The sequence below is a fragment of the Crassostrea angulata genome, chromosome 4, assembly GCF_025612915.1.
Source record: "Crassostrea angulata isolate pt1a10 chromosome 4, ASM2561291v2, whole genome shotgun sequence".
Taxonomy (NCBI): Eukaryota; Metazoa; Mollusca; class Bivalvia; order Ostreida; family Ostreidae; genus Magallana; species Magallana angulata.
The window spans coordinates 49,475,630-49,619,808 of NC_069114.1; the positions used below are offsets into that span (position 1 = coordinate 49,475,630).

Sequence of the window (144,179 nt, forward strand, 5' to 3'; positions counted from 1 at the left end):
AATGTGTTTACTTGAAAAGATTTTGACAAACCATTCAGTTTGTAACAATCAATTATATCTAATTTATAAATTACATGTATGCATGTATTTAGAATGAAATACGGAACTTGGTCTTCAGTGAACAAAAATATATTATACCTAAATGGAAACCGTTAGGTTCACTATAGTAGGCTTTCTTAGTTAATAAATTTAAACCGAGTAGATATTCGTAATTCATCTAATTTATAGCTATAAAAATGTAAGAAAGAAAATGAAATCATTTCTTTTATTATATGCATTGATACTATTAGGGTATTTGTTCAATTTCCCGCAATTTCCCGGTTTTCATGATCGCGGCGCCGTTCCAATATGTTTAAATATTTACATGTAATTGTATGTACATGATTTTTAAACTATCAATTCTTTAACAAACAAAATTACCAATTACCGGTGACGTATTTACTGCATGTGGCAATTGCAAATGACTTGTACATACAATTGTATGATGTGCCAGGCCGGGTATATTTGACATATTTACCCTTATACATATATTTAAATAATCAACATCTATTTATGATCACCGGTACATTAATTAATCAGCCTCAAGATTTTACTCTTACGTACATGTATCGTTAATTTGTAGACGTAACATCTTTGAAACCCAGAGCTAGGAAATAATACTTTGAAAATGAATTACAAATGTAAATTAACTTTTATTCACTAGACTTATCGTATACTCGTACATACTAAGATTCAACGCCTTTAGAAACCCTGACGTGCACCTGGGCACACGACACACCTGTTGTGTATATCTTGTATATTCTGTGTTAGTTCCAGGGGTTTTCTTAAGTTGGACAAACAATAGACTTTAATTAGATATACACAAACATGCACCTGGGCACACGACACATCTGTTGTGTATATCTTGTATATTCTGTGTTAGTTCCAGGGGTTTTCTTAAGTTGGACAAACAATAGACTCTAATTAGATATACACAAACGAACAAAACTATGTCTAGACAAACAAAGCAGATATATCCTGCCCGATATAACAAAGGCAGTTGAGAGTCTTTTCATCTTTAACATGTATCTAGCAGATCTAGAGTTAGAAATAATGAAAATTGAAAAAAAAAATACAAACCTTAAACCGATTAACAAATTAAATCATGCATTTTTGGTTCATTATCTTTATTTTGTTTAATAACCAGATGGACTGAGAGAGAGAGAGAGAGAGAGAGAGAGAGAGAGAGAGAGAGAGAGAGAGAGAGAGAGAGATTTTTCACCGATTAATTTATAATAGGAAACCAACATATTTTAATTAGTTTTATGCACATATTAAGATACAGAGACTGCGCTCATCCCTACAATAATTTTGAAACCCCCCAAAAATTATAAAGAATTTTATAACGGCAATCTGTGTCCATCGGAGCGGTGCTGATGATATCTGTGTTTAATGGAGCGACGATTAAAACCGCCTGGAACACCCCCCCCCCTTCCTTGGAAATTATATTATCACTCGGATGACCCCCTCCCATCTCTATAAAAGAGCTTTTGCATTTAATATATGTTTTTATTGTTCAGCTTGATCAATATTGACTTAAAGGCCACTTAAAGACAGTGTAAAGGCAGTGTAAAGAGAGCGTAAATGCCACTTAAAGATGCTTAAAGGTGGCTTAAAGGTGGCTTAAAGGTAGCTTAAAGAAGTTTGGACATTAAGGACCTATAAGCACTTGCTTAAAGGTGACTTAAAGGCGGCTTAAAGGTTGTATAGCCTTTAAGCTCCTTTAAGTCACCTTTAAGCCACCTTTAAGGACTTGCTTAAAGATGGTTTTTCGCCCTGTGATAGATGTTGTCTATCAGAAACTCAAACATCTTTTTAATGTCAACTTCAGAGTATTTGTGTGTGCAATCAGAATGATTTTTAACAAAATATTTTTTTAGATTTCCAATGACAAGGTAAGCATTTAAACGATTTTCATTTCTATTGAAGAAACAACAGTCGATGATATCAAAAAGCCTACATTTTAATTTGTCATGAGGAATGGTTGCATAAAGCGTTGAAAAATCGTACGTTTTGATGCTATTGATGTTAATAAGATTTTGTGTCCTCACAGTTTCTAAACATTCTTTAGAGTTTTTTAATATCCAAATCTGATTCACACCACTTCTGGAGTATTTTGTTGTGCAGTTCTATTGAAGTTTCTCCTTCACTACCGTAAAAATTTAAGTGAGGAGTAAAGAGAGAGGTTTGGAAGATCATTTACTGGAACCTGCCGAAGATGTTAACTTCTACATAGGAACAACTTCCGTCATATGTAGAACTGATTGTAAGTAGATATCCATTCACATTCAATGATTTTCAACCAGTCGCAGCATAACGCAATGATTGAGCTTTCCCTATATATATATCAAAAGAACAGAAAGGGGATTTGTATAACGCTCAGAAAACAGCATGATTCCCAACACTCAATTGTCTCAACATATCGACTATTCCTTAATTGCTTAAAGGTATATTCGATCTAATTAACAATCCAAGCACATTTACTACACGTACAATACGATGATTCGTCTCTTCGCTTATAACAAAAAGAAAGATGTTGTTCTTAATAAATATAAAACAGCAAATTAAAGGTTTAATATTTTAATTATCAGAAGTATGTGATTTTAAAACGTTTCTTTTCATCTTGAAACGTAAAACTATTTCATGATTCAACGTAAAAAACATAGATGTTTACGCTAAAGAATAACAACGAAATTTAAAAAGCAACACCAGTATATAATTAGAATTGAAAGCACCCTTTTGTTATTGTACCTTGTAATCTACTCAAGAGGTGTAAAACATAATACATTCTCTAAGTGTTATCGTTGCTGAAGATTCTGTATACAATTCATAAATATATCACAAAGATGTCTGTCCTTGCTTTGATTTTAACGCTTAACAATTGAATAATTATAATTCGACATACAGCTATCTTAATTTTTCAATCTTTATATTGAAAAACCTGCTTCTTATAAAAAATTAAATGATTTTAAAGAACTTTATATACAGAAACAGGAATGTTCAAATGCAAGCTTAATTGTATTGTTTACAAAAAATACGACGTAAACTACTTACTAGTACATATATATACGAGGGTCAATAAAAAATACGAAGACTTTTGCCATAGCTATGTTATTTAACGTCAAATTATTACTTAATTGAGTAGACATAATTAAGCAATTGTTACAAATTATTTCATATCATATATTCCTTAATTTCTTGTAAAAATGAGGTCACGGCGCACGGTCAAACTTTTTGTTGTGTGAACAATAAAGCATATCATGTTGAAAATAATATCTCCATATATTGGGATTAAAACAAACTAATATTGAAACTTCAAAGAAAAAATTGTCATGATATTCTATGTACCAAATAAGAAGATATATAGATTTGTTACGCAGATATCAGTAAGTAAAGACAAACAGTCTTCTTTAAAATTGACTAAAAACAGTGACGTCGCCGGACGTCACGGTGCAACAAAAAGTATAAACAGACTGCGGGGAAAGCCGATAAAAACTGCTCAATGGTGGAAAAGATAAATCAAAAATTATTTGCACATCTGTGTTCAACTCTAGATCTAACACATTTTGTTGGTTTGTGGTAAATGTATTTTGAACATTAAACAATACGGAAGTGAGCAGAATGTCTGAAAATATTTGATCAAAAAAAAAAAAAACGTCACCGGACAATCAAGGATTTCTTTTGCTGTAAACGAGGGACATGCGTTAAAAAAATAAGAAAACTTCGAGGAACTAACTTATGAATTTCGTACAAATGTGAACAAATTAGATTAGAAGTGAATTATGGCCGATTTAAATTGAAAGGTGAAAATGCACAAAAGACTCAGCTAGGGAGACATAAAGATTGGATATTTTTATCCAATGGGCATGGTCACGATTTTGGTAAAAAATCATTTTTTCAATTTTAATGATTACAATGCTTCAGTTAGGCATTTTTAACATGCAACCAAAATTTGGGGGTCATTTGTTGAGTTATAAGCGAGTTACAGAGCTTACAATTCTTCGCGATGTAAACAAAGCTTTTGTTTACATTTTGAATGTTGAAGTGAAAATTCCAGTTTAAGACTTCAAATGCGTGCGTTAATCGTTAGGAACTGTTTATTTATGCTGCAAATGAATAAGAAATTAGACAAATCAGCTTGAAAAAGATTTTTACTGGTATACTGAACCTATGTAAACAAAAACAGGGCACGAGCTTTGTTTACATGACCAAGAATTGTGAGCCCTGTATCTTGCTTAAAACTCACCGACTGGCACCTAAATTTCATTTGATCATTAAAAATACATTCCTAAAGCATTGTAAATAATAAAAACAGAAAAATAAAATTTGACCAAAATCGTGACCATGCCCCTTTAACTGTGCGTGCGTCATCTTGACGTTATGTTTTCAACGTTACCGTGCGCCGAGGTAACAAAACATATTGATTTTAAAACCAGGTAACAAAGATACCCTTTCATAAAATGGAATGAAACTTCGTATATCAGTACAATAAATATTGTTACATAAATTAATCTTTTAGTTATGACTGTACTGAAAAAATATATGTTAGACAGCCACATTGTCATTTTATTAACCCTAGTAATCTATCATAAATAATTTTTTAAAAAAATTATAATATTTCCAAAATGATAAGTTAGCCAACTACAAATAAGTTCTTATTCAATTGCACCATCCTTCATATCTTCAACCACACGTAAGTCCCTATCCGTTGTCCCCACCATCCTCTGTCCTTGGTTCTTTCTTTTGCCGATGTCTGTATATATTTGTTCCTCTTGTGTATTTCAATACGTTGTTTTTTGTCGGTCTAATTTCCTCCTTTCTTCAGTGTGTCTTTGCAGCAGTAAAAGTCTTGGTATTTTCTGTCGTCCTTAATCAATGCTCTTCTTCAAGTTTGGGAGAATGACCTTACGGTTAGTTGTATAGCATGCTGGTGCTTTGCTGAATATTTTCTGATCTAACCTTTCTTTTAAAATCTATTCCTGGATCTCAAGATCCACGAAGTTACAATGAAATGCGCATTTGCTTTAATTATTTTTTTATATATTCTAAGAAAAATGTATCTGTTTTTATTTTCTTCATATAGTTTCTGATATCGTTGATTTAAAGGGCATTTCTTGAACCTAATTATTGTCTAAGGACGACGAACCTAATTCAGTTTGCGCAAATATATCGCGCACCCAAATAGAGCGATTGTTACGAACATCAAGTTGTCAATAATACGTTACAATCACTAAAATACAATGAAAATTGCTTATGAAGCAATATTTATCTGTTTTACGTCGCCAATCATCTACGTCATCGTAATAAACACTTTATATAGTACGAGTAGTGTCTGAACTTGCTATTTTTCAAACATGCTAAAATCTGTTTTTCAACATTATTCAACACTAACAAATTTCTTTAGAAGATGTTGCAGTACTGTAATGGGTTTAATATTAACTCAAATTATTTATAACCATCTAAAAAGATTAGTTTTCAGAGTTTGAACAAATCATTTACATTTCGATCCGCCTCGATACTCATATTTAAAACAGCATAAAACTTTCTTGAGCTTAAGGTTTGAAGTATTTTATCCTAAACAAAATATAGCACACTTTTATAGTTGACTTGTTTCATAAATCAATCTCGAATTAATATACATAACCTTTTTCTTAGACTTTGCAGAGTACTTTTCATGAAAATTTAACAAAAAATAACGACACTTAGCATTTGGCATGTGCCCTGTAAAAACGAAGTCAATGACATTATCATTTTTACATGATATTAATTCAAAATCATCTTACAAATATCATATTTCAGTATGGATAGGAAATCCATTTCAGAATTTTAATACAACATTATTTCTCTTCTCACAAAAATGCCTTTCCCATTATGTTTTATTGAAGTAATGAAATCAATTTTTGACATGGTCTCTAATAAAAATCTAATTCGATCTTCATGTTTTTTTTTATTGATTTTGATAGATCTTTAGTAACCATAACTCATGTAAATTTTCATAAAAATCACTATTGTAGAAATGAATTGGGTCCGCCGTCGTCCTTAATAACATCCAAATTTAAAATAATTGCAAATCCGTTTTATATCAGCATTTTCATTCATTACATTGGAAAGTTTGTACAAATTTATTTGGATTTTACGTCATTTTTATAGACACTGTCATGACGTCAGCAACTTCACCTATGATAAAAATAGAACATTTTTTGAGATGGATAGATAAAATTGAAAAAATAGGCTTATTGTTTACTCAATAACTTTTAGGTTTTAAAAAGGGAATATACTCCAACAGATACTTACATGTATATATTTATTTGATAAATTGAAAAAATCAAGTTAGTACTCACCCTGGTCAAATATACAATGTGTTGTTGCGGGACAATAAAAATACTGCTTGGTGCTTGTTTGCTCTTGGGTGCAAAGCTTCCCTGGTTCAGCATATGATAACGACATCCAAAATAAGTCAGTCGCACCACAACCTCCATAATTTTTCCATATTTGAAAATTTCTCCAAAACCCCCTGTACATACACATTAAATAGCCCTTTTTATGTATTCTTTGTAATCGTTATTCAATATCTTTATTGCAGTTCTTGAAATACATCGAGTTAATTTGTTACTTTAATGAGTCTTTACTCATCAAATATGCAGTTTATAAAAAAGAATTAAAACTTTGTTATTCCCTTAAGGGAAAAACGAATTAAAATGCTACTCAGGGTGCAGTACTGACGTAGATCTGCATATGATGACGACAACCGAAACACATCGGCAACTTCTCTAATTTTTACATGTTTGAAAATTTCTCCGTTCCCCTCTAAAAGTGCATTTCTTTAATAAAAAAATCTTATTTAAAGTTGTCACTACCATATAGTTTTAAAACAATTTATTTTTCAAACTGTTCTCTAAACATATCAAAATAACATTCTGCAATGTATAATTAATTTCATTTCACAATGAACGTAGATCATGTATAGTTTGCAAAGCCTAAAACCTGTTTCAATAAAGCGCGGTAGTAGAAAGTTGTGTTGTATTATATGTCTTACCGAGTTAGCTGATACGACTGGTAGCCCATACTTTTGCAGTTTTATTTATGCTGAACGCAACTTAGTAGAATCATTAAAGAAAAACGCTTTATTGTAAAAAAAATTATCCACCAGAAAAAAATCTTTTAATTAAGATAATTTATACAAATTTATTTGAAGTTTATACGTTTTAATTACTAAATCTTCGCTTTCTGCATAAAGGCACAGAGTAACATTTTCCAAAACCAAATTATGTATTGTACGTTCGTTTTCGGTATTTTGTTTTGATTTTAGATGCCTTTTTATAAGTCATTATTTAGGCATCATTTTTTAATTTGAATTGATTTATTATACAAAATAATGTATTTGTAAATGGGAATTTTAGTTTAATGTGTTGACCTGTTGGAAAAACGGGTTGATTGTGGGACACTCTTTAAAATGGAAATCAAAACTTACGTGACTGCTTGTGCATAAAAAAAAGATACGTCGTGAAAAACATTTTTTTACGTTATCGTATAAGTAGGAGTCAATATAACAAATATCTTACGTGTTAACATGTCCTTCAAGGCTGAAATATTTGTACGTTTGATGGGAGAGGACATCGGACCAGGAACTGGACAAGATCTTACTGGGAGAGAACCAGCTCACTTGACTGGTACCTGTCCCATTAAACACCACTTCCGCCACCTTGGTTCCATTTTTGTACAGGGAAACGTTTACCTGTTTTTATAAAATGGAATGAGATAACTGTACATAGGTATTTAACAATGATTTCTGCTACAAACATCGATGTTTAATGCGGGTTCAGAAGGCAAAAATATAGTCCTCACTTTAAAGTTACCAAGCGACTGCCAGCGATCGATGAGCGATGTTCGATAGTTGGTCGTACAGAGTGGAGACTTGGTGATAGAGGTACAATACTCGTCATTTACGTTCTTGTTTGTTTCATCGCTCTTACCGTTAGAAATAAACGACAGATAGTCAGAGTCTGTTCCCCCACTCTGGCCCCTGTAGATTAGTGTCCATCCGTCAACTTCTTTATCTAGGTAGAGTAAAATGAATCAACGTTAATTATACTGCTTTTGTCACAAAATATTTAAAATCAAAGGCCGCAACGGCCACAAAGGCGTCGAGCTGACATTTTCTTTTATAATATAGAATGATATCAAAAATTTGAATTTCTGTGCTAATAGTCAGATAATATTAGAATAAAAAAAAAGAAAGAAATTACGTTTTGTGCTGTTTCAACAATAATCAGTATATTTCGTTATAAAAAAGGTAGTGATGTATTTCGTTTATAATACAATAACTCATCATGTTTACAAAAATCGAAGAAATTTCAAAGTTCAAAAAAAAAATATTTTCTTTCTGCTTTAAAAAGTCTTTGCACAATTTTCTCAGGCTCATAATTTGAATAAATTAACAGTGTGTCCCTAATTATAATAATAAAACATACTTTTATTTATTTCAATTCCCGTTTGAAACAAGATTACCTATGCTGTGGTTGTTTACAAACAAATCTCCAACACGTGCTATCTAAAATGCTGGACCAAACCAACTGCATTATCGTGTTTATTAATTGCAACAAAATCTATAGATAACTTTTTCGCTTACAATTATTTTGGATACCATGCCCGATAACAAATTAATTTACCTATCAAATTTTATTTCTATCGGGCACGGTCTCCAATCAAAATGTAAGCGATAAACTTAAATAATATTTTAGTGAATGTTTACATTGCACCTTATTGTATTCATCCGCCATTTCTTAATCAAGCAAATTATACTAATGCAATGAGTTGTCAATAACCAGGGAGGCAAATTTGGTTTTTTGTACACTATTTAGTTGAATATAAGGAATACAAATCTTGTAATACGTTTAATACTTCATGGAACTTATTTTTTTATGCGCATTAAAAAGGCGGTGCAGAGCATGAATTTTTGGACGATTGCCAATCCAGACGATCGCTAGAAGGCTGCCGAGCATTAGCCCGACGCCTTAAAAAAATACAAGGACTACATCTGAACTAAAAAAAGTTTCTATGCATCAAACATTTTAAGCGTAAAATGAATATTTTTAACACTTGTTTAGAAAAGTACTTGAATCAAGTTGCATGAATCGATGAACTAAGTCAATGATGATAATTCTGCTACATAGTATACTTCATAATAAGCCAGTGATACTGGAGTTATTTTATCTATTGCGACTGTACATAGTAAATTTCAGTAACACTCTTCACACATTTGTAAATGTCCATTATAATCCACGGTGCTGTATAGATATATAAAGGGGGAAAACTTGACCAACATTGTGACCTCGTCCCTTTAAGTATACCATTTATCGAATAAATACAGACATACAAACATATCAGTGAGCTGATTGGTTTATTTAATTATATTTCAGGAATGCAACTTTTAAGAATTGCAATCCAATCATTTTTTCTGACTTACAACATTTGAACTCCGTGGCGTTTTTATCCAAGCCTCTCTCTGTGCACGTCAGTGAAGTTTTGTACCTGTAGCCTGTTTTACACTGCATAGACTCCCAAGACATAAGTAATCCGCCATCAAATTCAGCATTTTTTACTCTAGGCATATTACAACCTGATAAGGAAATGTTATTATCAATACTTTGCAACGATTAAACAACCTTTATTAAGGTCTTCCGTTTTCCAACGGAAGACCTTATTGTTTTCGTTCGGTTTCTTTTTCCCTATTATTAGGGTCTTCCGTTTCCAACGGAAGACCCTCTTGTTATTCTACGGTTACTTTTTCTTTATTCTTATTATTCTTTTTTTTCTGACTTTTTTTGAGCGTTATTTCTCAAAAACTACCAAACCGATTTGCACGAAATTTTCAGGAGTGATAGAACATTATCGTCGCTACATATTATTAAATTTTTGCATGATGACGTCACTTCCGGTTTAAGATATAGACGATTTTGTAAATTTTTAAGGGTCATTTTGTCCACGCATCTCCTCCGAAACTAATCAAGATAGAAGCTTAAAATTTTCAGGGGTTGTAGATGAATGTCTGTAGATGTACCCCCATGCTTCCAATTATGAAAATTGCTCAAGGCCTCGAAGCTCGCCTGAACCTGGAAATTAGCACCAAATTTTTCCAAGAAATTTTTGCACATTTTCTGTAATACCTTTCGATGTGCACATAATTTGTTAAAACATGTAATGCAAAAGTTGTTTTAATTTTCACGAGCTTTCCTTTGATATCAAGAAAAAGGGGCTGACCCCTCAAATAAGGGGCCAAGGGGGCTCTAAAGTCCTCTTACAATAACTCTTTACTGAACAATATTTTGTTATTAATTATATAAGCAAAAATGTTCATTGTACAGCTGTTTATCTATACAGTATCATACTTAAGTCATATGTTACGTAATTAGGGGTTTCAAGGGGCCAGAAGTTCAAAACTTTGATCATTAATATCTGAAAAAGGAGAAATATTTTTAAAAGCAATGTAGAACAAAAGTTGCTTAAAATGGTGTTCTTGTCAATATGCTACCTTAAATATTTTTGTTTATGACCCCATTTAGGAGTTAAAGGGTCGGCCCCTAAAACACATTCGTACAGATATCTCAAGAACGGTTAACATTTTATGAACACTTGTAGAACAAAATATGTTTAAATTTGCAAGACCTTAAATTTGATATCAAGAAAAAGGGGCTGGCCTCTCAAATTAAGGGCCAAAAGGGCTCTAATGTCTTTTTACAATAACTCTTTACTGAACAATATTTTGTTATTAATTATAGAAGCAAAAATGTTCATTGTACAGCTGTTCAACTATACAGTACCATACCTAAGTCATATATTACGTAATTAGGGGTTTCAAGGGGCCAGAACTCAAAACTATGATCATTAATATCTGAAAAAGGAGAAATATTTTAAAAAGCAGTGTAGAACAAAAGTTGTTCAAAATAATGTTCTGAACAATATTAAACCAAAAATTTTGTTGTGAGTGGCCCCGGTAAGGGGTTAAAGGGTCGGCCCCTAAAACACATTTGTACAGATATCTCGAGAACGGTTTACAATTCATGAACACTTGTAGAACAAAATATGTTTATATTAGCGAGACCTTTTATTTGATATCAAGAAAAAGGGGCTGGCTCCACAAATTAGGGGGTACAAGGGCTACTAAGTCTTTTTATGATAACTCTTTTCTGACCAAAATTTGATATTTATTATAAAGCAACAAAGCAGCTTTTATTAAGCTTAATTTAAAACTGAAATCCGTTTTAAAATCAGACGATGCACTACAGAGATATCGGGGTTTAAAAATTGATTTTTCCGGAAATTTTAATTCCGCGTCCTTGGTTTAAAATATAGCGTAATGTTTATAGAAAAATTAACTCGTACCAAAAATAATTGTAAAGTCGTTCTCAAACACATTCGGATTTTTTTAAAGTCGTTCTTGAAATCAAAAAGGTTTTTGTTAAATCGTACTTAAAATCATTCGGGTTTTGTTAAGTCGTACCAGGAATAATTCGATTTTTTTCATCTTTTTATCTTAGTTACTCTTCTTATTGGTTTAAGAGCTCTGCTTCTTACAGGAAGTTCCAGCTTTACTTCCGACATTAACGGAAGACCCACTCGTTGCTTTGCAACGAGCTTTGCTCTAGTTATTATTTTTTTTTTCTTACAACATTTGTGCAGGCGATTTCTCAAAAATGGCTGAACTGATTTTCGTGAAACTTTCAGATCTAAAAGATATTAATTAGGACTTAATATACATTTTTTTATTTTGATGACGTCATTTCCGTTCTTGAGAAAATGACGTTTTAGCGATTTTCAGAGGGTCGGCTTGTCCAGGGATCTCCTCCTAAACGGTGAAAGATATTGAGTTCAAACTTTCAGGGATTGTAGACAAGAGATTGTAGATGTGCAATTTGGCATTCATATTTGTCATGCTCAAAAGACGTTAAAGCTCGCCTGGTCCTGAAAATTGAGACTAAAAAAACGTCGTAATTTTTCATGGTTTTCTTAGTTTATCTCTTTTCTGAAAAATATTTTGTTAAGACATGTAATGCAAAAAAAGTTTATAATTACAAGACCTTTCATTTGATATCAAGAAAAAGGGGCTGGCCCCTAAAATTAGGGGACAAAAGGGCTTTAAAGTCTTTCATCTGTAGCCCTTTACTGAGGGATATTTTGTGAACTGTTATAGAAGCAAATATGTTGATCTTACAGTTATGTTTCCAAGCAATGTAATGATTTTGTCATGTGTTACGTAACTAGGGGTTTTTAGGGGCCAAAAGTCCAGAATTTTGATCACCAATATCTCAGAAAGGAAAAATATTTTGACATGCAGTATAGGAGAGAAGATACTCAGAATGATGTACTAAATAATATGCAATTTTCAAAATTTCGTTAAACAGCCCCTATATGGAGTTTAGTGATCAGCCCCTAAAACGTTCTTTCCCATATATCTCAAGAACGGTAACGAATTTCTAAACAGTTGTTGAACAAAAAATGTTGAGAACTAAATGGCCTTTTATTTGATATCAAGAAAAAGGGGCTGGCCCCTAAAATTAGGGGACCAAAGGACTCTAAAGTCTTTTATCTGTAGCCCTTTACTGAGGGATATTTTGTGAACGGTTATAGAAGCAAATATGTTTATCTTACAGGTATGTATCCAAGCAATGTAATGATTTTATCATGTGTTACATAATTAGGTTTTTTAGGAGCCAAAAGTCCAAAATTTTGATCACCATTATCTCAGAAAGGAAAAATATTTTGAAATGCAGTATAGAAGAAAAGATACTCAGAATGATGTACTAAATAATATGCAATTTTCAAAATTTTGTTAAACAGCCCCTTTAAGGAGTAAAGGGATCAGCTCCTAAAATGTTCTTTCTCATATATCTCAAGAACGGTAACAAATTTCTCAACAGCTGTTGAGCAAAATGTGTTGAGAATTAAATGACCTTTTACTTGATATCAAGAAAAAGGGGCTGGCCCCTCAATTAGGGAACTAAAGGGCTCTAAATTCTTTCATCTGTAGCTCTTTTCTGAGGGAAATTTAATGAAAGGTTATAGAAGTAAATATGTTTATCTTACAGTTATGTATCCAAGTAATGTAATGATTTATTCATGTGTTATGTAATAAGGACTTTTTAGGGGTCAAGAGTCCATAAACTATGACCACCTATATCTCAAAAAGGAAAATATTTTGAAATGCAGTATAGAAGAAAAGATGCTCAAATGGATGTACTTTACAAAATGCAACCTTCAAATTTTGGTTCAGCGGCTCCAATAAGGAGATAAGGGACGGGCCCCTAAAACTTTTCATTTTCTCAGATATCTCAAGAACGGTGACATATTTCTAAACAGTTGTTGAACAAAGTTCTTATCCCTGAAACAAAATAGTATCTGGCCCTTAGAATGTAGACCCTGTTTTTCTATTCTAAATCATGTTAAGCTGTTAAATAGCAAAATCAAGATCGAACATATATTTCAGATTCTAAAATCAGACGGAAGACCTCCTCGTTGCTCGCAACGAGATCGTGTCTAGTTTTTTTTATTTTTTTTTAGTTTGTGTCTAATAAAATTCAGCCTGAGAATACTTTTTTTCCATTTAAAAAAATGATAAACAGACAAGAATTAAATATACTTTATTACATGAAATTCTGTCTTATAAAGCAGTCAATTATACATGTACTTCGGCTAATGCAATTTAAAGGTCATTCATAAACGCATACACATAATCACATCACAATAATTCCATTACTTACATATATGTACACTTTCAATTCAAAACTCAAATTTGTAATTTCTGTAATTTTAAGTGAAATGAATACAAAAAGCATAAATTAAAAAAGATAATAAAAAAATAAGAGAAAAATTAATTAAAATTGATAGTTGAATACATAGCTCTCTCTCTCTCTCTCTCTCTCTCTCTCTCTCTTTCTTTCTTTGTCTCTCTCTCTAAAGAAACTATTGTTACCTTGCAGAATACAGGATGATCCAGATTTCGTGACGACACATTTTTCTTTGTTTGAGCACTGAATGTTTCCACAGATAGGGCTGTTCTGAAATCAAAGTTTCATAAATAAAAGACAAATCCATATACCTTCTTACTTAATTAGTTCTCAGAGATATGGATTGGAAAGTAAGTAATTTGTTTTAGATGAAGCCATTACCAACAATCTAAATTCACACCCACCCCCCCCCCCCCCCGAAAAAAAAGAAAACCCCAGATAATTCACAGCAAGATGATTGGTGTTTTGCAACCATAAATAATCTAAAATGTTTTCGAAATAAGAAAAACAAAACATTTAAAAGAAATTGGAAACTCCAAGGTCCAATAACATCATAAAGACAATTTAGAATTTTTTTTCTAAATATGCTTCAATTTAAACGAAATACATTTACAATAAATTATTCATAATGTCGTGTGCGTCTAATTAGAAAAGATCATGCTTATATTATTTCATAATTTTATGGCTGTATGATTAACATCGTCTTGCAAATATATTGTTTTTAAACGTTTCAAGTTAATTTCTGTCATTTGTGTTTCTAAGAATAATTTTACCAGATAAAAAAGTTAGATCGATATAATAAGCTCTTTGATGTTTTGAATGATAGTCATGATGGTTAATATTGACAATACTTCAAATAAATCGAGAATTGGTAACTCTATGTTGAATTAGTAATACATATGGGTATTCAAAGTAGTTGAATTTTTTTACTTTGTTAAGTGACCAAATATTTTTTTTATTGCAAAATATTGCTTTCAGTTGGAAAGGTTTATGATAGAAACTAGTATATGTCAGAGAGAGAAAGTTTTGGAAGGATGGGAACTAGCCATAAAATGAACTCTTGGGGTCTGTTTCTCAAAAAAGGCCTAATTTTGGGCTTAAGTTAATCCAACTAACAAAGTTAGGCCAATTTTAAGTGGGGTCTAAAATGCGTTTCTAAAAGAGGTGTAAGGTAGAGTTTAAATATCGAAGAACTGAGAAATCTCCGCTGAGGCCTAAACATGCAGATTCGTGTTTTGTTTTGCTTTGAGATGGTTATGGGTTGTGGATCACATCCAATTCAAACTACATGTACTCTAACGTAAACATGTCATACATATATCGCAAAATTTGCATAGTTCACGTTGTTCTGAATAATTTAAATCAATGACTGTAGAACAAATACCTATACGCCTCTTTTTATAATGTAATTTAAGAGAAAATACAGATGATATGAAAGAGGCAGATGGTAAGAGGTTGAAAAAAGCAAATATATGGCAAATGAATGCATTGCAGACGATATTGAAGCACGCTTGTGCATAAATAAACGAAATAAGGCATAGAAATTAACCCTAATGTTCGGATATTTTGTGAAATTGAAAATATTTATGGAATGCATGGACAGCATACAGTAAAAATGCCCGCATACCTGTGCAGAATGATAAGTTATTTTACATAAATATGTATTTTAGATGCTAAGAGAAGGCTCGATAATTTTTATCATATTGCTGAATTATATATAGATAATAATATAACTGATTTAAACAGCATTATACTGAAAATTTCAACTGTATATAAAGATCTACATGAACGTTGCCAATGTTTTAAGTAGGAAAACAAGTTCCATCATTTGTTCAAAAAATAGGAATTTATGCAATGACATGAAAACGATTCCTGATTTTCTGCTATTAAAGTGATAAAAGTTTTGAAGCAATTGTCTAAAAATAGAACACAGGAATTACCCAGATTTGAGGCCAGGGTCTCCCCCACTCCTTTTACTGTTTTGTGTTTATTGAATAGATAATTTGTTTTATTCGGTATTGAAATCAATATGTACTTCGATTAAATATAGACAAAAAAGCTAAGTTCTCCCTCCCTATTTGACCACCGTTTATAAGTAAAAGGTTTCTTAAATTTTAAAGGCAAATGCATCTAAAACATCCCTATTCCCCCTCCGGATAAGAAATTTAGTGTCTTTGCATTTTCTACAACTACATTTGCATCTTACTTTTTTCTTCTCTGCTCTTGGGGGGTGGGGGTTGGGGGGGGGGCGAGGCGGGGTTGTTTTTCTTTTTTTGTTTTTTTTTGAGAGGAGGCGGGGGGGGGGGTATATAATTGCATATATACTAAGTATGACAACGGAGTTAAATTTGTAAATAATGCACACTTTTGAAAAAAAAATGCTAAAACGGTGATTTTATTTCATGCAGGTCGACAACTTCGAAATAAAAAATGACACCTTGATATATACATACATTTTAAATACGTAGAAACACAACTTTCACATGAATTCAAGTGATTAAAGTTTAATTCAATCTATTGAGTAAAAATCGACAACACATATGCATATGCCCACACATCATTGATAGTAAACCATACATATTTAAAAAGAATTACAATCAATCTTGAATATAAACGCAATTGATTAATCAATCTTAGAATTAATAAGAAAAATGAATTTGATTTCTGAAAATTCAAGAAGACTTGCATGTGATGTTTTACAAATCATCAAGAACCTTGACAAAAACTTGTCAATAAAAATGACACAAACCCTGCATTGTAAAATGTATTTTTAAAATTAAAATGGTTTGCACCTAAATGCATGTTCATAGACATTAAGAAGAACACGTAGCTTTCATACGGTTTTGTAAAGAAACTAGGAGTAAAAAAAAGAGTGAGAATACATAGTTCAGGAATTGTAAATGATAACGATAAGGAACATACAACAAAACACAAGCAAAAAAAAAAAATAAATTGTAAATGTTATGAAGTTGCTCCTTATTTAAGGAGTATTTCACTGTTTTGAAATCAGTTTCATTTAAAGTGGGTTCAAATTTGTTTAAAAACATTACATTGATCTCAAACATCATCTTAATTTTACATGTGGTACGTCTTCAAATGATGTAAACATAAATATAGGCTTCGATGAACAATGTTAAGAGGCTTTAAAAGGGGCATGGTCACGATTTTGGTCAAAAATTATTTTTTTGATTTTAATGTTTACAATGCTTCAGTAAGGTAATTTTGATAAGCAACCAAAATTTGAGAGTCATTTTTTGAGTTATAAGCGAGTTACAGAGCTTACAATTCTTTGCTATGTAAACAAAGTTTTTGTTTACATTTTGAATGTTGAAGTGAAAATTCCAGTTTTAGACCTCAAATGAATATGTTAATCGTAAGGAACTGTTTATTTATGCTTAAAATGAATAAAAAGATAGACAAATAAGCTGGAAAAAGATTTTTTACAGGTATATTAAAACTATGTAAACAAAAACAGGGCACAAGCCTTGTTTACATGACGAAGATTTGTTGGTCCTGTATCTTGCTTAAAACTCATCGACTGGCACCCAAATTTCATTGATCATTAAAAATACATTTCTAAAGCATTTTAAAAATAAAAACAGAACAAAAAATTGACAAAAATTGTGATCATGCCCCTTTAACGAAAATCTAGTCCATGCTTATTAGGTATTGATTTAAAAATCAATAATCTATCCGTACTTATATAAATCTACCTTATTGTGGAATACATGTATAATTTAGAATAATAGCACTTTTTTAATTATTGTGTTTATAACATCTATCGGGGTATACCCATCTCTAATTCTTTAGGTTTTTTAGCTTTCATACTTTAGGTTTTCATTAACGAGTAGTAATGTGTATTACATACGTTTAATGAGTTAAGGTCATTATTTGTCAAATCGATTTTATTTTATCTAGAAATAAGAACAGTTATCGAACAAAAGTTATGCGTACATGAACAAATACTTCCATAAATGTGAATGTTTTCCTTAATAAAACGTAAGATAAATCCAAAATTAAAATTCTCTGTTTATTTTGCCTTAGAAACAAAACACTGACCATTTTTTTGGTGTACATACTTAGGACTTACACCTTCCCCTTAGCAGGCGTAGATGTTAACCAAAATTTTAAACCAAGTAAGAGTCCGCCTTCTTGTGAAACGCAACTTAGCCTGGTTTTTAGGTTTTGTCTATGATTTAATCCGGACAAAGCTTACGCCTGAATGTAGGCTTTTTTGTGAAATGGGCCCCTGATTTATTCCAGACTAACCTAACGCCTAGACTTAGGCATTTTTTTTTTTAGAAAAAGATCACTGTAATTTACAACATTGACAAAATTTTACAAGCAGACATCTGGAATAAATGAGGGAAATGCTAATTGTGGGATATGGTCATTTACTATACTTTGATGATTTTTATGATTTAATTGATAATTCTGAAAAGATACATTGTGATGCAGTTCAATGAAGATAAAATAAACACTGACAATAGTGTATTTATTTATGATTAATTTGCAGTTAAATTACTTATGAATTAAGAAGTTAATTTTTTCTATTATGTTGTAATATGCATGTTCTTACCCCAGACGTTAAGATCTCTATGTAGGTACTCCCCTCTCTGTCCAAGATAGCTTCCGGTTTGTCAGTGGCACTCTCTGTGTTCAAATCACAACTAAGATGTACCCGGTTATAGTTCACAGACTTACATCGCCCGGGGTAAGATTGACACTCCCTGACACACATCTGTTTACCCATTTTATCAAGACTCGCGAATGTAAAACCTGACAGATACTTGCCATAAATCTCGGAGGATGATCTCGCAAGGCTAAAAAGCAACGCAAATAGATATGATTTAAGGAGCATTTTTAGACCATTGTCACCAGAGCCGCAGTTGAGTAACCGATAAACTTTAATTTCCGACCGTTTACTGCTTGCTTATATAACCACTCTTCCAACAGACGTATCGACCCAATCAGAAACATTATTGCACCACCAGACCAATGAACACCAAAGAGTTCTTGCAATGCTTTGTTAGTATTAATAATCAGAAGATATAAAATAACAAAAGATGATGCTCTAATGATGCAGTCATGGATTCAATATATGGCGTACTTCAATCCACAACTTTAAGGACTAATAATCATTAAGGTATTCTGTATCCAACGGAAAACCTGATTGTTTTGGTACTGTTTCTGATTTTTAAGGTTTTCCGTCTACAACAGGAGACTTTATTGTTTTTGTAGGTTTCTTGTTTTTCTTCTTAATAAGGTATTCCCTATCTTCATACTATCTCATCTACTTGTTTGTTATTGTTTTTTGACTGGTCTTAACCAGGGAAACATTCTTGGGATTAAGAAATAAGCGAAGGTGCTAATCTTAATAGAGATAAAAAAGGCACCAGATGTCTGGCCGTTTAAAATTTGTACTAATACGTGGTCATTTGAATTTCTGATGATTGTTTCTAAAAGGGGGAATAAAAAACTCAGGCTTGATTCTGTGGATTTTGCCACTAAAGGAGGGAATTTTTTTTTAAATAGTTTTCAATTTACAATTTCTAAGTTGCGTGTCATTAGCAAAAATATACATTATTTAAAAAAATTAATAATGTAAAGACACCTAAGCGACCTCATTAACTAAAATCGTTAAGCTTTTAAATGTCAAAGTTTTAAAGTAAAGCGAATCAACGTCTTTGAAGAATTAGAATGGATATAAGTACTCGTGTTCCTTTCAAAAACAACGATTGGCATGTGATACCAGTTATCAAAGTGAAACGTTTGTTTATGTTATACTTAAACGTACAACATTCATGAAATATGATAAATAGCTCTGTTTTGGTGTTTCCCGAAATATCAAGGAACGCATTAATGTTTTCCGAAAAACGAGGAACGCATTAACTTTTTATTTAGTAAGCAAATGTGGCAGGGGATGGTTTCGAAGGAAAGACCAAAATTTTGAAATAAAGGGAGAACCTGGTGTTTGGCTGGTTATTTGAGGGGTATAAATTGCTAGAATATTTATAGCATTCATTTTGTGGATAGAGGAGCTCATGTCAATTTCATTGATATATGACACAAGTTTTAGAGTACTGTTACTCTAGCTTCCTAATTTACAGAGCAGATTAAACTTCTAGATAGTTTGTGTATTACGATATATTTATGATGTTCTAAAAAACATATTTAAACAATATTTTGATGTTTCTATTGATATATTTTGGCATATTTAATTATATTTCATAGAAGAAAAACTGATGATGATTGATGATGATTAACATTACTATTATTTAAGGTGCCAACCTCCTTAAGCAGATATCCATTCACATTCAAGGATTTTCAACCAGTCGCAGCATAACGCAATGATTGAGCTTTCCATATATATGTCAAGAAAACAGAAAAGGGATATTATATTCATATTATAAAAAGCAAAATGTCCTTGATAAGAATAAAACAGCAAAGAGTTCAATATCTATTTAAACAATTATTATTTAAGATATGTGATTTTAAACCTTTTTTTTCATCTTGAAACGTAAAGTTATTTCACGATTTAACGTAAAAAACATAGATGTTTACACTGAGGAATAATAAAGAAATTTAAAAGGTCAACACCAGGATATAATCAGAGTTGAAAGCATCCTTTTGTTATTGTACCTTGTAATCTACTAAAACACAACACATTCTCCTAGTGTTATCGTTGCTGAAGATTCTGTATACAATGCACAAATATATTACAATGAAGTCTGCCCATGCTTTGATTTTGACGTGTTCCAATCGAATAAATATAATTCGACATACAACTATCTAAATTCTTGAATCTTTATATTTAGAATTATGCTTCTTCCAAAAAAAAACTCAAAGGATTTTAAAAGAACTTTATATACAGAAAAAGGAATGTTCATATGCAAATTAAATGTATTGTTTACAGAAAATACGACGTAAACTACATACTAGTATATAATCTAACAAATACATAAATTTAAAAAAATATGGATTTCCAAAATAATAAGTTTAGCCAATCTTCAATGAGTTCTTATTCAAGTTCATCATTCTTCATCTCTATGTAAGACCCTTTCCGTTGGCCCCACCATCCTCTGTCCTTGGTTCTTGCTTTTGTTGATGTCTGTATACATTAGTTCCTCTTGTGTATTTCAATATGTTGTTTTTGGTCGTTCTAGTTTCCTCTTTTCTTCAGTGTAACTTTGCATCAGTAAAAGTCTTGGTATTTTCTTTCGTCCTTATTCAATGCTCTTCAAGTTGGGTAGAATGGCCTAAGGGTGAATTAAATAGTTTGCTGGTGCTTGGCTGAATATTTTTTTGTTTAACCTTTCTTTTTTAAAATCTATTCCAGTATCTCAAGATCCACAAAGTGATAAAGAAATGTCCAGTTGCTTTAATGTTTGTTTTCCTATATTCTAAGATAATTTCATCTGTTTTTATTTTGTTCATATAGTTTCTGATATCGTTGATTTAAAGCGCATTTCCTGAGCCCAATTATTGTTAAAGGACAATGGACCGTATTCACTTTGCACAGATACATCGTGCACCTTAAAGGAGCGATTGTTACGACCAAAAAGATAACGTTCTCAATAATACGCCAGAATTGCTAAAATACAATGAAACTTGCTTATGACGCTATATCTACGTCATCGTCATACACACTTTATATAGTACGAGTAGTGACTGTAGAGAGTTATATATTAACTAAAGTTATTTAAAAACCGTTCACATAGATACAAAATTTGAGCCAGTAAACAAATCATTTACATTCTGATTCACCTCGAAAATCTTATTAAAAATAGCATAAAACATTCCCTGTGATTAAAGGGGCATGGTCACACGATTTTGGTCAAATTCTATTTTTCTGTTTTATTAATACAATGCTTTAGAAATGCATTTCTAACGCTCAAATGAAATTTGAGTGCCAGTCGTAGACGGTTAAGCAAGATAATGGCTCACAATTCTTTGTCATGTAAAAAGGCTCGTGCCCTTTTTTTTGCTGACATTGGTTCAATGTACAACTAAAAAAAATTTTCAAGCTGAATTCATTTTATTCATCTGATTCATTTCAGGTCCAAAACTGGAATTTTCTCTTCAAAAATAAAAATGTAAACAAAAGCTTTGTGTACATAGCAAAAAATTGTAAGCTCTTTAACTCGCTTATAATTCAACAAATGACACCCAAATTTTGATTGGCTATTAAAAATGTCGTACTACAGCATTATAAACGAAATTGGAAGAAAAAAAATTTGACCAAAACGTGACCACTCCCGTTAAAGGTGTGAAGTATTTTATCCTAAACAAATGTTTAGCACTCTTTTATAGTTGATGTTTTTCATAAATCAACCTTGAATTGAAGTACATAGCCTTTTTCGTAGAGTTTGGGCAGTACCTTTTATGAAAACACGCCAAAAAAATAACGACACATGCCCATGTAAAGACGAAGTCAATGACATTATCATTTTATTTACATAATTATAATTCAAAATCATCATACAAGTATCATATTTCAATATAGATAGAAAATCTATTGCAGAATTTTATAAAAATGATTTCTACTCTAACAAAAATGCCTTCCCCTATTATGTTAAATTAAAAAAGAGAAGTAATGAAACCAATTTTTACATGGTCTCTACTAAAAATCTTATTCAATTTTTATCTTATTTTTCTATTGATTTTGATAGATCTTTAGTAACTCTAACTCATATAAATTTTTCATAAAAATCACTAATGTTGAGATGAATTGGTCCGCCGTCGTTCTTAATAACATCGAAATTATTGCATATCCGTTTAATATCGGCATTTTTATTCAAAATATTGGAAAGTTTGAACATTTATATCGGGATTTTACAGAATTTAGCTCAGCTCTAAAATCTAGTTGCATTAGAAGAATGATTTTCTCAGACACAAAATGGATAAATCTTTTAGAGGCAGAATTACAAACAAAAATTAAAAAAACCTATGGGTTATTTAGGCACATCAGCCATAGCGTATACATCCATGCTATATTTGCGATAAATAATGAAACATGAAGGCAAAAAATGTGCTTCATAGATGACTGTTGTTTTCCGCTGAGCTACAGAACTATAGCTTACCGGAAATATTGCTGGGATTTGCGAACCCTAGATATAGTGTATATAGTACATGCAAAGAATAAAATGATATTTATATACACAGCTGTACGGTCAGAAAAACATGCGTTCAACTTGGATTTTGTTTGTTTGGTTTTTTTGAAAACTAATTTTGAATAATTAATCAATATCTGTTGTAAGTTTACTAGAAGAGTTTAATGTAGCAAGTAAATTATGCGAGTTAAAGTGTACTGAGAAGCGATAAAATATACTTGTGACTTTCCCAAATCCATTCAAATGATTTGAATGAATCTATAGCTAAATACAATTAATGATTAATGAAATTGCCGCGACTGTTTATTGTATGATATTTTTTTTCAAATTTTTATTCACTCTCGCTGTGAACAAATGAGAAGCGATAAATTATACATGTGACTTTCCCAAATCCATTCAAATGGTTTGAATGAATCCATAGCTAAATACAATTAATCATTAATGAAACTGCCGCGACTGTCTATTGTATGATATTTTTTTTGAATTTTTATTCACTTTCGCTGTGATCAAATGAGAAGCGATAAAATATACATGTGACTTTCCCGAATCCATTCAAATGGTTTGAATGAATCTATAGCTAAATACAATTAATGATTAATAAAACTGCTGCGACTGTCTATTGTATGATATTTTTTTTTCAATTTTTTATTCGCTTTCGCTGTGAGCAAATGGATCCACTAAAGTCGAAGATAAAATATTGATTGACTCTTCTGTTTCATGATGACAAGCAATACCATTTTTTCAAACAGGTTCTTGTAAACTATTCTGTTTTCTTTACACCTAAATGTATCAACTGACTATGAAGACAAAAGCAAGTTGATGGTTCACAAACTGCAACTGTTTCCCCGTGAAGAAATTAACGGAAAATGCTGTCGAGAGGGACAATAAACATACTACATGTCTACCAAATAATCAGTAAAATCCTGATAAGTATTTCATCCATTAATTATATCCAATCCACACTTTTCAAAAGTTGTTCCCCTTTACGGGGTCAACCCAAATGTCAAAAGGGAAAACCCCCCAAAAATCCCCTTCTTTATACAATCAAATATTTGGGCGTACTGTGATGAAATCGCTTTGGATTGGATTTTAATTATTCATTCAATCTGTGGTGGCAACCCACATATTTAATGAGTCATTCTGGGGCAATCAAAATACAAACATGTAGTACATGTATTACCTAAAACGGAGTTTTAATGTCAACTGATATAGATACAAACATAAAGATACAAACTTCTATACTACAAAGGCTACTGTGATAAATCTATGGGTTTTTCCCCAAAAGATGACGATAAAGAGAGACGACAACATTTGTAAAGTGTGGATTGTGATCACAACTACAATTTCCACAGAATTATTCATGTAGAAAACTCACGACCAGTTGTGCGAGTAAGCGTTAAGTATTAGTACATGTATGGGATAGTGGCTTTGGATTTTCGACAACAATAATTACTAAATATCATACATGTAATATGCCACTTTCAAACGGCGCCACCGTCTAACAGTACTATCAGTACTTTGATTAATGTTACCCGTTGCTAAGTGCGTTGCTAACGCTGAGGGTAATAGAAAGGATTATGAACTGCGTCTAAAGTATTTAACATGAAAGTATAACAAAATTCAAATATTTCATTATTAACCTCACCTGTAAAAATTTCGTGTCACCATTACTCAATTCACGCATGTGTGATCATGCGGTCCAGAGTCCAATAATTTTATTGTCAATTAGGACCGCACAATATAACATTTTACTTATAATCTTCATAAACGATAAATATTGCTAAGATGTTTTTAAAAATTAATATACGGCGTATTTTGTTACCAGGATAGGAAAGAAAACGACACAGAAAAAGATTTACCTTTCTTGTATTTATTTAAATCAAAATACAATCATCTCACTTTTATGTGTAGATCTTTTTACTTATATTATGTAAAGATTAAGATAATGTGAAGTTCGCCCAAATCAATGTTTTAGCAAAATGTGTGGTATTTTTTTTACTTCCTCTTTGTGGAACTTGACAATAGATTCAGTTCAAGATAACAACTATAGCGAATTTATTGCAAAGTCATAACTGCGGTCTAATATGGTAATTCTAATAGTCTGCGTGACAAATCCTTTGTATTTTCGAAAGCAGACCAGTAGACATTGAGGGGGTTTGAACTGAGGTTGAAAACACAGTAACCTTACTCATTATCATACATTGCAAGAGAGACAACTGTGCATGTATTGAAACTATTATGTCATGGGCACCATAGCAGATAAATTAAAATCTGCAGTTTAGGGACAAAATTTTAATATCTAAAAAAAATCAATCCAGTAAGTAAAAACTAAAACCCTTGCGGGATTCGAACTCGGGAGGTACAAATAACAAGCCCGACACTTTGTCCGCACGGCTAGGGAGTAAGTTACATGTTGCCGTCTTCGATCAAATCCTTTCAATAAAACGAAATTTCGTTTCGAACAGAGGTCAGCAACTTTGTGATGATGTTATATTCCACCTTAAAGAAAAATGCTAGCGATGGTTGGAATATCACACGTCAGTCTGTAATAACGTTCTGACAAGCAACATTTTCACCTTTCCGGAAGCTTCAAAAGACATACTTAGGTTATCAATTATCAAAATTTGCAATTTATAAACTCCACTAGTGGAGCAATTCAAAATATAAAGCAATTCACCACTATATTATTTTCCTTTAAAAAATTGTGAAGGAAAATCCACATGCATTGGTTATTTTTTAACAAACAACGGTAGAGGATGGTGTGATTCTGCTGGATTAAAATATTTATCCTTGCTTTATAAATGTCCGTTTCCATTTCAAAAATATATTTTCCGATCCAATTTTACAGAAAAGGACGAAGTCAATCGAGCACTGTCTCTTAGTGAATATACGATTTTCAAATTCGTGCAAAACATTATTTAGATTTTGCCAGAAATTGCTCTTCGTTTTTGGATCTGTAATTTCAAGTCTGGATGCGTAAAATTTGCAAGTGACAGCTGATAAAACGCCTGAAATAGAAGAACCAGTAGGGTTTCTTTTTCCTCTTGTGTTTGTGTTTCTTTGAGTTTGTTTACCCAATAATATGCAGCAATCCAGTATGTCAGCTGTAGCCGCCAAAATAGCAACAGATACCTATTGGAGGGTCGCAGGACAAGAAGAGATTTTTCTGGACTCGGTATAACTAAAGATGACGTCATATAATATAAATGTTTTATTCTTTGTTAGACTATTTATTGCGTATCAAAGTTTCCAAATAATATGTTTGAACAAAACATAGTGTTTTCTATTCTATACCACTCTACAGAAAAAAGAACAAAAATAGTAAATTTTGATGCTTCGTAACTAAAGAGATGTTGATATCAGTGGGATTCGCTAAAAAAAATACTGAACTTTTTTAATATGGTGCATCTGATATTGTAAAGTTTACCAAAATACGCCTTGTGTTAAATAATAATTCTTGTTTTGACAACAACTACATTGAGTGTTAGCATTTTATTAGCTATTTAACTCAAAATTATTCACATTCACAAATTTTGATCCGCCAATGCCTCATGCCTTGTGAAGTTTTCAAACTCTCAACACATTTCATTTTTATTAGTGTGCGGGGGCCCTTAAACACAGAGACTCCTACGTGGTTCCGGTGTAATCCGATCGTTTCATTTTAAACAAAGGAAGTACTGCCTAGTTCAGTCATAACAAAAGTGTAGATGAACCCAACATTATTTCTGGAGGTCGTTATGGAATTGAAAATTGCATCGTGTCTGTGTTTTATATCCTTATTTTGGACCATGCGGTGCGAAGAGCTCAAAATTCTATGTCCATCGAAGGAGTAAGCTATAAACCGAGTTAAAATATTTTACTTGACTCTAGTTATTTTTCTTCTTTTTTGTACATTTTTGTTATACGTGAAATCAAATAACTGATAATTATGCAGTGGTTGCTTTTAACGTATGTATTTCATTATTCTCTTTATTCAGTCACCCAGATAAATGCTGTGCAGGATACAGAAAGATTAATGGAAGTTGCACGGGTCAGTGATAACTTTTATTTTAATTGTTGGCCATCTTTGATAATTTCATATAGTTATTATAATAATACATTTTGTTTTTATAATGATAATGTATTTTTATATTATTATGATTCTTATCGACATTGATTACTATGCTGTGCGTACTGCTCTGTTATAAATTTATTTCCGTTTTCTTAAATTTATCACCAAAAAATCACTTAAAACTGACAAGAGTTCATCTAGCTCTTTTCGATTATACATATAGCACGAACGTGTTTATACCTCACTATTTGAAGTAGGCAAGTTTGATAGATTCATAATGCTACTTGTATTTAATACAATCCGAACGAATACGTATAAGATGCTTTTATATATACTTAATATATATACTTGATACATACAGATACAGAATACTCCACTAAAAATGCGTTTCTCAAAAGAACTTACGAAAAAAACGTAACAATTTTCAGTCTTATGGGAGGATTTACAACTAAGTTCTTTTGTAAAAAGCAGATAAATGTGTAAAGCATCTAAAACCCTCGCGGAAGTCATCAACTAAGGACCCGCTGATATAGATGTACAAAAATGATATGATTTCAGGAGCGAACTGAGGGGGTTTTTCTGGTTTAAATTGTATATAAAATAAATGCCAATTACTGTATTGATGTCTTTTCCAATTTGTTTGTTTATCTTGCGATTAATCGTTTCTAAAAAAAAAAAACCACTTTCAAGAATAAGAAAGTAATTGCCAATGCTCCTCTTTACAAAATAAGCAGTGATAGTTTCAAGATGCACATATAAGGTAGTTTTCCGGTCAATGTGTTACATGTACATATATATGCTAATTTTATTTAGTAAAATTAATTATTATTGATAATGGTACTGTGTATTATGTTCAGTCATTGTTTTTTATGGTGTTTTGTGTTTAGTGCTCATTTAATCACCTATAGTGGACACTTTGTAAATATACATCCTTATTAACATGTATTACTACCATAATCTTTTGTGCATAATTTAAGGCTTATTTTATCATGCAGTGTAGACTTTTAACCAAAATTGTCTGAATGATGTTGTGTATTCTATACTAAACCATGACGTTATTAAGGTCTTCCGTTTCCAACGGAAGACCTTATAGTTTTCGTACGATTTCTTCTTATTATTATTTTTTTCCACAAATTTTGTGCACGCGATTTCTCGACAACTATTCGACCGATTTCGCCCGTTTTTTCACAGAAGATGAGACTTGAGATAAACTTTATACATTTTTGAGATTTTTTCTGTTGTCACTTCCGGTACCGATTTATCGGCCATTTTGCACATTTTTACGACCTTTTTTGTGCAGAGTTGATCTCAGAAACTATCAGAGATATGACTATGAAATTTTCAGGATAGGTAGTCTATAGTTTGAAATTGTGCACTATTGTGTTGTTTTACACCAGTGGCGCTATTTCTTGGAGCTCGCCTAGGAACGAAAATTGGGTACCAATTTTTAATCAAAATTTTCATACGTTTTGATCTGTATCTTTTTATAAGTTGATATTTTGTTAAAATATATATAACAAAAGTGGTAGATAATCATACGTTCTTTCCAACGAAATCAAGAAAAAGGGGCTGGCCCCTTTTTTAAGGGGCCAAGAGACTCGTAAACTCTATTACAATTAACTTAAAAACGATAAAGATATTGTTATCTATTATAGAAGCAAAGTTGTTGATAATACCAATATCTATTAGAAAAGATTATTGCCACGCCCCTTTATTACGTAATAAGGGATTTTTAGGGGCCAAATTACTTAAACTTTGACGCAATATATCTAGAGAAGTAGACATATTTTTTGAGACATCATAGAAGAGAAAATGTTTGCATTTATGATTTAAATCGATTCCACTTATCAAAACACAAATATATGTCCCCATTAGGGATCTACAGGGCTGGCCCCTAAAATATTCAAAAATTTGTATCTCAAAAATTAACAAGAATTGTAGATAGGTGTAAGAACAAAAAATGTTGATATTCTTAAGACCTTTACAAAGAAATTAAGAAAAAGGGGCTTGCCCCTTTAATTAGGGACCAAGACACTCGTAAACTCTATTACAAATAACTTTAAAAACAATAAAGATTTTATAATGAATTATCGAAGCAAAGTTGTTGATCGTAACAATATCTCTCAGAAAAAATCAATGCCACGCCCATTTATTGCGTAATAAAGGTTTTATAGGGGCAAAAGTACTCAAACTTGGAAGCAATATATCTAGAAAATTAGACATATTTTGTTAAGCATTGTAGAAAAGAAAATGTTTGCATTGATGATTCTAATCATTAATCAAAGCACCAATGTCTGTCCCCATTACGGATCTAGAGAGCTGGCCCCTAAAATATTCAATCATTTGTATCTAAATAATGAACAACAATTTTAGGTGGTTTTAAGAACAAAAAATGGTAGTATTTGTGGGACCTTTTGAATGAACTCTAGGGAAAGGGGCTGGCCCCTTATATTAGGGGCCAAGAGACTCTTAAAGTTTCTTACAAATACCTTAAAAACGATCAAGACTTTGTAATGCATTATAGAAGCAAAGTTGTTGATCGTAACAATATTAGTTTGTAAAACTCCTTGCCACACCCACTGATGACGTCATTAGGGATTTTAGGGGACTAAAATCTTAAATCTCTAATGTGCTGTATGTGAAGAAGCAAAACTCTTTGTCAAACATTTTAAAGGATATTGACAATCGTATACATTATCTGAAAGGGAGGGGTTGAGTGGAAATTCTGAAATTTCTTTGATATTTTAATCGCATCGTTTAAAAAATTGAACGGAAGACCTACTCGTTACTCGTAACGAGATCGTATCTAGTTTATAGAATTATTTTTGATTTCCAGCATGCATTGGCTTCTTTGGGCAAAACTGTGAGGAGCCTTGTCCAAGTTCCAACTTCGGTCCAAAGTGCAGCGGTTTGTGTAATTGTACTGAAAATGAAGAATGCAATCCATTTGTTGGATGTTTTCCTAACATAAGTAAGATTCATAGATAGAATAACAAAGCAATATTGGTTCATGAAACAATTATAATCATGTTGTTCTGAAAACGCTAAATATTATAACGATTCATATATCACATATATAAATATATATATATATATATATATATATATATATATATATATATATATATATATATATATATATATATATATATATATATATTCAGATGCATCTACCGGGTAAAAGATGAAAGATCCTAGGGCTACGATCAAATTTAAAATTTATAAAAGGAAACGACACAGATAAAATGTTATCTCTGTGTTTTATCCTTAATATATATACATCTGACTGTATTGTGTATAACGTTTTACTCACATATGTAAAGATGAAGATAAAGTGACAAGTTGTCAAATATAGAATTATAAATGCAAATTGTGAGTCTTTTTCTTAAATTTTTACGTTACAGACGTAAGTGATAGCTACTATCGGAGGGATGACAATTATAGTCATCCTGACCCATTTCTTCCCTCGCGAAGCGATAGTTGCAGTTTGTTATTGCTGCTAGTCATCGTACTGAGTGGATCTCAGATAGTGATCCTGATATTCTGCGTGACAACGCTATGTTTGAAGTGGTAAGTTCCTTTTTCATTAGAGTTATGAAGATAAAGATTTTTTTAAAGCAGCATTTCTCCCTGCTTTTTACACTCAGGCCATAAAGCGACATTTTAGGAGTGTAGAAATAAGATAAATATACAACAGAAAAGAGAGATATGACTTGTAATACCGGGTTTATATAACGTAACGTTGTTTAAATTAAAAGGTAAACGCTAATCTAAGGTCGTAAGGATATTTGCATGTAGAACATGTTTGATGCATTTTTGGGAGTTGATTTTAATCAACTCTCCTATGCAGTTACTCTGGCTGGCAAACCGAAAGTGAAACAGTGTTTGGACCTAAGCACAAACATCACCGCTGACAAGACTAAGTTCTTAAAAATGATAGAAAAAAATTCGATGTAATGCATGCTGAAGCATTGTTTTTCAAGGAAACTTATCTATAAACACTTCGAAAATAGTCAAATTTTATAAACTACGTACAATTATGATATTTTTGTAATCTCTTGTATTCCTACGCCAGAGTTAATATAGTCTCGTTCAACCAGACGCTCGGCTGTCTCCATAAATCTGCGACAAGCAGAGAGGGGGCTCTCTTGCTTGCCGGATATTAACGGAGACAGCCGAGCGTCTAGTTATACGAGACTAGATTTCGATATCAATAGTGCTTGGATCCATACAATTTTTAGTATTGTTTCGATAACTAATACATACTAGTAGTTTAAATCTATCTTAAAATATTAGACAACATGATTCATATGGGGTTTCTCGAAATTCTTGTGTGAAAAGTCTAAAAATTCATATTATAAAAAAGTGCGTAATTCAAATACAAACTATAAACTAATTGCCATGCAAGATAATTTGATTTTAAAATAAATGATAATCGATAAAATCAACTCCCCTCAGTACTTCAGTACTTTGATTATTATTTAATAGCTGTACATTGCCGCCTCAGCGAACCAACACATCACTTAACATAACAGGACAAAGCATTACCATGAATACGAGCAAATCCAACTTAGATATGAGTGAGCTGCATTCTGGGAAAGAAACCACTTCTAGATTTCGTGGAATTTTAAGCGAGACTGAAAACACTAACGGTGCTCATTACCTAACATTACAAGAGAGACAAATGGATGCATTGCAGTATCCATCAAATCATTATGACACTTGTTCCACAGCAGAAAGAATAAAAAAACATTCTGATGATAATTGGAATGTCAAACGCCAGTCTGGTATGTACGCTTTGCCAGGTGACAGCCATCAGGATGCTCAGAAAACTACAATGGTAACCTTGACCACGGCACAATCCTCTGTGAGACCTTACAACCTTGTGGACCACGAGGCAAATACTGACCAGCGGCAAAGTGTTCACCAAAATAACTATTTCACACTTAAACCGATGTATGCGAGTTAAAATTATGTACTCTTATATACCTACAATAAACAATCCGTGATGTATTTTTTAGGGCCAGTTTTAATAGAAATATGATTACCTACTTTTATAGTCTTATCCAGAAGTGTCTTATTCATTAAAAAAAGCCTCGTATAATATTGCTTGCGGCCGTAAAAAATCTTATTTTCTAGTTTTGAGCCTATATACATATGTACCTAAGGTCTAACAGACACATTGCCACCAAACCACTATCGATTGCTTCATTTTTTTAAATACATTGACTCTTTTTTAAAAAAAAAAATAAACAAACTTGTCTGTATCAGTTAAATTGTGAACAACTAAAGTTGAAAATATCTAAATTATACGTAAATTCATAGTAAAGATTTGCTCGAGTATTCTGATTATTGCTTAAGATTCTTTTTTTGGAGAATTTAGTTTACATTTAAAAATTAAATGAAGTTTTTTGTATACTTTGAAAAAAACAGCAAATAAAAATCCGTTGATTTGAAAAAGAAAACAAAAGTAAAATGCGGGTGCAACAATAACAGTGCATCAGTTGATTACATTGTCAATTTTTTTTTTGAAAATCGTAAAATTCACAAAATCAGACAAGAATAATTAGCTTTATTCTTTAACCATTGGGACCAACAATATGTCGATCGTTTATCTCCTTGAATTTTACCTTTCAAATAAACATCATTGAAACATTACAACAGGAAAACGTCAATCTATGTTGTTTCTAGTACAGTGAATAAAACAGTTATAGAAGTTATTTTTCTTTATTTTGCTAAAACAGGAATTTTAAATTTATATACTCTACATTAAAGGTAAGGTCCCATCCTATCTTATCTTATACTTCACAATTTTTGAACATTTGCAATTCACTCATATAAGATAAGGGCTCTTATCATAACATATGCAATCTTATTTTCCATAACCAAGTCACAATATTTCAAGTACATCATTTATATCCTCTTTTTTTCATCAAACAATATTGCCTGCTGAAAAAGTTGCAATAGAATCTAAAAAGGTTTACCCCACCCCTCCCACTCCTTCCCTCCTCACCAACAACGTTTATATGTGAACAGTCAATGAATCTACCTACCATTTAACTATTTGTTACTAATACGGCATAGACTTTGGTAAAGCTAGTAGGCCTACCTACACTAGGCAAAATTGCCAACGCACCACTTACTATTTCTTTCATTGTTTTAGATATGAATGCAACAAAGATTAATTTGTATATTATTTTAACAGTTTATTATGATACAGGAAATGAAACATCATTTGTTGCAAACTTATGGACCAGTTGCTTTGAGTACTGTTTATGAAACATTGGTACCCCCATTATGTGATTCACATATTAATATCAGGTGTGGGCTCCATTTGCTCAGATAAATGCGATGTGTATGTGTTGTCACCTAGTATTTACGCGGCACTTTGGAATTCTTGCTCGGTCCCTAACACTTCCGGTTTGTACAAATTTCCGGTACAACCTTGCAATTGACGTGTGGCGCCTTTAAAACACTATGGCTACCTAAAACGATATTGTCTTTATTTGATAAGCATGTTGCGTCATGTTTTAGCCATCGGTAATCGTTAAATTATTAACAATTTTTTCTAATCTCACTAAAGGAGCATCCTGCAGAGACCATACCAACTGCCCTGTCACGCTCTTCTGTGGTCAAACGCGCCATATCCCGTCGGGTTTTTTGTGAGGTTTTAGTAATGCATGCATCAATAATAAGATCACAAAAAGAATTAAAACATTAAATACATTTTTAAAGATTTTTAGGATGTAAATATTAATTTATTTTAAATGGTGCGTTAGCAATTTTTTCTAGTGTATATACTGCTAGTCTCACAAGTAAAATTTTCACATTTTACACAAAAGAGCTTTACCATTCTGTATATTTAAATATTCACAATATTAGAATTAATTGCTATTCAATGAAATTATTTTATTTTTTTATGATAGAGAACAAAAACAACAAATATATTTGATATTTTCATAATTGTTTATTTATCAAATATGATCAAAATTATTCAGTAAAACAGCAAAAATAATACCAAGGAAATAACTAAAAAAAATTCTGGGTCAGTTCCCAAGGACAGAACCCTAAGGATGTACTCATTGAATACAGATTTCTTGTTTTGAAATCGCCAGGGGGTTGTGTTTTCTTAGTTCTCCCTCCTCCTTCCTTTCCATTAGCATGAGGAATACAGCTTTATTATTAATCGAGTCCACGTGGATTTTACATTGTTTTCTAATTATAGTTTTATGAAGCGTGCGGGTTTAGGGTTTTTGTTTTGTTTTTTATGAATGTCGACAAAAGTGAGATCCTGAAGATCCATGGTGTAGTTTAAGGAGATGACTGTTTGCTTTAACATATAATTATGATATAATTAAGATAAGACATTCAATTAGTAAAAAATCATTTTTCTCATTAAAACCATTGTTAAAGAAGATATAATCTACACGAACTCTCATTAATTTATGTGGAAATGATGTTTTTAATTATTTTATCTTATTTTTCTCTCTTTTACATGCATAACTCACTGCCGTTACAAACCGTTGCTATAACTATCCTCAAAAAAAATATTCACGAGTTATTGACAATGTACAGTATTGTGTAAAACACGTTTTACGTTTCATTATGAAGGCAAATTATGACACAGACAAAAAAAAAACGTTTTTGAATTGGTTATGTAATTATTCGGACATCTTTATAGATACTGTCATGACGTCAGCAATTTCATATTCTGTCAAAATAAAATTAGAAATCAAGTTTCCAACTTTGGCTGGCCAATCATGATATAAATTTGCATATCCTATATAGAACTTTCTTTAAAAATTGTTTTATATTTTTATGACATTTAATGACAGAAACTTCAAAGAAATATCAAAATGATATGTCTAGATATAATTCAATTAATTACCAACGGCTTTTCTTAAAGCAATATGAGCTGTATTATTTAGAATTTTATTTTGCTGCAAAAACCTGCTGTTATGATGAGTCTGCATATAGCTTAAACTTTTATGATGAATAAGACTTGAAAAAAACATTATTTTTTGTCAGAAGAAAGATTTCTCTTCTAAGGAATATATAGCAGATTAATTTTTGTACTGGACGACAATAATTCAATTTTGCTCCAATTAAGGCTTCTCAACGGCTTTTCCCACAAAAATCTGGCAAACAGAAATTTAAAAACCATATTTTTTGTCATTTTAGTAGAAAATTTTCGTAAAAAAATTCAACATGAAAATTACAGCTCATATTGCTTTAATAAAGAAGCTACGTTTGAACATATGATATTAATTGTAGCATTGTTTGTGTACTCACCTTGTTCAAAGTTACAATGGGTTGTATTGGGACAATATATATACTGCTTTGTGCTTGTTTGTTCCTGGGCGCAAGCCTTCCCTGGTTCAGCATATGATGATGCCATCCAAAATCTGTCATTCGGACAACCTCCGTAACTTTTCCATATTTGAAAATTTCTCCATTGTCCACTGTAGATACAAATTAAATACTTCTCATTTATTTTTCTTGACACCAAAATTCCTTATCCTCAACGCAGCTCTTGTAATAGTACCTCTAGTTAATTTGGTTTTTTTATTATTTCACTAAGCCCTTAATTAACAAAGAAAATGTTATTGACAAAGAATATAGTTTTTGTAATACACTCTCTGAAAAAAATGACTTTCAACGTTACTGAATCTACTCAGTTTTTTAATATCTACCCAAAATCGTTTTCATATGTGATTTCAATTTATATTCTTTATGGAACTCCTACCCCATCCCACCTTACATAGGCATTGCCTGCTGCCTAATCCATTTATGTAAATTGATTATATTTGCATAATAAAATATGTTCAAATCAAATCATCCCACCTTAAATATATAGTATTTCCGAGTAATTATCAACAAATTCTTAAACTGATGCTATAATATCATTAATAATATAGCTACAAGAATATAATATGACATATATAAGAATCAACTATTTGTTTCTATCTACACTAGTAGATTGTCCTATTAAGAGGACTGGGTGGTCGTGGCCATTTATAGACTTTATTAATCTCCTGTAGAATGAGAGCTTTTGTATAAAGATTTATGAAAATATTTAATTTTTAAAGTAGAATATTAAAATATTCGAAATTAGAAAATTTGCGGTATAAATTTATACAGTATTTTTTTTTTTGGTCTAAAAACACCATCCATGTTTCTATAATTTTTAATGTCGCTCTGATGTTTAACTTGTTGAACATCCCCATCCTTAATAATAATAGTTGGACTTCATTGTTGATATGAAATATGGATATAAAAAATAAAAGGCCGCCGATTTTTCAATTCGTTTTCGTTGACTTTGGATTAACTTCCATTTTGTAGCATAAATTAACTTCAAATCATTTATTTTTTTATGCCGTAACGTTGCTTTATAATGGGAAATACTAAAAAAATCAGTTTTTTTATATGATCTTAATTTCAAATTTTGCTCTTTGTTTGGGTTTTTTTCTTGGGGTTTTTGGAGACGGGATGGGGTCGTGAGAATTCAGTTTTTTATTCATACCTGTAAATTGATTGTGTTTTGAATTATAAATGTAAGTGCATGCTGTAAATTAGAATACATATTCGATCCAACACAATTTTGTTCATGTTTAAAATCAATTGTTGATGCTACAGGATTAATTGATATTTAAAAGGGGAAATTACTCCTCTGGAAAGAAAATAAACCTTTTTCTCTTACTGCTGCCTGCTAAAGCCAAATATACAAATTTTTCAAACGTAATGTTCCTTTTTCTTTCAAATACCAATAAAAGGTGTAACAAGAAACTGCGTGTGTGTGTATGCTGATGAATTGTCACTTAGTTTGGAACATTTTTATCTTTAAAGACCTAAAAGCTGATCCTGCTCTTTGTCAAGCAGTGATAAGTTTTTAAGATTCAAGGGTATAACTTACGGTGTGACATGTCCTTCAAGGTCGAAGTACCTGTACGTTTGATTGGAGAGGACATCGGACCAGGAACTGGACAATATTTGACTGGGAGAGAACCAGCTCTCTTGGTTGGTACCAGTACCATTAAACACTAAATCCACCACCTTGGTTCCGTTTTTGTATAAGGCAACTTGTACCTAATTTCCAAAATGAATGAAAATGAGTTTTTTAAATACAAAACCTTTGACGAACCTAAGAGGTAAAAAGAACCATTCTTTGTTATTTGTCATAACCCTAACCTTAACCCTGATTCTGGTGAATTTGGTTTATGACTTAACCAAATATGGTGTATTTATTAGATCTGTACCAGGTCCACTGGTACACAAGTTTGCGACAAAAAATTATTTGTAAGAAAACTTTTTTGGTTGCAGCTGATTACTGATAGCGATCTTGCAGCAAACATTGCAGCGATTGCTGCAAGCGTGCAGTAAAAAAGAAGTAACATATATGTAACATATTTGCGTGAGAAGAGAAGTGAATGTAGATGTAAAACAGTTTTTAAAAGCTGTTTAACATTTTAAAAGTGATCAAAAATCTATTTGGCTGCGACCTGAAAGAAATTGGAAAATCAATTATCTAAATAAATACTTTTTTTCATTTGTTGTTATAGCGATAGCGTATTAAAATATTTGAATACTAGTAACTGAAATTTTTAGACTTTGTCTTAAGAAAGTAACCTAACGTAAGTTTAAAGTTTGCAAACATTTTCAACATCAAAGGAGCTAAACATCCATTCCTCATTTACATCTGAGATTTTTTTATGAATGAAATATGTTAAGATGGCCAATTACTTTTCTTGCTTTGAATAGAAGCAGCCGTTCCTCTTATTAGAATGGAAATCCTAATGGAGATTGAAATGACAAACATTAAGTGCAAAGTTTATGAAGGTTGGTAATAAAACAAATGTTGAATTGAATCCAATCATTGATGCGTTAATGGCCATTCATATTCTGTTAGTTTACCCAGTTGTTAATCATTGATGTATATTCAAAACATCGGTGCATATTCGATTTGCTTTAGAAATTATTGTTAAAATTTTTTTCTTTGGTCTCTTTAATTTATAGTTTGTTATATTAATTCATGCATTAAAATTTATTTGTTCTGTCTCTCGGGCGTTGCAAATGATAAAGGTGTCATAAATTGTTAAAAGGGAAAAAATGCATAAATGAAAATATGAACAATTACAATTCCTGTTATTTTCATTATAACACAAGAGCATTTCGTGGCTCAATGAATTATTAATAAAAGAGGAAGGAGCATGACTGAAAATTGATCTTTAGTAATCAAGAGTTATTCAATTATGTGATGATTATTGGCACGACGTGTAGATTTTAAAGTCAACAGTTAAAACATGAGACAAGTTCATCATAACGATACCTGATTAATTAATTGTGTTCGTGATATATGTATATATTCCACGTTATTTCCAAACCTTTCGATCCAAATAGTGAAATGAACACTGCATCACTTTAAAGTATTCTACGCAGTTTGAAATACATAATTTCATTATCTGAATTCAATTCTGAAATGCGTCACGGTACGCTGATTTAGATTGACCTCAGGGGCACCGACTGACAGCTGGACCATGACAACTGGACCAGAGGCTTGTAACGATTACCAGAGTAGATTTTTTTTAAGTTTTGGAAAAAGGAAAAATTGGCATGGGGCTTTATCTTCAACGACTTCAAAACTTGCTTCACAAGCTCAAATGTATGTGATGGAGAATTGAGTTAAATGCACATGCCTAAATCCTGACACATGCGTCATTTAATTAAGGTCTTCCGTTTCCAACGGAAGACCTTTCTATTATTGTGCGGGTTAAGATTATTAGGGTTTTCCGTTTTCAACGGAAAACCCTTCTGTTATTCTACGGTTTCTTTTTCTTTATTATTAGGGTCTTCCGTTTTCAACGGAAGACCCTCTTGTTATTCTATTGTTTTTTTAGGGTCTTCCGTTTTCAACGGAAGACCCTCTTGTTATTCTATTGTTTCTTTTTCATTATTATTAGGGTCTTCCGTTTTCAACGGAAGACCCTCTTGTTATTCTATTGTTTCTTTTTATTATTATTATTTTTCTTTTTCTTTATTTTTCTGACTTTTTTAAAGCTTAATATCTCAAAAAGTGTTCAACAGATTTACATGAAACTTTCAGGGATTATGTAACATTATTGTGCCTCAAAGATGTTAAATTTTTAACTACAACGTCACTTCCGTTTTTACGTAACGTAAATTTTTAACTTTTAAAAAAGTGATTTTGTCCAGGGCGTTTTTCAAAAACGCTTCAAGATAGAGACTTGGAATTTACTGTGTTGAAGCATTGATCGTTTTTATTTGGACATAAGGCTGGAATTTAGTTTCCGACACTTCCGGTCCAAACTGGAAGTGTTTTAAAATTTTTGATTTTTCGAATTTTTCGTTTCAATTTCAAATGTTTATGAGGTTTGTAGAGTTGGTCATGCTGAATACGAAACTGAAATCCGTTTGAAATTCGGACGACGCATTACAGAGATATCGGGGTTTAAAAAATGATTTTTCCGGAAATTTTGATTCCGCGTCCTTGGTTTAAAAAATAGCGTAATGTTCAAAGTAAAATTAACTCGTACCAAAAATAATTGTTAAGTCGTACTTGAACACATTCGGATTTTTTATTAAGTCGTTCTTGAAATCAGAGAGGTTTTTGTAAATTCGTACTTAAAATCATTCGGATTTTGTTAAGTCGTACCAGGAATAATTCGATTTTTTCATCTTTTTATTTTAGTTACTCTTGTTATTGATTTAAGAGCTCTGCTTCTTACAGGAACTTCCAGCTTTACTTCCGACATTAACGGAAGACCCACTCGTTGCTTTGCAACGAGCTTTGCTCTAGTTATTTTTCTTTTTCTTTATTTTTCTGACTTTTTCAAAGCTTAATATCTCAAAAAGTTTTCAACAGATTTACATGAAACTTTCAGGGATTATGAAGCATTATTGTGCCTCTAAGTTTTAAAATTTTCAACTACAACGTCACTTCCGTTTTTACGTTACGTCAATTTTTAAATTTTAAAAAAGTAATTTTGTCCAGGGCGTTTTTCAAAAACGGTTCAAGATAAAAACTTGGAATTTTCTGTGTTGAAGCAATAATCGTTTTTATTTGGACATAAGACTGGAAATTAGTTTCCGTCACTTCCGGTCTAAACCGGAAGTGTTTTAAAATTTTCGAATTTTCGAATTTTTCGTTATAATTTAAAATGTTTACGAGGTTTGTAGACTTTGTTATGCTGAACACGAATCTGAAATCTGTTTGAAAATCGGACGATGCATTACAGAGATATCGGGGGTTAAAAATTGATTTTTCCGGAAATTTTGATTCCGCGTCCTTGGTTTAAAAAATAGCGTAATGTTAATAGTAAAATTAACTCGTACCAAAAATAATCGCTAAGTCGTACTTGAACACATTCGGATTTTTTTTGTTAAGTCGTTCTTGAAATCAGAAAGGTTTTTGTTAAGTTGTACGTAAAATCATTCGTATTTTGTTAAGTCGTACCAGGAATAATTCGATTTTTTTCATCTTTTTATTTTAGTTACCCTTGTTATTGGTTTAAGGGCTCTGCTTCATACAGGAACTTCCAGCTGTACTTCCGATATTAACGGAAGACCCACTCGTTGCTTTGCAACGAGCTTTGCTCTAGTTAGGGTCTTCCGTTTTCAACGGAAGACCCTCTTGTTATTCTTCGGTTTCTTTTTATTATTATTTTTTTTCTTTTTCTTTTTTTTCTGACTCCTTTTCGGCTTCATAACTCAAAAAGTTTTCAACCAATTTCAATGAAACTTGCAGAGATTATGTGCAATTAAAATTCCTCAATGATATTAAAGTTTCTATAACAACGTCACTTCCGTTTTCACGTTACGTCATTTTTAAAGTTTTAAAAAAGTCATTTTGTCCGCGGCATTTCTCAAAAACGCTTTAAGATAGAGTTTTGAATTTTTCCGTGGTTATGAATTTGGCACTTTTCATGTGCAATAAGGCTGAAAATAAAAATCCGTCACTTCCGATCGAAACCGGAAGTGATCCAAATTTTTCGAAAAAATAATTTTTTTTATCAAATAAAAAACGTATACGTATTTTGTAGAGTCTAATAGGGTCGGAAAGTCTCGTCATGTGACCCGCGAGATATAACGAGAAAACGTACTTCCGGGCAGTTGCTGCAATAATGGCGCTATCAATAATATACTGGGCTCGATATGTAGATGGCCATACAAAGCTTACTAGGAAGAGCGAGAAAGCCGTGGATAGCGACAGGGTGCTAAAGTTCGTTTTAGACAAAGAATATCACGTTATATCGGCGGTGGTTCAAGCTTCAATGCGAGACACTTCATACAAAGTTCAGGTATGTACAAAATATTTAGCCGTCTTTATCCCTACATTTAATCAACCAGGGTAAAACTATGCATCGAATTTTTTCTTTAAGTTAACAATATCGCTTTCTTCGGTCAAGAAATGTGCTACATTGTATATTTTTAACCTTAAGTTCGTCATTGTTGCCGTTGTAAATAACCCCTACCCCCACTTTTAGTCTTTAATAGATATATTTGTTTTTAATAATATTATAAGTATTTCCCACTATAAATACAATATGTCAATATATTCATACACGCAAAGTTGCTTCACAGACATTTCATTAATTTTTTACAAAGATATTTCTGGAAAATGAAGATGATGATGCAGGAACAATTATATCATCAACCTGTGAATGCCCTATGGGTCAGTTTCGCTGCCACCATGTAGCTGCTGCACTTCTGTTTGGGTAATCATTACTAATCTATTATCATACACATGTAAATCAGCATTCTTGTGTTAATCATGGTTGTACATGTAATAAGTGTTAAATGTATATTGTCAGCTGATTTTTTGCATTCCAGTGTCTATTAAGTTCAGTTTAAAGAATAAATCTATATGATAGCTTATCTAAACATTGGGATTAATGATGATATTTAAGATATAAAAGAGCAAGTAAGACAGATGTGAAGTGCAGCTGGATCAAGCATCCAAAATCGGCACCTCCCAAATCCACAACAACCATGGCGGAAATGTATCCACCCAGGCAACAAGATTATAGGTAAATCACCAGGACACTTATGCAATATATTTTGTTAAAATGTCAGTGCTAGGCAAAATCAGATTTTTATAAACCATAATGATACCATTTCTATAAAATGTGAATTCAGAGCATTAAAAAGAGAGATGACAGATGCCGACAGATCATATTTGTATGATCAGCTAGGTCTTTTGGGTAGATTTACAGGTTTGATCAACAATTATCATTTTATCCCTGTTTGAGGGAAAACTGTTTCCTCTATATGAGGCCCTTTTATTTTTACGTAAATATTGTATTAATGTTGTGCATGGATATGAATTTATTTTCAAAAAAGCCTTTGTTTCTTTCAGTTTGCATGTGCATGTAACAAAAATTATTGAACTTTTCAAGCTGAACACCTTTTTGTAAATATGCATTAATTGTTCGCCATATTTCTCTTTTACCACTGTTATCCCTACATCCCCTTTAAAAGCTGCAGCTCTCATATCAGTTAAAAGTATATCGGTGAAGAGGTCTCACCCGTGAGGATGTAAATCTTGCTTCGCAATGCTATTTACAAATAGAATTTGCACATATAATATTTAAAGAAATAAATGCATAAAATCCAAAGACCATGAAAGGAACACTAAATGTCGGCCACAAGTTAAAATCAAAGGGTTTATATACCTGTAGATAGATACCTGTGTGACTGTGCTTATTTACAGGTGGTGTTCAGCTTTAAGAAACATTCATTAAATGAATATTTCAACAACTGATATGTAAAGAAAATTATCTATGCAGGAAAAATGATCTCGCAACATAATTCATCTTTCTGTTAAATATGGTTAACCTAATGATATATATTCCAATTGACACAAGCATTGTCGAGAAATTTTTTTATCAAGGCAATATCATTTTTTTTGTATATACATAATTGTCACACTTACACCTATATTGATTACACATGTTCATATGAAAACTATGACATCCTTTTGTTGGCCATATGATTTCTTTATTTAATCTTTGCAGCTATGCATTGGATTTTGTCTAAAGAACCTGAATGTGAGGAAATGCCAGCATTACTTATTGAGGACCAGCTTACAAGTGAAGAGTACATGAATGCCCAGTGCAAGTCTTCATATCTGAGGTACTTTTGAAATTATAATACTGCTCTCTTTCTCTCTCTCTCTCTCATCTCTCAATCTATAAATATGTAATAATAAATTTTTTTTCTGGTTCATTGCAATAGGGATAAGCTTGTTATTTCTTCGGAAAATGTCATTAAGACTGCATGGATGACTACAGGTCAACGAGAGAATTCGTTATGGGCAGCTGTTCGCAAGTTACGAATAACTGCATCAAATTTTGGGCAAGTTATCGGAGCTATCAGGAGAAATCGGTAATTCATTGATTTCAACATATATTGATTTCTTAAATAATTATAATCTTTTATCTAAATCTTTTTTATTATAATAAGAAATAATTTAGAATCTTAATTTTATTTTTAGGCTAACTTTATCCTTGAAGAAAAGGTTACTCAGTGCTTACAATCTTGAGAAGAGACCTTCTATTCAGTGGGGACTTACACATGAAAAGGTTGCAATAGATAGCTATTGTAAGCTTTCAGAGGTGTCTGTATTGCAGACAGGTAAACATTTATACTGTCAAACTCAAATCTTGGCATAAAACCTGTTCATCTTCAATGTTCATTTGAATCATTATTATTGATTGAATCATTTTTTTTTAATTATGTGATATGAAACTAATTTATGATACAGTTTATGAAACATTTTATTTTACTTTCAATTAAAGGTATTTGGCTCCATGAATCAGGAGTTCTTGGAGCTTCTCCTGATGGATTTGTCCAGGGTAATCCTAAAACGTGTAATATGAATGTCCACCTTCAAAGTAAACTGACAGCATCACCAGCAATTTTAGAGGTGAAATGTCCGTTTTCAGCAAGAGCGATGTCCATAAAGGATGCTTGTGCAAACTTGAAAGATTTTTTTCTAGGTAGGTTCAGAGATTGATTAGAAAGATTTGCATACAAAACATTCATTATGTTGAGGTTAAAATTAAATACTGTATGTTACCAATAACCCATCCTTAGGTTTGATTGCGTTAATGAAACCTAGTAAATTTTAGCTCTTGTGAGTTTTTCTTTAATAATTTTTCTTAATATTTTAGAGTGCGACTCTGAGGGCACTTTGCGTCTCAAAGAGAGCCATGACTATTGGCATCAAGTTCAAGGCCAACTTTATCTAACAGGAACTTCATGTTGTGATTTCGTGGTTTGGACACCAGTCAGTATGGAAGTTATTCGCATTCTTAAAGATGACTCATGGCAATGCCACTTGAAAAACATGATTGAATTTTATTTCAATGTTTTTTTACCCTCTCTTAATTAAAAACCTGGCAGACTGTAATTCAGAAATTTTCTATTTACTGTTTATTTTCCTATTGATACATTAAATTACTCTAGACAAAACAATTCATTTTGTTTAACTGTTTAATTCTGATCAAAGCAAACATCAGCATGTGTCAGTTCACAGTGTGTAAAAGTGGTTAATAACGAAATGACCTTAACTACACATCATCATTCATGTAGTAGTGTACAGCAAAAGTTTAACAAGTGCTACATATATCTACACTCTGCCCCAGATTATTATTTCCAACACCTGTGTTCATCATTTGACAAGATGGAAGAGGTGTTTCAAAATATTTACATTATAAAATATTTTGAACTTTGAGGCATTAATAAATAAAAAAAAATAAATTTACTATAGGCCTAAGCAAAATGTCAAAGCAAAGATATCTTTGGACATGGTATAAGACATGGTCTGAAGCTCAGAATTACACTAATTAGGAATTTCATATTTATCGGCTATTTCCTTCAGTAGGGGAGATTGCAAATTTACAAGTGCCACACATAATTGAAAAATCTTTGTGGACAAATGTCTGTATTGTGAAGGTATATGGTCTAGAATACAGTAGTTCTTGATTCTTTCATTTGCACGCTCCACGTGAATTCGACTTCTCCCAATCTTGTAACATAACTGTGCTTCTTCCTTTGTAAAATGAGATTTTGATGAAAGGAAAGGTGGTATGTTTAATGTTACACCTGATGGAAGTTTGTCGAAAATGTTAAACCCCTTATCTGCAAGGATCATGTCACCTGGCTTTAACATATCCAAAACTCCACAATGATCCACTATGGCAGCATCAGAGGTGGAACCAGGATAGAGTTCGGAACAATACACAACTTATTCCTTTCCTTTGGATTTGTTGGAAATCTAAACAAGCTGCACGTTCTTTTCGCCCCTGTCATATGATTGCATCCGAATGCAAAACATAGCGGCATCTCGTCTGCTGCCCGGAAGTTGTAAATCGAAAGTGAAAGTAAACGAGACTTTCCGACCCTATAAGCTGCACCTAATACTGAAATCCGTTTGAAAATCAGACGATGCATTACAGAGATATCGGGGTTTAAAAATTGATTTTTCCGGAAATTTTGTTTCCGCGTCCTTAGTTTAAAAAATAGCATAATATTCAAAGTGAAATTAACTCGTACCAAAAATAATTGTTAAGTCGTACTGTAACACATTCGGATTTTTTTTGTTAAGTTGTTCATGAAATTGTAAAGGTTTTTGTTAAGTCGTACTTAAAATCATTCGGATTTTATTAAGTCGTACCAAGAATTTTCGATTTTTTAATCTTTTTGTTTTAGTTCTCTTTTTATTGGTTTAAGAGCTCTGCTTCTTACAGGAACTTCCAGCTTTTCTTCCGACATTAACGGAAGACCCACTCGTTGCTTTGCAACGAGCTTTGCTCTAGTTTTATTATTATTATTCTTCTTGTTTTTCCTTCTGACTTCTTTTTTGCTTTATATCTCAAAAACTATTCAACCGATTTGCAAGAAATTTTCAGAGATTATGTTAAATAGTTGTCCCTTGAAGATTTTTAACTTTCAGTCATTAAGTCACTTCCGTTTTCTAGTTACGTCATTTTTAAAAATTTCAAAAAGTGATTTTGTCCAGGACTTTTCTCGTAAACGGTTGTTTATAAAGACTTGAAATTCTCTGTGATTGTAAATCTGCGGATTTACTTATGGCAAATTTACAAAAAAAAATATTTTGTAACTTCCGGTCGAAACCGGAAGTGATTCTAATTTTTCGGAATTTTCATTTTTTTGAGCGAATGATAAAATTATATGCATGTTGTAGAGTTTGCAAAGCTAAATGCAAAACTAAAATTCGTTTTCAAATCGGATGATGCATTTCATAGATATCGGGGTTTAAAAATTGATCTTTCCGGAAATTTTGATTCCGTGTTTTTGGTTTTAAAAATAGTGCATATTTCACACTGAAAGTAATTTCTACTGAAAACAATTCGTACTGATAATTAAACTATATATAAAACACAAAATTATATGCATATTGTAGAGTTTGCAAAGCTTAATACAAAACTGAAATTCTTTTTCAAATCGGATGATGCATTGCAGAGATATCGGGGTTTAAATATTGATTTTTCCGGAAATTTTGATTCCGTGTTCTTGGTTTAAAAAATAGTGTAAAATTCACACTGAAAGTAACTCCTGCTGAAAACAATTCGTGCAGGTCATAAAACCGGACTCTGTTTTTTAATAGTTAATTAAAGTGTTTATCGATACAATTTAGTTATTTCGATCGATAATTACGTTGTTAGTTTTTATTAGTCTTATTAGTTTTAATCGAAATAATCATCGTACGATTCCCCATTTCAACGAATGCTGGAGAAAACGTACCCAGGAGAAAACGTACCCAGGAGAAAACGTACCCAATTTATAGGGTACGTTTTCTCCAGGAGAAAACGTACCCGGGTACGTTTTCTCCAAGAGAAAACGTACCCTATGAAAAAAATGGTTTTCATAGATATTCTTAAATGAAACAAAATAAAATATACAATAAAAATTTGTATCATTTGTTGTTGTTGTTGTTTTTAAATGCATAGTCACGTACTTAAATTATTAAGACAATAATTTGTAACATACACATACACGAACATGGCCTGGGCAGTTTAATTAGTCGACAATTAATACACCGTAAACGAAACCGTTAAATAATAAGTTTTTATTGCAATCTCATTTGGATAACTAAATGATGAGTATGTCAAGAAGTCGATATCGCGTTATTTTTAACATTTTTTTTTAATTTTATCTATAGAACAAAGTTGCTTAATACAACCAAGTCTACTGAAGTCTTTTGAATTTGTTTGATTCATATATATGGAAACTACTACGAAATGTAACATTGAACAGTCAATTTGCTTCCGACGCCACTGACATGTATAATGTGTGGAGAGTGAATATTTCTACCTCCTGCGCGGGGAGGCAATACATAATATTACATAATAATAAATTAACTGCTAAGGTATTTAATTGATTATCACTATAATTAAAATCAGTGGATCTCGCATAGAGAAACTCAAATTGGTAAGGCTACCGATAAATGGATAATTAGAAACTATTTCGTACTAAAATAAAAGTTGCTACAATTATTATAAAGATATTATTCATAAAAGGAATATATTTCTATACATCTATCCATTGAAATATGCATAAAAGTAGCTTTTGAAAATTATTTAATATGACCAACCCCTTTAAAATTATAAAGTATTACATTCATATATCTATAAAACTCTTACATTTCTGTATATTTATTATGAAAATAGTATTTAAAAGTATTAAAAACTATTAAGTAGTATAATTATGATTTTCATAGGGTACGTTTTCTCTTGGAGAAAACGTACCCGGGTACGTTTTCTCCAGGAGAAAACGTACCCTAGAGATTGGGTACGTTTTCTCCTGGGTACGTTTTCTCTTGGGTACGTTTTCTCCTGATACCATTTCAACTCGATAGCGGTGTGTCTACATTTTAAAAAAAAGCAAGGCCTGCAAGACGTCGATAGTGGAAATTTCAGCTCAACTAACGTATGACAGATTATAAAGGTATGTTTCAATACAGGATATGTCGTATTTAGTCTTTTCAATCTAATCCGAGATTCCTCTGACTCTAACCTCCGCTTTTGAAGTACGTCACAATATAAAAGCGGGCGTTAGAGTCAGCGGAATCTCGGAATATTATCTGTCCAGTGTATTTTCACGGTAGCTGCAGAACTGTAGCTCTCCGGGAAAAAATAATGACAGACCGGAGAGCTACAGGGCCACCCATTGAAAAAATTGTACATGTATATTTATTGCGCAGAAAAACGTGCGCTAGTTTTGGACTGATTTACCTTATTTATACGCAAATTCTGTGAAAACAATTAGTACCATTAAATTCTTCATGCAATTTACTACTGATATCGCCTCTTTATTTGCCTCAGACTTTCTCCGAAACACGCTACCGACCTCGGGAAATCAAGTATGTTGAATTTACATCGAGATCGAGAGTCGCCATTTTTACATGTAAACAAAGTGGACCACATGAATTTACGGGACTGGTGATGGTGTTTAAAAGACTATCCGAGGCAAGTGAAGAAAGGATATCAGTAGTAAATTGCATGAAGAATTTAAAATTAAAAGCGGTGGGAGTCCTAAGGTACACAAGAATAGAATGTTGTAATTAGAGTGCATGTATGCATGATGATAACTTTACCCAAATATTTAAATATAGCAGATCTTTACAATATCGCCTTCACTGAATTTATAAATTAAAAAACTCAGGCTTGTGTTTAATTAAATAAATATATTTGACAAAGTAAATATTCAATCTAATTAAAATTAGACCTTTTGTCTCGCTCTCTATATGGTTATTGCTTGTGTAACAGGCATGTAAAACAGAGTGCGAGATGAAAAGTCTCAAATTTCATATTATATCAAGCTCAGAATTTAGGTCAATGTTCCATGATATCTATTAAACAGTCTTCTCAAGATATAAGTATTTCACAGAATCATTGTAATTTGAGAGATTAGATTATCTTTTATACATATTGATTCATTTTAGGTAAGCTTTACATGCATATCACATCTACATAGTATGTAAATAATTTTTACTGCATGTGCCTCAGATCTCTCTCTGTCTCTCTCTCTCTCTCTCTCTCTCTCTCTCTCTCTCTCTCTCTCTTTTAATCTTGGCAAAGACTCATGAAACTGTCAGAGGGCATCTTAATTTTATGACAAAAATATCTCGATCTTGTAAAAGAAATCCAAAGTGCATTGAATTTTAAAATGAGCATGTATTATTAATCCCTCATTTTTATGCGCATTATACATAGTATTGTTTTTAAAACATGTAATTCGTAAGAAAAAAAAACCCTCGCTAAATTTATTCGCAATAAACCCCAGTAGAATTGACAAAACATGGTATACACGTAGCAGAAGCTTATACTTTGACACTGTTTGGATTGGTAATATTCCTTTGTAGTTTATGAATTGAAATATTGCTGTCGCTTTTCAAGTAAAACAAACTCTCTCGCTCACTCCTGCTCTCGCTCTCTCTCAATCTGATATGTCTATACCCAAGAAATTATTTTAATGTTATGATATTAGGGAGGTTGAGATTTCAAACGTGTACGGGTACGTGTACGTGTACTAGGGGAATCACCTAAATTCTTCGCGTATTACGTCATCAGTTTTTGTGACGACATAGTTTCTACACGTTCTCTAAACTTGTAGAGTGTCGTCTACACGTAAGTACAAACGTGTAGCTTCTTACAACAAATAAAACCTAATGGATGAGTGAATGTATTCTCGTGATACATTATATATATTTTAAACTTCATTTGCATGAAAATTGATAAGAAATATACCATTTATTTGGAATTAACTAAATAAATTCGTGTCACAAAACTGCGTCGATTTACGTAAACGTTTATATCCTACAAGTTAAGAAATCTCAACTGATAAATTACAAAAAACGTGTACGTGTACGTGTAGTTTTAACACACGTACGTGTACCCGTACACGTTTTAAATCTCAACCTCTCTATTATGACTTGATATGCACATTTTTGTTTTTGTACTGGCTAAATGTTAATGTCATATATTTGGATATGTCATACTTATAACACTGCATGGTCAGTGTATTTTTTCAAAAAATATTATGTATATGTTAATGTAAACACAGCTATTACAAGTACATGTATGTTAACACAGCTAATTTATTTTTTTTTTATTTCAGCTTAAAGCAGACTCTTGTTACCACATGGCTTTTACCTGTTGATTCTTGTGGTTTCAGCTCTTGAGGTTAACCTGTCACCTCTACCCACATGCATATTCCTTGTGTTCTACAGACTATCTACCGGTAATTCAAATTAAATCGGATAATGCATGAACAATAATGGAACTTTAAGAAAGCATCATGTCCTATTGTGGTTTGTTCATGTTTGATAAGAAATTATGAAAAACAAAATTAAGGCTGTTTAAAGAAATATAATTGTTGTGAAAATTTGTTTTTCAATAAAAGTATGCAATTATGTTTCCTTCATTTTTTATTTTATAAAGATATTTAGATGTGTTTACATAGTTGAAAAATCACCCAAACTCTTTCCAATTTTCTCCATAAGATTACATGTAGGATATGTAAATGTACATTTGACTTTTGAATAACACCAGCAATGATAATTACTTTTGAAATGAGCAAGAAACAATCTATTTTCATACCTTTAAGGTATATATGCATAAAAAAAGTAGAAAAAAACATGTCAAATTTGAACATTTTTAATGGAATTCTCCGCCGCCTCCAGCTACCCGGGTGTGTTTGAATTTAATTTTATATAAGGCAGATGTTGAACTTGTTGATCTTACTGTTTTATCATGGTTAAAAAGAGACTAGAAACCAGAATAGATTAGATATTTAATAAATATGATTGTTAACTTACTTTTTTTCATGGAAAAAAGAAATCACATGCAGGAATACTTGTCTATTTAATTATTAAAATGCTACAAATCATTCAAGAAACATAAAAAGATCAAATTTTAGTATCATTGATGATTGTTTTCAAATATGTGTGAGAAATGACTCATAGAAATTGCCACAAGTTTCAGAAAATTAGGTAAAAGATTTCAAACCATGACTTTTTATGAAAATCACAAGATAGGGGGTGGGTATACATGTAAGGGCATTTCTAAGTTATGTGATGCTTTTATCAAGATTATATCATGTAGATGTATGTTGTATTGAATAAGGTTTCTTATTAAAGGTGGTTGAACAACAATTGACCTCTAAAAGGTCAGGTAAAGATGTTTTACTAAGGAGAACCCTGTAAATCTGTGTTGAGTAAAAGAAATTGGAAATGGTGGGTTCACTTAAATGGCCATATGTTTATTAAACCTCAATGGAATTGTCAATATGTGGTATACTTTTTTCTCAGAATTGCATTAGCTTTCTTATTCTAAGACAAAGACATCTGTTCATAAAATGTACTAAGTTAAAGGTAGCAAGGGACCATTCGGATAAAGTACCCGTTAATATTTTTGTAAAATTAAGGTACATCACTACACCTAGACTTATACTTTTTAAGACACTACTTCACAAGATGGCGATTTATATGTTTTGTTGAACTCTTAATATCGTTTGATTGGGTTGTATACCGTCATAGCTTAATGGTTAAAGTATTGGGTTTCTAAAGCGTTTGAGTTTTAGTCCGCCTGGAGCTTTTGTTACTGTTTATTGAATTAAATTTTTGAAAATGTAATTGTTCATCCAAATTTGCATATTTTTTGCCTATTTGACTTAAACACTTCTTATCAATTATGATATCTATCATAATCAAGTAATTTTCTGCTGATTTGAGAAAATATTTCAAGGTGTTTTGAGCCACCTTAAGAGATGCTGCACAATTGAAGGCTTATGAGTGTTGCTAAGATTCATAAAATGAATTTTAATGATCATCATTAGAGGGATCTCCCTTGTTGGAATTGGTATGCAATATGAAAACCCCTAATGTTTAATACGTACATGCGAATTGAATGGTGAAACTTGCGGCTAAGACTGTTGTGTTGACTTTACACTGTGAAATTGCAGGTTACAAATGGGAGGTTATATAACTTGAAATTTATGTGGATGGGACATTATATACCTATTCACTGGGTATGAGGATGATAGCAAGTTTATTGTCCTCCAAGACATCCACTATTTCATGGGGCGAAGCCAAGTGAAATAGTTGCTGTTGAGGGGGACAATAAACTGTCTGTCATCCTCACACAACACAACAGTCTTAGTCTGTCTTTCTGTCAGTAAATAGCTATAGATATCTTAATTATTATCCTGAAGAAAACTTTATTTGTTGGCGATGCAGAATTTCTTGATGATAAACAAATTAGAATTATCGGACTTTGAATTTAATGCTGTGATCGGATTATACCAGAGGTGTTCCGAGTTTAAAAAAGGGAAATTGTATGCTGCTGGTGAATACTTTCGTTGACTATTCACTATGGACAGATAGCATAGAAACTATTTCACAGTTAGATGGAATAGCATGTTTATTCATTGTAATTTTACATAGGAAATATTCACAGAAATATAATAAACTTTACATTGCTAAGTTTCTGACATTTGATGGTGCAACAAGCACAGTTTGGAAGGTCAAAGGTGACATCTTTTGTATCTGACTCCTTTTCGGCTTTATAACTCAAAAAGTTTATAACCGATTGAGATGAAACTTTGAGAGATTATGTGCAACTATTATGCCTCTAAGATCCTAAAGTTTCTTTGAAAACGACCTTTCCGTTTTTACGTTAGTTCATTTAAACAAAAAATTTTAGAAAGTCATTTTGTCCGCAGCGTTTCTAAAAACGCTTTAAGATAGAGGCTTGAAATTTTCAATGGTTATGATTTTGTCGTTTTACCTCTGTAATAAGGCTCAAAATGAAAATCTGTCACTTCCGGTCAAAACCGGAAGTGAATCAAATTTTTCGAAAAATTGAATTTTTTGATCAAGTCAAAAATGAATATCTGTTTTGTAGAGCTTATTCAGCTTAATCTAACACTGAAAGCCGTTTTAAAATCGGACGATGCATTAGAGATATTGGGGTTTAAAAATTGATGTTTCCAGAAATTTTGATTCCGCGTCCTTGATTTAAAAAATAGCGTAATGTTCAAAGTAAAATTAACTTGTACAAAAAAAACTTGTTAAGTCGTACTTGAAATTAGTAAGGTTTTTGTTAAGTCGTACTTAAAATCATTCGGATTTTGTTAAGTCGTACCAGGAATAATTCGATTTTTTTCATCTTTTTATTTTAGTTACTCTTGTTATTGGTTTAAGAGCTCTGCTTCTTACATGAACTTCCAGCTTTACTTCCGACATTAACGGAAGACCCACTCGTTGCTTTGCAACGAGCTTTGCTCTAGTTATACTTTTTTTTCTTTTTCTGACTTTTTTGGAGCGTTATTTCTCAGAAACTATTCAACCGATTTACACCAAATTTTTAGGAGTTATAAAGCATCGATGTCGCTACAGATAATTAAAATTTCAAATGATTACGTCACTTCAGGTTTCAGATATGGACGATTTTGTAAATTTTTAAGGGCCATTTTGTCCACGCATCTCCTCTGAAACTAATCATGATAAAAGCTTGAAGTTTACAGGGATTGAAGATGAATGTCTGTAGATTTCCCTCCATGCTTCCAATTGCGAAAAATGCGCAAGGCCTAGAAGCTCGCCTGAACCTGAAAATTAGCACCAAATTTTTTCACTTAATTTTCGCACATTTTCCGTAATATCTTTTGACGTATAAATATTTTGTTAAAACATGTAATGCAAAAGCTGTTTCAATTTGCACGGGCTTTTATTTGATATCAAGAAAAAGGGGCTGGCCCCTCAAATTAGGGGCCAAGAAGGCTCTAAAGTCTATTTGCAATAACTTTTTAGTGAACAATAATTTGTTATCAATTATAGAAGCTAAAAATGTTCATTGTACAGCTGTTTATCTATACAGTACCATACTTAAGTCATATATTACGTAATTAGGGGATTCAAGGGGCCAGAAGTTCAAAACTTTGATCATTAATATCTGAAAAAGGAGAAATATTTTGAAAAGCAATGTAGAACAAAAGTTGTTCAAAATAATGTTTTGTACAATATGCTACCTTAAATGTTTTTGTTTATGACCCCATTTAGGAATTAAAGGGTCGGCCCCTAAAACACATTTGTACAGATATCTCAAGAACGGTAAACATTTTGTGAACACTTGTTAACAAAATATGTTTATATTTACAAGACCTTTCATTTGATGTCAAGAAAAGGGGGCTGACCCCTCAAATAAGGGGCCAAGAGGGCTCAAATGTCTTCTTACAATAACTCTTTACTGAACAATATTTTGTTATTAATTATAGAAGCAAAAATGTTCATTATACAGCTGTTCATCTATACATTACCATACCTAAGTCATATATTACGTAATTAGGGGTTTCAAGGGGCCAGAACTCAAAACTATGATCATTAATATCTGAAAAAGGAGAAATATTTTTAAAAGCAATGTAGAACAAAAGTTCTTCAAAAATAGGTTCTTAACAATATGATACCAAAAATTTTGTTGTTAGTGGCCCCGGTAAGGGGTTAAAGGGTCGGCCCCTAAAACGCATTTGTACAGATATCTCGAGAACCGTTTACAATTCATGAACACTTGTAGAACAAAATATGTTTATATTAGCGAGACCTATTATTTGATATCAAGAAAAAGGGGCTGACCCCTCGAATTAGGGGCCAGAAGGGCTACTAATTCTTTTCATAATTACTCTTTTCTGACAAATAATTTGATATTAATCATCAAGCAGCAAAGAAGCTTTTATTAAGTTTAATTTAAAACCGAAACCCGTTTTAAAATCGGACGATGCATTACAGAGATATCGGGGTTTAAAAATTGATTTTTTCGGAAATTTTGATTCCGCGTCCTTGGTTTAAAAAATAGCGTTATGTTCAAAGAAAAATTAACTCGTACCCAAAATAATTGTTGAGTCGTACTGTAACACTTTCGGATTTTTTTGTGAAGTCGTTCTTGAAATCAGGAAGGTTTTCGTTAAGTCGTATTTAAAATCATTCGGATTTTGTTAAGTCGTACCAGGAATAATTCGATTTTTTTCATCTTTTTATTTTAGTTACTATTGTTATTGGTTTAAGAGCTCTGCTTCTTACAGGAACTTCCAGCTTTACTTCCGACATTAACGGAAGACCCACTCGTTGCTTTGCAATGAGCTTTGCTCTAGTTCTTATTTTTAGGGTCTTCCGTCTTCAACGGAAGACCCTCTTGTTATTCTTCGGTTTCTTTTTAGGGTCTTCCGTTTCCAACGGAAGACCCTCTTGTTATTCTTCGGTTTCTTTTTATTATTATTATACTTTTTCTTTTTTTTTCTGACTCCTTCTCGGCTTTATAACTCAAAAAGTTTCCAACCGATTTTAATGAAACTTTCAGAGATAATGTGAAACTATTATCCCTCAAAGATGTTAAAGTTTTCTTGACAACGTCAATTCCGTTTTGACGTAACGTCATTTTTAAAATTTTCAAAAAGTCATTTTGTCCGCGGCGTTTCTCAAAAACGTTTTGAGATAGAGGCTTGAAACTTTCAATGGTTATGATTTAATCGATTTACCTCTGTAATAAGGCTCGAAATGAAAATCTGTCACTTCCGCTCGAAACCGGAAGTGAAACAAATTTTTCGAAAAAATGAATTTTCTGATCAAATCAAAAACGAATATGTGTTTTGTAGAGCTTATTAAATTGAATCTAACACTGAAAGCCGTTTTAAAATCGGACGATGCATTACAGAGATATTGGGATTTAAAAATCGATTTTTCCGGAAATTTTGATTCCGCGTCCTTGGTTTAAAAAATAGCATAACGTTAATAGTAAAGTTAACTCGTACCAAAAATAATTGTTAAGTCGTACTTAAACACATTCGGATTTTTTTTGTTAAGTCGTTCTTAAAATCAAAAAGGTTTTTGTTAATTCGTACTTAAAATCATTCGGATTTTGTTAAGTCGTACCAGGAATAATTCGATTTTTTTTCATCTTTTTATTTTAGTTACTCTTGTTATTGGTTTAAGAGCTCTGCTTCTTACAGGAGTTTCCAGCTTTACTTCCGGTATTAACGGAAGACCCACTCGTTGCTTTGCAACGAGCTTTGCTCTAGTTATTATTATTTTTTTTCTTTTTCTTTTTTTTCTGACTCCTTTTCGGCTTCATAACTCAAAAAGTTTTCAACTTATTTAAAGGAAACTTTCAGGGATTATGTGCAATTATAATGCCTCAAAGATGTTAAAGTTTCCATAACAACGTCACTTCCGTTTTGACGTTACGTCATTTTTAAAATTTAAAAAAAGTCATTTTGTCCGCGACATTTCTCAAAAACGCTTTAAGATAGAGTCTTGAAATTTTCTGTGGTTATGAATTTGGCAATTTACATGTGCAATAGGGCTGGAAATAAAAATCCGTCACTTCCGGTCGAAACTGGAAGTGAAACAAATTTTTCGAAAAAATGAATTTTCTGATCAAATCAAAAATGAATATGTGTTTTATAAAGCTTATCAAGCTGAATCTAACACTGAAATCTGTTTTCAAATCGGACGATGCATTAAAGAGATATCGGGGTTTAAAAATTGATTTTTCCGGAAATTTGGTTTCCGCGTCCTTGGTTTAAAAAATAGTGTAATGTTCAAAGTAAAGTTAACTCGTACAAAAAATAATTGTTTAGTCGTACTTGAACACATTCGGATTTTTTTTGTTTAAGTCGTTCTTGAAATCAGGAGGGTTTTTGTTAAGTCGTACTTAAAATCATTCGGATTTTGTTAAGTCGTACCAGGAATAATTCGATTTTTTTATCTTTTTATTTTAGTTACTCTTGTTATTGGTTCAAGAGCTCTGCTTCTTGCAGAAAATTCCAGCTTTACTTCCGACATTAACGGAAGACCCACTCGTTGCTTTGCAACGAGCTTTGCTCTAGTTCTTTTTCTTTTTTTTCTTCCTAGACGCGAACTTTGAGGCTTCATATCGTGCTCATTTTTGAACGGTTTTTGCTCAAATTTTCAGGGCTAATGGACTTTACAAAACACTATCTTCATCAGTTCATAAAAGTTAGAATTCCCTTTCCGTTAACGAGTTATTCCCCTTTTAAAAATTTTTGGGGCCTTTGGTTTCCAGACAAAGGCTCCGAGACTATGATAGCAGGGAATGGGAATCCAACGAATTTGAATAACAAAGACATTGTAGTTGTATACATCGGTTTTTGTTTTTTGATTACCTTCCTTATTTAGGAAAAGGTAGGGGGTTAAAAAACAGGATTCGGAAGAGTGCGAAAATTTAGTCATATTTTCCTTTGTATCTTTTAAACAAAAAATAATTTGTTAAAACATGTAGAATAAAAGTTGTGCAGAATATCAAGGGCTCTCATTTGACACCAATAAAAAAGGGCTGGCCCCTTCAATTAAGGACCAATGGCCCCTAAAAGTTTTTGCTTAATAACTCAAAAACGGTTAGGATTTTGATATGGCTGTCGCTGGAAAAGTTGTTTGTTGGGATCTCATAAAGGTCGTTACAATGTTATTTTGTAAGTGATTTGTGTAGTATGAGTGTAACAAGCTTTACATGTTAACATGTACCTGTTTTCATTTGACAAGTTAACGAAAGTCTTTGCGCGTACAACTGGCATAAAGTTACTGCAGAAAGTATGCTGGTTTATACAAACGGCATTAATTCATAAGAATTTTTTTTTTTTAGAATACGTGCTTTTTTTTAGGAGTTTAAGTCATTGTTGTTAAGTTTTTATAATGCACAATCCTTAAAAACGGGATTTGGAAAACAAATCATTGTTAACTTTTTCTTTTCTAGTAAACCACAAAATATGGAATTAAAAACAACTATATATGCATTACATTTTAGTTATAAACTCCATGCATTTAAAATCTACCTTGAATCAGAGCTGTGTGTGTGTACCATTACGTAAGCTCTTCCTCGCCAGCGGCCGAGAAAATCGGTCACCATGGTCGCGGCTGGACTACCTAGCGGTCAGCGGTTATCTAATACACGAGAGTTGCGTCTCTCATATATGTGTTTATTTATCCGCAAACTCAAGAATTGTTTTCGTTTTGATTACACATATTTATGGATTAAACGATTGGGTGTCAATTAAGAAATCGTTTAGTTAATTAATAAAAGCAATGGCATTCTCAATCTAAAGCAATAATAGACATAGATCAATTGTGGGTTTTAAGTTTAAAATAAATAACTTCTATTTGATAGAGTAAGGTCATTATACTGCAATCTTTTCAAAGCTTCCTGGGTTATGAGCTGTGCGGGTCTGTGCGTTGTACCTTTACGTAATCTATCGTTCGCCCACGGCCGAGGATCTCAGCCACGGCTGCACTACATAGCGGTTATTTAATACACAAGATTCGCACACCGAGACGCACACTTCCATGCATATGAACGTGTTTGAGTAAATATAGCCGTAAATACAAGAACTGTTTTAATTTTATGTTATAAAAGTTTGTCCATTTTGTATTTAATTAAATTTGAGTGTAAATGAATATTAATGAACGATATTACTCCAAATCGGAAACATCGTCAGACATAAATTAATGGTTGGTTTGTTTATGTAAAATATTTTATAAACTGTTCAAATAATGTTTTAAATCAACAACAACAACAACAACAACCCCCCCCCCCCCCAATATTAAACATTTAAATGATGATCATCCATCGCACATGGCTGAGGAGATCCGGCGCGAGTGGACAAGTGATCCGCGGTCGGTTCGTGATCTTCTACATATACCTTATCACGCGTTCATGTTTCATATTTTGCACGGATTATTATGTTTTCAACTATTATATTGGTTTAAGATGAAAAGATAAATTTATTTTACTTGTACAGTTGATTAAGCATTGATGTATACGAGAGCGTACAAGGTGGTTTAAAAATCAAATCAAATTATAATCAAAGTTCCATGTTACATGTTTGCGGTATGTGCTAGCACGATAAAAGAATGTCCAGAGTTGAGGCATTCGATGAATATTTAAAAGAATATTCACATGAGTTTTAAACAACTTTGGATTAGATTCTATCGGTCACATATTAATCACTTCTGTAGTTTTCTACATGTATACGTTTCATTGTGGAAGCGAACTCATTGCTGCCCCCCCCCCCCCCTCCTCCCGGCCCGCTGACAGGAGCTCGCGCTGGTATTTTTTTTTTTTTTGATTGGCGAAACGATATCAAGATCTGTCGAAAATCATTTTTAGTGGCTTCTTCTTATGTGTAACATTTTGTTTCACTTTCCCACCCGTTTGTTCATTCGGTCAGTCTGTGTTTAAAATTGAATCGCCACGTGCGACCGAGAATCTTGTGTCGCTACAGCTCAGAACATATATAGCCCCGGGTCATCAATTCTTATGTAATTGAGTAACAGTTGGAATGGTGCTTTTACTACATAAAATAATAAATTAAAAAAATCATCCGCAAAAAATGTTACCGTAACTCAATAGTCAATACCAAAAATAAAATCCGTATGATTACAAACTGAAATCGGTTTTTCAGTATTCGGCGGGATTTGATTTTTCTTCTAACATTAGTATTTTTATTGGTTTTAGAGGTAACGATGTAAAAATACAAACAGTAAATAAATCTGATATTATTAACATTCATAATGTTGAAAAATATTTAAAATTAAATTAGTCACATTCGTTAGGAAACAATGTTATACAAACATCCGATAATTTTTTTTCTATGTCGTATCATTCGCGTAAATAAATATGTCCTTTACATACTCATTTACCTCAGAAAAAATTCAAATGATTAAACAAAAAAGAAAGTTGTAATTACTATTTCGGATTTTTTTTCAAAGTAATTTAACATTGTATTGAAAAGAACAAGAAATAAAAATGATTTAAATTTTTGACTCAATCTTCGTATATATTACCGGCGCTCCTTACATGTATAACGGCGTACAGTGTATAGATTATCATGATCTATTTGAATTAAGTACCATACGTAAAGATTCCCATAATAATTAATTGCATGACTGTGTACATTGTAGGCAAATCCCTGTGCGTTAATTACTTAAGACCTCTTGTTTTCCGTCAACAGTGGTTTAAATAATTAAAATGATTACTTGTAAAAATATCTATAATCGGGATTCCAAAGAACTTACTTCCCGCAATTCATAGAAATGATCAGTATGTTAATTCTATGTTTACATTTAATTTTGTTCAAATAATTAATAAATTTACTATCATTTAAATTGTGTGCTTCATCAAATGCTGATTCCGAATACCTTGAAGTCATAAATTTTCCATTGGCTATTGACAAAAAAAGAGACGCTTGACCATGTTGACCATCCAATGAAAACAAATACACAGAGTTTGATTGACAGGTTCAGCCAGGTGCAGGTCTCACCCGATGTCCGAGGTTATGTGTGCCGCTTGCGCAAAGCCGAATGGTCTCAGTAAGAGTTATCGATGTCAATAAATAAAAAAAAAAATACATGCTTATCAAACCATGCTCGTGTAAGTTAAAGTTGATTACGGCTTGTTCCAACAGAAATCATGTTTTGCTAACCGTATTTAATATTTTTTAATATAGCGAATTTTAATATTGTACAGTCATTTTACCGGTAACGAATCAGCATGCGGTTTCGTCGTGCATGCAACTATTATTATCGGAATTACAAATGTTTTTATTTTTTGTTTAAATCGCGTTTCTTTGTCCTTCTAAATTGTAGTATAAAACTTCCGAAAATATAAAGGATGAATTACGGAGACAGTAATTTCAACACCCCCTCCATTTTCCTAGTTTCGAATTCGTTTCCCAGTATCGAATTAAGCGCCCTTTATCACTTCTGGCCGAATATTTTGAGGCGAATTAATTTCCAAAATATACTAGAGGTACATGTTAATGGACTTATAAATGAAGAAGGAAAACAATTGTGGGAATATGTCATTTAAACAAATAACATGATCGTTATTTTCATCATACCGTTTTCCCGTCAAATTGAAACCGGACTTGAACAGTTTTCATTTGCGTTACTTTATAATATTGAATTTTCATAAAAACACTTTATAATAGTAATTGATGATAAGTAGTTGCCATTTTCCTTTGTTTTTCCCGTATATCTATCAATATATGCAGCCAAATAATACTTCTGTCGCAAAGAACCGAAACTATATAGGAAAACTACACGTGGTTCTATTTGAAGTCGTAATTTCATTCAAAGCTCCATTATAATTTGATATGATGCATTATCTTTTTAAATGAATTATATTGACTAATTATCCACTAAATAGGGATCAATAACAAACTTATTTTCATAGTAAGGCTTAATTGTTTTCACACTTTCGTTTTTTCTGCTTTGAACTTCCGGCAGCTCATATGTGGGTCACATTTTTAATTTGTAAACAATTCGGTAAATAATCGTACAAATGGCAAACAACTTCACGCACTGATAGAATATTTATTTCTGTTTTATAATTACCTAGCTAGGATTTTTTAAAACCTCAACTTCGTCTTCAACCAATAATTTTTCTAAAAATTATTCGATATTGGCAAATATTCGTTACCGGTAAAACGACTGTACATGTACCAGTACTGAAACATCGTATAAAAACGTTATATATACATGTACTCTGTAACTAGTCGTCTTTTAATACATATACCTTTCTTTTGTTTGTTAAAAATAAATTAAATTTTGTAAAATGATAAGTATATCATTTCTTCTAGATTTTTTTTCATGAAAATACCTACAAAAGAGTTTTGCCAATCACAAACAGTTTAAAGTACATGTAATGTAAAACACGGGCGCCATTTTGAAACAAATTGTCAGAGAGTTCCGAATAAAATCTGATGAACGTTTCACATGGTTCTCGCACGCTTTGCTCGAAACGATTTACACGCTTTGACCGAAACTCTGCACGCTTTGTCCGAAACGCTAAACGGTTAACACAAAACGTTTCTCGCACGTAAGTCGCACGCTTTTTTGGTGTAGTAGTACGTTTCAGGGTCTGTAAGTTTTGTCAGCACGCAACAATTCTAAATTGCACATTGTCTTCATAAATTTAGAAATATTTAAATAAAGAAGTTATCTTAGAGTAAAGGTTACGTGTTTTGTAAACGGGCTCGGTTTAAAAAAAACACACAATTCCTGACATGACACATGAGTACATACTGTTTATAACAATGCTTGCTATTCTCTGAAAATGTAACTTGCCATTAAATATCTCATTTGTTAAATAATGTTTGTTACTATTACATAAACTGTGTGCGACAAATAGTTTTCCTAAAACATTTTCTTTTTCAAAACACGTTTTATATGCTTTCAATCACAACACGTTTTTATAACAAAAGCAGAACTGAAAGTTAAGTAATTATAATCGTTTGACACCATATCACATATATTTTCAACTCACAGCAACAACGGAAGACCTACTCGTGGCTTTGCCACGAGCTCTGCTCTAGTTATGATAATATTTTTTAGCTTTTTTAATTTAACAACTCGGTAATATGGACCTGTATCAAGTTTGCACTTCGACACCGGAGTTTGTATGGCTATACCATCACATAAGAAAAATGCAATCAAAAACCTTTCTGTGTTTAAGGTTCTTTTGAAAACTACACCAATGGTCTTATTTGTTCGATTTGAATATGTTTAAATGTAACAGATCCTAATAGTCTTTCCTGTTGACATAGGACTAAATTTGATATAAACTATTTAGGTAAACCATTCTAATTTTTATGTTTTGTGCAATAAACTATAATTCATATGAAATACTGATACATAACGTTAAAAAGGTGAAAGAGTAAGCATTTACTTCGTTTAATTTTGTTTTTAATGTAAGGCATTTTAAAAGGCAGAGTGTTACTTACTTGGGAGATACCTAAAGACTCCCAGCGATCGATAAGCGATGTTCGGTAGTTGGTCGTACAGAGTGGAGACTTGGTGATAGAGGTACAATACTCGTCCTTTACGTTTTCGTTGGTTTCATCGCTTGTACCGTTAGAAATAAACGACAGATAGTCAGAGTCTGTTCCCCCACTCTGTCCCCTGTAGATCAATGTCCATTGGTCAACTTCTTTATCTAGGAAGAGTAAAAAGTTATATAACCAAAACAAAATATCAAATTCAGTCCTTTTTAAAACGATTTGCTTCAAAACCTATACACTTGCAATGTCAGATATTCGTTATATCTTTGTAGGTATGAACATTTTTCTTTATAATATTTCGTGGTGTGGCAAAACTTAACTTTTTATTAAACCACCCCATCTCATCGTAATATATTAATTAAAATTAAAACTTTTCTAATAATTAGTGGCATATCGCCTTTAATAAATTCTTTTAAATTTCATATCAATTTTTAAATAGCTTAAAACTGAAATTGTCATTAAAACTCATTAAAACTAATTTCAGAAAAGAGGTTTAGTATTTTATAGATATCAACTATTTTTCCTAATAAGGCAAGGAGTTATCACGAAACTAATATCTTGATGTTTACTAAGATTATTGAGAGCAGAAACAACTTGGTCTTTTTAAAATTAGAATAAAACACCATTTTGTCTAGGTTTCACTCAACCTATTTGAACTGATGCCCTTGAAGTCAGTGTCCTTAAAAACTGTCAATGTCAAAAATAAGAATAGATTGGTTGGCCCGCGACATGTACGTGTAGAAACGTGTATAGAATATTGGAAATAAATAAATCATTAATCAATATGGGTGCCAGTGTGTTTGACTCCATGTTGTAATCTTACTAAGCAACTTGAGAGCTGTCTTTTAGGAGAGAGGTCTTCGAACACGATGCATATTCTATTCGTATTCGACATAACATACTACATACAGCGGTTATTACTTGGTTTAGAATGTTGCTGTGGACATAAACTTCGCTGGCTCTTATGCTAAGAACTTTATCCCTTGGGTTTTTTTAAAATATGAATTAAAAGATAACATCTAGATCTAAAGGTAATATCAGTCTTGTAATTAAAGTAAAACACGCTTACAGGGAATATTCTTCTCATTTAATCATGCTCCTAAACGCTTAAAAAAATTACTGGATGGAAAAGAAAAAGTGCTTTGCAGTACAATAATATTTTTTCTGTATAAACTTACAACATCTGAATTCTGTGGCATTTTTATCCAAGCCTCGTTGTGAGCACATAAGAGACGCCATGGTCCTGTATCCTGTTTTACACTGCAAGGTCTTCCGGTACATAAGTATTCCGCCATTATCTTCGGCATTTTTTATTCGTGGCAAATCACAACCTTAAAAATAAAATATAGTTAGAACACTACTTTTCTTTTTTTCTTTCGACATGTATTTCAAAGCACTTACATTTATTTTTTTTGCTTGAATATACATTGTTTGTTCTATGAATTTCGCGATTCATGTCAATAACGCGCTTTCATTCCGTAAACACAAGAGGTATATGTTTTCAAAGTTAGCAGCAGAACATTTTCTGCTATAATCTTGACCATTTACTGAGTTGAATTGCAAATTTTTTAAATGAATGGGTCTAGTCTCCGTCCTAAAAGTACTTTTATTCAAATTATTAATTTTCATTCTTTTTATTATCGACTTTTTAAAGTGGTCTAAGCCAGCTATGGGTCAAAATTCGTGGTTTTCACAAAAGCTTTATTTATAATATAAAAGTTAGTAACACTACTTTTTATGTGTAATTTTCTTTTCAGCTTTTTTTTCGCATTTACTCCCTTTTAGATAATTAAAACGTATTTAAATTTTTCATATAATAGTATTATATCAGGAAATATCTAAAACTCTTCAGATAACGACAAAAATCCAAAATGCTTGACTTGCTCCTTATAAATAATGTCAAATGTTAATAGCGCTCGCACAGTCAGGGATTGTTTGAGATCAAGTTGTTAATAAAATAAATAAAGAAATGGAACAACAGAGAAAAGTATAGATATAAATGTCTGTTTGGTGATGGTCAGATTTTGTATATGTACTGAAGCACACCTTCTAATGTATGATTTCTCTTTAAGATGTGTGCACAAGTCGTTTTAAATATTTTAGGTGCGGGGGATTTGACAGGAATTGTAAGCACTTATCCTTTATTTCTAAACTAAAATTACAGATATGCATCAACAAAAAGATGACACTACGGCCAACGCGGTGTGCGTATTTACCGCGAGACCTCGTGGTGTGAAATTGATCGCGGTTTAGCACAGGTAACTCGGTTAAAACCTCGCGGTACAGCTTCTCACCTCGTCAACACCGTCGCGATACTGTGAAACCAGTCTCAGGTGAAAATCCGTTCTTGTTTTTAACGCGAGTTACCCCCCCCCTCCATTTTTTTCTCATATGGGAAATATGATTGAGGGAATTAATGTTAGTAATGGAGTTGATTGTTGATTATTGCAATTTATTATTATTTTAAAAAGTGGGAAAATAAAATGAACGTGTAATTATGCTAATACAGAATTTTGTATACTATTTTGTACACTCGATGGCATTACATATTTAATCTTTAAAACAAGATTCATCGCTGACAATCATCGGTTATCAATTAATTTGATTTCAAAAAAATACCTTATTTAGCCTCGGTAAAGGGGATACTAATGGGCGTTTCATTTACAATCTTTCATAATTAATTCTTACCTTCAAAACATACCTTACACTTGGTCATTTCTCTTAAATACGTTTATAGAATTCGTTTCATGAATAACAAAGTACATGTAAATATAAAATGTTTTAAAATGCACTCGCTTATCACCGCTGCGACCCGAGTTCGTGGTTGTATGGGTACGGTGGTCGCCCGCTTGGACACGTGGGTTTTCTCCGGGCACTCAGGCGGCTTCCTTCTACATTAATGACCACCTCACGCTAACATCCGTGTCGACGAAAGATATTAATATAAGTGGTAGAACTTGTTTATCAATCGTTTTTTAAATAAAAAAAGGTTCAGTAAGTGTAAGAAAATGGTAATGTTAAAATCGTGTGTATTTAAAAACTTACTTTCCTATCCGATTTGGCAAAAGTATGATGTTCAGTTCACCTCACCTCACCTAACCTCTTCGTGCCCGCTGGCACATAAGGCCCGGATACACTGCATCCACTTGTCTTTGGCTGCTGCCCTCGCTGATGCCCAGCTATTCCACCCCAGCTGTGATCTTTCCTGCTCTGTAGTTCTGCGCCATGTTGTTTTTGGTCGGCCTACTTTCCTTCTTCCTTCTGGATGCGATGTCAGTGCGGTGGTACAAATTCTGTTGTTCTGCATTCTTAGTACATGGTCAATCCAATTCCATTTCCTCATAAGTATGATGTCGCTTACTCGAGTTGTTTTTGTTCTCATGTAAAGTTCTTCATTTGAAATTTTATCAGGCCATCTTACCCTTAGGATTTTTCTCAGGCATCTATTCTGAAAGGTGTTTATCTTTTTCTTGTCCCGCTCTGGTGTTTTCCATGTTTTACTGCCATCTAATGAAACTGACAGGACCAGGCTGTTGAATAATCTTACTTTGAATGGAAAACTTTGACGAGCTCAAGATTTTCCTGAGCCTTCCAAATTGTGATTTGGCTTTTCCAAGTCTGTTGTTAATGTCCTCGTCAGCTCCTCCTTTTGTTGTTATTATGCCTCCTAGGTAGGTGAATGTTTCTACATCTTCTAGGTCTTTCTCGTCGATCTTGACTGCCTCTCTTTACCTCTGTGTGAATTCGCATTACTTTGGTCTTCTCTTTATTAATTCTGAGGCCAGCTCGTCTTGCAATTTCATTAATTTTTGCGTCTTTTGTTGAATGTCATGGAATTTTAAAGAAAGAAGGGCAAGGTCGTCTGCGAATTTTAAATCTTCAAGTTTTGTAGTGAAGTTCCATCTTATTCCCGTTGGTTCTTTTTCTGTGGTTCTTGTCATTACGAAATCTATAACCAGGAAGTAAAGAAATACGGACATTGTGCAGCCCTGTTTCACTCCTGTTGTTTCCCGGAACCAATTAGTTTCTTCACAATCTTCATGTACTGCGCATTGGAATGTTTCATATAGTAGCTTCACTATCCTGACCAGTTTGTCTGAGATGTCATAAACTTTCATGATTGACCGAAGGCTTTCTCTATAGATGGAATCAAACACTTTCTCAAAATCAACATAAGTAACAAACAGTGTAGAATTCCACTCTGTACATTGCTCTATTATGTTGCGGAGAGTGAATAGTTGTTCTGTTGTACTTCTTCCTCTCCTAAAACCGGTTTGTTCTTCACGAAGTTGTTTTTCCACACCTTCTTGTATCCTTTGTATCACTATTCTGGAGAAAGTCTTGTTTGGTACAGATAAAAGTGTGATACCTCTATAATTGTCACATATCGATCCATCACCTTTCTTTGGTAATTTCACAATCAAGCCTTTGTTCCAGATCGATGGTAGTGTTTCTTCACTCCAGATAGTTTTAAACAGTTTTTCCAAGTACTTTGCAGATGTTTTTATGTCTGCTTTTAACATCTCAGCTGTTACACCATCTACTCCTCCAGATTTCCCATTCTTCAGTTTCTTTATAGCCCTGATGATTTCCCCTTTCCTTTTGGGGCTTGTGTCTATCTCAACTATAGATTGTCCTTGGAGTTCACTTTCCACTTCTAATGGTCAGGTTGTGGCCGGTTTAGTATTTCTTGGAAGTGTTCTTTCCACCTTTTCTTTCTTTCCTCTTGGCTGCTCAGGATCTTACCCTCCTTGTCTTTTATTGCTGTTGGTGTGCCTCTCCTCTCATTACTTAGCACTCTAGTAATATCATACACCGTTTCATGTGTCCATTACTGGCAGCTCTCTCTCTACGTCTGTGATGTCTTCCGTCCACTTTCTCCTGTCATTTCTCATACTACGTTTTACCTCTCTGTCTTTGATGTAATATTTGTAATATTTGTTTCTTAGACTTCGTTTCAGTCTTTCTGATCTACTGTTGGTGAGCTGAAGTTTTATTTGTTTGCTTTCTTCTACTACCTTCCAAGATTATCTACTTATCCAGGGTTTTTGTCCCTTTTATTTTATTCCAAGTATAATGTCTGCTGTCTCGTTGTAGCCCTTGCTTATGGTTTTCCAGATGTCCTCAATGCTTTCTATTTCATCTAACACCTGGAATCTATTTTTCAGTTCTAGTGTTTTCCTTTTCTCTGGCTGTTGGAGTTTTGTGAAGTCATATTTCTTATTACATGTGTCTTTGTTTTGGTTCTGTTTCTTCAGCTTTATTCTGATTTTGCTTCGTACCAGTTCATGAGTTCATGATCACTGCTTACGTCCGCTCCTCTCATTGTCCTTTTATCCAAGATGGATGTTCTATGTTGTTTTGATATAAGCACATGGTCAATTTGGTTTTCGGTTCTTCCATCAGGAGAGATCCAGGTGATATTGTGCCTTGGTTTGTGGGGAAATATAGTGCATAATCTCGCATACATCTAAAAGCCGCTCTCCATTTTCGTTACGTTCTCCTATACCATGCTTCCCCATAGCACTTTTGTGGCCTTTGTTGCTACTGTCAACCTTTGCATTGAAATCTCCAATGATAAGCAATATGTCATGTTTTGGTATGCCATTTATGGTTTCCTGCAACTGCTCCATGAATGCCTCCTTTGCCTCTTCTGTACTTGTTTGTTGGTGCTTAGACAACGATGAGGCTTATCTTCAGAGCTGATGTATAGTATCTTGCATACATTATTCTCACGTTTATTGTGCACATAATGATCTTACGACATAACGTAATAATGTTACCACTTCATATAAAGATTTTACCCCTGAATATAATGGTGATATTATATAAATAGTGCCTGTTTGGGAGGGTAACAGTTGAAATTGACACCTCGAGAAAACCACTGTCAACCGACGCGAAGCGGAGGTTGACAATGGTTTTCGAGGGGTGTCAATTTCAACTGTTATCCTCCCAAACAGGCACTATTTATTTTGTTATACTGAATGTCTTTTTTAAGAATTTTAAGAAAATTTTACTGCTTTTATATAGGAATAACGTGAATTCTACAGCGAACCGTACGCGCATAATTTTCGCGCATGTAACATTTTTTAATGTTACCCGTTGCCAAGTGCGTTGCTAACGCTGAGGGTAATAGTAAATATTATTAACTGCGTCTTAACCAATCAGATTTCAGTATTTAACATGAAAGTATAACAAAATAGTATATAATGATGTTAGCACTGCATATAATGATGTTACCACTGCATGTAATGATGTTACCACTGCATATAATGATGTTACCACTGCATATAATGATATTACTATTGCATATAAATAAGATACCAGTTCATATAATATGAAATTGATCTTAAGGCAGCTATGGCGTTCCATAGGTATGATCGGGGACTTTTATATATACGTCCCTGGTATGATATATTTTTCTGAAAATGTCCATTACGACAATTTGTGCGCTTATGTAGAGATCTGCATTTCAATCAGAATGCCGTTACGGCAACATATACTACTTTACCCTTTCAAATAAAATGTGTTATTTGAAATAAGAGAGAGAGAGAGAGAGAGAGAGAGAGAGAGAGAGAGAGAGAGAGAGAGAGAGAGAGAGAGGAGAGAGTTTTCTGAACATTAGATAAAATTTTCTTACGGCACGTGGTCAAAGCACGGGTGCTGTCACAGACAGGAAGTATTATGTAATAGTTACACATCCGTAAACACAGGGATGACTGATTTTAAATGTACCTATCTGAATTATGCATTATTTGTGTTCGAATATAGACGGTCTACCTAAAGCGCGTGCGATATTTAATGTCGCTTTCATATTGCATGCCATATATACAAACGGGTGCATGCATTAATACTTTACAGGTACAGGTATCTCTTGATGCCTCGAACTTTGATCGCTCAAAGCGAGTCTCCGGTCCAAAAAATGTTCCCAATATCTCTCGAAACCCTTGATCCTTCGAAGTCAAACTGCAGTCCCGTTATTCATAATTTATTGTGTTTTACTCTCCATACCTCGAAGTGGGTCTGTTTATGCAAGCCTTACCTAATTGTCCTGCAAGGTGATAATTGTTACATGATTGACCATAACTTTGCATAAACGATAATTAACACCGACCGTCTTACAATAATTTACATAAATGTACACTAAATCTTATTTATTCAAAACGAGAGAGGGGTGGGGGGGGGGGCGGAAAGTAGTTAATGAGTTAAATAACAGTCAGATTGAGGGGAAAACATATACACGTTGAGTTGATGCCTACGGTAACGACCTCATGATAGTACATCGCGTAATATTTGTCCTCTTAAAATCTGTGGCATATTTCCAACTCATCATATGCAAAAAATAATACTTTAAAATATTACTCAATTTCAATTACACGTTTATGCATAATTTGTGTAAAACATTTGTACAAGACATGCATTAACAAAATATAGGTAGCAATAGTTTTCTAGAAGTTTTTGTTAAACACAATTCAAAGAAAATAATGAATTTTTCTTCTAATAATATCTATATCTAAATTCTAATAGTAATTAAAGCAGCGCTTTTTTTCTTCTCGGTTTAATCCCTGATACAGAACACACACCTGTTACGGTGTCTTACACCATCGCGGTAAAATCGTGGTCCGCGATGACAATACCCCGACGGTAGGTGTATCGCGGAAAGGATTAAAACCCCATCACGGTGTCGCGGGAAAATATGGGATCCGCGTTAGCGGTAGTGTGATGTTTTCAAGAGTGAACTCCGGTTATCAATGGGAATACAGCATATTGATAGTATTATAAATGGCTTACGTGAGTTGTTAATTAAACATTAGTCCAATACTATGAAAACCATTATGACTGCAATAGCCGATGTTAAATATTCTGTCACGTAATTTGTTGATAGTCGAGCGAGAGGATGCTGAACACAACTCCTGACCTCTTATCTAGTGTTTCAACAGTCATCAATGCAATTCAGTTTAAGGTTATCTATCAACAATCCCGATGAAAGACTTTTATGAACATTGGCGTTTCGTTAATCACACTAACGCGGAATACTAAATCGATTTAATGCAATTACTTAATATATTAACATCAGCCAATATTCATGATAAAATGGGAAATGACTGTATTTGAAAGAAATTTAAGAATCATTATTGAGGATGGCTTTCTTTCACATGGCAAACAATTTCCATTGTATTGGTTTTGTGTCTAAACGAGGCTGGATGGTCAATTACCAATCAGACTTGCCTGTAAACTTTAAATATGATATTTTGGACATAAACAAGAAAGACTAAAAATATTTCCCAAATTCAATCAAATTCAATTTGAAAATATAGTTACTGGTGACAAAACATAGGTTTAACAAAATAATGCTAACTTAACTCGGTAGAAGGCCAGTAGTGGCCAACAGAACCATAAGCACATAGAAGGTTCTGTATTGATATTCGATATAGCCGTATAAATCCCGGTGTCTAAAGGCAGATTTCAGGTTGGTATTGCCGAGATGGTATACTAAAAGGCTCTAGAGATATCATAAACGACGAGATGTTATACTAAAAAAGCTCTAGAATATTGTCATAAACGACACATTGTGTCAGGATTTAGGCATGTTCGCCTACTTCATGATAATCCTCCATCACATACATCTGAGCTTGTGAGGCAATTTTTGAAATCGGAGAAGGTTACCGCGTCTTGCAACACCCACCATACTCTCCACATCTAGCCTCATGCGATTTTTTCCTTTTTTTTAAACTTAAAAAGTTCTTATCTGGTCGCCATTACAAGTCTTTGGCCCAGCCATCAGCCAGTGTCTCAGATGTCTACTAACATCAGGGTACCGCGACGCATTTCAGAAATGGGTTCAGAGATTGAAATCATATAATTCAAACAACGGAGAAGGGATGTAATGTTCGTTTCACTATATAAATCGATGCTTTTGAGATACACATTACATATCGAACAACCCTCGCACATAGCTCTTTTGCTCTAGAAGATTTATAGAGTCCACGACCATTCCGCCCTATTAATCTTGAAAAAGCACTATTTGAAAATGTAAAACTTTTGCTTTGATGAATAATTGAAACCAAAAAGGGGAAAATACACAGACTATTTTTTTTTACATACCAATGAAAACACAAGATGGTCCCGACTTTTTGACGACACATTTCTCCTGGGTAGAGCACTGAAGATCTCCACAAACCGAATTGTTCTGTAATTTAATTTTTCTAGTTAATAAATACAACAATAATTGTTCTGTAATTTAATTTTTCTAGTTAATAAATACAACAATAATTGTTCTGTTATTTAATTTTTCTAGTTAATAAATACAACAATAAATCAAAAATGTGTTTAGCTAATATGCATTTTTTTCTTTAGATAGTTTATCATATTTTACAAGTCACACTGTATTGTTCGGTTTTTGTGTTCCAAAGAGATCACAAATTAGTTTTAAGGTAGCTCCCTACTCGTAAAATTCTCTGAGGAAAGTTGAAAAACCGAACTGATTTCGACTTGATAGACTTAAATGTCATCAATTGTTTGAAAAAAAAACATGTCATCACACTTTTTGAGATGCCAGATAAACATAAGCATATTTTAGCATTAGAAAACCGTATTTTTTTTTTTTGTTAAAAGTAAAATCTTGTAGGCAGAAATTTGTTTTTCTTGTTTAATTTTAACGTCAACATTATCAGAAAACTAAAATTACAAAAACATTTTAAAATTAATCGTTGCAATAAGAAAAAAAATAGCATTTAGACATACAACTGAGAGAAAGGTCAGAAAAAGAGTTATTTCCCCTTTGCATAGATAAGATATATAACTCTAGTACATCTAAATGTCCAAAGTGTTAGTAATAAAATTGATATTATTCAAGCAGAATTCGGGGGGTTTGACATCATAACATTAAATGAAACGTGGCTGGATCACAATACTGACTCCGAAGATTTGATAATTCAGGGTTTTCAAGAACCAATGAGGCGCGATAGAGGTGACAATATCCCCGAGTACCAAAACTCCGTCACCATAATCAGAAAACCTCCCGCGTTTCTCTGTAAATTATTTTTTGTGGTTTTTATCATTTGCAATCACTAAATATAATCTGAAACAATATAATTTATAACATTATTAACAAAAATATTTTTATTTTTATTTAAATAAGCCCTCTGAATACGACGTTCACCACGCGTGCCTATTATATCTTATGAACCTAACTCCGTCACCCACATGCTCTATGATATGGCAGGGAATGAAGACCCATTAACAATTTAGTTAAAACTCCATTTGTATCTAGGCCAAGTTATAATAAGTAAAAATGGTGCATACAATTTAGATTGTATTTAATTTCATCGAAATGAAATGATCGCCAGGATAAAAAATGAGTCCATGTAACAACAATCACAATGGCCTTTTCGGAATGTATGGACGCCGTTTGATTTATGTCCTTACATATTTCATATATTTTATATCATCAATTAATATATTACTTATTATATTATTTATTTATTATATTTTTAGAAATGTAGCATATTCTAAATAGCGATATACCGGATATATCTATACCCTGTATAAGGCAAAAGTATCGGCATGAGCGATTTGACGTTATCATCAAGAGTAGTGCATAAAGGCTATTGCGGACTGAAAAAAATGCATTAATTACCTTAAACAAAAATGTTTTACATGTGAAATCTTTCATCTTGACCTCTCTAAACATGGCTGACCACCGTAAATGATCGAATGGGCCCACATGTCAGAAATATCGATATTTTAGTGCATCCTTGAAAAAGTTTTAGCTGATTTCACGCAATTAATGGTGCATAAAATGAACAATGTTTATTTCTGTTATTTTTTGACACATTCTTAATATTAACCGTTGCAAATTGTTGACATTTGATTCAAGATTTTTGACATGTAAAAAATGACGTCATAATCGTACTTGATTTCAAACGGCGAGGAGTTTCCCGAAAGTGACGGAGTTAGGGTAGTGACGGAGTTAGGGGGCTATGCGATAGATACGGGGGCGTGATGATATACGTCAATAGTAATATCGTGTGCAAGCGCAGAACCGACTTAGAAGTTACCCAGGTAGAATGCATATGGGTGGAATGTATTAAATATAAAAAGAAATTTCTTATTGGAACGTTCTACCGCCCTCCTAATTCTGAAACAGAAAAATGGAACTTAATAGCGTATTCTATGGAGAAGGCTAAAGATACAAACATATCAAATATTATTATTACAGGGGATTTCAATGACAACCTTAACAATTTAAGAACTTCCAAAATCAATGATATCATTAAAGATCTAGGAATGACACAACTTATCACAGACGCTACGCATTTTACGGAAAACTCTGAAACATTACTAGATTTGTTAATAGTAAACACTATAGAAAACATCGATTTTTCTGGGGTGGGCGACAACATACTTCCAAGTAACACACGCTACCACTGTCCCATCTACTGCGTCCTAAAATTGCCCAAATTATACGCTCGAACTTTCACTAGAAAAATTTGGTCATTTTCGGAAACCAACTTTTATGATTATAAAATTTGCCTACGTAAACAAAATCTAGATATGCAAATCTATAATGAAATCAATCAAGCTTGTAACGAAATTACAAATAAAATATTAGACACTGCCACCAAAAATATACCAAACAAGGTCATCACTTCTCGACCTAATGATCCCCTTTGGATGCATAATGCGGTCCGCCGAGCTATAAGGCAACGCAAACGTCTGCACTCGAAGGCTAAAAAATCCCAATCCTCAGTGGACTGGGCTAATTATCGAAAGGCAAGAAATGAATGCGTAAATAAAGTAAGGAATGCAAAGCAAACGTACTACTTAAAACTAGCTAATCAACTAAAATCAAACAATTTATCACAAAAGGAATGGTGGTCATTGTTGAAAAAAGTTACAAATTTAAAAAAATGTAATAAATCTACTTATCCCCCAATTAAATTAAATGTTAACAGCACACTTGTGAACGAAAACTTTGAGAAAGCAAATATATTCAATGACTACTTCTGTCAACAATCGCAAGTAGATGATGACAATATCGATTTACCCGTAAACTACGATAATAATGACCCGTATTGTAACCTAGACAATATTATTATTTCTGTTCAAGATGTAAAAGACAACTTGCAAATCCTAAATACTAATAAAGCTACTGGTCCTGATAATTTAAATCCTATGCTCCTCAAACAAGCGTCATCAGAACTTGCTTATCCTCTAACTAAACTATTCAATCTTTCTCTGCAAAGTTCTACTGTTCCTAATCAATGGAAAATCGCAAATGTAACTCCTGTATACAAGAAAGGCTCAGCAAACACAGTGAGCAACTATAGACCAATATCCCTGCTTAGTGTTCTTGGGAAGTGTATGGAAAGATGTATTTTTAAATACCTATACAATTTTCTCCACTCCAATAACATATTAACTCCATCTCAATCCGGCTTCCGTCCTAATGATTCTACTGTCAATCAACTGCTTAGTATATCTAGTGACTTTTATCGAGCTATTGATCAAGGCAAAGAGATAAGGGTAGTGTTTTTTGATATAAGCAAAGCGTTCGACAAGGTATGGCATAAAGGTCTCCTACATAAACTTAGTAATTTGGGAATACGTGGCAATTTATTAAAATGGTTCCATAGTTACCTTCACAATAGAAAACAATGTGTCGTTATTAACGGTACCAAATCATACCTGAAAAACGTGCAAGCTGGTGTTCCGCAAGGAAGTATTTTAGGTCCACTCCTTTTTTCTTATCTACATAAACGACCTAGTGGTCAATATCGATTGTAATATTAAACTGTTTGCTGATGATACGTCAATTTACATAACAGTTGAAAACCCGTTCAGCTCTGCAGCTCTACTTAACTCTGATCTTGAGAAAATTAACGACTGGTCTAAAAAATGGCTTGTATCCTTCAACCCTTCCAAAACTGAATGCATGACCATTTCCAATAAAATTAAGAAGCCTTTTCATCCCTCACTCATATTTGATGATGTCCACCTCAAAGAAGTTGAATCGCATAAACACCTTGGTGTAATTTTTAGTAGTAACTTATCGTGGAACCAACATATAGACGAAATGATATCCAAGGCTTATGCAAGATTGGGACAAATGCGCAAAGTTAAATTTTTACTAGATAGAAACTGCTTACAAAAAATATACTTCTCTTTTATTAGACCAGCCTTAGAATACGCAGATATAATATGGGATAATTTACCGGAATATCTTAGTCGAAAAATAGAAAATATTCAGTTAGAAGCGGCACGAATAGTGACGGGGGGTAATAGAATGGCGTCCATTGCATTTTTATACAGAGAAACAGGCTGGGTGTTACTTTCAAAGCGTAGGGAAAACCATCGACTCGTTCAGTTCTTTAAAATGTTCCATTGCAAAACTCCAGAATATCTTTCTAATATTTTAGAAATACAAACTTCTAAAGATGGAACACATAATACCAGAAGTAATAATTCCATACGGGAAATTTTCGCACGAACAAAGCTATATTATGAGTCATTCTTTCCAAGTACAATAAGGCTCTGGAATACACTACCTAATGAAATACAAAACAACCCTTCTTTAAACAATTTCAAAAAATATTTAAATCGTAGCAACATAAACATTCCCGATTATTATAATTTTGGATCCAGAAAAGGACAAATTCTACATTCCCAGTTAAGATTAGAGTGCAGCGCCCTGAAACTTTATATGTTCCGCAGAAACCTCTGCCCCTCCCCCTTATGCACATGTGGTTCAATTGAAAGTAATGACCACTATCTTTTATATTGCCCAAATTATAATGTAATACGTAGTGAAACAATTAACAAACTTCGAGATCCAACAAATGTAAACATATTACTCTTTGGGTCTCCCAATCTTAGCGATAATGATAATAAATACATTTTTTATATGGTCCAAAAATTTATCATCGACAGTAAACGATTTCAGGGTACCTAGTGTAACCTCGACACTTTTTTTACTTAATTATATTCTCTAAATATGAAAACGCATCTAGGATATATTTATACAGGGATGTATTTCATACATGTATTTCCTTTGGTGTTTTACTTCAAATTGTTATGAACATAATTGTATTGTTTTCCTTATAGTATAACATGAAGTTATACGTTCGTGGGTCGATTAGCTCACTAGTTCAAAAATAAATGCACTTGTAATTCCAACTCTCAAACTCATGCATATGTCAAAATGTCTAGTCTTGATTGATACATATATTGGATGTCTTTATCTCCTCTTTTATATAAGCTCTCATATTCTTTATTTAATCATACATACATGTAATTTGCACCTCTCATATTTTTTCTTATCTAAGAGAGGGATTTGTATAAGCCTTTTGGCTTGTTTCCCAATCTTATTGTACTTTATGCCAAATACATGTACCTGCTATTGTAAATTATCAATAAAATATTGTTTAAACTAAGATATATAAAAATTTGGAAATTTAGGATAAAATTAAGTGCGAAAATATCTTGAACATACCAATAATTCTAATTACATCCATGTGATAAAATTCACATAAAATAAATAAAACTATCTTGCACAATTTTTAAAGAATTCAAAGTTTTAAAAAAAGGTGTGACATCACAGAACACTGGATCTACTTTAAGAGTGTGTAATTTTATAGCAGCGTTCACTAAAATTGCTCAAATGTTCAATCCATTTTAAATAGATTAAAGCTAAACGAAATAATCTGCCAATGAAGAACAACTAAACGCTCTTACAATTCCATTATCATTTGCTTCATATGATGATATCTCATTTCCATAATGCAGTCATCGGTTTTAGTTAATCATTTAAATGACAAGAAAACTCCCAAACAATTTAATGTTATTCTGACAGAAAATCGATTATCAAATCAAAGCTTTTTGGACTAAGATAAACATCTATACTGGAATCCTATTCAAACTAATTATTGAAACAATTTGCTCACAGTGGGTGATTCCATTCCTTTTTCTTTAGAGAAAACCAAATCGACGAACAGTTACTGTATTACATGTTGTCAGCTTAAAAATAAATGTGGATGTCAAATGTTGGTCTCTGTTGCAAGGATAAGGTTTTTCGGACCATGGTACGTTTATTGGGTTTAATATTGAATTTTTCAAATAATTAGCAAACATATGCTGTAAAGTTTGTTAATCAAGGGTACATTTTGAGAAAGACATTTTGAAAAGCTAGATCATGCTCATTCTTATTTCGATATTCGATTTATGGGCAATGTTTAAATAAATACAATTGTTTGAAATGTAAATCTTCATTGATTTGTGTATTCTTGAAAAAGATATGTTTAATAGCATAAAATTTAGAGGCACATTTTTGTAATTGCACACTTATAAAATTTCCCCTTTTTTAATATATTTATTTTCTGTTTAAAGTTGGCGATTTCTCCTGCATTGGAAGATTCTACCACGTGGGTAGTCTTCTTCCACAATGATGACTAAGTCAGTTTGATCCAGTAGTTCTTCTCTGTTCAGTATTAATTTCAATTTTTGTTGCTATTTTGTAAGATAAATTAAAACACTCATTTCTTTGTATTAGAAATAAATAGCTGTATATATGTATTGATTTATTTAGTAATAAATGAATATCACTCGAATTCGATTAGTATAAACAGACTGAATCACCAAACGACAACTTAAGACATTTCCTCTAAAACTGTTCCCAAAATTGGTTTTTCTTTTTGCTCATTTTTATTCATATTATACATATGCATGTAATGAGCAATGCTGAAACTGAATCGTGCTTTATTTGACACTTTTCATAATGGACTGTACATACACTGTGTAATGTATTTCAAAATTGATCAAAACGTATCATCAAAGCTTTTTACATATTACATATCATAATTACACTGACTAGTGAAAAAGGTGAAAAACAAATAAATGATATTATTCATCAAATAAGATAGAAAACGTTTATAGATTGCAATAATTTATATGTCTACATATTTTTGTACAACTTATGTATGTATATACTTTAATCCCTTGGATCGTCTGGTTCTTGTTAATAAACAATACAAAACTAGATGGGAGTAAATACAGAATTTACACATGACAAAATATTCGTATATACATCCACCAAGAAAAATCAAATTTTTCCACATGACGTGTACATGGGGTAGAAGTTTGATCATTTTTCGTGGTTTTTCTATTTTTTTTTAAAAGAAAAATCCTGGCGAGCATGGGATAGAAGTTTGGTCACTTTTCGTGGTTTTTTCTATATTTTTTGTGAATTCTGGGTGTATTTTTTTTTTTATGAGGATGAGGTAAAGGGTTTTCTTTTTAATTTCTAAAACTCTAACGATGCAGTTTTATATTTGAGAAAAGTTTAAATTAAAATATTAAATTACATAAATTCAAATATGAGATAAAGCTCGATAGACTGTTTAAGTCCGGGTTGTCTTCAAGATAAAGAGAATAATATAGATATTAGCTTCTGAGTATTTAAAATGCATCTTTTTTTTTAATTTCAACATTTGTCTGCCAAGATGTAGCAAAAATTAATATTTATGAAATATTTTCATTTAATATAAAACGATAATCAGTATAAGAGACGAACTAATAAAATTTTAATTAAAGAATGCAGTGTTAGATTACAAACGTGCAGATGTCTTATGTTTCATCTCTCTCTCTCTCTCTCTCTCTCTCTCTCTCTCTCTCTCCCTCTCTCTCTCTCTCCAATTCATAACAGTTTCCAATTGCGTACAAAAGAAGTTTTTACCGCAAATATGGAGATCGGTATGTGGGTACTCCCCTCTCTGTCCAAGACAGCTTCCGGTTTGTCCGTGACACTGTCTGTGTTCAATTCACAACTAAGATGAACCCGGTCATAGTTCACAGACTTACATCGCCCGGGGTAAGATTGACACTCCCTGACACACATCTGTTTACCCATTTTATCAAGACTCGCGAATGTAAAACCTGACAGATACTTTCCATAGAGTTCGGAGGATGAACTCGCAAGGCCCAACAACACTGCGGATAGAAATAACCCGAGGATCATGTTTACACCATGTTATCCTTACACGGTCTGTTCTGTCAGTAATTAGACACAATTTGAAAACTGGATTTTTGACCGCTCGATGCCTGCTGTCAGGTGATTACACCTGTCGTCACGCTAGCGAGCATTGATCTGTATCCGAAATCTGTATCCGAGAGTTAATAAAGCATCGTCAGACCTAAGTAGAGCTCTGGCATGCATTGCTCTTCATCAATTTTAATGGTTTCTATTGGTTTAAAAAAAAATAGTTTTGTGAACGGAAAGGGGAATAGAAGGACTGCCAATGCAAAAAACAAAAAAAAGAAAGAAAGAAAGAAAGAAATGAGAGCCCAAATGAAATGTAAAACTATCTCTCAGTCTCAGGAACTAAGCAGTATGTTCGATTTTTTTTAAATTTCTTCATATTCATGTAGTTATTGATGTTTATGTTTGGGATTATTGCAGTGACTTGACGGTAGATAATCAATTCTTTTGACAACGTTTGATTGATTCTTTGTTTAATGACTCTAGTTAAATTTAACAGGCTTATTTTCCGATCATCAACTTCTAATTAAGCACGGCCTTTAAGTGATTGTATCAGGGGTATAGTTGAAGCTAACCTAAATCTCCAACTATCATTCTTGTCCCCTTTTTTGTAACGGCAGATTTTTTCCTTTATTTCTGATGTCTTTCCATCGATGCGTTATACAGCTCGTCAGGACTAGTTTGAGTTTAATTTTTGTGGATATTTAAAGCAATCAATTCTGTCTATCTTATATTAAACATCAAATATTACAATGTTTTATACAGAGAACAAATACATCTTTACGCATACATTATAAATATTAAAACGTAATTTAAAAGAAAATCAATTACAGCCCTTGGAATTTTGAAGTACATGTATATTTGAGCAAGGAAAGTAAAATTGAAAATATGAATTTATATTAAAGGATTTTTAAAAGCGGGCACTCTGAGAAATCTTTGGGGTTCCCTTTCCATTAAATCATAACACTGTAGGCTAAAATTATCAATAATAAAAAAAAAAGAACACTTGATTAATTTTGATGAAACAAAGTGATTCAAAGCGGGAAAATATGATTTTGACTTGGTTGATCGTATCTGTTAATAGACTTTAAAAAAGACAAAATATGCGTTGAAAATAGATTTTGCAGTTGCCATAATATTTGTGAAAGTTACAAACAAAATAAAATAAAGTACGACAAAAAGCCAGTGTTATAACTTTCTCTTAAAATGTAAGGTAAAACTGTACGATTGATTTTAAAAAACAGCAATAAAAATAAATAGACTCGAGATGATGTATTATGAAAATGAAACGATTAGAAATTCCATTTCTTCTTATATTATTATTATTTTTTATTTATCAATTTTTATCTTTATTTTATTTATTTTTTGATTATTTTTTTATCATTATTATATAATTTTTTGCTTTAAAATAAGTTTTTGATTTTTAAAAGCGGCTATAACTTACATGCAATAATTTTTAACCACATGCGCTTCATACAGTAAGGTATGGTGCTTGTAAATTATAAGTAAGTAAATAGTTTATAATAGTAACGTGTGAATATTACATAATAATTACAAAATTCCTCTTACAAATATAAGATCACACCCGACCAAACGGACTTATAAGTCACTTAAAATTTAAAACTGTTACAAAGTGAAGAAAATTTACATGCTTTATGTTTAGGAGCAAGATGGCTCTATCAAGTGTTTCTGTCTGAGATTGTATAATTCATTAATAGCGAGCGCAGCGAGGCGGCGCGAAGCGCTGCTCGCGTAGCGAGCTCCATAGACAACGTGTACGAACGGAGGAAATTCGAGTTGAAATCTGCACATTGTTCAAAGAAAATTTTGTGGACCCGCGTGAAAACGTTCTACTATCCCAGTGATCCTTTGCGGTGCATAGCAACTTGGCGGAACAGGAAGCGTTTCTAAGGAAAATTCTTACCTGTAAATCGCATACATCATTTTCATTTAACAATAAAAAATCCTTTTAAAAACATTAAAGTAAACAACACATATGCTTACGTAAAAAACTGTACCTATGACGTCATTTCCTTCCCCGAATTTGTCCGACAATATACGACAAGAAATTATATTGACGCAAGCGTCAAATGGGCCGCAAAAAATATAATTGTTGTATGAATCATTGGTTGTTTACAGAAAAACACACCACAAAGAAGAAAATAAGAGTTGGTTGTACTAATTTTTATGGTAAATTTTAATATACTTTCAGCAACTTGTTTTGAAGTTTAACATTTAACTATTATCATAAAGAATCGATTTCGTTACTGTAAGCATTTCTAACGGAAATTGTATGATCATTGCCATAGTATGAAGCAATGGAGAACACATTGATTTGTACATTACTCTAATACAAAGTTCAACTCATCATTTGAAATTTCTCTTGAAGATTATGTATTTCAAACCATTTTCAAATTGGTTTTTTTGTTGTTGCATTGTATTGAATGAAAACTTAATGCATTAGTTTAATATATGATTTCAAGGGACCTCATAATAAAATAAAAATGGATTAGTTCAAATTTTCCAGTCAATTCAAATTTTCATTTGTCATATTCTTGCGTAAATAATTGATATAATGTCATTTCATGATATTTTCTACCACATTTTACAAGGAAATATAATAAATACACACGCAAATTCATTTTATTTGACACGGCACATAGAAATTCAAATATATCATTTATATAAAATTTAATGACATTCAGGACTTAAGTATTTCAGGTCTTTAGTATGTCCCGTATACCATTTTGAAAAGAATGAAGAACTCCGAAATTTTCCGAATAGATTATAGTCTCGATAAAAACGCGCCAAATACGACAATCTACTAAGTATGACCTACTTTTCATTTACGAGTAAAACAAAAAATATGTGATATTTACTAAAAGGCATAAAACATATTTCTACATGCAAATTTACTTTTAATTCATAAAAATAAGCATAGTATTAATTCTTCTAAAAAAGAACTATCCCGCAGAAACGCAGTAACAATATTTAAATGTGTATCAAATAACGGACCGCCTTCCGGCGGCCCGTAAAAACTGTCGAGCGCAAAAAGTTAAGTATGACGTCACAGTGATCTGGCGTTTTATATTCCCGCGATACTCAAGCATCTGTACTGAATGTAACGTGTAGGAAGTACACAGTAGGGAGTCACCGTTAATACTGATACTGCGCTCACTATTAACGGTGACTCTTTGGCTAATTAGTTTTGTTTTAATGATTTTTTTGCTCTGTAAATACACATGCAAGTTCCATGCTAAATTTATTGTCATATTGATCCAATCATTGTATACGTTAGGTAGGTGACAAAAACTTATTTAAAAAGAAAAGTCTAATCATTATTAGATCTACGTGTAGCCACGTCATTTTGTAATGAATAAATAAAAGAAAAAAATTAAACTGTTAAAATATCTACATGTATTTGTTATAGTTGCATATGTGGTCAAACCTTTCAATAATATTGGATATCACACACTAAAAAAAGGGGGAGGGAACATGTCTACAACGTATAGCGTACAAAAATTAAAAAGATTAAAAACAAAATTGATGTCACAGAGGAAAACTAAAACACTGGTAACAACAAGGAACAAAATGAGAAATAACACAGACAAACAATTTATTGATTTTAATGATCATTATTAAAAGGTAAAGAAGAGATAAAAAATTTAAAAAAAACCGGCTTTGTGTTTATCAAAATATTTTAATAAGTCTGTTTAAAATTTAATTAATGCTCAGTGGTAGTTTTTTGTTTAAGTGTATAAACCTAGGAAGGGACCATTGGAATAAAAGTTTGATATCTTCCGGTTCCTTGCGGTGGTAAAAGTTTTCGAGACAAAGCCAAAGTTTTTTGGTTTGGTTAAGTCCACGGGTTGCATTTAACAATGATGACAGATGTGTGACTCCTTCTGCGCTCGCCCCAACGGTCACACCGTAAAACATATTAAAAATAAGCGATTTGGCGGGGTAGTTACATATTAGATCAACGAACAGAGAACTATAATCGGTAATATTTTTAGTTATAGTTAAATCATATCCAATTTCAATGAAATAAATGACCTCTCTGATTATGTAAATAAGCGCACTGTATGGAACAAGCAACCGATTGATATGTAAACCGAATCGGGCTCGATGTTCAGATAATTAATTTGAAACAGTCTATAGCAAAATGGCTGCTGATGCTGATGTGAGATGTGAATAATTTTCCCTTTTATGGGCTTAAAATCACTTAGTAAATCAGGTTTACATTCTTTTGTGAGTATTCTTTGTTTATTTGAATAGAAAAGATTGTTTTTCGAATATACAGTATTTTTTAGTATCGTCAGTTCGTCCACAGGGCACAGGTCCTGATAGAGATTCAAAGGCTTGTGGTTCGTCACAGCAGATACTTAAATTTTTAAAATAAGATGTTATTTATGTCTCTGATCACAGTCCGAGGCATCGTTAGTGCATTTCTATCGTTCTTATTTAGGTAACATTATGTATCATATATTTAGTTTTATATCATGTATTATTTTGCTTATTTTAGATTGAGTTCCAATCCGTATGCTTTTGGGATATACAAGATGCATTGACACCATAACTAATGGGGATGCATTCAAATTTCTTCAAACACTATTAATAAATAGAGAAGAACTGAAATAGCAATGCAGACCACTTTTGTCCCTGCTTTGTCCAAAATGTTGGTAAATAGGAAAACTAGTTTTAAAGACAGTCATCCGTTATCTGACTTTGGCCCTGATGAGAACCTGAATGACAATGCGGACATCGACTGGGTCAATAAATCCTGGGTTCGGGGCCTGCTCCGATTCTGCGCCTTTGTTAGCCTGGTGTCCGTCAGTCTCAACACTCCCGAGATGTTTGCCATCAGCATCCACCTGATGTATGTTACCTTCATCTTTGACCTGATTGTTACCTTCCTGTTTTCCGCCGAAATGCTCGCCAAAATGCACATCAGGGGTATTGTTAAGGTTGGTATTTATGAATGGAATTAGTTCAATAGCTACAGAATTCATAATATTATGAACAGAGTTTGATTGAAGGAAAATGGTTCATGTGTGTATTTTAATCAACATTAATTATGATTTAGTTATAAAGTGAGTATACTGCCTTAATTAATGTAGTTTAAAACGAACCTTATAAGCCCTGTTCATCAGAGTATTATTTCTGTAGCTTGTGAATTCATTCTCTGAACAGTTTATGTTCAGTTTTCTTTCTTGAAAAAGAGAAATCAAAACAAATTGTACCTCATAAATGCAAAATTGTATAAAAATTTGAAACAAATATCAGATAAAACTTAAAATATTTTCATTTTGCCCCTAAAAATAACAGACAAGGATTGTTAACTATTTTGAAAGTGATATGATTATCAAAGGACTGGCATTGTGTCAAAAGGCTTAAAATATGTGCCTGTGTTGTTGCAGGGTGAGGCCCCTTACATCAAGGATCGATGGTGTCAGTTTGACGGCTTTATGGTGCTCTGCTTATGGATGTCCTTGATTTTACAAGTAAATTATAGATTATAGAAACTTGTCATTTATGTGTTTTTGCAATAAAAAAATAACTGTTTTTAATTTACAATTATGTGTGCAAATTAATACTGTATTTGCATGAATTCCAATCCATATTTTGCTTAAAAGATGTTATATTGCTGTAAGTTACTGAATTTGATGTTAAACAACAACTTACTGTAAACTCCAATCTCCTTGTCTGTGGTTACATTAAGCCATTTAAAGGATCTGACGTGTATCTTACCTTGACAGGTATTTGAGATGACGAAGATTGTGGATATGTATTCCTACTGGTCCATTATAAGATTTCCCCGCCCACTCATTCTGATCAGATTATTCAGAGAGAAGCTTAAATTCCAGTTGCCCAAACAGAGAATCAACACAATTTTTAAGTAAGCTTTCCAGCAAATTTGTGTTCCAAATTTTGTAACATTTGTTTTGTCAACATTAGGAAACCATATTATAAACATTGTGAAACTATGAGTTAATTGTTTTGAACACACTCCTGTACACAGGCGGTCGCGGAACCAGATTATCAATGTGACAACCTTCTTCCTGTTCTTTATGTGCCTGTATGGAATCCTGGGAGTGCAGTTCTTTGGGGAGCTGAGGAATCACTGTGTCAGGAATGGGACCAACCCCAGGTAATGCAGGCAGTGGTCATAGGTCAGGGCATGAATTATAATCTTTACATTCTCTAACTAAGGATTATAAGCCTTAGTACATTTACTGTATTAAAATTCGTTATTTTATTTACCGGTAAGTACTTATTTTTGCCATTACGCTGTTTTGTATTAAATTGTGATAATATCAAATCGCGAGCACCATTTTTTTGTTCTAATTTTAAATAGCTCAAATCTGTCTGAAAAATAAAAGCGAGATTTTAAAATCGACGAGGCTTTCTTCTTGCGATTTTTCACAAATATTAATTCCTAATGTTAGATTAAGAATCTACAGTACTATTTTACTGGGACTGACCTCAGGTATTGCAAGCAAAATTTCACCAGAAATAGAACCTGTACATAAATTCACTTAAGAAGTGATTTATTTACTTTTTCATTTGTGTATGAATAATGATTTGGTCATGAATCCAAACATCGTAATTAATTCTTCACCTATAAAATGAAAAGTATATTGTGACTGTTACAGTAACGTGACGAAGGCTGACCTGATGATCCCCGACTACTACTGCTCTACCAACCCCGACTACGGCTACCACTGCACCAGCGGCATGGTCTGTATGCAGCTCAACCTCAGTAATGTCCAGAGGGGCTTCGACGGATTCGATGAATTCAGTAAGAGCACAAAGTACTGTTAATTCAGGCTTATATAACTCAGGCTTAAATGATAGCTATATATTGTAGTGATATTTTTCATGATATTTTTTTCATTTTGATTGCATTCTTAATATGATAAAATAGGATCAATATGATTTGATATTGTGTTTGTTACAGTAACAAGTTTCTTCACGGTGTATGAGGCCGCCTCACAGGAAGGCTGGGTGTTCCTGATGTACAGAGCAATAGACAGCCTCTACGCTGAGCTGGCTTTTGTGTATTTCATCACTCTCATCTTTATCCTAGCTTGGCTGGTCAAGGTACATTTGCTTAGCTCTCTCTTTATTGCAGCTTTTTAAAGATTTTTTTGGCAGAAATCTGTGTTAATTTTAAATCTTTTATTGAATATTCTATATAAGTGTATTGAGGGAATATTTTCTATCTACTGACTTGATGTGTTGTAGAATATCTTCATTGCTGTAATAATCGAGTCTTTTGCGGAGATTCGAGTTCAGTTTCAACAGATGTGGGGATCCCGAGGTAGTGCCACCGATTCTGATTCTTCACAGGTAAGTCATCCATTGTTTCTCTACACGTTATTACTTTGCCATGGAAAACTTATGATCTAATGAAGATAAATTTGTCCCTGAGTTCAAAGATCGCAAGACATAATGTGTTTTTATAGCAAAAATGTCTTTAAGTGTTTGTTTGTCTGCAAATTTAACTATACCCCTAATCATCAGCTCTCCAATTATCCGTACTCTGTAAAGAGGCATGGTTACTAATGGTCGGATTTTCTTTTGTTGGGCCTGTTATCACTGGGGGATTTCATGTCTCATAAATTCATCTTTTTTTCTCATCTCTGGGAAATTATTTTCATGAGGTTTTATTTTAAATTCTGTAAAATACTGGCCTTGTTTTCCTTTAGGTGATTCAGTGCGAGGGAAACTCGTGGAAGATGGTGTTGATTGATGAGAACAAAGCCAAAGGATTTGCCCCGCCCTTCTTCCAGAAGATCCTCTGCTCCAACTTCTTCCACACCTTCTTCCTACTACTGGTCTTTGCTAACGCTATCACTGGAGCCACTCTGTCATTCAAAGACCAGGCCAGTATTTACAACAAGCTAGATGGGTTTTACTATGCTGAGGTAAGTTTTATCATGTAACACACAAATATATGTACAACCAAAACTAGATATATGCATGTGTACACATAATTGAATTTTAGGAGATATGAATTAGAGATTTCTTTTAAAATTCCAATAATCAATAAGCTGAGATAAAAAGATTTGCAGTTAAATACCTTAATATCATGATAAATAAGCATTTCATCAATGAATATTTTATGTGAGATATTATTAAATTCAGTGTTCTTCCACATGCCAATTGATTGTCATTCCATTGTTACATATTTGACCTTGTAGGTGGCATTCACAGTCCTCTTCGACCTTGAAGCTCTTTTCAAAATATGGTGTCTGGGTTTCCAAGGTTACAAGAAGAGACCATTTCACAAGTTTGAACTTCTCCTGGCTATAGGAACAACTCTCCACATTATTCCTGACCTGTACAGGGGACATTGCACTTATTTCCAGGTAAAACAAAAATGATGTACAGGAAACTTGTTGCCTACTTATAGGATATCCTACTTCTGGAATCTATGCTGATGGAATAGTTTTTAACATTGTTTGTACGAGAAATTGAAAGATCTTTCCTGTAAAAATTTTATATATATTCTAGCTTTCATTGCTTGACTTCAAAAAGCTTTGTTTGGAAATAAACTACATGTATATTGCTTGTAGCAGAAAAAACTTTATTAGTGAACACTATAACGAACTACATGTATTAAGTTTCTGAACTGTTGTCTTCATTTGATGATTATTTTTTAAATCCATTTAATAGTAGTTTTTATCACTGTTCTCCTGTTTGATGAAGCAATGTCCTCTTTAGGTGCTGCGAGTGGTGAGACTGATGAAGGCCTCCCCGATGCTGGAGGATTTCTGCTTCAAGGTCAGTACAAGTGCTGGTTCATATGAGGCATACCTGACAACATCCAATAATTCAAATATTGGGTCATAGTGCACATTATCATTTTTCGAGCTTTTTTTCTACACTAAATATAAAATTGTGTAAGTGAAAGTAAAAAATGCAAAATTTACAATTAATTATAAAACTTTTAATGGAAAATGAGTAGTGTGTAACATTTTGTATTGACACCTTGTTTGGTACAGTTTTGGGTGTTTTGTTTGTTTCCACTTTATAGATTAGATCTACATGTATCTCTGTCTGTATCACTATATTTGTGTTTTGTCACAGATCTTTGGTCCGGGGAAGAAGCTAGGACACTTGATTCTGTTCACTATGTGTCTGCTGATCATCGCCTCCAGCATCAGTCTACAGTTGTTCTGTAACATCAGGGACTTTGACAAGTTTGGCAGGTTTGATCAGGTGAGTCCAGTTAACTTTGTTACTCATTTTCTGAGTCAGGTTCTTTTTCTAGGCACTAATTTTGAATAATGATCAACCATAAAACTTCAATTTATTGTCAAAACTTTTAAAAGAATTGTTTTAAATTAGACTTTTTGTTTTCATATGACATGTGATGTGTTCTGACAATGTTTTGTGATATTTTTAATGTTTAATGTGAATTTTGTTTCAGAATCAAGATGTCAAAATTTCATTGATTTGACAATGTTGACTTTTTGTAACTGGAGTGAATTCCAATATTTACATTGTAAATTTCAACAGGTTAAAAGTAGCTAGTATACTGAAAAATGTCTTTTAATAAAAGTTTACTTTTTATAGTACAGGAAGAACACCTATATATAGTATCATACATGTACCGGTAATTGATTCAATGTTTTGTCAATCATTTTTTAAAAATGCAATCAAATTTTAAAACCCCATTTACCGGTAGGAAGCTTCAAAACTAGATGAATTATTAACTATAAGAATCATGTAAAAAAAAAAAATGTTCATAAATGCTTTTAAGTTCAAATGTAAAAATTTTATGAATGAAAATTTATATTAAAGAATTCTATTATGGCTGCATATTTGTTTAACACATATTGGATAGTTGGTTGAAATATCAAGCAAAAATTAGTCTTTCTTTGTTAGACAGGATGAGATGTGTATTATGTATATAAATGTATTAAAGTTTTGCACCATTTTTGATTAGGCCTTTATGTCCATGTTTCAAATTTTGACACAAGAGGGTTGGATCGAGGTGATGCACGGGGTGATTGAAGAGACAATGACTGGGGGATGGTTCCTTAAGGTGCTCTGCGCCATTTATTTCATTTTGTATCACCAGTTTGTGACTGTGGTGAGTAAGGGACAGAACTAAACCCTACAGAATCGTGCATTACAGGGTTGTGTGCCTTTGATGGTAGCCTGGGAGAATAGTCCATTGTCTGTCTAACTCCCTCAAAAATAACTTCAAAAAATTCAAATTCAAACTTACTATAAACACAGGAAGATTTTTAATATATGATATTTTGTTTATTTTGTTAATAGCATTAATCAAGTGAAGTTAAATTCTCAAAAATATATTTTTTTTGGTTACTAGTAGTTGCTCTTGTGTAGTGTTGATATTTTTGAAACAACAAAATCAAATCCCAAGAAATCATTTTAGAAGTCTATATAGAATTTCCATCAATTTGTATCCTGAGGAAGTCTGGATGGACTGTTCTCCTGGATAAAACTCTAACTCTGTTTACTTACAACACACTGGTTACCATGGTGATGACCTCCTGTATCCTTGGTGATGGACTAACAATCTGATGTATTTGACAGCATGTAGGTGATGAAACAACAAGAGAGGACAGCATGCACACAAACAAACGTACAGACAAACTGTCACAGGCACAGCAAAGACCGATGTCTCTCAGCACTCAGCTACACTTGTCTGTTCTAAAACAAGTCTTTTTTTATGTAATCCCTGGCATTTTGAGAATCTTCATTAAATGAATTACATTTTAAAAGCCAGTAAATTCAACAGAAATTGAATACACATAGTTGACAAATATTATGTGTGTTTTTGGAATCATTATTTTCTCGTACAATCGTGAATATTCATTGTAAACTTTAAAAAGCTCTTTCAGCAAGTGAAGCTTGGTTGAGACAGAAAACATGAATCACTTGTGATGCTTTAATAGATTGAACTTCTCTTTCCCCAGGCCTTCATGTCTATGTTTCAAATCCTTGCCAATAAGGGCTGGACCGAAGTTATGCAAATCACAATGTGGAAAACTGACCGGTTCTACCCGATCGTAGCAATCTATTTCATTTTCTACCACTTGTTTGTCACACTGGTGAGTACTGATTGGCTCAATGTTCTGTCCTCCTGACAGATCATTGGTCAGTGATAAGTGGCGGCCATTGGCCAGCCATTAGATGTAGTCTAGTCAATCAGTCCTGTTTACAGCTCCAAGTGGACGCCATGCTTCCCTCGTTTCTCTCAATGGTTTTGTTATTGTGTATCAGAGGCTTTTTACTAGTAGTAGATGTATTCAATATACTAGGTAATCTATGTGATCTGTGTACTATACTGGCCCCTGTACTGTATGTCATGTGACAACTATCTCAGTCATTATTACCAAAGTGTATCAAACATGATTCTAGTGCATTGTGTATCAAATAGGATCCCTGTATACATTATCATTTATTGATAATTAAGACACACTCAAAGATCTAATGTGATAGTGATTATTAGTGAATAAATTATAGTCACAAAAAATGCGACGTACAATAGGAGCTATAATCGACACCAGTCTATATATTCTGTGCCATGCTTCAATGTGCATGTATTTGAAACAGATGTGATTCATGTTGTTTAGCCGATTATCCATTCACAGAGATCTAAGACGTCTCTGAACAAGGGTAGTTACTGTAGATAATGATGTCAGTGATTAGATAGCTTACCCATGTATTGACAGAACAGTTTATGTGTACAGGGCCATTGTACTTCTGTAGTTTATGTACTTGCATTTAATTATTTACCTAGAGACTGTGTACATGTACTTGTACTTGGTATAAGACATTTGAAAGTATCTAAAGTATTTAGACTAGTGATAGATTGTCTTATTTTGGAGCCTAAATTACTCTGCGCAAAATTCCTATTAATGCTTAGGTTGTATTAATAAACATTGAAGATGCTTATTTATGATTAATTACCCATAGGTTGATAATCTGAAAAGGACAGATTGGTTTAGCATCTGATACTCAATTGCAGCAATAAGGAAAACAAGTAGCCTTCCTTCTAACACAAACTAAAAGTCCTTCTACCAGCTGTTGACAACTCTCCTATCTACTGAGCACACGATCTTCTGGCTCGGGTTAACGTTTTATTCAGTGATTTATTTCCCCTCTGTAACACAGTAATGAGCCTCTGAAGCTAAGAACAGGTTGATCACAATGACGAGTGGTACTCAGTATCGCCGGAGAATTATGGATGTTTTTAGTGGAATGCAGCTTAGCATAAATGAAGCGAAACCTCTGAGCCAATCAGCAGCCTTTCCATATGTAGGTCATGGGCTGGGGAGAGGAAGGGGTAATTCTGTGTGGAGTTAGCGGCCCCTCATTGAATCCTAACTGTGTAGACTTACTAATGTGATAATTCTCCCTAGATATGACTGTTGATCGAGAGAAACGCGGGGAAGCTTGCCTCCACAGACTGGTAAACAGGACTCCCAGTCTGAGCATAGAAACTGCGTCCTTGTGTCAAATCTTGTCGCTGATGACAATCATGTTCCGCATCCGTAATTTGATAGAATTTAGTGACATTTTGGTATTGGATCTCCAATCTCTGGGTACAGGCAATGAACTTGAATGGTTGCTGTAAAATTTTAAAGGATATTTTTATGACCTCTGTTAAATCGATGTCGCTAATAGAACATTTTATGCAAAGTCAGGAAAGTAAAAGATCAGAAATATCATCAGATATTGCAATTTCAAGTTCTGCCTTAGGAATAAGAAGTTTTAAAATAAAAAAAATACAGACATCAAATCATAAATTTATTTTTTTTAAATTTAATTTAGCAAAAAAGTTACAAGATTATAATTAATTATGAAAAATACAGCTTTGTTATAAGGAAACAAGAATGAACTAGCTAAAGACCTTGTCACTGTAGGTATAAGCTTGTTGTGGGTAGTAAGTACTTTTTCTACTGACTCTGGTGAGCATGTCTCTGACTAACACTATCCTCCACACGTTTGACAGTCCGCAGTTTGATATGCATGGTGTGCAGTACAAGTCAAATTTAAATCATCAACTTTTTCTCTCTTTGAGAATTAGACCCTCAATACCACAGGCCTCCCTCACTTAATGATCCCTGCAGGTGCAGATTTTATTCCCCCCTTATATTTATTTGTTCACCTTTTCACAACATAATTTAGAGTGGTATATCACTTTTCTCTTTTTTACTTTACCCCTTTTTAAGATCAATTTTACCATTGAATACCCAATTCACAAAATTTTTCCTGTTTTTGCACAAGATATTTTGATTATATTTTTATCTTCTCTTCAACTTCTGAATCATATTTTTTCTTTTGCTACCTTATTCAAGTAAATGACAGAAGAATTTCAAGGCAGTTTTTATGTCATGTGTGACGGAAGATACAGAATAAGATTACCCTACATATTTTTTTGTGAAATGGAAATAAACAAAATTATGATTTAAAACAATGTAAAGTTATATCCTGTCTAATATCTCTTTATTAAAATAACTTGTATGCATGATGTCATCAAACCAATATTTATGCAGAATGAAACACATAAAGCTGAGTTGTATTACCATAATGGTTAGAATTGTATGAAGAAGATGCATGAGTGAATTACTCTTTCTGTTATAGATGCTACTGAATTATATTGCTTGAATTTATTACATAATTTTGCAACATTCATTCCAGGATAAAATATTGTATAGAGACTATTGCAGTAATATACGCAAGACTTCTTGTTTAATAGATTATGTACCAGAACATTTTTGATTCTTAAATTAAGGCATACTTTTGATTTCAAACTTTTATTATACAAACTAAATGATAATACTGACCTTATGGAGAAGTTGTTAGGTTGTTGGAGTAGTCTCCCCTGTACAGAGTTGTCTGACCTTGGTGTGGCTGTGATTGTAGATAGTGATCAGCTCCTTTGTGGCTGTCATCCTTGACAACCTGGAGTTGGACGAAGAAATCAAGAAACTCAAACAGGTAAATAATGATACTCAGACCAAGAAACTTTAACAGGTAAGTAATGATACTCAGACCAAAAAACTCAAACAGGTAAGTAATGATACTCAGAGTAACTAAGAAACTCAAACAGGTAAGTAATGATACTCAGACCAAGAAACTCAAACAGGTAAGTAATGATACTCAGACCAAGAAACTCAAACAGGTAAGTAATGATACTCAGAGTGACAAGAAATGCAAACAGGTAAGTAATGATACTCAGACCAAAAAACTCAAACAGGTAAGTAATGATACTTAGACCAAGAAATTCAAACAGGTAAGTAATGATAATCAGACCAAGAAACTCAAACAGGTAAGTAATGATACTCAGACCAAAAAACTCAAACAGGTAAGTAATGATACTCAGAGTGACCAGGAAATGCAAACAGGTAAGTAATGATACTCAGACCAAGAAACTCAAACAGGTAAGTAATGATAATCAGACCAAGAAACTCAAACAGGTAAGTAATGATACTCAGAGTGACCAAGAAATGCAAACAGGTAAGTAATGATACTCAGACCAAGAAACTCAAACAGGTAAGTAATGATACTTAGACCAAGAAATTCAAACAGGTAAGTAATGATAATCAGACCAAGAAACTCAAACAGGTAAGTAATGATAATTAAACTGAACTGAACTCAAACAGGTAAGTAATGATACTCAGACCAAGAAACTCACACAGGTAAGTAATGATACTTAGGGAGACCAAGAAACTCAAACAGGTAAGTAATGATACTTAGAGAGACCAAGAAACTCACACAAGTAAATAATGATACTCAGAGAGAGCTAATAGTGATATGCTCTGATTTTTACGGATTTTTATGCGAGTTAGACTTCAATCAAAATGAACTCGTGATTCAGAAGATTAAAATTTATTGTATTAATTTTAATTGTATTTGCAGTATCAGCAGTGTTTAATCCTCCAGTTTTTATGTTGTGTGTACGTTCATAAGTTGATTTCTGTGTTGTAGTTGAAGGCCAGGGAGCAGGTTACAGAAAGTCAACAAAAATTGCCAATGCGGCTACGAGTATTTACCAAATTCCCGTAATTTTGATTTTGCTTTTAAAATTTATGATCTTTTCTTTTTTTAATAAGCATTATAAGCAGAATGAAATTACTTTAATACTTTTCATTTGTCATCTACATGTAATCTATTATCAAACTTGTACAAACAAGTCTAAATAGTTCAGTGTAAAAGTAATCAATATAGAGCACATTTCAGTTAAGATTGACCTGTAGATGTAGTTGTAAAAATGTGGAGCATATTTTCCATTTGAAGACATCATCGATATCTGTATTAAGTATAAATACATGGTACATAGTCTTTATTGGGTCGTACACTAACTGAGATTTGCCTTTTGCTAGGAACCACCCTCAGATGGTGTACCTGTACAAGATACCGAGCGACTTCAGTATGTCCCAGGTAAGGGACAGCTTCATGCGCCAATTCTCCACCCCGGAGATGAACCTGACCGTGGACATTCAGGAGATGAGTGAGGAGAACACCACCCTGGTCAAGTTCTCCCCCGTCAAACTGGTCAGGCAGGATGTGGTGGGCTCCAAGAGTGGCGGCGCCATGGAGAAAAGGAGTGGCATAACACTTATTGTCAGGTAATCTGACTTATTGTCAGGTAAATCGCACTCATTGTCAGGTAAACCGCACTCATTGTCAGGTAAACCTCACTTTTGACAGGTAAATCACACTTATCATCAGGTAAATCACACTTATCATCAGATAAATCATACTTTTTATCAGGTAAATCATACTTATCATCAGATAAATCATACTTATTGTCAGATATACTGTAGAATCATTAGAATTTGTGGTGGATCAATTTTTGTGGTATTTGAGTATAGCCCTTGCCCAAAAATTTACATCCTTGACGAAAACTAAGTATTGAAGATTTGGTTTTCCCACTGAAACTAAAAACCGACGCATCCACAAAATTACATCCTCACAAAGAAGCAAAAACCCTGCAATCCATGAAAATTGGCCACCAAAAAAATCAAATGATTCCACAGAACATGGTGCATTGTCAAAGAAACCATGCTTGTCAGGCACTGTATTTGACAATTTTGAAGTTGATCAAACTTATTTTCATGGAAATCTGGTTTATTTTCAGGAATATGAGACAACTACCCCAGAAATTCGTTGAAATTAAAGATAAATAGCTTATTGTTGCTTAATTTCCTAGATATCTGAATGTCTTGATTTGTGTACCTTACAGAGATTCAGCCCAGCAGAAGATGCAGGTGTGTGGGTCGACTCAGCTGGTGCCCACCGGGCCAAAATCTCTCCTGTCTCAACAGTACCAGCTCAGGATGGACAGGAGGTTAGTAACACACATCTAGGTGACAGGGGCAAGCACTGTCTAGAATTTAGATAATAAATAATCTTATTTGAAAATCATAGCTATCGATTCGACAGAGGCAAGTATTAGCTAGGATTAGGTTAAAAGAGTCATTTTTATAAAGTCATATCTAGGCAGTACATGATGATTTTCCAGTGATCAATGGTTATATGATTTAGGAGTATGAGAGGGTCTCGCCCTGGGAGTCTGAAGACACGAAGCATGGGGGCAAAGGAGAACGGAGACATCCACCTGGGAACCACCACCAGCTCCATCCTGAACCGGACCCGCACTCCAGACGATTACGACATCAAAGTCTGGCAGCAGCGCAAACAACAGGCCGAAATCAAGAGGTGATAGACAGACTGGTCGATGCTTTACTCTCTTCATTTTCTGATAAGCTTGTTATAAAATGTATATATTTCTGGTCAGAAAATTAATCTAGTCATAGAATCATCATGATGAATCATTAATAACCAGGTGATAGTTTTAAAAATGCTTCTTTGTGTGTATGTGGACAACCTGAGAGATACCTGTAATACAATGTTTGTGATTAACATGTACATGCACAGATAGTTGAGATGTCATGGTAGGGTTTTTGATTCTCAGGAGTCAGCAAGAAGAGGACCTGAGAGAGAACCACCCCCTGTTTGACACACCCCTATTCACTGTGGGGAGGGAGTCTCGATTCCGTAAAGTATGTCAGATGATTGTGAACGCCCAGTACAACTACACCCTGAGGGACCCAATCACAGGGAAGGAGCTCAACAGTAAATACAAGAGTGTACAGTAAGTCATCAACAGTAAATACAAGAGTGTACAGTAAGTCATCAACTGTAAATACAAGAGTGTACAGTAAGTCATCAACAGTAAATATGAGAGTGTACAGTTAGTCATCAACAGTAAATACAAGACTGTACAGTAAGTCATCAACAGTTAATACAAGACTGTACAGTAAGTCATCAACAGTAAATATGAGAGTGTACAGTTAGTCATCAACAGTAAATACAAGACTGTACAGTAAGTCATCAACAGTAAATATGAGAGTGTACAGTAAGTCATCAACAGTAAATACAAGACTGTACAGTAAGTCATCAACAGTAAATATGAGAGTGTACAGTAAGTCATCAACAGTAAATACAAGAGTGTACAGTAAGTCATCAACAGTAAATACAAGACTGTACAGTAAGTCATCAACAGTAAATATGAGAGTGTACAGTAAGTCATCAACAGTAAATATGAGAGTGTACAGTAAGTCATCAACAGTAAATACAAGACTGTACAGTAAGTCATCAACAGTAAATATGAGAGTGTACAGTAAGTCATCAACAGTAAATACAAGACTGTACAGTAAGTCATCAACAGTAAATACAAGACTGTACAGTAAGTCATCAACAGTAAATACAAGACTGTACAGTAAGTCATCAACAGTAAATATGAGAGTGTACAGTAAGTCATCAACAGTAAATACAAGACTGTACAGTAAGTCATCAACAGTAAATACAAGACTGTACAGTAAGTCACCAACAGTAAATACAAGACTGTACAGTAAGTCATCAACAGTAAATATGAGAGTGTACAGTTAGTCATCAACAGTAAATATGAGAGTGTACAGTAAGTCATCAACAGTAAATACAAGACTGTACAGTAAGTCATCAACAGTAAATACAAGAGTGTACAGTAAGTCATCAACAGTAAATATGAGAGTGTACAGTAAGTCATCAACAGTAAATACAAGACTGTACAGTAAGTCATCAACAGTAAATACGAGAGTGTACAGTAAGTCATCAACAGTAAATATGAGAGTGTACAGTAAGTCATCAACAGTAAATACAAGAGTGTACAGTAAGTCATCAACAGTAAATATGAGAGTGTACAGTAAGTCATCAACAGTAAATATGAGAGTGTACAGTAAGTCATCAACAGTTAATACAAGACTGTACAGTAAGTCATCAACAGTAAACACAAGAGTGTACAGTAAGTCATCAACAGTAAATACAAGACTGTACAGTAAGTCATCAACAGTAAATACAAGACTGTACAGTAAGTCACCAACAGTAAATACAAGACTGTACAGTAAGTCATCAACAGTAAATATGAGAGTGTACAGTTAGTCATCAACAGTAAATATGAGAGTGTACAGTAAGTCATCAACAGTAAATACAAGACTGTACAGTAAGTCATCAACAGTAAATACAAGAGTGTACAGTAAGTCATCAACAGTAAATATGAGAGTGTACAGTAAGTCATCAACAGTAAATACAAGACTGTACAGTAAGTCATCAACAGTAAATACGAGAGTGTACAGTAAGTCATCAACAGTAAATATGAGAGTGTACAGTAAGTCATCAACAGTAAATACAAGAGTGTACAGTAAGTCATCAACAGTAAATATGAGAGTGTACAGTAAGTCATCAACAGTAAATATGAGAGTGTACAGTAAGTCATCAACAGTTAATACAAGACTGTACAGTAAGTCATCAACAGTAAACACAAGAGTGTACAGTAAGTCATCAACAGTAAATACAAGACTGTACAGTAAGTCATCAACAGTAAATACAAGACTGTACAGTAAGTCACCAACAGTAAATACAAGACTGTACAGTAAGTCATCAACAGTAAATACAAGACTGTACAGTAAGTCATCAACAGTAAATACAAGACTGTACAGTAAGTCACCAACAGTAAATACAAGACTGTACAGTAAGTCATCAACAGTAAATACAAGACTGTAGAGTATGTCACCAACAGTAAATACAAGACTGTACAGTAAGTCATCAACAGTAAATACAAGACTGTACAGTAAGTCATCAACAGTTAATACAAGACTGTACAGTAAGTCATCAACAATAAATACAAGAGTGTACAGTCAGTCATCAACAGTAAATACAATAGTGGACAGTAAGTCATCAACAGTAAATACAAGACTGTACAGTAAGTCATCAACAGTAAATACAAGAGTGTACAGTAAGTCATCAACAGTAAATACAAGACTGTACAGTAAGTCATCAACAGTAAATACAAGACTGTACAGTAAGTCATCAACAGTAAATACAAGACTGTACAGTAAGTCATCAACAGTAAATACAAGAGTGTACAGTAAGTCACCACATGATTTACTGACAGTGTGTTTACAGGAGAAATCAGTTCTAGTTGTTACAGCATAACATCAGTGTGTTTAACTGTGTTAACAGCTGTAAGCTATGCTCATTGTTAAAGCATCAGTATTTACAGCAGTAAGAAGCTGAGTCTGTGCTTTCTTTGTTACAGTAAGCTGAGTTTCTGCAGTAAGTTGCTGGGTCTGGTCACCTACCTGGACTGGGTCATGATCATGGTCACCATCCTGTCCTGTATCTCCATGGCCTTCGAGACGCCAAAGAGACGAATCATGAATACACCAGAGCTGCAGGTTAATTTTAACTCGCTCAAATGATTGTATTGCTGTTTCATTATAAACTCAACAGAGGTTGGTTGGATTTACTGTTGATTGCAAAGTTACATAACAGTATGACAGAACAATCTTTATCTACATTCTTGAGATATCATTTCTAATTTCCCAATTTGTTTCTTTATTTATCAGATAAGTCTTGTCTGTCAGCTTAACATGATCAAGATTATTGGATCAAGTTCGTGTGTTGGAAATGTATGTGTGTATATCTTAAAAGAGACCATAAACTAAAAGTTGTGTGTTTTTAATGCTTTGACAGATAGCTGAGTACGCCTTTGTGATCTGTATGAGTATCGAGATGGGCCTCAAAGTTCTGGCCAATGGATTTTTCTTTACTCCAAAGGGCATCGTGAAGGACTTTGGGGGAATGCTCAATCTCTTCATTTATGCTGTAAGTCCTTTGACTTCATTTAGCTGTATGTTTTTGTATTTAAAACCCAGTTTTTATGCCTACATATATCTGGCAAGAACTTAATTAAAAAGGTAAATTGTTTTCGATATAGGTAAGTGTGATTTTCCTGTTCTGGATGCCAGAGGAAGCGGAGAGAGACTCACCTGCCCAGGTGTTCATGCTGCTCAGATGTTTACGTCCCCTCAGGATTTTTGTTCTGGTCCCTCATATGAGGAAAGTTGTGTATGAACTCATCAGGGGCTTCAAGGAGATTATCTTGGTAAATAAAAAATCTTTGTTTTAACACACATTTTCATGTATTTAAAATGTCAAGAACTCAATATGGGCTTCAGTGAGATTATATTGGTAATAATAACCACAGTTTTATGATACACATACAATCAAACTTCGTTATCTCGAACTAGATGGGACTGTTTATGTTTAATAACTTCAAGATATCCAAGTATTTGAGGTATCATGAGTAAAATACGTAAAAAATAAGTGGTTGGGACTTACACATTACTTCAACATACATTTGTATTCATTGTATTGGAGATATCTGTGTTTGAGATATAGAAGTTCAACTGTACGTGTACATTGTATTTTTAGAAAACAGTGATACATGTATCATTTAAAAACCAGCACTGTGTATTGTTTGACACAGATACAGGTACATTGTTTGTTATTGCAGTACACATAGACTATTATTGCTTGTTATTGCAGTACACATAGAATATTACTGCTTGTTATTGCAGTACACATAGAATATTACTGTTTGTTATTGCAGTACACATAGACTATTATTGCTTGTTATTGCAGTACACATAGACTATTATTGCTTGTTATTGCAGTACACATAGACTATTATTGCTTGTTATTGCAGTACACATAGACTATTATTGCTTGTTATTGCAGTACACATAGACTATTATTGCTTGTTATTCCAGTACACATAGACTATTATTGCTTGTTATTGCAGTACACATAGATTATTATTGCTTGTTATTGCAGTACACATAGACTATTATTGCTTGTTATTGCAGTACACATAGACTATTATTGCTTGTTATTGCAGTACACATAGACTATTATTGCTTGTTATTGCAGTACACATAGACTATTATTGCTTGTTATTCCAGTACACATAGACTATTATTGCTTGTTATTGCAGTACACATAGATTATTATTGCTTGTTATTGCAGTACACATAGACTATTATTGCTTGTTATTGCAGTACACATAGACTATCATTGCTTGTTATTGCAGTACACATAGAATATTACTGTTTGTTATTGCAGTACACATAGATTATTATTGCTTGTTATTCCAGTACACATAGACTATTATTGCTTGTTATTCCAGTACACATAGACTATCATTGCTTGTTATTGCAGTACACATAGAATATTACTGTTTGTTATTGCAGTACACATAGACTATTATTGCTTGTTATTCCAGTACACATAGACTATTATTGCTTGTTATTCCAGTACACATAGACTATCATTGCTTGTTATTGCAGTACACATAGACTATTATTGCTTGTTATTGCAGTACACATAGACTATCATTGCTTGTTATTGCAGTACACATAGACTATTATTGCTTGTTATTCCAGTACACATAGACTATTATTGCTTGTTATTGCAGTACACATAGACTATTATTGCTTGTTATTCCAGTACACATAGACTATCATTGCTTGTTATTGCAGTACACATAGACTATTATTGCTTGTTATTCCAGTACACATAGACTATTATTGATTGTTATTCCAGTACACATAGACTATTATTGCTTGTTATTCCAGTACACATAGACTATTATTGATTGTTATTCCAGTACACATAGACTATTATTGCTTGTTATTGCAGTACACATAGACTATTATTGCTTGTTATTCCAGTACACATAGACTATCATTGCTTGTTATTGCAGTACACATAGACTATCATTGCTTGTTATTGCAGTACACATAGACTATTATTGCTTGTTATTCCAGTACACATAGACTATTATTGATTGTTATTCCAGTACACATAGACTATTATTGATTGTTATTCCAGGTCTCTGTGTTGCTGGTCGTCCTCATGTTCATGTTCGCCATCTATGGAGTCCATGTTCTAGGAGGGAAACTGCACAAGTGTAATGACCCCAGTATCACCACCAAGGTTAGAACCCTCCTAGTCATCTTATAGTCAATCTCTAATCAGTATTCGATAGATTCAATGTGCCATCAGTACAGATGTTGTTATCTTAAGGACTGTAGTGAAATCAAACCTTCTTCCTTTTTCAGGAGGAATGCAGAGGAACTTTTTTCCAGAAAGTGTTTGTCACCAAGATGAAGATTCCTAACGGGACGGAGAGTGATGCAGGCTTCTATGTACCCAGGACTTGGTGTGTACTTGTTGATAACAGAAGGTTACATCATGTTGTTTAATACACAAACTTGTACATGTGTACTCTACACATTTATATTCATTACTTTTGATATGGATAATTAAGTAATTTATTTTCAGCAGAAAACACACATGTATTGATTTATCTTCTCTTTATAATTGACAGTTCTACCGAACTTTAAAGTGTAGAAGAAAGCACTATGTGCTGTTTTATGCATTTTTTGCCCCCAAAATTAAAGTTTTATAAAGTGCTTTAAAAATAAGGTGGAAGATAAAATCATATTGAAAATAAGGGTGCAAAAGGTTATCACTTCAGTGACGTCATAATGTAGGAATGACGTCAGAAGATTGCCTAATTTTGATAAATTGATGTTTTGTAGCGAAATATGGGTGTTTTCCGATGGTTTTTCGACTGGGAAACATCAAGCGCAGGCTTGCTCAAATACCATTTTTTAGTATAAAGTGTAAAACTATCTGAAGAAAAACATATGTTAAAGTCTTACTTGAGCTGACCTGGGCTCTATACTTCCAAATGCAAAATATAAAGCAAAAATGAAACTATTTTTATTTGTTTACAAATTTGCAGGAATTAGGTCATTTAGTTGACGTCATAGATAAATAGCGAATGAGCAATGATGACTAAAATCTAGATTAAAGTGATAGGCGTCCACTGTACAATGATTGATAAAGATTTGATTTTTATATGACACTATTTTAAAATTGGTAAAAATTGGGGCAAATATTTGACCATTCCGCACATAGTCCTTTGTTTAATTTCCAGGAAAAGATTTGATCAGATATTCTGAATGTTTTTGGTTTTTATTTAGGTCCAATCCTTACAACTTTAACTTTGACAACATAGGCAGTGCCATGCTGGCTTTGTTTGAAGTGCTCTCATTGGAGGGTTGGCTGGAGGTCAGAGATGTCATCATAGAGAGAGTGGGACCGGTGAGTGATTGGCTGGAACAGTACTGGTTTCTATTTGTTTTATTGAATTCAGTTAAAAGAAATGTGACTTGTTGAAAATAAGTACATATATGTTCTGTAATAAGTTATTTAGATTCTGTAAATAGATATGATGATTGAATTCAGGTATACTGTAGATTCCTAATTAAACGCGAGGAATTAATATCCGCATAAAATCGTGAGAAGCATTATTCGCGTATATAAAAATCTCGCCATTATTTGTCTTAGAGTTGATAACTATAAGAAATAAGGTTAAAAGTTCTGTATTCACAATTTTATTTTCTCGAAATTTGATACAAAACAGCGGGATCACGGAATTAAGTACTCGCAAAATATAAGGAATTTACAGTAGAGAAGATATAATGTATTTAGATACAATAATTCTCTGTTTTCTAGGAACATGCTATATATGTCCACGTCTTTGTGTTCATGGGATACATGATTGGTCTGACACTGTTTGTGGGCGTGGTCATTGCTAACTACAGTGAGAATAAGGTAAAGTCTTACATTGCTTAGTATAGTGAGAACAAGGTAATGTTATCAGTGAATACCTAGTTTTTGTCTCATTAAGATACAATTTAGATACAGATTATTTGTCATTGTCAGTTAACTTTTCTTGTTTAACATAGGGAACAGCTTTGTTGACTGTAGACCAGAGAAGGTGGCTGGACTTGAAAGGGAGAATCAAATTGGCTCAACCATTACACATACCACCTAGACCAGGTATATTCCTTTTGTCATCAAATATTTTACCATCCAAGAAATCACATGAATACAACCTCAACTTACACATACCACCTCGACCAGGGAAATCACACCAGACAAAATGTATGTAAAATGTCAACCATACACATTCCACCTTTCTTGATACCAGGTAGTCTTTAAAAAAAAAACATTACCAGGTTTTATCTCAAAATTTACCATATAGCTGCACAGGTTGAAAAAATTGTTTAAGTCAGAGGCTCAGCTGTAAATGTTTTCTTTGCTCACAGACGGAACAAGCTTCCGGGCCAAGATGTACGACATCACACAGCACAAGAAGTTCAAGGCTGGCACCGTGTTCTTGATCCTGATCAACTGCGCTCTGCTCGGGGTGCCGGTGAGTGTCAGATGCTCTGTAGCTAGAGCTGTCAAAGAACCAGACGGAATCTTAGCTGTTCATATAAAATTTGGTTTTTTATATTTTTAGTGGAAATGACTGTTTGCCAGAAGATAAAGAATTCAGCAAATCTGTTTTCCTCTGTTTAATTGCAAAATAAAAGCTATTCAACAGAAGTTGGTTAACAGTACTAAGATATTGATGATAAATTAAAGAATTGTTATTTAGTAAATGATCAAACATTATTAAATGTCAATTGTCTATGACTCTTTTTTCCATTATGTGTACTGGCGCCTAGTATATTCTGAATGTGGTCTGATATTTTAGTGGAAGTCATCTGATGCCAGACAGACCTTCATCCTGGGCTCCCTGTCTGCAGTTTGTACTCTCCTGTTTCTCTGTGAGGTAAGATCAGCACCACTAGAAAATATATAGGATAAGACATACAGAATATTTCACTACTGGATCAAATGGACTACTGTATATATCTCGTGATGATCCAATGTTTGCGATCACTTAAACATCACATAAAGCAGAAATGTTTCATAAAGTATGTCATAGACACATTCAAATTGCGAAAAAATGGATTGTGCAAATAATAAAGGTTTCAGATTAACAAGTTTTGTGACACATGAAAAAGGAAAATAATTACCAGATTACAGTACTTCATGCCTTGTGTTTACTGGTACAGGTTGTGATAAAGATGATTGCGCTGACCCCCAAGGGCTACTGGACCAGTAGAAGGAACCGCTTTGACATGCTGCTGACCTTCCTGGGGATTATCTGGATCATACTACACTTTACATTCAACCTGACTGGACAGGAGGTAGAGTGGATTAGGATAGGACACAATATGAACATCAACTTGTGCAAAAAGCAAAAATTTGAAAAAACAGAATGCGTGATCAAGGGTGCACTTGATATATCTTGATTTAGAATATGTTATAACATGTTCTAACAATATAAAGAAGTTACAAAACTAGACCATGTCAAAGGCAAATGAACTTGAAATTATAGGTCACATAATATCTTTACCATTTTGAATTGTGAGGGAACAGGAAAGTGTTCATTATATCAGTGTTTTAATGATGTCTTTTCAGAGTGATGCTAACAATGTGTTTGGAGTGATCATCATTGTCTTGAGATTCTGCACAATCTGTGGAAAACATGTAAGTAGACCCAACATTACTTAAACAAACAAACTAAAGATTTACTCAGATTATTGAAACATACATGTACAATGCATTTACATGTATTATTTTCCAAGCTTCAGGTAAAGCTGAAAGGTTGATGTGTTTATGAGTTATTAATGGCTTGTTTCTAGTAGAGTCATTGTGTTCTATCATATATGTACATAACAGATATTGTTTTTGTGCAGGCGGCCCTGAAGATGTTGACACAGACTGTGGTGATGTCCGTGTTGAAGAGTTTCTTCATCATCACCGGGATGTTTCTGTTGATTCTCTTCTACGCCCTCCTCGGAGTCATCCTGTTCGGTACAGTCAAGCACGGCTACAACCTTGGAAGGTAAAGTCAAATGAACCTGATTGATACAGTGAAAGCTGCTTATAAATTATTTAGTTACTCATATCCTTTTACCACATTCAACAATTCACAATTAAATTTAAAGATTCAAAGTCCAGAGACATACATGGATGGAAGTGGAATGGTAAGCTTTAGATAACTGATGACTGTTCTTGCAGGCAAGCTAATTTTGGGACCACCCCGATGGCCATAGCTCTCTTGTTCAGGATTGTTACCGGGGAGGATTGGAACAAGATCATGCATGACTGTATGGTAAGTCTTAGATCAGGTGTATAGAGAGGTCTTGGAATAGGAAATTCTCCTTTGAAAAGTACAGGCAAGTCTTAATATAAATATTGTAGAAATGTGTCATGTTTACGTAGTTTCAGATGGGTGTAGCTTGTTCTGTAGCATATCACTTTATTTGTCAAGTTTTAATTCATTTATTGACTACTGTAGATTCCCTATTTTTTTGCGAGTACTTAATTTAGTGTTTCAACTGTTTTGCATTAAATTGCTAGAATATGAAATAGCGACCACCAGATTTTTATCATAGTTTCTTTAGTTTACATCTGTCAGAAAAATAAAAGTGAGATTTTAAAATCAGCAAGATGTGCCTCTCGCAATTTTAGTCAGATATTAATTCCTTGCGTTTCAATAGGAATTTCTAGTGTTACCTGATGTCTTATCTCTGTACTGTCTGTTTACAGGTGGCCCCTCCTTTCTGTACGATTGAGGGGAACTTTTGGGAGTCGGACTGTGGGAATGTTACAGCCTCCATTGTGTACTTCTTCTCTTTCTACATCATCATCACCTACATTGTCCTCAATTTATTAGTAGGTGAGTATAATCTGACCCATTTATGTAAAAAGGTGTGTACTTGAGGATAATTAAAATATGACCCCAATATGTGTCCATTTTTCAGATTTTGCTATAAGTAACTGTTTGTAGGATGGGGGTTGTTTTGGGGGGTTGTTTTTTATTTCATTTTAAGCTGTCTGTTTCAAATAAAATTACATGCTTGAAGAAAAGCTAAAAAGTGCATGCCCCAAAGAAATCTTTAAGAAACTTTTAGTTAAGGCTGAGTTTCCTAAGAATTATCCGTATTCGGTAACGCCGTATTCAAGTTAGTAGACTGAGAACTGGAATCTTTCAGCCATCATCATGGAGAACTTCTCCCTGTTCTACTCCAATGAGGAGGATGCTCTGCTGAATTACAACGACATCCGGAACTTCCAGAACACGTGGAACATCGTGGACGTCAACAGAAAGGTACAGTACTCTCATTGTGATTACCTTTCCACAGGTAACCAGGCAATGAGTCAAAGATTATTGATGAATGGAATTATTACACATATACTTTTATTGTATTGTGAAACTTTTATAAAATAATAATTTTGAACATATATGTACATTTATGAATAGTCTTTGTCGCTTAGATTAAATGGTTTCTTTTGAAAATATGATATACAATATGTTACCATGCATATGCATGACATACAAATTCCAATGTATTATGGCAATATTAATGAACAAAATAAATTAAGTTTTTATTGGTTTGTATTTCAGGGAGTGATTCCTGTTCGGCGAGTCAAGTTCCTGTTGCGGCTCCTGAAGGGTCGGTTAGAGGTGGACCTTGAGAAGGAACGTCTTGTGTTTAAACACATGTGTTACGAGATGGAGCGCCTCCACGGAGGAATGGACGTGTCATTTCATGATGTCATCAGGTACACTAGAAATCTTGTCTAAATGTGAAATAGAAATGCTTACTATTCCTTTCGTTCAGCAGTAGTGTAAGTAATTGTTGACACTTACACTGAGCAGGAAATCTAGTGTTTACTGTTTAAAAGTGGATTTTTCTGAGTTGGACACTATATTAGTGGATATATTTAAGTTCGCCATTGTTGATTTGGTAATTTTTGTGCTGGACATTGTTGGATGCAGTGGATATTGTTGAGTTGCGCATTGTTGACATACATGTATTTCTGTCCTGTCTTAGCAACTTGACATCTGTAAAAGTCTACAGCTGTTTCACATTGTTGAAGTGTGTCTGTCCCGTTTCAGTATGTTGTCCTACCGGTCGGTGGACATCTGTAAAAGTCTACAGCTGTTTCACATTGTTGAAGTGTGTCTGTCCCGTTTCAGTATGTTGTCCTACCGGTCGGTGGACATCTGTAAAAGTCTACAGCTGTTTGACATTGTTGAAGTGTGTCTGTCCCGTTTCAGTATGTTGTCCTACCGGTCGGTGGACATCTGTAAGAGTCTACAGCTGGAGGAACTTTTAGCCAGACAGGAACTGGAGTACACCATTGAGGAGGAAGTAGCTAAACAGACCATCCGGAACTGGCTGGACTCCTGTTTGAAGCGGATCCGGGCAGTGAGTACAGATTAAACAGTCTACTTCTCCATAAAATTCATTCTATGTTTTATTGACTTATATAAGTATAGTAATTCTTTGATATTTATGAAACTTGTTAGCATCAGAACTCAAGTCAGGACATTCTTACTCCACCCACTTTGATTTGGTTATATCTAAATTTTTAAATCCAGTGATTGCTGCCATTATGAATGGTTGAAAACAGTTGAAAACAACAGTACTGTGATACAGACTGGCCATTTTGTTTGAAATCACTTATCCCTTTAGAATATTCTGCATACATTAAAAAAAATGTTCTTTGATGAAATTGTGGGGGGGGGGGGGGGGAATTTATTACAGAGAAAATTTGAGGGAAATTGCACAAAAGTAATAAATGATTATTGGCTTTGGAAGATTATGTCAAAACTTTTCACATTAATAATGAAAGTAAATAATGACTTGAAATAAATAAGAACTAAACAAGATAAAAGGAGTGCCATTGGACACTTTAAGAGGGATGATGAATGAATGTGTTTCTGTGGGTACCGTAATGACATGTTTTTGGTGTTTCTTTGTAATCACGTTCAGTATGAATTTATTTATGGTATGGTTCAAATTTTTTTGGTGTCAATTTTATATATTACTTTATGGTTACTGTTCTTCTGAAATCTATGTTAGTGTTTACACACGATCAGCTAATTTTATTTTACTTGATGTCAGCATGGTCCGTTAAGTCAATGTTTATAAGCATGTTTGTCAATTTATATGATGAATTTCTATGTTATAATTTGCAATGATATATGTATTTTATTGTCATTTTCATCAATATTTAATGTTTTTTTTAGATATACTTTTTAGGAATGATAATTTAGTCTTTGATTTCTTTTTGTAAAACAAAATCAAAACAATGAACACCTTGACCGCCAGGTGTGTTCACCAGGTGTGTTCACCAGGTGTGTTCCTGGTTCAGTGGTTCTCTGCTTTTTGTGTTGAGCTACATGTGTTCTTCCTTTGACAGAAAGCTCCTCCACATCAGGTAACGTGTAGGGCAAAATGCTGCATGTAGACAGGCCTCTGTATAGCTTCCCTTGTCTTCTGTTATAGCATTAGTAACATTGATAGGAAAGTATGTATATTAGAACTAAGTCCAGTTAGCATTGTTAGTGATGTACATGTATGTACACCAATATTATGTCCTCTGTTATAGATTAGTTAACACTTTAAGGGATATATGTACACCAAATCTATGTCCTCTGTTTTAGCATTAGCTAACAGTGTAAGGGAAGTACATCTTAGATAACATTGTAACACTGTCAGGGGTGTGTGTGAACTAGAATCCTCTGTTATACCGTTAGTTAACATCTACACCAAAACTAAGTTCCCTGTTAAAGCATAAGATAACATTTTAAGGGATGTATGTGTATCAACATGAAGTCCTCTGTTTTAGAAATAGTTAAACATTGATGTTACCTCATTCCTTTGTTCTTGCAGCCTAAATATATACCTCTAGTGGGCTTAATATTAGTCTTATACCACACTTAACATCTTACTGTTTTAGTGCTGATATCCTTCAAAATTCTGGTAAATTAAAAAAATGATAAATATTGACAGGCAATGTTTTAAGAATGAGATATGCCTCATACACATCTGTATGAGAAGATGTCAGATGTATACACCAGAACCAAGTCATGTGTTTTAGTATTAGTTAACCAGTGAGGGTATCTGGTATAATAGACCTTTGTCCCCCACTGTTAGTCCTAGAACACTCACATGTCCATTACCTAGCAGGGCCAGTAATGAGGCTCAAATTACCTGGCAGGGCCAGTAATGAGACTCATATTACCTAGCAGGGCCAGTAATGAGGCTCTCTCTCCTTGTAGTATCATTGTAACTCTATATAGCAAACGATCTATCCATTTGACATGACATTAAATTTTTGTACAACTCCATATTTTATTTAGTCTTAATTTTAGGACTTATTACAAAATTTGCTTCAAAGTTTATCTTAAAAATGACAACTTTCCAAACTTGGTTTAACTTGCATATATTGGGTAGCTACCGGTACTCATTTCTAAAAAACTTTTAATATTTAATATATTCTGAGTTACTAGAGTTAATTTGTTGATTACTAAATCACAGAGTGTATATTCAGAGAGAATATCTCTTTTTCCGACTTTTCCCTCTGCTTATTAGAGCTGTTCTCACCTCACCTCACCTCACCTAACCTCTGCGTGCCCACTGGCACATAAGGCCCGATTAGAGCTGTTCTGTGTGTGACTTTTGATGGAGATGACTGAAGACGAGTTCTGTAGTACACGGACACAGTGAACTCTTTGAAGGATACCTAACTCTTCAGCTTCAGAGCTTTATGTATTCTTGGCTTTAACATTCAGGCATTGTTTGATGTGTGTTTTATCAGGCTTGCTGTGCTGTTTGATGAACTGCGAACTTGATTGATGCCATGGCAAACTATATGTATAACTCATCCAGACCCCCTTTTACATTAACTCTTTCATTTATTCAAACTTTTGACTGCTGAGGGATAATGCTTCCTATCTCACAGTGTCACACAAGTGTGGGTGCTTTAGTTCTCAGTTGAGTGATTATTTTGCCTATAATCTTTGTGCTTTGATTCTTCAAAACATCTTCTCCATTGAGGGATGATGATCCATTGTCTTCTCATATCAAAATAGGATCATCATCTGAATAGTATTTACTGAGGAGAAGAAATGGTTTTTCCTAGATATTTTTCAGTCTTTGAATTTTGATATTTTAATATCAGGTAAAAATACATTACATTTTTCTGTGTTAAAATCCAAATACCAGGAGATTGGTACATGAGACTAAAATAATGGTATTAATAGACAATTTTCATAACTTTAGTTCTAGTAATTCATACAATATGTACGCAAAAGTTGAAAGAACACAATGTGACACATGGTAGAAGCAATGAGAATACACTTATACTATTACATGTATAATGTAATAATTCATCGGTAGATAGGTATCACAAATAAATCTGTATGAATGTTGTTTGTAATACATTATTAAAATGGGATTCCTTTCATATCAATTTGATATATCTGATACTCAGCGCCAGGTAGACATTGAGATAGAGTTGTAGTCAGACATAACTTCCTGTATCTCCATTGAGATGAGAGTTGTAGTCAGACATAACTTCCTGTATCTCACATTGAGATGAGAGTTGTAGTCAGACATAACTTCCTGTATCTCACATTGAGATGAGAGTTGTAGTCAGACATAACTTCCTGTATCTCACATTGAGGAGAGTTGTAGTCAGACATAACTTCCTGTATCTCACATTGAGATGAGAGTTGTAGTCAGACATAACTTCCTGTATCTCACATTGAGGAGAGTTGTAGTCAGACATAACTTCCTGTATCTCACCAACAGAAGGAGCACACCAACCTGATCTCCAACCTGCGCGCCACTAATGAACAGCCACTGTTTACACTGACAGAGCAGCCATCCAGTGCGGCAGAGAGCAGCGAGGACAACCGCAATGAGAGCCCCATCGTCAGGACCAGGAAGAAGGGAATGGTGGAGCTGCAACCCCCTAACATCCTGGTCCAGCCCCCACCTCCACCATCTTTGGTAAGTCATTCAATAACAACCCCCTAACATCCTGGTCCAGCCCCCACCTCCACCATCTTTGGTAAGTCAGTTGCAGGGTATGTACAATAACACCCTGGTACATCTGGATCTAGCCTAAACACCTTCAAGCTCTAATAATTCAATAACAGCCCCAGTTCAGGTCAGTACCAGGATGCATAACATCCTGGTACAGGTTCAGCTTCGTAACCTCCTGGTCCAGCCCAAACCCCCTCAAGTTCTTCTTTGTCAATAATAGCCCCTGAACATCCTGGTACAGCACACACATCCCTTAGGCCCTGGTAAGTCAATCAGACCATTCACAGGTACAGAACGTTTTGATAAAATAACGGCCTCCTGTCAGTTTTAGAATTTTAATGACAGCTACATGTACATAACACATATCCTGGTACATTAGTTATTGCCCCCAAATCTTGGCTCAGCCCTACTCCTCTAAAGGGGAGATCTGGTAAGTCAGTTTCAGGAACAAAGCATCCTAGTACAGTTAAATCTCCTAACATCCTGGTTCAGCCCCATAACATCCTGGTACAGCTGAGCCAGCCCTTAACATCCTGGTTCAGATCACCCTCTCCAGCAGTTGTGAGCCAGTTACTGGATATATAACATCCAGGTTTAGTACCTTTCTAACTTTAAAAGGTCAATGACAGCTACATAACATCCTTGTACATTAGTTAAAGAGGAATACGCCCCACCCCAGCTTCCAGCCTTACTTCCTTGATGAGTGAGATCTTGTCAGTTACAAGAACAAAACATTTGAGTACAGTTATATCCCCCAACATCCTGGTCCAGCCTCCCATTCCCTCTTGATTTGATGAGTTGGTTACATATTCCCCATCCCAAACATCCAGGTAAAAACCTGGCTCATTCTTCTTAGTTATAACTACATAACATCCCAGAATCCTTTACTTACTCAGCTCAAGTAAGTCAATCACAGCAATCTAACATCCTGGTCCAGCAACTATCCTTTTCAGCTCATATGTCAGATACAGCATTATAACTCTTGAAACAGCCCCTGAACACCCCCCCCCCCCCCCCCAAGTTTTGGTAAAGTGTGCTAAAGGTCCCTCAACATCTAAATTTCCCATGCACCCCATCTCTTGTCTTCTGTGAGCACTTGAGTACATCTTAGTACAGCCCCCACCCCATCCATTTCATGTAATCCAGATTCATGTTTTTATATTCATTCCATTTTATTGACAATTGTTTTAAGAATACTTGCTTTTACCATATGATACATATTGAGATAGGATTTGCTTTTTCAGTCTCCCACTCTGAGAACTTCTCCTAGAGTTGAGAAAGACAGACCCACCCTGAAGAAGCGGTCAGGAAGGCTCTCCTCAGGTCAGAGATAGGTGTAAACTTGATTACACCACAGCAAGCTGTAAAATCAGAGTTATATTTTATCAAATCTGTAATACTGGTATAGCATTGAAACAAAAAAATCTTGCTTGCTCATGATACCAGTAATATGCTTGCAATAAAGTACAGGGGTCATTGCAACTTATTAAAGATACGAGAAATATTGGTCTTTGATGTACTGAAAGAGTGAAGAAATTTCAGAATAGCAAAAGATGTCATTGATCAAATGGCAGAATTTTTTTTCAAAAAGAGAACTCGTCTCAATTTCTGTCTCTTGCATTTTTCCTGACATTTCACAAGCTAACCTATGATCGTACCTCCTTGTTTTCTGTCGTACAGGAAGTAATTTCAAAGGGCTGACAGTGAACCTGAGCCAGACCTCAGAGATAAAGGGCGAGACCCTGACCGTGTCGCCCCTACAGAAGACGTTCACCGAGAGCGTGCTAATCGGAGAGAACGTGTCCACCAACATACAGTCATGGTGGGGGGACCAGTTCTCCCAGCAGCAACAGGAGCATGAAAACTGACCAAGACTGAGCGGTCAGTGAGTGAGCATTGTATCAAACACATGGTATCAAACGGTCAGTGAACGGACATTACACTGTCTGGCCCCGCCGTCGCCAACTTCCAACAAGTTAGTACTCGGGCACAAGTCCGAGTTTTCACCTCTAATTTATGTACTCTTCTTTGAGTAGAAAACCAAGTTGAGTGATTAGACAATTTTAATGATGGAGGGACCTGATCAGTGAATTGACATTGCACCACTGCTGTAGAATGATATGAAAGGAACAGCAGAAGGGGGCAGAGTTATCATATTCATTCCAGACTTTTGGAGGAGAAATGTCATGTATAAATCATGTTATCCTGTTTTGATGGACAGGGATGTTTAAGTGGTCATGTGTTCTCTGACTAGTAAATTTGTAATTTTTTTGACAATTGATTGTTAGGTACAACAAGTCATGTTAAACCTGACGAGTCGTTATCTGTATACATGTAAGTTACCATATGGTAATGAAGTCATAAGGTATTTTGATTTGATTGACAGGCTCAACAAGTTGTGAAATCTGACAAGTCATAATAATCTGTTTATATCCAAGTTATGGTATTTTGATTGACAGGCATTTTGAGTTGTTAGACAGGTTCAACAAGTCATTGATTTGATTTACAGATACAGTAAAATGTTAATAATATTATTGACAGGTACAGATCATGTGGAACTTGAGCAATCAAGATCTATAAGTTATTTGGATTGACGGGTTCAGTTCTGTGTAAACATGTCCAATGATTGTGTTTAAATGATGTAAGAAAGTTGTGAAGATGTCTATTACTGTAACATGTAGATGTAGTTGGTTTGTGTGGACCGTGAAGTGAAGAAGTCTGGGCCTCCTGGCCATTACACTGAGGTACTGTTAGCACTTGACTGTAACAGAGTCTATGTATAGGTGGTTATGGGGCACACTGTGTGAAAGAAATCATAGTGTTAGCTTTGTAGTGTGTGTGTTGTGTTAAGTTGTTACCTGTGTGTGTCCATCTTACCAGGAGAAAGAGGTCTTGTTTTTATATATATATATATATATATATTGTATAAAAGGAAATATTGGCCCCCGTTTTATTTTCGCCCCTTTCACCCTTGTTGTCAGAGGGCAAATTCGAGACTGGGCGAATTGTAGCAAGACAGAGTAATCTCTTTTAACACAATTGTGTTTGGGCAAATTTAAGATGGGATGAAACTGTTCACATGTGTAGAAGTGCGAAAAAAATAAACCTGTATACAGTATATTCATCCTCTACAGGTTCCTCTTTTGATTATTGTTATAAAACATATTTTTATCATACGTCTATGATTTCTATACCTTCAATGGTAGTGTGAACCAAATAAAGGTGATAAGACTGTGCAATACACTCAAGTGCAATAACTATTTTTACTATGGTCTGAAGTCTCTCAGATAAAGTAATTTACAGTGCTGTTCATCAGCATGTAAATGCAATGGTTCAGACCTTGATCTCCTTCAATATGCATAGGCGTCGGAACCGGAGGGGCTAGGGGGGGCTTAGCCCCCCCCACTTTTTTTGCAAAGGTAATTAGGAATTAGGAATTTCATGATTTTGGAAAAAAAAAATTGGTAAATTTTTTTTTTTTTAGAGTGTAGGTATACTCCCCCCCCCCCCCCCCCCCACGGATTAGGATTTCCATGATTTTTGGAATTACTTTTTTCTCAATATTTCTGAGGATTAGTCTAGCCCCCCCCCCCCCACTTTCAATTTGCTTCCGACGCCTATGATATGATATTGGACTAGCTTAATAATCTGTGCTAGTTTCAATGTATTATGTCTATTTATATTGTTCATGCATTGTTTTCTGTGTTACCAATAAAGTTGGTAGTTTTGTGTTTAGACTTATATATGTTTCATTGGTCCAACGGTCCTTATTTCATTAGGTGAATTCGATCGAGTTCTGACACCCCCATCCCCTTGAAAAGGATTAAATGGAAATTCACATATCATTATAAACATATGTGCATTTAATTTCAAGTATTCCAATAGATCGTCAAACTTTACAAAATGGTTGTAGGTTCATGATGACCCTGTATGAAACGGAATATATGATCACGTGATTAGTGTCCTATATCGTCAGTCTGGTCACTGGTGGCGGGTCTTTACCTCATTCCAACCCCCAACCTCCCTGCCGTTTGACAAAACCGGTATGTTTGATCATACATGCATGTATGTATGTGAGCGATCGGCCAGTTATTGCTATATCTTGGGTTATCCACCCGAGTTGTATTCCTTGGACTAGTCACAATATGTTGTTGTTATTCCGGGCCGATATATCGTCTTTAAGATGCTATCAACTTCCGTAATAAACGTACGATTGCCTGGGCCTCTTCAATTTACTTGAGTAAAACGCGATGCAATTTCTCCATACTGGCAACCTTTTTCCGCCATACCAATACAATGCCATATAAAAAGGAATTCCTTTATTTTAAATATAAATTTCAATTGCGCTCATAACAAATTAACCAAGAAGCGCTAAGAAAACTGTGAACTATAGCCAGCAGAGCTATTACCGCAGTCATAGCAATGCCAACTGGAAAACACTGCTTATATTGCTGAATAAGTAACACTATATTCTTTATTTATTGATGATACAATTGATGCATGAGTTGAATACAGGTATAACAGACATGTACTAGTATGTTGCTGCCATCAAAAGACGTCATCTGAAAAAGAAAGAGATAAAAATTTCAACTATCAATGTAATTTTTCACTAAAGCATAATACCGATTTCATCTGGACGCATCCAGTGACAAGAGATCACAAGGAGAGATGGGGAGCTACAAGCGAGAGAGTGCCAGGGACAGAGATCAGGAGTGAAGTAGCTGCAATATTGTAGCCCTCTCCGATTTCTTTTTATCTGACGTTTTCTGAAGATGACTACGTTATTGCAGCTAGGAGAGAAGGGAAGAGGCACGTGACAGCTTCGTGACTTACATATGCGTGTTTCGGACACTACTGAGTTTCATTCTCACACCAGTGTGCTTGGTTGTGTATGAAAATTGAAAACAGGTTTAAATCACCTTAACAATCAATAGCAAGGTTCTAAACAATTGTAAAAGTTAAATAAATGAAATCTTTATCAACGCCCAGTGGGAATTGCGTGTACTAAACTTTTTCTCCTTCCTAGGTCCACCGACAGATGGCGCTCCGGGACGGGTTTCTTGGGATTGGGCATGAATGGGATGTAGGTCATAAAGCTAGCATTGGTGACGCGCGCCGGGAGCCAGGGTTTGTAGACCTCGAACCCCTCCTGGTAGTTTCCCGAGGACACGGCCTCCTCGTCTACCGTCTGCCAGGCCGTTATCCCGCGCTCCTCGGGGGTACCTGTAATGTGTGGATTTACAGTCTTATACATGCATACATAGGATACAAGACTAAATAAGTGTTAAAACTGGAGCAAGTACCTGGTACGGTGTTGTCAAGGAAACAGGAAAGTATGGCACCCACCATGTTTGGGTTTCCTAGTAACATTTTCAGTACATCATCTACATCCGGATATCCTATATACAAAGACATTAGGGGTTTTATTTTGCTTAAACTTGACATGTACAACAAAATCACCGAATGTTTTAGTTCCATATCATATAATCAGATAATACCTGTATCCACCGTATTAGGATATCGCTCAATCCAGTGTGGCAGCATCAAGCCAACCAGCAGAGAGGTTCCGATGATGGCAGAGTTCCGAGTAGACGAGAGATCCACTGACTGGAGATTGGAGAGAACTACCCCATTAAACATTCCGAACATGATGATGAGAGCGCCACCGAGCACGGGGTGGGGGATGGTGATGAACACGGCCGAAAATTTACCAATAATTCCAAACAGGATGTAAACCAAGGACACGCACACAAACACGTGTCTGCTGGCGACCTGTGGGGTGATCGTTAAAGAAAAGGTAGTAAATAAAGTAAATACGGTCAATTTAAATTAGCCGATTGTTAATGAAAGGGTTACATTCAAGGTCATAACTTGAGCTGCATGTTCTTTATTTACTTTAGTCAAACCAATAGCGCCGATGTTCCCTCCGTATGTCGTAGTACCATGCCCACAACCAACGGCTCCAGACAGCGTGGTACACAGGCCCTCCACAGCTATCCCACGATTCACTGCGTGTGCAGGAGGAGGCGGGACACGGCACGTGGTGGCGCATGCGTAGTAATCTCCGATGGAGTCCAGAATGGAGACAATGGTGGCAATAAAGAACCCCACAAAAGCACTGATGCTGAATCGAATCAGGCCAAACTGTCCTAGATAAAATACTCTTTTAAAATAAGCAACCATTTGGTAATGAGTTTTACTAAAGGATAGAATGATTAAAATACATATGATAAAAACCTGGGTAAGGGAACTGAAACCACTTGGCGTTTTTGATGACGTAGTTTCTGGTATCCGTTCTGGCATAATACAGTTTGTCGTTGACTGACGTAGCGCTGTCAAACACTCCGCACTCTGTCAGAACGAGGCTGAAGATCCAGCCAACCACAATGGCGATCAGAATCTGTTTTTAAAAACACTTGAGTTACATTTAGAGCTTAAAAATATCTCCAAAATACTACAAACGAGACATTCCCGGAAACAAGACAACTTGTGAGACCCAGTACTGAAAGAAAGGAACTTACAGCAAACACCTGATGCAGAGGATATCTGATCACGTGACAAGATTTTTTCCTGGTCCATACAGGGATGGGCATGTTGTGTTTGGACAGGTACAGGGACAGGATGATGGCGATAGCACAGGTCCTGCAATTCAAGTCAACTAACCTAAGTACATCATGTATACTGGTCCGCGTTTGTGGTGTCACAAGTTATAATTGCTTATTGCTTGTGTATATGATACAATCGGAGACCGTACGATGAACATGGTGGATGATAAGCATATATCCACTGGTTTAGCCATTGTGTTGTGTAGAAACATGTATATACATTGAAGTCATGGCCACGTGTAAATTAAATACAAATGAGGAAATGAGGATCAGTAACGTCTTGCTCTTTTTATATACAAATGCCAAAAATATATCTTATCATTGTAATTTAGAATAACAAGTCTATACATTATAATTTTTTATGAACTAGAAATTAGAGAGAATTAATTATTGTCACGTTTTGATAAATATAAATAAACAAAGCAAAATAATTAGTGACTATACAAACATGGACGAGATTCCCCAGTGAACTTGCGCGAACTTTGTGACGGATGTGACCATGTATATTCCGATCAACAGAATTGTGGGTACTATGGTGACCGGTCCAATGAAGCGCAGCAGGACCCCGACCAATCCAGTGGCGCCGACCACAAAGTGGATCACCCCGGCCAGCATCAGACTGCCCTGTAACTGTAGCCCAGAAACTGCTTTATGTATCATAAACATCAGTGTATTACTTTTTATAGCATTACATGGTTAAAACTGCATCAGACTTCTCTGTAACGGCTCAGCTGGAATACTGCTAAATCGAACACTCCCAGAGTTAAAAGTGTATATGTGCAGGTATTGTTTACAACAGGCAGTGATATATTAGGAGAAAAATAATTAGCAAAAAACGACTCATTTATGATTAGAATTACACCAGCATTTGTGTCAATGAATTGTGTGTAATTTTTCATCCATCAGACTATTTAACAAACATATTCTTTGTAAATACATAAGATTTGTTTAATTAAATAGACATCGTTTAAATTAATTTTTTGTTTGTAAGTAAAGGCCCTATTACACCAGGTTGCTTTTCCACAGAGTTATCACAGCATTGTAAAATTTCTGGAAGCGACCGAGGCATTTCTATGTAGCCCACGCGGGGTGCGACTGCGCTCCTAAAGAATTTTACTTGCATGGCGATTGACAGTGCTTAGACTGAGCGCCCATTACGTGCGAGGAGTTTTCACCTCTGTCATAGTGTTGAATACACTTACTTGCGTGCACAAGACTTTTTGTGACGCAGTGACGTCAAATCCAAAAGGACTCCTGGAATTCTCCATGCAAGCGCAATGGCGGCCACAGTGACCCCAATTGGTTTTACATCATGCTCCTCAGAACACAGATTCACGGCGCGTACTTTGTGCATGCTTAAAGTACGCGCCGTCGAATGTTGTTTTAGGTAACTCTACCGCGACTAACGAAGATGCCGCTGTGTTGTTGCGCAGCTGTAAGAGACTCTATTGCATGCACCTTGGTGTTCTGCTCAATTCATGGGCGCAGCATGTACTTTAAGGACGCAGCCAAGGTGTAACAGGGGTTAAAAGGGTTACTGGTATTGTTCTTACTGTTTGTATATGATAAATAATGACGTCATCGTTACTGGTGTAGATAAGTTCTGTCGAGTTGGAAGTGGTGTTGAAATCTGAAAGCATAAAAAAATCTGTCGTAAAGACCAAAAAACACAAGATGTCGTTAAGACGAAGAGAGTAGATCTACGAGTAAAATTGTGATAAAGTGGTGGTCATTGTACTAACATGTAGTTGTCATGTTGCATCTGTCCTTGTCAATGGCTGCCATGGCAACCAGTGGTGCCACATAGTCCGGTGTAGCTCCTTGGTACAGAGGTAATCTGTATGTCAGAATGCAGGGATTATATCAATTATTAGAGTTCGAATATTATTTATTGTGTGGTGCCACATAGTCAGCTGTAGCTCCTTGGTACAGCGGTAATCTGTAAAAATTCATCACAATAACAGAATGCACTCTCTATATGAAGTATTTGTTGAAAAGAAGAGTATTGTGTCATGGATAACAACCTTACGCCTATGGTAACCATGAGGAGCGTAGTAATCCCATTCATGAACAATGTGGAGCTCAGCAACCTCGACTTAAAGTCCTCGTCATGTTCTGCGCATGCGTAGTCAGCAACTAACAAGGATACTGCCAACGACGTTGAGAGAGACAATAGCGCTTGCTGAAATAACGGACCATCATCATTAAATTAGGCATATTATTGTTATAATACAAAGATTTTTCACTAATTGTTAACTTACTTGCATGGCAAAGAACAGCGTGAGATGGATGGGCGTGGCCTCACTGATTTTGTAGATCAGTGGGTTGTCCTCCATCTCGATTTTGGGGTCATCGTCTGGAGTCTTCTTTGTAGAGCCCTCTGAGGTCTGGTCAGTACAGCAATAAGGCTTAAATCCTCCATTATACTGCTGGTCGTTTTCTTCTGGGCTCTAGGTAAGACAATGTGAAATTAATACATCATTACAAATGTACAGAGTCTATACTTTTCTAAACAAAGGTAAACCAGAAAGGTTGAATTATTATTACAATTACTGAACTTTTTGAAACTATGTTGATGTTCGATTTGACGGACCATTGCATGTCTGTCGTTATGACGTCATAATCTTTTATCTTTTTGACACACTTTATTAGCTCAACTTAGACTCAATTTAGCTTTAAACACTGTGTCAGATAATTATGCCAGTGCCAATGTGGCACTTTTGCACCCGTCTAATGTGCATATATCGAAAAATTTAAATATGCCATATGATAGACCATTGCTGAAAGAGTTTACAACCACCTTTGTTAGCGTTGTATCTCACCTGTCAGGTGGGTTGAAGTTTTACATAGGAATATATAGAGTAAATTTTTATAAAAATCTTCTTCTCAGAAACTAATCAGCCAGGAAAGCTGCAACTTGTGCCGAAGCATCTTCAGGTAGTGTAGATTCCAAGTTGTGAAAATCATGATCCCTGGGGGTAGGGTGGGGCACAATGGAGGGTCAAAGTTTTACATAGGAATATATAGAGTAAATATTTAAAATTCTTCATATCAGAAACTAATCAGCCAGGAAAGCTTATTTTTTTTTAAATCTTCTCAAAAACTAATCAGTCAGGAAAGCTGAAGCTTGTGTGGAAGCATCCTCAGGTAGTGTAGATTCCAAGTTGTGAAAATCATGACCTTGGGGGTCAGGTTGGGGCCACAATGGGGGTCGAAGTTTTACATAGGAATATATAGAGTAAATATTTAAAATTCTTCATATCAGAAACTAATCAGCCAGGAAAGCTTATTTTTTTTAAATCTTCTCAAAAACTAATCAGTCAGGAAAGCTGAAGCTTGTGTGGAAGCATCCTCAGGTAGTGTAGATTCCAAGTTGTGAAAATCATGACCTTGGGGGTCAGGTTGGGGCCACAATGGGGGTCGAGGTTTTACATAGGAATATATAGAGTTAATATTTAAAATTCTTCATATCAGAAACTAATCAGCCAGGAAAGCTGAAACTTGTGTGGAAGTATCCTCAGGTAGTGTAGATTCAAAGTTGTGAAAATCATGATCCCTGTGGGTAGGATGGGGCCACATTAGTGGGGTGTTTAAGTTTTACATAGGAATATATAGAGTAAATCTTTAAAAATCTTCTTCTCAGAAACTAATCAGCCAGATGATTCTTTATAATTGTTAAGACTTTGGCTCCAGGACAATTTTTCGGCTTCACAAGAAGGTTCGGAGTTTAATGTAGCTTTATATCCCATATATAAACAATTGTTAAGGATCTTTTTGAGAACTGAAATACTCAACATGTGATATGACTATAAAATCATCCTGTTAGAAAAGGGACTAATGATGATAAACATAAGAATATCCAGGGGGGAAAATGGATTTTATTTATACAGGATCAACATGTATTATTGTACATTGTCCAGATTGTTTGTATTACGACTCCATTAAGCTGATTTTATTATACCTATTGTTTCTCAGGTGAGCGATGTGGCCCATGGGCCTCTTGTTTGAAGTCTTGTCAGTATGGACAAGCAATGCGGATACCTGTAATTAATTATAGACGCCTTGACACTGGCATATGTTGTATGTAAACAAGACGGCATCGTCTGGTCTACACGACTATCAACTTTGTCAATTGAAGTGTCCAACAGGATCTGTACATTTAATTTCGAGATTCAGAAGCGAAATGTCTATGAAATATTTTCCATCCCTTTGATTGCCCTTTTTTAAAATGATGTCTACAATTTAAAACGATCACGCTATATACCGTGTCTCAATTTATGTACATGGTAATATGAGATATACCTGTTATCAAGTAAAAGTACCAACCGGTTAAAGGACCTATTAATAACGGGTTTTTTGTAGAGGGGTGAAAGGGTCAACCATCAGCTTTAGAATTGTACGAGGGGTTGGTTTTTGTTGACATCTTATCAGATCTCTATAAGATCAGTGTTCATATACAATTTTTAAGACACAGCGCTGCCGTTGGACTGAAGGAAGATCCTGCAGTGCGTGACACAGTTTTTCAAACTTTGTAATGCTTAATTAAACGTGTCCTAGTTAATATGCAAAATATTATAAATACTACTACAGCCAGCTGATTGCCGCTCGTCGGCAATAAAGAGGCAAGTGTAGATTCGTAGCTGGTTATAACTTTAAAATGTAGATGTAAATAGAATACTTATAAAAGTATATATAAGTCCATTCATCTCCCGCAATTGTCATCAAGTACCGTATACGTAAAAATTCCCGACCAAATAAAAGCAACAAAATCTCAACAATGAAAGCGGCCTCTTTGGGCATTTTCCTCAACGTTTACGTATACACATTCAAATTTATACACAGTTTTAATATAAGCGGACAGTGGTTGAATTGTTCGCCATCATGGAAATTCCTACCTGATTCCGTGGTACCGGGTCTTCCAGAAAGCCCGGATTACTGGATGCGTTCACACACTCGTGGTCAGGCCCGGGGGTGGGCGTAAACCTAAGAGGAATCACCGTCGCGTGTGCAGGCTCCATGTCTGTGCGTGGAACTGGGGGTCCGCACCAGTCCTCCGATCCAATGTGTGCCTCTCAACGCTCTGGTAATTTGACGGGTTTCAATAAACCTTAATGCCGTTTATTATTCCTTTTTCTTTATTTTTTTCTTGTTTTGTTGACGCTCCCAAAAAGTTTTATTTTATTTACTTGCACAAGCTGGTGTCCTATTACTCAACCACTGCAGAAAATAGTTAATTATTTTGTTTACGTAATGCAAACGTTGACACACAACGCATATCCCTTCTTATTGACGCTTTATCATAAAAATAAAATCAAAATTTGAACACTTGTTATTTGAATTTAAATCGAATATATTATTACAATTCTTCCAAAAGTATTGAGGAGAATTGTAAAAGAGCTCATATACCCCACGCTCGTATATTTTATGACAAATATGCAAGTAACTGATCGGACTTAATGAAAATCCAATAGACTATTTAATCTCACAAGAAAAGGATATTTTGTTCCATTGAGTGAAAAACAATATATATAGTGTGAATATAGCGTCAGGATACTTTTTGTAGTAAATTATTTTTTAAAACGTCAAGAAGACAGGAAAAAAGTCGGCATACGGTGACTCTACGTACATGTACCTCGCGCTCTAAATAATATGCTGTCTTCAGAAGTAATATTTTGTATTGAAATTTTCAGCTCTGAATTTCAACAGGGTACTGACGTTTCGGTGTAATATTTTTGTCACTTTACGCCGAGTTTTTATGACTTTTGGATCAACCCTCGTATAATTTGCCACCTAACGATACATTTGATTCAACTTAGATCTTACATAGTTCATTGATATCGTTTGGAGTAAGTGGTTTTGTATAAATATTGCGCAGTGGAATCATTCAACGAAACTAGGAATATTATAGATTGATATATATTATTAATTAAGTTTTTGCTCTTGTTAAAAAGTATATTGTTAACGTTATTTGTAGACAGATAAAATTGGATTATCATTCGTACAACCGTTAAATATGGTGTTGCAGATAAAAATTATAGTATACTGATCGTTAATTAAAGTTAACGAATCCTTAACTATAGTCTACGAACCGTAAACTATAGTTAACTATAAACTATTGATAACTATAGTTTAGCGTCCGTAAACGATATTAACGCCGTTAACCTAAAAAAAAACCCACACATCTGTAACATATTTAAATCGACCATCTACATGTTTGTTTCAGAAAACAACCATTGGCTATTGCAAAACATGAATTATCTGATAAATATAGTTTCACTATTTTGAAACTATGATTGACAACTTTTAACTATATTTAACGAATGTAAATTATAGTTTACAGATATCAACAAAATCTATTGTTGACGTTATTGTATTTGCAGACAAATAAACTTAGATTATCATACTTTAACATGTATAGTTTACAACCGTAAAATATAGTTTTACAGATGTTAACTATAGTTAACGAATGAACCTAATTTATAAAATGTGAAACTATGTTTAGCTCATTTTTCGGAATTTGGCGTGCCATATACCTTTCCTCTTTTTAGGTCACCTGAGTCACTCAGGTGACCTATTGCAATTGGTCTTCGTCCGTCGTCGTGCGTCTGTGCGTCGTGCGTTAACAATTTTACATTTTTAACTTCTTCTTGAAAACTACCAGGCCAATCGTTACCATTTTTTATGTGAAGCATCTCTATGGTACGAAGAATCTAAATTGTGAAATTCATGGCTCTACCACCCTTGGAGTGCCACGGGCGGGGCCAAATGCCAAAAAAGCCAAATTTTCAAAAATCTTCTTCTCTACTCACACGCATGTGAGGAAAAAACCGGTTGCATGGTTATGATGTCCATGAAGCCCTCTAACAAAATTGTGAAATTTATGGCCCCAGGGTCAGGGGTTCTGGCTTTAGGATGGGGCCAATATGGCCATATAGTAAAAATGTATTAAATCTTAGAAAATCTTCTTTTTTACTACCATATATATTTTTTAAAAACTAAATGCATGATAATGATGTCCATGAAGCCCTCTACCTAAATTGTGAAATTTATGACCCCTGGGTCAGGGGTTCAGGATCTAGGGTGGAGCAAATATGGCCAAAGAGTAAAAATGTATTAAATCTTAGAAAATCTTCTTCTCTACTCCCATACATGTATATATTTGTTAAAAACTAAATGCATGATTATGATGTCTATGAGGCCCTCTATCATAATTGTGAAATTCATGACCCCTGGGTCAGGGGTTCAGGCTCTGGGGTGGGGCCAATGTGGCCAAATAGTAAAAATGTATTAAATCTTAGAAAATCTTCTTCTCTACTCCCATATATATTTGTTAAAAACTAAATGCATGGTTATGATGTCCATGAGACCCTCTACCAAAATTGTAAAATACATGACCCCTATGTTAGGTGTTCAGGCTCTAGGGTGGGGCCAATATGGCCATATAGTAAAACTGTTTTAAATCTTAAAAATCTTCTTCTCTACTCCCACACATGTGAGCAAAAAACTGAATACATGGTTATGATGTCCATGAGGGCCTCTACTAAAATTGTAAAATACATGACCCCTTTGTTAGGTGTTCAGGCTCTAGGGTGGGGCCAGTATGGCCATATAGTAAAACTGTTTTAAATCTTTAAAAATCTTTTTCTCTACTCCCATCCATGTGAGCAAAAAACTGAATACATGGTTATGATGTCCATGAGGGCCTCTACTAAAATTATGAAATTCATGACCCCTTTGTTAGGTGTTCAGGCTCTAGGGTGGGGCCAATATGGCCATATAGTAAAACTGTTTTAAATCTTTAAAAATCTTCTTTTCTACTCCCACACATGTGGGCAAAAAACTGAATACATGGTTATGATATCAACAATCTCCTTTACCTAAATTGTGAAATTCATGGCCCCTTGGTCAGGGGTTCAGGACATGAAAGGGGGGGGGGGCGCAATATGGCAATATAGTGTTAATGCATATAATGTTTAACAATTTTCTTCTCTATTCTCACACACCTGTATTAAAAAAATGACTAATAATTATGTTTACTAGGAAGACCTCTACTGAAATTTAATTTTCATGTCCCCTCAAGGATGGGTTTTGACTCTAGGACAGGGCCAAAATGGATGTATAGATGTTTATGCATATAACGTTAAAAATTATATTCTTTACTCCCACACACCTGAAAGGAAAACTGAATTCATGATTTTGTAGACCAGATCTTAGTTTTTCAACAAAATTATAGGTTTCACAGTTCTTTTTGAAATGTGGTCGTCATTACAAATTTATAATTTTTCTACTCCAGTATGAAACCTAATTAATTAGATGCATATATGAGGCTCCGTGACAAGTTTGTGTATGGGATGCATGCTACTCAGGTGACCGTTAAGGCCAGTTGGCCTCTTGTTATATGCAAAGACTCAATGGGGTGTTCTACATTAATCGTTTATTTTTTGTTAATTTTTAGAAATCTAAAATGGAACATGTGTACATGACTTTAAAGGAATTTCTATCAAAAAAGTCAACTACCCCGCGGGGAAAGGAGGGGGGGGGGGGGGGGTCTTGTCCCCAAGCACCTCTGAATGTACCCGGTTTCGTTGTCTATATAATAATATAAGTTATAACTTGGGAGGCCTTGAATATTCCAGGCCCTTGTGGATTCCATCAAAAATAGCAGTTGCGTAATAACGGCAGCGCTGACAGGGTGGGACGTTACTGACGTCGTCGTGCGGCGTGTGAGCAGACAGTTTACCGCCCGCCTTTATCAACCCATTCACATGAAAGAGAACTCCCATCCTATTGAGATTCCATATTTGACGACGTTACATTCATTATGGTCATCAGGTGAGCAAACAAACCTAGCCCCACATTGACCATCATGATTAACGCAATGCCATTGAACAACTTGCATTGCATATATTGCATAATTATATCGTTTAAATCATCTGGACGTCGTCATGTATCTCAAACTTTTAGGACAACGTTGTCATCTTTCTTCACATGTGCAGAACTTATTCACAAGATGCAACGTTTTTACCTTGTTATGTACATGTATATCCTTTTTTCACTCTTTTACACAAAATCAATATCCGTCAATTTTTTGAAGGCCTTTAAAGGAAAATCGGGGAATGTAAACCGATAAATATTTCAGTATCAAAGCATGGGTCTCTGTGGAATGTCGATTGTATATGTTATAGAAATTCGTGTTGTTTTAATGATTAAAATAACATGCAAAATTACCTTGGCAACAGCCGGAATGAAAACAGTTTCCTCCTCAGAAGAGGACATTTCCACTGAGCACGTGATTTCAGTTTTGATCGTATCTCTTTTTCTCTCATTAAAACACAAAGTAGTACTTTATCTCAACACGTGGAAGGCCTGTTGTTATTGAAAACTAGCTCTCTCCTTATCAGTTGGGGACAACATGACTGTCCCCGCCGGCAAATTGCCTCTCAGATTACATATTTATTTAATAATTACAATATGAACGTTCATGTACCAACAAACATCTGCTACAATAGCACGAGATCATATACATGTACAATATTGCAAAAAGCCATTGGTGGGAACTTGTCAATTATTGTTTAAGATAAAACCAATTTAAATTAATTTTATTTATATGTCAATCAATGAAGTAACCTTCAACTGTCTAAGATAGTAAATTATATAGACATAGGAACTTGCGCTTGTTTTGCAAAGTTAAACTAATGGAATAAAGATTAATTCTTTATTCCATTAGTCTAACTTTGCAATAAAGATTAATTCTTTGAGTATTATGAGTACGTGATAATTTTGGTCTGGGTGTGGTCAAATCCAATAGAGCCCGAAGGGCTTTATGATAGATTTGATCACACCCTGACCGAAATTATCACTTCATAATATTCAAAGGCTGATCTTTTAAATATTATATATTTATATAATTTTTGGCAATTGTACAATTAATTATTTAAATATAAATAAGTAAACCCCGCTTGTGCCCAAATTATAAGTCATTTGAATTTATTGGACTGTATAGTAAAAAATTATGTGTAGTGTTATTACGGACAAAGGCACTGAAAATGTAAATATATAACCATAATCCCTTTTTTTTTTGGCTTGTCAAGATTTCCTATAAGTCTAACACCCCCCCCCCCCCCATCAATTAAGCTTCAACTTATTCATGATCTAAAAAATGTGCAGGGATTATAGACTAGTTGATTCTCTAAAAAAAAAAAATAGAAACTGTTAACTCCTTCAAAGCTTAAGTCTTTAACATAAATTAAATACATGATGGATTTCTTTTTTAATAATTCATTCTTAGTAAAATCATCGAGCATGCAGTGAGTGTACAGAAAACAAACAAGATGGCTGATTATTACAAAAATCAAACATAAAGCCATGAGCAGACAAGTCAGAGTTCATTATGGCAGAGATATAAAAAAATGGACGGATTTACAAACATAGGTCAAATGTACATATTGATCAGCAAACAAAAACAGCACAAATATTTTTGCAAGCTTGAATGGATGAGCCATAAATTATAGCTGTACATAATTTGTTTCCATATTTCTATTGCTGTAACACAAAAATAGTCATCAGTAAATGAAAGTATTCTTTGATGCTGGTTGATGAAATTGTTCATGCTGTAAGTATTTTACGGATGAATTAAACAGACTCAACCATTTTATTTTGTAAATGATACTAAAACAAAACCTAGACAAAATGTATTGTAGTTGTTTATCCTAACCATTTAAAGAATGTTTCTTTGAAAAACTTGTAACCCGATTTGATAATTAGTCTCCTGTAGTTCAAACATCTAGAAAACAAAATAAATATTTCTTGCAATTCTGTATTACAAATTATTGTTCAATATTCTTGATAAAAATCAGATAAATAGCTTCCTGTGTCAAAGGATACAGTGGTGGCTTTCTAACTTTATGTATACTATATAGCACTGTGAAGATAAGACCAACAATATGACAACAAACAAATTTCACAAAGACCAACAGAACATAAACATGGCAAGAGTTGCCGACCTCTGTCTGTCGCACAGAGAGAAATGGAAGGTCAGTGATTGGTTAACTACTCTCCAGTTTACAATCTATGTTCTCCTTTAATACAATACAAAAACAAAAAGCTGATTTGTGAGGAATCTGATTACAATGAAGTCTGTTTCTCTGTTTAAAAATAAGGTTAACTACAACATCTTCTGTACTGGTGCCCTGTCACTACAGGTTGTCTAGTGGCCCCTCCCGTCCCCTCCCTAAAGGTTACAAGCTTGGTGGCCCCTCCTGTGCAGTGATTGAGTATTCCTGTTTAGTGCGAGTTCCGTGAGCCCTTGTTCACTCTGGTTCCGATTCCTTTTCACCGTCTGAATTGTCCCGTGGGTCGCATGGATTCAACACGACCCTGGAGGTCATCGATCCGGACGTCCTTCAGGTGAATCAGGTGTTCCAGCCGATGAATTTTTGCTTGTAAAATCTGTACCAGATAAAACAAATGAATAATTAAATGAATGCTTTCATTTGATATAGATATCAAATACCTGCCTATTTTACTTATATACTTCTATTTCTTCCCTTTTTTGGTCATCAATTTCTACCATTATAAAGCATTTTTTTTTTACCGTATTGATATGAAATCCTTCAAGTTGGCATCTCTTATTCATTTTTCCCATCTTTTTGAATAATTTTTAAAATTATTAAGCCCATTTTCCTAATTCTGAATCCCCTACCAATATATAATTTAGCTCCTTTTTCTAATTTTATAGACCCCAATCAATGCCTTTATTTAGCTCCTTTCCCTGATTTTATAGACCCTTGAAGACCTGTACTAATACCTTTACTGAGCCCTCCCTACACATTATAGACGCCTTCCAATACCTTTACTTAGCCCTTTCTCTGATTTGTAGACTCCTATCAATGCCTTTACTAAGCCCATTCCTCTATCTAACACACCTTTACCAATACCTCAAGTACCACTCCCTTTTATGAGTCCTTCCCTCTACCTTATACCCATGCCATTTCCTTTCAAAAGCCCCTTCATCTACCTTATACCCCTACCACTCCCCTTCATGAGCCTCTCCCTCTACCTTATACCCCTTCCACTCCCATTCATGAGCCTCTCCCTCTACCTTATACCCCTACCACTCCCCTTCATGAGCCTCTCCCTCTAAATTATACCCCTTCCACTCCTCTTCATGAGCCCCTCCCTCTACCTTATACCCCTACCACTCCCCTTCATGAGCCTCTCCCTCTACCTTATACCCCTACCACTCCCCTTCATGAGCCTCTCCCTCTACCTTATACCCCTACCACTCCCCTTCATGAGCCTCTCCCTCTAAATTATACCCCTTCCACTCCCCTTCATGAGCCCCTCCCTCTACCTTATACCCCTACAACTCCCCTTCATGAGCCTCTCTCTCTAAATTATACCCTTACAACTCCCCTTCATGAGCCCCTCCCTCTAACTTATACCCTTACCACTTCCTTCATGAACCACTCCCTCTACCGTTTACCTCTACCACTTACCTTTATGAGCATTAACCCCTCCTTTTAACTGGTAAGTCCTACCACACCCATTCAAGAGCCCCACCCTCTACCTTATACCCCTACCATTCCCATAAGGAGCCCTTCCCCCTACCTTATACCCCTACCACACCCCTTCACGAGCCCCTCCCCCCTACCTTATATCCCTACCACTCCCATTCATGAGCCCCTCCCTCTACCTTATAACCCTACCATTCCCATAAGGAGCCCTTCCCCCTACCTTATACCCCTACCACACCCCTTCACGAGCCCCTTCCCCCTACCTTATACCCCTACCACACCCTTTCACGAGCCCCTCCCCCCTACCTTATACCCCTACCACACCCCTTCATGAGCCCCTCCCCCCACCTTATACCCCTACCACCCCATTCATGAGCCCTACCCCCACCTTATACCCCTACCACTCCCCTTCATGAGCCCTACCCCCACCTTATACCCCTACCACCCCCATTCATGAGCCCTACCCCCACCTTATACCCCTACCACACCCTTTCATGAGCCCCTCCCCCCCACCTTATACCCCTACCACCCCCATTCATGAGCCCCTCCCCCTACCTTATACCCCTACCACACCCCTTCAGGAGCCCCTCCCCCTACCTTTATGGTCTCATCCTTAGCAAGACACTCTTGGACTTTCTCCTCGAACACAAGGCGGGGTACATGGTCGGCCTCGGAGACATTGCGTAAAATCTTCTGCCTGGGTTGGTTTGTGTAGTACTCGTGCCTGTGAACACCCACACAAAAATCAGACGACAAATCGACTGAAACAGCACTGATAGTACTAGGCAGAATTTGTATTGACTTGGTTGTCAGAATTTTAATTTTTTATTTTACAATCTAGTAAGTGTGAAACCCAATCCATCAAACCAATCAATTAATAAACAAACAAACAAGCATCCTTCTCCATGCTGTTAGGCAGCCCTGTCCATACTCCAAATCAATTTAGTACATTTGATTGTTTCCTCTTGCTTTAATCATTTTTCAATTCTTTAGCTCTGTTATGGTAATAATGATTTATAGTTCGATAGGATTGTATTCATTTTTGCATGCAGTGTGTAAAATGATAATTAGAATATCGCATGTATTTACTAACTATCTAAAATACTATTAGTGTATGCACATTACAGTATAGAAGTATATGTTTAACATTCAGTATGATATACAGCTAAGTACATGCATAACAAAGGAATATAATATATGTGTATCTTGGTATAAATATACATGTATATGGGATATTTTTTTTTGCTAGATAACCATGACCATGCATAATCTATGTGCAAGTGTTGTACTGCCAAGTTACAATCATTATATTTTGAAATATACAGGTATAATTATATATATATATGCAGGGTTGTCTCTAAAAATTGAAGTAGAAGGGAGAAATAAACAAGAGGCCCATGGGCCACATCGCTCACCTGAGGAACAATAGGTATGATAAAGTCAGCTTAATGGAGTCATAATACAAACAATCAGGATAATGTACAATAATACATGTAGATCCTGTATAAATAAAATCCATTTTTCCCCCTTGGAACTCGGATAGCCCTGATTGCTGCCAATATTTACAAGAGCAGACTTTAATGACCGCTTCTGCACATATATAGGGACTCAAAATTACGCAGGCAGGGATGACCGCACACCTACACAACTCAACAGGTACCAATGTTAACGCAAGTAGGGATAAACAACTCAACAGGTACCAACGTTAACACAAGTAGGGATAACCGCACACTTGCGCCAACAGCTCAACCTAACGCAAGCAGGCAGTGCCGCACACTTGCACTAGAAAGGCCAGAACACCAGCAGGGAGGACCATACACAAGTGCTCCGCCCCAACCACCACAAGCAGGTATGACCGCACACTTGTATTAATGCGATACAGGGCAGGAATGACCGCACACTCTGTATCATAGGTTAGAAAACACGAAAATTAGATAGAGCAGGGGTGTCCACCCACTCAATCTATCCATACCTGTTCAAGCTTAACCCCAAACAATCGATAATCTTAATGAAATAGACACTATCCCTATATATGTGCCGGCCTAAAATAATTCATAGTATCTAAAAATTGGAAATCAAAAATAAACAAACTTATCCGGCCTTACCCAAAACTACTTATGCAGAACAACTTATATACATTGAATATTCATTATTGTATAAAAATAATCATCACAATAATTGGTTAACAGTGGATGCATTAATTAAAATAATCAAGAATCAATAAATCAAGGGCAAAAACTCAATACAGTAATACAAAAAGAGTCTAATGAAAAAATAGCTGCCTGTTTCAATTTTATAGTCATATCACATGTTGAGTATTGCAGTTCTCAAAAAGATCCTTTACAATTGTTTATATATGGGATATTTAGCTGCATCAAACTCTGAACCTTCTTGTGAGGCCAAAGAATTGTCCTGGAGCCAAAGTCTTAACAATTATAAAGAATCATCTTGCTGATTAGTTTCTGAGAAGAAGATTTTTAAAGATTTACTCTATATATTTCTATGAAAAATTTTAACACCCCCCCCCCCATGTGGCCTCACCCTACCCCAAGGGATCATGATTTTCACAACTTTGAATCTACACTACCTGAGGATGCTTCCACACAAGTTTCAGCTTTCCTGGCTGTTTAGTTTCTGAGAAGAAGATTTTTAAAGATTTACGCTATATATTCCTATGTAAAACTTCGACCCCCAATTGTGGCCCCACCCTACCCCCGGGGGTCATGAATTTCACAACTTTGAATCTACACTACCTGAGGATGCTTCCACACAAGTTTCAGCTTTCCTGGCTGTTTAGTTTCTGAGAAGAAGATTTTTAAAGATTTACACTATAAATTCCTATGTAAAACTTCGACCCCCCATTGTGGCCCTACCCTACCCCCGGGGGTCATGAATTTCACAACTTTGAATCTACACTACCTGAGGATGCTTCCACACAAGTTTCAGCTTTCCTGGCTGTTTGGTTTCTGAGAAGAAGATTTTTAAAGATTTACTCTATATATTCCAATGTAAAACTTCGACCCCCCCATTGTGGCTCCACCCTACCCCTGGGGGTCATGAATTTCACAACTTTGAATCTACACTACCTGAGGATGCTTCCACACAAGTTTCAGCTTTCCTGGCTGTTTAGTTTCTGAGGAGAAGATTTTTAAAGATTTACGCTATATATTCCTATGTAAAACTTCGACCCCCCATTGTGGCCCTACCCTACCCCCGGGGGTCATGAATTTCACAACTTTGAATCTACACTACCTGAGGATGCTTCCACACAAGTTTCAGCATTCCTGGCTTTCTGGTTCTTGAGAAGAAAATTTTTGAAAATATCTCGAAATTTTTCATTAATTTCTAATTATCTCCCCTTGAAAACGGGTGTGGCCCTTAATTTTCACAACTTTGAATCCCCTTTGCCTAAGGATGATTTGTGCCAAGTTTGGTTGAAATTGGCCTTGTAGTTCTTGAGAAGATGTTGAAAATGTGAAAAGTTTACGGACAGACGGACGGACAGACGGACGACAGACAAAATGTGATCAGAATAGCTCACTTGAGCTTTCAGCTCAGGTGAGCTAAAAAGTAGAAGGGGGCTTATAGCTAGTTGAAATGCAATACCGGTAATAGCCGGGTAATTACGTCACTTTAGGCAGGGGAATTCCCTGCCTACCGGGTCTTAGAGACAACCCTGTATATGGTAACATTCAAAACTCTGAGTATTTTAAGAAAAGAAATCGATTGCTTTGATTGCAATAAATATACACACAAGGCAAAGTAAAGTAAGTAAAACAGCAAATGCACAGAGAGGTGTTTGTAACACAGCAGCATATGTTATAGATATGCATGAAGAAATCTTGTCATAGGACATCTCCCTGACTTATACCTTGATAATTTATCTAAAGTTATCACTTCCTTGTTTTCAGCAGCAAGCCGAGTAAAATACCTGTAAATCAGCACACAAAGTTATACCAACACCGTATACAGAAAGTGATAAATTCACTTCACTGCTAATGACACAGCGAAGCAACCTACAGCGCCCTTGTTCATGCTGTTATGTCTAGAGCATGCATATTCTACAGCACATATATGCCAACTATACCTAAACAGTTCATTATAAAATCCAGCATGATTAAGTGACACTTTTTGAATCCTAAATATCAATATAGGATACATTTCAGCTAAAAAGCTAATGCTATATTGTGAGGTTCTCACCAATAATGGTCAAATATGTATCTTATTAATATAGTTATAACATTCAAATTTAATATGGTAATTGGTATCAGTGTCGTAGCTAGACCAGAATCGAAGTGCATGCTTAAAATGCCAGTGGGTCCAGGACGGAGCCTGATGGGGGCCCAGGGGGCGAAGGCCCAGGAAGCTCATGAATTCTGATGATTTTTAACACTAACACTCATCGCAGAAATTGAAAGGAATGCTCACTATTTAAGCATTTTTAGGCACTTAAAATTGTTTTGGTTATAGTTTAGGCATAAAATCACAAAACTTATTAAAAGAAGAAAAAAACTTTTGACACTTGTTTTTGACCCCAGCTTTTATTCTTAAGTTCATTTTCACCTAGTTTATGCTAATGAATATCTCAATAAAGCTGTGATATTCTATTTGGGGGGGGGGATTTAAAATGATGTGCTTTATTAGATACATGCATTGTGTACTGTTATTTAATAATTATGATACTGTAAGACCACATTGCGTGTCTATATTTGGTACTTAAGATGTCTTTGTTTAGCATTGATTCCGGATAAAGTAGGACTGGGTGACGGAAACCGTTAAAGAGACCTTAATATATGTACTTGAAGTTTTTTCCTTTTTCCCCCAAATGATGTGCATGCTCAGGCATATAAGCATACATGGTAGCTACGCCACTGGGTATGATGGAAATGCAACAGGAATTCCATGGCATATACTCTTGAGAAAAATCCAAAATCTCTCTTTCACTAAATGTATTTCAACAATTATAGGGAATCAAAGATATATTCAATGAAAGCCTTATGGTACATTTTGAACCATTCTGCAGAAAAATAGTACCTTATATGTTTATACAATAGGATTTTTTTTATTGAAGTATATATGAGAACCAGTGTGAAAGTGAATGGTACTCACCCTCCAGCTCTAGTGGGACTGGTTCCTTTTTTATGTCTCCCTGGAGATCCTACAAGTTAGTACAAAAATTATTTCACATCTTACAGAGATAAAGCTCTCATTTCACAATTACATTTAAATTATTTGATTTTTTTTTCAAGTTAGCTAGGTCATTCTATTAATATGAGTATTACAGTTTAAAATTAATTAATTTCAATATACATATATTGCTTTTTGAATAGACGTTTTAGATCTATCACTTTCACATTATGCACACAAATATTCATTTCTGTCAGTAGCACTATCACTAAATCAAGCATATATACTAGTTCTGAAAAGATATATGGTCATTACATAATTGTAACAATAAACATTAGGACAATTCAAATATGTGGATGACTTGACATTATCTGCCTTGTTCTAACACCAAAGTAAACTTACATTGATATGGAAAACATGTACTTGAAGATATTTTCATTTTATATACTAAGCAATATGAAGTGGAAACACTTGGTCTCTGCTTTGTTTTTTTTCACTCCCTGATGTAGGTAATTTGTATATTCATTTTGATAACTAGACATCATTGAAATGGTAGCCATTTCAACAGGTCCCACTTTTAGTGAAGTACATTATGTAAAGACTGTACATACTTTACACCAAACACTCAAGTTGATGTATAATTAAAGTCTAGATCAGATCAGGCAAAGAGAAAAGAAGATTTCCAAGCTAGGGAGGATTTTACACAGAGATCTACACTGACTTAAGATTTCACCTATGACTTACACTTCAACCTTTTGACACATTTTGAGTAACAGAGGGCCAAGTGAGAGAGATTACTGCCTGGGACAGAGATCTTATTTAAACCTGACTTTCAACCTAAAAACTTAAGGTCTCTGCAAATTAGTTTCCAACAAGTACCGGTACTTTCTGATTGACTGATCAATACTAGTATGGGCCCTTATTAATATCATTAATAGTTAAATGTGTTACATTTGTACATCTTTTAAATAGCACAACACACAACTACATTTTTAAGATTTTTAAATTCAAAACACTGTGTTGAAAGATCTACAGTTTACAAGTAAGATATTACTGTTGAAGAGTTTCTTTGATTTAGCAGCAAGACCTTTAGAAAATAGAAGACATCCATTTCACAAATACAACAGAACAATTTTAATATACTGGTACTATGCAAGTTTTTGGCACATAACATCACTGTTTTTAGCTAACCAATACCTTGTAAATAAAATGATTAATATGCCGTAGGTTTTATACTCACCCATATTTTGGTCGGCCTCGGGCTGGTCACTGTCGTTCCGCCTGCCCCTCTGAGCCTTCGGCGGGGGGTTCTTCCTACTCCTCATCTCCCACTCGGCTCGCTCAATCTTCATCTTGAGCATCTGTAGGAGCAGCTCGATGGTCCCTGGCTTGGCATTTACCAGGTCTCGGATGAGCTCCTCCGATAACTCAAAATTCAATTTCTTAAACACCTTTCTGTGGTACAACAATGAAAAAGTACTTAGTGTAAAGTCATACTATTACAACATTTACTCATATATCTAGAAATAGGTGCTTGTAACTTAAAATTTAATTGCTACAAATTTAATGAGTTTAAATTTAAAGTTGTTTTATTTTACATTCTTCATTAAAATGTGCATAGTGTATTAGGGAGCAATAAAAATTGTACCAAAAACAACCAAATTTACTTTGAAAATAAAGAAAAATTGTGGACACAAAAAAACATAAAAGAAAACATGCATTAATTCAAAAACAAAATTATCAGGAAAATAGAGGGATATAGAGCTTTAACTAAACAGAGAGAGTAGACAATCTAGCTTAATTAGAAGCAAAGGGAGACAACTAAGTACATAAAGACTAGAGATATTACAATAAACATTAAAAAAAAAGATATTATGATAGTAGTATATAATATCAGTCTTGCTTTACACTTGTTAATCAATTATTCGTGTATGCAGTAATTAGGTAACTTGATATTACTAGAATTCTTACTTTAATTTCCCTTAATTCTTAAACAAAGATGTTTATAAAATATGCACAATGTCAAACTCTTCGATCAGATTTCAATTTTCATTGTGGTGCCTCAGTGCCGTTAAGTAACACATGCATTCAGATAAAACCAAGTTCTAGTTACTGGTGCAAGGGGCAGTTCTAGACAGAAAATGGTGAGGTTCAGGGACCAACTCCTAGTGTCATTTTCTTAATTGACCATAAATATGGACCCCATAATACCGTAGACAATTCAGAGAAGTAGCTGCTATTGGATTGTCTTCCTCATTATTCTATCACAAGGTGTAAAAAAAAAATTAAGAGGCAACAAATGATAAATATTGGTAAAATATTTGTTATTACTTTACTGAATATTGGTATTTTAGAAGAAGTTAAGCTTTACAAACATAGAAGGGATTATACAATATATTACAATGAATGTACTTAATTGTGTCTTGAACTTAGCCTATAGCAAAGTTTGAGTAACACTGATCTATGTATGTATTCATATAGCTCCAGTCTCAGACAGCTCTGTATATTGGGGACAGTCTCTTTGTCAGTGGGGAGGGGTAACTTAAGTATAAGTGGGGAGGAGTATGTATGTGGGTCGGGGTAACTACGTGGGGGAGGGGGAATTCCTGTTGTTTACCTGTTAAGGTAGTACCAATTTTCCATCTTTTTGGAGGTGGAGTTTGCCACGCTATAGTTGTGTTTCTGCACCAGATGGGGGAATTTATGATGCATGATCTCAGAAACCAGAACTGAAAGTAAGCACATGTGTACAACAAACAGGTCAAACTGAAAGTACGTACTCTGTGATCTAGGTACATGTGGGACGGGCTGTGTTCCTGTTGAGGGTTGGTGCTTTACGCAGTACAAAGATTGCCACAAATATCACACAACATTAATTACAATTCACACACACTGAAACCCAATAAAACAAATGGCATTGGTCATTTATCACTTCTCTGGATCTAGGAACTAATCCTTCAAGTTGGCTCAGAAACAAGTTTCTGCTTGGCCACTCAATACTATAGCTGGTTTGAAGGGTATTAATTGGAAAAAAGGACAGCTAGATGTGTTTTGGTTGTAAATCAATCGTGCTGGATATAACGATCTCAAGATAAACCAGGTACATTAATTATGATGACCACAAGGAGTACATGTATATGTCTAGGGGCTCTTCATTTAAATCCTCATATCAGCCGAACTCCAATAGCCCACTGTGTAGATTTTAATCTCTACTGATGGCATCAAAATGATATATAGTGTTTCAGATATAGAATTGACATCTCAGGTCCTGGTAACTATAGGCTTGCAGATTGTTCTTAAACTATGGCTACTGGTCCACAGTAATTTAATTGATACAGGATTACGGTACATGCATTATTTTTGTAGGCTCACTTTATACTAACAGCATAATTCATGTTACTACTTAAAATTAAACACTAGCTAGCTGGCTGAATGCTTTCATGGCTCTCCTAAACCTGTGCACAGTCTAACACTTTGAATTATAATAAGTTGCAATTTCATAGTCTTGGCCTTTTCAGAAATTTTCCCATTCATTAATAATTCTATCTAAATTTATTCTAATATATTAAATGAAATATTCTTATAAGAAATAAAAAAGGATATTAAGATGAAATAAAAGAAAAGAAAAATAAATATAAAAGCAATCTGAACTTAATGAAGTCAAAAGAAAATGTTCACCCAATGGTATATATAAATTATAAAAAGAACTTAATTTTTCACTCAAACATAATGTTATAAGAAAAGTAAGAAAACTAAGAACTTAATATGGAATAATTATATGAAGATTCAATACAGATCAGACTAACTTGATCACCTGGATAACTAGTAAAAATTACAACAGACATTAATTTTCTTGCACACTGGCTGATGCGTGGACAAAAACAACAACTTAATTCTAATGTAGTTGTAATGGTGTGGAATTCCAGGTGACGTGAAGTTAGCTACAGCACCAGAAACCATGCAGAGACACAGAGAACAGTGCAGCCTTCTGTACCTGTTCAGGAGAAGCCAGTTCTCCTTCTTTTGGCTGCTAGAACTGGCCGTGGTGTAGTTGTGCATTTGTATCAGCTTAGGGAAATAGTACTGTACTATTTCAGCCACCAACACTGCAGGACACCAGAGTTAAAATTTAACTTCAAGACAATAGCAAAATTGAGCATATGGAGTAAACTCATATACTCTGATACAAAATTTGGAAGAGGTATTTATTTCATCTGTTGGTAAGGTAAACCATTACATGAAAAGAATTTATGCTTTAAAAAAATTGAAATTTAGTAAACTTGTCAATAAATCAATAATCAAAAAACATATTTTCTGATAATGAAATTAAAGTGTGAATGTGATGTTGAAAGATTCATAGGACTTTTTAGTCGAGTTTTGGCGATACATATATCAAACAGATACTGGTACTATTTTCAGACCTGAAAGCAATTATTCAAAAACTTTAAATAACACACAACAATATCAAGATATACACTGTAAACATAAATAAATAAGCCTTAATGTAAGCTGAAAAACAATTTGAAATTTATTACTGGCTTTTATCAAAATATTGCCCATATTGTAATCAATAACAATTTTATGTATTATTGAATTTTCATTAATTTTTTATCACTATAATATGGAGAGGGCAGAATCTTTAAACTTAAGTATTTCATTATCGCCACATTTGCAAAAGCTAATTCAAGTCCGTACTCTGATCAAGTTACTGGTCCCTTAGTTTCTGTCATCTAGCACAAAGTCCTTTGATCAGACATTACATCATCATATACATGGAATGTTATTACATCATCATATACATGGAATGTTATAATTTGAAACATATTATCTGATGGATGCCACAAATATTACTTTAAGTGATAATCATCATGCAGATGAAGCATCAATGCAACGTCTGCATACTTTAACTCTTAACAAAACGCCCATGGTACCAAAATATGAATGGAAATTGAATATGAAAATAGTCAAAAGCGCTGGAAAATATCGCAAATATACATACAGCTGATCAACTGATTTAATTGGCATTCTTTCTTTTTATTTTTACTCTTTTTTATATTTGTAAGCAATGTCCAAGAAAAATTAACAAAAAACTGTCATTATTTTTAAAAGTTAAAATCACAAGGCATAATTTGTGTAGCCTACCTCCATCGGAGAAATCTCGGGCGATATTTTTCTTCGGTCTAGAAAGGGGGATGCTGTCGATCCATGTGTACAGTTGCTCCAACTCGGCGTCATCAAAATCATCTAACCCCGAATCGGTGGATTGAAGCTTTTGCACGGACATTGTTCGCGGTATCTACATACACAAGTAAGTTTACGACATTGCAATATTGACGAATTTCTCACAATAAATTATCCTTTTATCACTAAATACATAGAATCGTCCATAGTTGTTTGGGTTGTCAACGAATTTCCCATAAGGCTTCACAAGCAATCGGAAGTTTGACATTTTGTTAAACCGTTCTTTGTGTCAATATAGTTTTTTGTTACAATTTGATAATTTGATAAATAATTCATTTAAATGCAATGAAATTTTAAATTAACGTTTTAAATTCTTAGAAATCATAATACGTTTTTCATTTTTGTACCAAATAAAAGAAAACAAAACTTAGAACACTCTAACCAGTTCAACTTCCTTTTTGATATAGGAACTGTGGGAATTTCGTTGCGACGGACGCTTTATTATGATTTTGTGTATTTAACGATAATCGTTTCATTCATTCGTTCGCGGCACCGCAAATAAACTTGATTGTTGATTATAAGAGGTGTTTTGGCAAAGTGAACCGTGAATTGATCAAATAACAACCATGGATAATTACAAGTCAAATGGAACAAGTATGGCTGAATTCGACGACGCGGAATTGGAAGAATTATACAACTGGGTGGACAGTATACCACTCAGCAGGCCAAAGAAAAACATAGCTAGAGATTTTTCTGATGGAGGTAAGAAACAAAGAACTATTTTGAAATGAATTTGATTCATTTGTGTTTAATGACCTGAAACTGTAACCGTACGGGGTTTTTTTTTTCCCCCTTCAACTTAGGTGTAAGGAGTGGTGGTCACTGTTTATTACAGATATATTGTTTATTTATTTCAATCATTATTGTATTAGCCATTCATTATTATAGATTTTGAAGAAAAGTTTGCATAGTGTTAGGGAAAAATATTAAAGGATCGAAAGTCTTCCCAATCAAAATCAGTATACATGTAATAATTAAGTAAACAAAGAAATGATTCACTCAATAACTTCATTTGCTTTATACATGTACTGATTTACAAGGAGACTGATTAAACATGAATCTACATGTCTTGTTTAATTATTTGTAATTATATACAGCTTTAAATAATCACCCAAATTGGTTTCTAAAAAAATGATTTTCATCATTTGCATGAAGCATGCATTATAGAATTATCACTACAGGAAACAATTTCCATAATTGATCATCCATTTATGCACACTTTTGCATATTTAACACTGAAGAATTTAGATTAAAAGCCATTTACTGCTTCTTCTGTGTTTTATGCATGCAATGTGCAACATAAGCTTATAATCACTGCATGCTGTTACTGTGTAAGAGACATGAACGGTTGATATTATTGCTGTAGTGTTGGTAGCTGAGATTGTCCAACATTTCAAACCACAGTTGATTCAAATGCACAACTATACTCCAGCCAGTGGGCTAAGTATTAAGAAGGATAACTGGATGGTTCTCAACAGGTATCGGCCACCTCTCTCCACCGTTTGATCGCTTCATGTGTTGTGTCTTAGATCTGTAGCATATTCATTACCGCATTCATCATCCGGATTTGTAGAAAGTGGGCAGTCAAAAAGTATATACACCTTAAGCATATTTTTTGCATCAAATAGCATTTCATTTGAGGTATCAATTATTTTTGTTTTTTTTGCATCAGTGTATCATATACATGTGTTAGATTATTTTGGGATTGTGAGACAAATTGTTGAAATTTATGAAAAAAACCAATTACTGTAGATATGTATATGCACTATAAATTTTTAATTCAAACTAAGCAAGATAACCTCAGTGGGAACTTTGTCAAAATGTCAAATCTTTTTGTGTGTGATTTTGGGTTTTTATTTTTTTAATAAAAAATGACTTTTATACCATGCCAAAATTATTTAATACCTGAATAGTTCATTCATGCAAACCCCTGCCTCAAGTTTCACCCTAGGATGATGGATGTGCCTGATGTTGCAGTGTTAAGTTCAGAGTGTGTACTGTGTTGTGCTAGCAATGCTCTTATTTTGCACAGAGATGTTCAAAGACTATAATCATGCATCAATTTCAGATGTTTCATACTAAAATAAAATTCAGTTTTGATCACTGCACTGTCATTCACGTTCAGTTTGACATTTTATTGAAGTACCTTTGCATCAAATAAGATTCCTTTTTGCAGACTTTTGAACATCCCTGTGCCAACTCTCTTCTCTATTATCTGATCTTAGTTCTTCTTCAGCTCTGGAATTAGTTTGTTGTTGGTTGTTTTCAGTCCTGGTAGCAGAGATCATACACTATAAGTTCCCTACACTGGTGGAACTCCACAACTACTCCCCAGCCAGTGCAACAGATAAAAAGTTGCTGAACTGGGCAGTTCTCAACAGGTAAAGCCCCAATTTGTATCAGACAGGTCAAACAACATTGATTTCCTAACGTAATTTCTTTTTTTTCTTTATTTGTTTTTTGGCTTTACAAATCAAACTTATTATTTTAAACTTATGCCATATGTGTTTAGCATCATCATTTAATGGTATTTGTAGTTGATAATTGCATGTGCTAGACTATATTTAGGTAAAGGTGAATTGTAAAGA

At 34.1% G+C, this 144,179-nt stretch overlaps 8 protein-coding genes and 1 long non-coding RNA gene across 20 annotated transcripts in view; 5 read left to right on the forward strand and 4 right to left on the reverse strand.

Annotated features, from left to right (window-relative positions):
* Positions 1 to 2,631: 2,631 nt before the first annotated feature.
* LOC128179379 (uncharacterized) lies at positions 2,632 to 19,132 on the reverse strand. Its single transcript, XM_052846788.1, has 7 exons — positions 18,403 to 19,132; positions 14,009 to 14,093; positions 9,506 to 9,658; positions 7,885 to 8,096; positions 7,602 to 7,774; positions 6,381 to 6,553; positions 2,632 to 6,216 (listed from the first exon to the last, which is right to left on the reverse strand). Exons 1-7 carry the CDS (start codon positions 18,682 to 18,684, stop codon positions 6,173 to 6,175), a joined length of 1,122 nt encoding a protein of 373 aa, XP_052702748.1. The 5' UTR covers positions 18,685 to 19,132; the 3' UTR covers positions 2,632 to 6,172.
* A 7,433-nt stretch (positions 19,133 to 26,565) lies between these two features.
* LOC128181100 (uncharacterized) lies at positions 26,566 to 33,652 on the forward strand. The gene is made up of 5 exons (XM_052849370.1): positions 26,566 to 26,765; positions 26,914 to 26,966; positions 29,824 to 29,958; positions 30,392 to 30,557; positions 31,476 to 33,652. Exons 1-5 carry the CDS (start codon positions 26,644 to 26,646, stop codon positions 31,954 to 31,956), a joined length of 957 nt encoding a protein of 318 aa, XP_052705330.1. The 5' UTR covers positions 26,566 to 26,643; the 3' UTR covers positions 31,957 to 33,652.
* Positions 33,653 to 33,711: 59 nt separating this feature from the next.
* Positions 33,712 to 80,039, reverse strand: LOC128181222 (uncharacterized). Of its 2 annotated transcripts, XM_052849536.1 has the most exons (7): positions 79,606 to 80,023; positions 71,979 to 72,063; positions 64,052 to 64,204; positions 62,817 to 63,028; positions 36,901 to 37,073; positions 35,280 to 35,449; positions 33,712 to 34,698 (listed from the first exon to the last, which is right to left on the reverse strand). In XM_052849536.1, the coding sequence occupies exons 1-7, from the start codon at positions 79,885 to 79,887 to the stop codon at positions 34,649 to 34,651; spliced, it is 1,125 nt and encodes a 374-aa protein (XP_052705496.1). In that variant the 5' UTR covers positions 79,888 to 80,023; the 3' UTR covers positions 33,712 to 34,648. The 2 variants fall into 2 exon arrangements, with proteins under 2 accessions (XP_052705496.1, XP_052705495.1); XM_052849535.1 differs by lacking the exon at positions 33,712 to 34,698 and having other exon boundaries at positions 34,712 to 35,449; positions 79,606 to 80,039.
* LOC128181223 (uncharacterized) lies at positions 41,055 to 44,417 on the forward strand. Its single transcript, XM_052849537.1, has 7 exons — positions 41,055 to 41,302; positions 41,610 to 41,719; positions 41,912 to 42,031; positions 43,239 to 43,388; positions 43,498 to 43,637; positions 43,802 to 44,002; positions 44,177 to 44,417. Exons 1-7 carry the CDS (start codon positions 41,126 to 41,128, stop codon positions 44,395 to 44,397), a joined length of 1,119 nt encoding a protein of 372 aa, XP_052705497.1. The 5' UTR covers positions 41,055 to 41,125; the 3' UTR covers positions 44,398 to 44,417.
* On the forward strand, positions 47,882 to 50,444 carry LOC128181224 (uncharacterized). Its single transcript, XR_008243296.1, has 2 exons — positions 47,882 to 47,975; positions 50,148 to 50,444. It is a non-coding gene; the product is annotated as an uncharacterized LOC128181224 (long non-coding RNA).
* Positions 80,040 to 84,476: 4,437 nt separating the features above from the next.
* LOC128181703 (sodium leak channel NALCN-like) lies at positions 84,477 to 115,468 on the forward strand. The gene is made up of 41 exons (XM_052850194.1): positions 84,477 to 84,875; positions 85,329 to 85,412; positions 85,668 to 85,807; positions 85,931 to 86,059; positions 86,565 to 86,710; positions 86,870 to 87,012; positions 87,157 to 87,261; positions 87,621 to 87,839; positions 88,116 to 88,283; positions 88,639 to 88,698; positions 89,005 to 89,136; positions 89,867 to 90,013; positions 90,867 to 91,001; positions 93,823 to 93,897; positions 94,888 to 94,961; positions 95,283 to 95,528; positions 96,146 to 96,250; positions 96,448 to 96,621; positions 96,878 to 97,057; positions 99,539 to 99,677; positions 99,976 to 100,107; positions 100,220 to 100,387; positions 102,175 to 102,279; positions 102,405 to 102,505; positions 103,335 to 103,455; positions 103,870 to 103,968; positions 104,103 to 104,301; positions 104,466 to 104,572; positions 104,900 to 104,977; positions 105,264 to 105,398; positions 105,673 to 105,741; positions 105,951 to 106,099; positions 106,276 to 106,369; positions 106,807 to 106,936; positions 107,253 to 107,368; positions 107,666 to 107,823; positions 108,323 to 108,473; positions 109,471 to 109,488; positions 111,867 to 112,067; positions 113,348 to 113,426; positions 113,784 to 115,468. The coding sequence occupies exons 1-41, from the start codon at positions 84,552 to 84,554 to the stop codon at positions 113,969 to 113,971; spliced, it is 5,523 nt and encodes a 1,840-aa protein (XP_052706154.1). The 5' UTR covers positions 84,477 to 84,551; the 3' UTR covers positions 113,972 to 115,468.
* A 939-nt stretch (positions 115,469 to 116,407) lies between these two features.
* On the reverse strand, positions 116,408 to 128,105 carry LOC128181704 (solute carrier family 23 member 1-like). Of its 4 annotated transcripts, none has more exons than XR_008243350.1 (13): positions 127,937 to 128,105; positions 120,970 to 121,158; positions 120,733 to 120,890; positions 120,451 to 120,545; positions 120,262 to 120,338; positions 119,157 to 119,338; positions 118,625 to 118,745; positions 118,341 to 118,503; positions 117,999 to 118,252; positions 117,602 to 117,875; positions 117,407 to 117,502; positions 116,937 to 117,326; positions 116,408 to 116,665 (listed from the first exon to the last, which is right to left on the reverse strand). XR_008243350.1 is itself a non-coding variant. In XM_052850195.1 (13 exons), exons 1-13 carry the CDS (start codon positions 123,724 to 123,726, stop codon positions 116,652 to 116,654), a joined length of 1,959 nt encoding a protein of 652 aa, XP_052706155.1. In that variant the 5' UTR covers positions 123,727 to 123,892; the 3' UTR covers positions 116,408 to 116,651. The 4 variants fall into 4 exon arrangements, 1 of the variants encoding a protein (XP_052706155.1); XR_008243349.1 differs by lacking the exon at positions 127,937 to 128,105 and adding an exon at positions 123,604 to 123,886; XM_052850195.1 differs by lacking the exon at positions 127,937 to 128,105 and adding an exon at positions 123,604 to 123,892 and having other exon boundaries at positions 117,114 to 117,326.
* Positions 128,106 to 128,959: 854 nt separating this feature from the next.
* LOC128181705 (sperm flagellar protein 1-like) lies at positions 128,960 to 141,784 on the reverse strand. Of its 5 annotated transcripts, none has more exons than XM_052850196.1 (8): positions 141,493 to 141,784; positions 138,968 to 139,079; positions 137,591 to 137,805; positions 137,405 to 137,437; positions 136,333 to 136,381; positions 135,095 to 135,154; positions 131,821 to 131,947; positions 128,960 to 130,156 (listed from the first exon to the last, which is right to left on the reverse strand). In XM_052850196.1, exons 1-8 carry the CDS (start codon positions 141,632 to 141,634, stop codon positions 130,040 to 130,042), a joined length of 855 nt encoding a protein of 284 aa, XP_052706156.1. In that variant the 5' UTR covers positions 141,635 to 141,784; the 3' UTR covers positions 128,960 to 130,039. The 5 variants fall into 5 exon arrangements, with proteins under 5 accessions (XP_052706156.1, XP_052706157.1, XP_052706159.1 ...); XM_052850197.1 differs by lacking the exon at positions 138,968 to 139,079 and adding an exon at positions 140,345 to 140,456; XM_052850199.1 differs by lacking the exon at positions 135,095 to 135,154.
* A 201-nt stretch (positions 141,785 to 141,985) lies between these two features.
* The window catches only part of LOC128181706 (sperm flagellar protein 1-like), a 7,079-nt gene continuing 4,885 nt past the window's right edge, over positions 141,986 to 144,179 (forward strand). For 2 of the 4 annotated variants that reach the window (XM_052850202.1, XM_052850204.1), the window contains exons 1-2: positions 141,986 to 142,293; positions 143,861 to 143,972. In XM_052850202.1, the coding sequence (XP_052706162.1) occupies positions 142,158 to 142,293; positions 143,861 to 143,972 (248 nt within the window). In that variant the 5' untranslated portion in view covers positions 141,986 to 142,157. Of the gene's footprint in view, positions 142,294 to 142,957; positions 143,070 to 143,860; positions 143,973 to 144,179 lie in introns of all 4 variants that reach the window. The other 2 variants (XM_052850203.1, XM_052850205.1) reach the window with 2 other exon arrangements.

Bases quoted from the DNA above. Each gene is read 5' to 3' on its own strand.
- LOC128179379 (XM_052846788.1), bottom strand. From the start codon at position 18,684: ATGCTCCTTAAATCATATCTATTTGCGTTGCTTTTTAGCCTTGCGAGA. The intron at 6,554-7,601 runs GTAAGATATTTG...GTGTATGTACAG, and splicing joins CTTGAAGGACATGTTAACAC to GGGGTTTTGGAGAAATTTTC. The intron at 6,217-6,380 runs GTGAGTACTAAC...TTTTTATCATAG, and splicing joins ACATTGTATATTTGACCAGG to GTGAAGTTGCTGACGTCATG.
- LOC128181100 (XM_052849370.1), top strand. From the start codon at position 26,644: ATGAACCCAACATTATTTCTGGAGGTCGTTATGGAATTGAAAATTGCA. The intron at 26,766-26,913 runs GTAAGCTATAAA...CTCTTTATTCAG, and splicing joins ATTCTATGTCCATCGAAGGA to TCACCCAGATAAATGCTGTG. The intron at 29,959-30,391 runs GTAAGATTCATA...TTTACGTTACAG, and splicing joins TGGATGTTTTCCTAACATAA to ACGTAAGTGATAGCTACTAT.
- LOC128181223 (XM_052849537.1), top strand. From the start codon at position 41,126: ATGGCGCTATCAATAATATACTGGGCTCGATATGTAGATGGCCATACA. The intron at 42,032-43,238 runs GTAAATCACCAG...TCATTGCAATAG, and splicing joins CCCAGGCAACAAGATTATAG to GGATAAGCTTGTTATTTCTT. The intron at 43,389-43,497 runs GTAATTCATTGA...TTTTATTTTTAG, and splicing joins GGAGCTATCAGGAGAAATCG to GCTAACTTTATCCTTGAAGA.
- LOC128181222 (XM_052849535.1), bottom strand. From the start codon at position 79,887: ATGATCCTCGGGTTATTTCTATCCGCAGTGTTGTTGGGCCTTGCGAGT. The intron at 72,064-79,605 runs GTAAAAACTTCT...ATTAAATTACAG, and splicing joins TACCGATCTCCATATTTGCG to AACAATTCGGTTTGTGGAGA. The intron at 37,074-62,816 runs GTAAGTAACACT...TTTGGAAATTAG, and splicing joins AGTCTTTAGGTATCTCCCAA to GTACAAGTTGCCTTATACAA.
- LOC128181703 (XM_052850194.1), top strand. From the start codon at position 84,552: ATGCAGACCACTTTTGTCCCTGCTTTGTCCAAAATGTTGGTAAATAGG. The intron at 88,284-88,638 runs GTAAAACAAAAA...TGTCCTCTTTAG, and splicing joins GACATTGCACTTATTTCCAG to GTGCTGCGAGTGGTGAGACT. The intron at 100,108-100,219 runs GTAAGTCCTTTG...TTTTCGATATAG, and splicing joins TCAATCTCTTCATTTATGCT to GTAAGTGTGATTTTCCTGTT.
- LOC128181704 (XM_052850195.1), bottom strand. From the start codon at position 123,726: ATGGAGCCTGCACACGCGACGGTGATTCCTCTTAGGTTTACGCCCACC. The intron at 120,546-120,732 runs GTTGTTATCCAT...TCTGACATACAG, and splicing joins ATGGTTACCATAGGCGTAAG to ATTACCTCTGTACCAAGGAG. The intron at 117,876-117,998 runs GTAAATAAAGAA...ATCACCCCACAG, and splicing joins GCGCTATTGGTTTGACTAAA to GTCGCCAGCAGACACGTGTT.
- LOC128181705 (XM_052850196.1), bottom strand. From the start codon at position 141,634: ATGTCCGTGCAAAAGCTTCAATCCACCGATTCGGGGTTAGATGATTTT. The intron at 139,080-141,492 runs GTAGGCTACACA...GCTTACTTTCAG, and splicing joins CCGAGATTTCTCCGATGGAG to TTCTGGTTTCTGAGATCATG. The intron at 137,438-137,590 runs GTGAGTATAAAA...TATTTTCTAAAG, and splicing joins CGAGGCCGACCAAAATATGG to GTCTTGCTGCTAAATCAAAG.